Genomic DNA, 144,179 nt, shown 5'->3' with positions numbered 1-144,179 from the left:
AATAGGTTCGATAACAAACAAACAAGTTATCATAATGAGCATGTTATCCATGTTAACACAATGAACATGGTGATGTATTATTAACATCCTTATACATTGGTGATCTAAAATTCACAGACAATGATAGTGTTATGGTTGATGAGTTTATAAAGGCTACTTCGTAAATTTGAAATGACAAATATGGGTCTTATGGCATATTATCTTGAATCAGGATAAATTAAATAGATAATGTAATTTTTACACTTGAGAACACGTATATTCATGAAACTCTAAAAATCATTGAGATGAAAAATTCTAAATTAGTGTGCATACTCATGGAAATTACGTTGAAATTAAGCAACGGCAAGAAAAATAATCTAATAGATCCTAAAGGGTTTCAAGTTGTTGATTAGAAGTTTTAAATACTTAACTCATACTAGCCTAAACATCTTGTATATTGTGGAATTACTTAACTACCACATGAAATTTCTAAGTTAGATTCATTTACAAGTAGGGAAAAAGATTTTGCATCATTTGAAAGGTATACTTGATCATAGTATTTATATGTGTGCTAAAGAATATACTCTTTTTTTCTTCACAAATAGTGATTACGTAGGCCAATTTATATAGACAATAAAAAAGTATGTTAGGCTACTTATTCTATATTCGAAGCGGTTCATTCACATAATTTTTAAAAAAGAAAGATGTGATAACAAACAAACATCACTATTGGACCCACTACAGTTTCAATGGTGGAAATCATTATGCCCACTGTTTACCGTGGCATCATCCACTTGATCTTTTGATATGCTTCAATTTGGGGTTAAACCACTTAAATTAGATGGAAGAATGGATGGACAGCGTGGATATACTATGGGCTAAACTAGAAATTGAGCGGGACAAACTGAAAATTGAGCGAGCCAAGCTGGAAATGAAATTGAGCGGGCCAAACTGAAAATTGAGGGGCCAATCTGGAAATTAAGCGAGACAAACTGAAAATACAATGGGACAAAGTATAAAGATGATCATTTCATCATCCACTAAAATTACAAAGTATGTTATACATCCACCCATGCACTTTCAGCAAATATGAAATTGAGTGGAACAAATTAGAAAATCAGCGGGACAAACTAGAAAATCATTATGCTCACTGTTTCTCGTGGTATGATCCACTTCATATTTTCATATGCTTCAATTTCAGGCTCAACCCCTTAAATTAGATAGAAAAACGGATGGACGGCGTGGATATACTACATGAAACGGATTAGCTACTCCCCATGCCACCAGCCAATGGCTGATGTTCGGTGCTCTGTGGGCCCCATCATGATGTATGTGTTTCAACCATGCCGTCCATCTATTTTTATATTTCATTTTATGATATTAAACAAAAAATGAGGTATATCCTGATCTCAATTGAACCACATTACAGGAAACAATGTTTAATGAACATCGACCATTAAAAACTTTTTGGTGGCCATAAAAGTATTGGATCAAGATGATCTTTGTTTTTACCCTTCATCTGGGTCTTTATGACGTAATAAACAGATTGGATTTCAGGTAAAGAGTACAGTGGGCCTCAGGACGATTTAAATGATGGATATCCAATCACTATTGTTTTCCTGTATTGTGGTATATCTAAGATTTATATCCCTCTTATTTTTAGGATAAAGCCTTGGAATGAACTTTAAAAATGGATGAACGGAATGGATGAAACACAGACATCATGGTGGGGCCCACAGAGCACCGACCAACAGCCACGTACATCATGGTGGGGCCCACAGAGCATCGACCAGCAGCCATGTACATCATGGTGGGGCTAATAGACCACCGACCACCAGCCACGGGGCTGGTGTTAGGGGGAGTAGCCAATCCATTTCATATATTAAATACATTCAATGTGGGCCCAACTGAGTTTAAAATATACCTGTGGTGCGTGCTTTCTTCATTGGACCGACCATTTTCAGAAGAAGACAAAATGTTGATAAGGGGGGCCCACAGAAAGGGTGTTTTTTTGTCTTTCTAGCTGGTGAGGAAAGGGGGTGAAGGCAATGACAGTGAAACAGCAGTGGAAAGGAAGAGGAAAAGCAAACAGTTGAAAGGGAGAGGAAAAGCAGCAGTGAAAAGGAGGGGAAGGAAAAGTAGCAGTGTAGGAGTTTTCATCTTCTTTTTTCAAAAATGGAAAGAAGAAAGTGAGGGAGAGGAAAAGCAACGACAGTAAAAAGGAGGGGTAGTTTCATCCTCAAAGTCACTGTCCGCATGTGCTAGTCTAAGCTGGTAACTTAAGTTTGTATTCCTTCATAATAACCGTTGGGTAAAAGGTTTTGTCTACAGTGGTCATTTTCTCTTTTCTTTAAGGGGGGTAGATTGCAACACTCCATACTTTTCAGTACTCAATTGTTACTATGGAAACCTAATTGAGTATAAATGAAAACCTAGTCCATTTGAACACATACTCTAGTATAAATCTAACCGTCCATACTAGATTACGAAGTCTGAATTGTGAGATCCACCATTCATCAGGCCTACGATGCTCCGATCGACAATCTACCCTTTTAAACCATCCAACGTAGTAACATATAACAAATCAACCAGCCACTTACCCTTAAGGTTTCTTATGATCATCGACGAGCAATCAGGAAATGATCCGGCCGTCAGATTGGCGGGAATTAACGATGAAAGGTAAAGTTCACTTAGTGTGGCCCACCCAAGTTTTGGAACTACCCCATCTTTATTCAAATGACCCAATTGGACCCAAAGAGCCTCATGGTCGGATTGGATTTCATCCAAGCATTACTGTGGGCCCCACCCTAGTTGAGTGTGTACCAGTGTACACATGCACCCACAGTGTACTTGACTAATGGCTTGGTCAATAGTGTGTTGGCCCGATACACTTTGAAAAGAGAGATTTTCTCTCTCTCTTTCTGTCATTTCCATCCAGCAACTACACGAACGGACGATGTTCGTACCAATGGCCCACCATCATGGTTGACCAGACCAATCCAGACCGACTATCATGTAAGGACGGGAGTGTCGACCAAAACCCTATCCATATCTCGCGTGATTGCTCGTTCACGTGCCCACAAACATGAGTGGAATTCAAATGGACAACGTGTGTTGGGATGCTTGCAGCCCACCATCAATGGGCCCCTTAAGAGATCCTAACCATCCATTATGTCCAGGGTAAGTATCTGACCAAAACCTTATTGGTTGTATACCTTGAAACACATGAGCGTGTTTGTTATCCCTGGCACAAACTAGTCGCATGCGGTGGCTTCCAAAAATGGAAGCTTTTCATTGTTACTAGGCTGGCTATCCACATGTGGAATCCTCCCCTTGCATCCTAGCCCTCCCTCCACCTCAGCGGATCTCAGCCGTGCAGCCCAAGCCAGCTCTAGGGCTTCCGTTGCAATGAGAAAAAGTCGCTGCACTCGAAAATCTCGGGAATCTTAAGGATATCAAGCATCCGTCCTAAAATGTGGACCCCACGGGGTTCAGTGGACCTATCCACACCAACTAAACGTTGAATATCGCTGGATTTACCAACAATTTGGATTGCGCCATGATTAGAGGAGTCATCTCCTCCGTTCATCAGGGAAACTCATCACTTGGTGATGGGGCCCATTTTATAATCAAAGACGTTCATCTGGGAGACCATGAAGTCAGAGATCCAGATGTAGCATTAGATTAGTGCCATGCATCCATTTTAGTCAGTTTTAGGAGAGAGAAATGTCTAGTTATGCCTGGGTTTAATCGCACTTAGGCGTAACTAATCCAATGGATTAGTTACCTTTCGAAGCCTCTAGAATGAGGTTAATAAAGCCTATAAAGGTTGCCATTTAGGGCAACATTTTCCAGAAAAGGAAAGTTCACCGTTCTTCCTCGCCACAACGAGTTGGGTCAACTCGGTTCGAGTTGTAGCCATGTTGTGAGTTGAATCCAAGCTTGGGGATGGTCTGAGTGCTGTTGAAATTTCAATAGAGAAAGAGAGAGGGCAAATAATGAAAGGAAGAAGAAGAAGAAGAGAGATGGGATTGAAAGAGAGAGAGAGAGAGAGAGAGAGAGAGAGAGAGAGAGAGAGAGAGAGATGTAGCAACGAGTGCCGCACCAACTCAACTTGACCGAGTTGGGCCTGATTGGGGTCTGGTCTGGTCCAGTAACATAGCTGGGTAGGTTTGAGGAAGAGAGAGAAATGAAAATGGAAGAAGATAGAGTAGAGAAAGAAAAGGAAATGGGAGTGGGCGCAGAAGGCAGGGACACGGTTCGAGTCGGGACCGAGTCACTATTGTGAGCCTGCTGCTAAGTCAGGTTACTTGACTCGGTTTGAGTCATGTGTCAGGGGCAGCTAGATGCAAAAGAAGAAGAGGAAAAGAAATAAAGAAGCGGGAAGAAGGAGGAAAGCAATCAAAAATAAAAATAAGAGGAGGCTGTGGTGGGGCATTCCTGGTTGATGGCTGAATTATGCCGAGTCGACTCAACTCTCGTTCCACCGAGTTTGGGAGAGTTTGCTGAGTCCAACAAACTTGCTGGAAGTTGGGGTTTTGGAAGAAAAATAAGAAGAAGGGAAGAAAAGGAAGAAGAGAAGGTGAGAGAGAATTGTGGCATACCAAGTTGAGCTAAGTTAACTCAGCGTGTTGACCTGACGATTATGGGGTCGAGTTGCAGCAAGTCCTGTCCATATCGTTGTCAGACTCTTCAATAGAGAGAGTAGAAGAAGAAGATTTGAGAAAGAAAATGAAGAAGGCAAGTTGGGGGAGTTGATGAGTCGAATCGTCGAGTCGAGCTACTAAGTTGATTAATGATTCGATTCTAAAGTGTGCACGTGAATTCCAACAAGCGTTGAAAAGTGGACCCGACTTAAAAGGTGAGGATTACCCTTTAAGCTTTTCTACGTCGTGATAGTTAGCTTAGTTCATTTAGTTTGTTGATTTCGTAATACAGTGCAATGTGGAAATAATGATGAATATTAGTTCCATTTAAGTAATCCTTTATAAATCCAACATGTTTAGATTTAAATTCAAGTAATTTAATATGCTATGGATCTCTAGTATCCTCATTCTGATTTAAGATGCACACTTTGTATGTGTAAGTGCAAATGACATTGTACGTGGCTTGTTCTACCACTTGTGCTTGCTTGATGGTATTTTTAGGAAATCCTCGAACTAATGGCCACCTGTGTTATGGATTAAATAAATTTACATTATGGACTTACCATCTTCTGGATCATTTGTGCGTATATAGCTTTTGGGGAATAATCTCTTATTATCGTATCATTAAACGGAATATTTGACCCTTGCGACTTTTATAGAATAATTGCCTCATGTGGCTTTAATGGATTGTCTTCCTATAACTTTGCGATGATATGTTCCACTTATTTGACTACGATTGGCCACTAGTTGAGTAGGTTATCTTTAAACATCCTATTTATTAGTCTCGTGAGCTAGAGATGGTGGAATGGGACACTATGCCTGAGCTGTCGGCTTATGCTGGGTGACAAACCTCCCATAGTGACCTTCGAGCTTCCATAAAATAGTTGTTTGAAATTGGAATAATAATTGTTGGGCTAATCATGCATCTTCATGGCATACGGACTTTACCGGGTGGTCGATATAAGACGTGGAGTTTTCTTGGGTCACTACGGGCTGTACCGTAGAGTATTTTACCTGGTGATTCTAAATTTTCGTTGCGTACATTCGACTACCATAGGTTGTCATTTTCACATGGACTTTTCCAAGTGTCTAATTTTCCTTAGACATATTATAGAATATTCTTCCAGGAAGCTAGCTTACCTTGTGTGTCCTTATTGCATGATCTTTTTTGGGTGGCTAATTCTCCTTGGACGTACCTTTGAGTATTTTTTCGGGTGGCTAGTTCTCTTTGGGTGACCTTTTTGCTAGCTAGATGTGCATCCCCAGGTCTGTGAGTATGTGCATGCATTCATGCATTTAAACAAGAATATCTTTGTGAAATTTATTCAATATATTTGTATCTAGTAAACTCTGTCTTATTTCTATAATGATCATCATGAAATATTCATTATAGATTGTTTCTGATAAGTATGCTTAATTATCCTGATAATATGATAAATCTTGGGGGTTATACCTCACTGGGATAGCCATTGACGCTATCAATTCGTATTCAATGCATAGGAGATGCGGATGATGCACATGCTAGTGTTCATGTGGAATAGGAGGAGTCATATGATCTTACGACTCTCTGTTCCTTATTTCGTTTGTATTTAATTTGTACTGATATGTGTTGTAAAAATTTAAAACATTAATTTGTATAAGTTTTTGGGTAACCACTTGAAATTTTGGTTATGTATATTTGGACTCCCTCTTATACTTGATTTGTTTTATTCCACTAAATTACTAACTCTGATAAAGAAAAAAAAATGTACATGAAATTTGGGTTATCTTTAAAGGTTAACACTCGGGTTTCGGGAACCGGGGTGTTACGCTACCCGTACATATGTATGGTCTGTACTTCATGAGATCTTACTAATTTTTTAGGAATATGACTAGTTCTCGCGTGTATAAAATGTAATAAGATGTGATGGCAATGTGTAATGCCCTAGTTTTTGAAAAATGAGTAGTGAACCCGAGTGCTAACATTTCAAATTTCAATCTAAAATTAAACCATGTTATCATTAAATATAGTTCGCAGCAATATTGGTGGAGTAAACCATGCATTGCATAAAACACATCAATCAACATAAAGATCCAGAACGTAGCGTCCACACAGGACTTATACAACCCCAAATAACAAAGTTCATTAAATAAAAATATTAATCTATCATCTAATGATGGAGCTCGATATGGGCCGCAGGGACTCCGTCTAACTCCACAGGTGCCCAATCTGCCTCAACAACCAAGTGAACATCATCGGCTCGCTTTACACTAGCATCAATTAATATGTTTTGATAATGTCAATGGCTATCGCAGTGAGGAATACCCTATAAGATTACACACTTATCATTCATAATCCATGATATATCGCAAGACATGAGGAGATATACATTAAACAGTGCAATTCAAAATCATAATCATATATTCAGAAATAAAGTCAACCAACATAATTTCATCATTAAGAAAAATGTAATAGCAATCACAATACAAGCGAATGTGTCCAGATAGTTAATTAATCAACATACAACATTCTATTGCACTCGGAAATCACATTATACGTGAACTCCATGAGATGACTAGAAAATCAACAAGTGAACTTCAGCTTCACCCAAAAATCATATAGAACTCTGCAAGGTGACTAGAAAATCAATAAATGAACTTCATCTTGACCAGGAAATCATATGAACTCCACACGGTGACTACAAAATCAACATGTGAACTTCATCTTTACCCGAAAATTACAATACAAGTGAACTCTATAAGGTGAATATAAAATAACATCTTCACCCAGAAATCATGTCGTACGTGAACTTCGCAAGATGACAATTGATAAGCGAACTTTAGCTTCACTCAGAAATCACAATATGACTGAACTCCAGGAGATGAAAAGAGAATCAACATAAAAACTCCGGCGTCATTCAGAAATCGTATGAACTCCACAAGATGGTTAGAAAATCGATAAAAGAATTTCAGCTCCGTCCAAAAATCATAACGAACTCCTCATAATGACCTGAGAATCAACAAGTTATGTGAATACAAGAAACAAAGCCACAGAGGGCGCCAATATTTCATTAAAGCCATGAAAGGGCAAATATGCAATCCAAACCGCGTAGGTCAAATATGTGGTTCCAGCCATGTAAGGCAAATGTGTCATCAAAGCCGCGTAGCTCAAATATGCAGTCTAAGCCATGTAAGGCAAATGTGCGATCAAAGCCGCGTAACTCAAATATGCGGTTCAAGCCATGCAAGGCAAATGTGCGATCAAAGCCACGTAGGTCAAATATGCGGTCCAAGCCATATAAGGCAAACGTGCGATCAAATATGGACTATAAGATAGTATGTCCACAACAAGTTGCATTCATTCCATCACACAATCGCAAGTGGCAGACATATAGTTAATTAAAAAATTGTACAACTAAAGATAGCATGTTATCATCAAATCATTTTATGCTTGCTAAAATTAAAGAGAGATGTCTACTATCTAACGCAGGAAACAACTGCGCAACATATTTGCATATTCGCATTGTGATATAGTTAACTCAATCAAGTAACCTATGGTAGTTAACTCAATCAAGTAACCTATGAAAAACTAAGTGGGAGAGATTAAAGCAACATCTATGTCCAAATATACAAATTTAAGTGAGAAGCTTAAAAGGGTGAGTCCTCACCTGGATGGAATAACTTAGATGTGAGGCCTGCTAGATGACACACGACTGTAACTCGATACGGTCAAATCTCGATAGGTGGTTCAACTCAGTGACTCGACACGAACCTACTTTGGATTTACATCACCTAGCAGCTATAAGGCTAGAGTAAGCTAGACCCAAACTCAACCCAACAACTCCACTGAGTTGACTCGATGGGTGTAGCAACAGCCCAAATCTCTTTCTTCTCCCATTTCCTTTCTTCCTTTCTCTTTCTCTCCTTCTCTTTCTTACTCTCTCACTCTCTTTCTCTCTCCTCCTCTCCCTCCCTGCTGGAATTCTAGCTGGATCAGGCCTAACTCAGCCCGCTGGACTTAGTTTTAGATGAGTTGACTCGACAGTGACCTCAGAGTCGAACTCTCTCTCCCTCTTTCGTTTCTCTCTCTTCTTCTTTTCTCCTTTCCCTCTTCTTCTTCTTCTTCTTCTTCTTCTTCTCTTTTCCTTTCTCCTAATGCTGGAATGTCCAACAAAACCTCTAACTCGAACTAGGTCCGAGCTTAACTCGACTCGACAGCGAGTCAGGGTTGCCACTCAAACCCACTCTCCTTTTGCCCTCTCTTCTCTTTCTTCTCTCTCTATTTCTTCCTCGTTTCTCTCCTCTTTCTCCCTCTTTATCTCTTGTTTTCCTCTGCACCGGCAATAAACTTGCAACCCAGTGAGTTACTGGGTCGCACTTGGGCAGCGGCCCAGTGCGGCATGCCTCTCCGCTATTCCCTTCCTTTTTTCTCTTCTTTTCTTCAATTCTCTCTCTCTCTCTCTCTCTCTCTCACTCTCTCTCATTTTCTCTTCCTTTCTCTCCCTGCCTTTCTTTCCCTTCTTCTTCCCTTCTTGTTTCGATGCTCAAGAGGGCCTACCCGAACTTGGACTTGGACAGACTAAGTCCGCGACTCAGTGCAGCAGGGAGAGAGTGGCTATCACTACTCTCTCTCTCTCTATTATTTTATGTTTTAGGACAAGGAAACCCTAAAAGGAGGGTTTCTTATAAGTTTCTCTAATCTTATTCTAAAGGATTGCAGGCTAGCTAATCGCTAGATTAGTCATGACAGCACCGAAATTTACTTGGACGTCGCATGAGGACCCCTTGCTAATCTCGGATAAAAACGACCTGCGTGGCCGCCATTTATCATTGCAGATAGATTACTGATACAATGGGCCATAAGATGGACAATCCTGATTTGGAAAACGAGGCCCACTATACTAAGATGGGTTCTCGGTCGAATGGGGAAGATGATCCAACCATTAATGGTGGATCATCAATTAGTGGTTGATCTTACGATCGACATCGTATGAACGGTGTGGATAGGTCCCATGATCACTATGGGACCCACCAAAGGAATGGTTATTAGCATTTTCCCTAATGGGTTTGAGTGCAACATGTGGAAGAGGAAGGGAAACTCAAACCACAACCAAAGAAGCCCTAAAATGGGTGGTTGGGATCTACACCAATGGAGGGCCAAGATTTTCGGAGGTAGACGCATGTGGATTGCAAGCGTGGAAAGGGGAAAACTGAAGACCTCCCATTTTCAGGAACAACCGCATGCACGTCTCCTCCTTTGCTGGAAATCGTGTGCTCACACGTGCGTCTAAACGCGTGTGAACATGGGGTTGTGGTTGAAATTGTTGTCTGCATCTAATAGGCGGTTCAGATAATCAAGAAGGTCCTTAATGGTGGGCCATGGTTTGATGAAAATGGACGTGGTCCGTTCGCTGCTCGGGGGGGGGGGGGGGGGAGATTTTCAAAAGAATGTTGGATCTACACTTGTTGATCGGGTTCCTCGATCCGGTGCATGCACTCTAGATGCACGCACTTCAGAGTGGGGCCTACAATGATGTTATATGAAATCTGGCCCATCCATCAGATCCCATGGGTTCAAGTATGACCCTTGACCAAGGATCAAGTAGATCAAAAGCTCAGGTAGGCCACACTTTAAAATCTCAAACTTTAATCATGGATTTTTGCTGATCTGATGGTTAGATTCTTCCAAATTTGATCACCAGCACACTAATGGTTTGCAATTAAATTTAGGGTACTTTTGACAGTTACTTTTATACTCAGATGGTCCTACACCTCAATTGCACTCGCAATTGTGAATTTCGACACCTTTGTCATTTTAGAGCTGGTTATCAATGGTCCTAAGAGTCAATCGAAGCATTTAGGTGAAATCTAATGGCTAGTTTGGATGATCAGAGCCCTGAGCAGATGATGAGAGGTCCTGATCTAATGATTGACCTTGTATCCAACCATTAATTCTCAATTTCAATGGTTGAATCTTAAGATCTGACGACACAAATGTTTCAGATTCACTTCTCACTAGTTTTAGATGCCCCTAAGACTGTATAAGAGGAAATCTAACCACTGATCCTATGCTTAGAGGGTCAAATTGCTTGATCTATGGATGCAGGTTACCCCTAACGATGGGGTTTAGGCTAGAGTGTGTGAATGTTCAAATAAATCAGGTTTACGTTTATATTAAATTAGGTCCCCACGGAAATAGTAGAGCACTGAAAAGTATGAGGTGTTACACAATGATAATTGATCGATTTGAATTTTTGATGGGTGGGACCTGATAATATCAGCAAGTCACAGAACGTACGTTCAAAATGATCAAGTGCGAGGTGCGAAGTATGTAGAAATGGGATGTATGGGATGCTTTATGCTAATTGATACTTATGATAAAATGACAGCCAACTGGCTAAGGTTTCTTGTGGGCCAGTTCTAATTATATTGACAAGTTGCAGAGCAAACACCCGTCAATATTGACCTAAGTTTAGTCAAATTTTGGTGTGTCAAACAAATTCGATTTTGTGTCATGCTTATGTGTTTTATGTATCAAGCTTGTGCTTTGATTTGCTTTGAATCTTCGACGATCGTGCTAAATCAATCTTGCCGATATCTATGATGAACTTGCCAAAATCTTCAAGCTGAAGAAAGTGTATAAGTTTCAAGTGTTGGTTGAAGACTCAACTTTCGAGAACCTAATCACAATATTGCAGTTCAAGTTTTGTAACCAGAAACGTCCAAGAACTCAAGTCCTAATTGAAGACTAAGTTCAATGCGTTGAGTTCAAGCTTCGAATATCGCAAAAATTAAAGTTGCCGATGTGATCGATAGTTTGATAGTTCACACGTTCTATCTCACAAGTAAGGTATGAATTACCTAGTTTGACCTTAGGGCATGTTACGTTTATTTCATACTTGGTATCAGTCATTTTATAGGTTAATATGTTGTTTGTTCGATTAGCCCTAGCACTGGCTCGACCAGTCCTAGAATTTTCTTAATAAGTACAAGATTTGTTACAATTTTTCGAAATTTTTATGTTGGTCCTCGACCAGTCCTGGAAACTACTCAACCAGTCAAGTGAACAGTGCTTGACCGGTCGTGCAGGGCTCGACTCGAATTACAGCAAGTAATCTGGCCCCACTCGACTAATCATGTGTAGTCCATGACCAATTGAGCAGGCCACTCGACTAGTCGTGGGACCGACAAGGCTAGTCAAGCAGTTGCCAAATCTTATCACGCTAGAATTTTCTAAAATCTGTTGGACTTAAGGCCAGTTGAAGCCAACCTAAGGTCAGTCGAGTGAACAGATTTTTCACCTATAAATAGCACTCGAATTTCAGAGTTTTCTATTCAATTCTAATTATTTTTAAGCAATCAGTCTGAGATAATTTTATGTTCATTCTAAGTTATTTTGTGCATATTTTAGATTCTTTATATAGCTCTTGTTATTTGATTTTAGATTTCTATTGCAATCTGATTTTGAAAAGGGACATTTGATTTACCCTTTCTTAAAATCGAAATCAAATCAAGCTAGCCCAGGTTGATTTCAATTAAAAATCATCTAGACCTAGAACCCTATACACTTATGGGACTGAACGTTGAATATCTACGTCGTCATCAAGTTAGTTTTCCCAAGCTATTTCAGAATCTTCATACAGATAAGTGTTTCCTTTTCTGTAATTCCTTTTTATTTGGTTTATGAGTTAAGCCAGAAAATCTCATTTGGTTTTTTCTGAGATCAACTAGAAAATCAAGGAGTGTGGGGTTGTGACTGTGAGAGCCCATTTAAAATACAATTGTGAAGGTTTTAGGTGAACCTTGAAAAACTTATTTAATTAGGGAACGCTAATATCCCGAGGGAGTGGATATTAGGAGTGGAGTAGTTGTGTGGCTATTTTTAGACAGTTGGTGTACACACACGAACCACTATAATTCTCAGGTGTTTGGTGGATATTTGATTTATTTCTTTATCATTTTGTAGTTTAAGATTGTGGGATGTATTTGTGGATGTGAATGTTGTAATCTTTATTTTTCAAGCATTGTGTAGTGAATGTTGTAATAGATTAGTTCTTATTTCTTTCACCTCCATTTAAGTTTGAGTTTTTGATACTCACCCACGTTCTAGTAAGGTTGTCCTACCATAAACCGTAGGTTTATTGGTGTTAGGTTGTCCTTAGAACCAAGTCTGTTTCAACCTCTCAATACTTGATTTTAGAGGTTGCTTTCTATTGTGCTATCATTTGTTTATTAAGTCTTCATTTCCACTCTTTATTTTTAAATTTGACATTGTCCTATTCACCCCCCTCCTCTAGGACATTTAGCTCGGCCTTTTCAAGTGATATCAAAGAGCCTAATAGCTCATTTTATTTTTGTTATTTGGATTAAATTCCTGAGCTAATCGATCTGAGCTTTTTAAGATGTTGAATTTTAATAGCCTCTCAATCACTAGGCCTCCAACATTTGATGGCTCCAATTATGCCTATTGGAAAGCCAGAATGAGAATTTTTTTAAAGTCCATGGATGAGAGCGTGTGGCAAGCCACAATGACCAATTGAACCCCTCTTACCACTGAAGTGACTGGTATTGATGGATCTAAAACTATAAAAGTTACACCTTACTTTTCTTGGACCGCTCTTCAGAAAAGTGAGTGTAGTGCTAATGCAAAGGCTTTAAATGCTATTACTTGCGCACTATCACTAGATGAATTCAAGAGAATTATATCTTGTGATACTGCAAAGCAAGCCTGAGATATTTTGGAAATGACACACGAGGGTACAACAATTGTCAAGAAATCTAAAGTTCAAATCCTAACAACTAAATTTGAGGAAATACGTATGGAAGAAAGTGAAGCATTTATGGACTTCTATACAAGATTGAATGACATTGTCAACTTTATGTGGGGTCTTGGTGATAGGATCCCAGAAAGTAAAGTTTGTGCAAAGATACTGCGCTCGTTGCCTGATCGGTTCAATTCAAAAGTGACCGCGATCTAGGAACTTTGTGATACGGATAATATGAGGGTAAAAGAGTTAGTTGGGTCGCTTCAAACCTGAGTTAAAATTTAAGGCCCCTAAAGGTAAGTCAATCGCCCTCAAGTCTTCTAAAATTATTTCTCATGAAAATAGTAATAATTCTGATTTAGAAACTTCTGAAGATGATATGGCTCTTTTAGCCAAAATGTTTTACAAGATTTTCAAAAGTAAAAAGAGGGTTGATTTGCAAAAATCTATTAAAAAGAAAAGACCTAGATCTAAAAAATGAAAATCTCTAAATAACAGCCAATGCGACAACTGCCATGAATATGGGCATCTAGCAAACAAATGTCCTAAGAAGGACAAGTCTAAAAAGAAAGGTATGTTGGCTACATGGGATGAATCTTCCTACTTTGAAGTCTCTTCTGAGTCAGAAGATTTTGAAACCGAGTCGGCTAATGATGTTAAAGCCCTAATGACTCTAGCCAAGATCACTTTCTCAGATAATGATGATTCAGCCAGTGAAGAAAATATGGGTAATGACCATGAAAATGAAGAAGACCTTCAAGAGGCTTATGATGCCCTATATAGGGAAAGTTACAAAATAGTTGTAAAGTTAAAACTTCAGAAAGAAAAGTTTTCAAAACTAAAAGAGAATTTTGATAATCTAGTCTTAGAAAAATCACACTTTCCAGATTGCTTTGAAAAAATTAAGTGCGACTTAGATTTCAAAACGACCCAAGTTGAAAATTTAAAATATGAAAATGAAAAGCTAAAACTAGAAGTCTCTTCACTTTTGTGTTTGAAGGACACATGGAGGTATGCCCAAGGTGATCCTAAATTAGAAAAAATTTTATCCGGATCCAGAAAATGTGGTGATTGATCTAGATTGGGCTATGATAAAAGTATTCCTCCCAAATATAAGAATACTCCACCTAAATTTGTTAAAGGGGAGTCTTCTAACTCAAAAGGAAAAAGTCTGAATCAAAATAATTCTAAAAATACTAAAACTTTTCAGACTTTAAAACCTAAAAGCAATCATATCAACTATAAAAATCAGAATCGTTATCCTTTAGCTAAGAAAATTGTTGACTTTCTTAAGGAGCTCTTAAAATCTAACTCAGTGGGTAGGACTTATAATAACTATAAACATAAGAAGACCAACTATGCTCCTAAACCCAAAACTGTAATGAAATGGGTCCCTAAGGTTGCTTGTTTGGTTGCCCACACAACTTTCAAGGCTTCAAACCATTCGAAGTGGTAACTAAATAGTGGTTGCTCCAAATATATGACAAGTGACAAAGGTCTGTTCACCAGTCTTAAAGACATGACTGATGGTTCAGTCACATTCGGTGATGGTAGCAACTGCAGAATTGTTGGCCAAGGTATGGTTCAACTCTTTAACATCCCTCTATTTGAAAATATTTTATATGTAGAAGGTTTAAAACATAATCTATTACGCATCTCTCAAATATGCGATAATAATTATAGTGTAAAATTTACTAACAAAGGGTGTGAAATTTTAAATAAGAATGGTTTTGTAATATTAACTGGTTGCAGAACTTTTGAAAACTGCTTACACAGTCAGTGATTCAAGCTCATCTAAGCTATCGTGTTACATGGTCCAAACCGATAAGACTGAATTATGACATAAGCGCTTAGGACATGTACACTACCGCAACTTATATAGATTGAGCAAAAGTGAATTGGTAAGAGGTCTACCCAAAATAAACAAAGTGGATAAAATATGTGACGAGTGCTAGATTGGTAAATAAACTAGGAGTACTACAAAAAGGTGAACTCCAATGCCACATCTAAACCACTTGAACTTCTCCACATGGATCTCATTGGACCACTAGAACGGAGAGTCGAGGTGGCAATAAGTATATTCTGGTCATTGTAGATGACTTTATGAGGTACACTTGGGTAATCTTCTTAAGAGAGAAATCATAAACTCTCGACGAAGTAAAAAGGATACTTAAATGTATCCAAACCGAAACAGAATCACAAGTCACTAAGATTCGTAGTGATAATGGTTCTGAGTTTGAAAATAGCAGTTTTGATAAATTTTACAGTGATCAGGGAATATCACATGAATATTCTACGCCCAAAACATCATAACAAAATGGGGTAGTTGGAAGAAAAAATAGAGTGCTTTAAGAAATGGCAAATGTATGCTAAATAGTATGAAGCTTCCTAAAAATCTTTGGGCTGAAGCCGTAAATACTGCTTGTTATATAATTAATTATGTTTATACTAGAAAATTAAATAGTAAAATGACTTATGAAATGTGGTTTAATAAGAAGCCTACCGTAAAATATTTTTGAGTTTTCGACAGCAAATGCTACATCTTGCGTGACCGAGAAAATTTAGGTAAATTTGACACCAAAAGTGAAGAAGGGATATTTCTAGGGTATGTTCTGAATAGTCGAGCGTATCGGGTTCTTAACAAGAGGACTGGTGTAATTCAAAAGTCCATTAATATGGTTATAGATGATCACTTGAATAAACCTGTCTTAAGTTCAGAAGATGATGGAGTCCTTTTATTTGATAAACTAAACTCTTCATCTAGTCAAAATAACACTGAACTGTGGATAGTTAAAGACCATCCATCTAATTAAATCCTTAGAAACCCTCTCACTGGTGTGTGCACTCGTAAACAACTAGAAGATATGTGCAACTACGTGTGCTTTACATCTCAGATAGAACCGGCTAACATAAAAGAAGCCCTGTAACATCTCGAATTTTTTCCAACTTGGAAATAGACATCCTTAAACAATGGGTCGATCATAACACCTTATTAACTTCTCAGAACTCAATCTCAAAGTCTATAATCTCCTTTTAACCCATTTCCTTCAAAATCTTACCTTTCGCCGCCTTACTTTTCAAAGTTTTCTAACTACTTTCATATTAGATAGGAACCCTACAGTTTAAGTGATGAAGAACAATACTTAAACTAAAATTTACTATAAATAATAAATAAATAAATAAAATGGATTTTTGACCATTAATCTTTTGGAATATCATGAAATAAATAATTTATTTGGATAGAGTAGCTTCTCCTACCCCAAAATCATATATTGCACATATCGTAACTCATTCCAGTTTGCAAAATACACCCGTTTCAAATATCGGGTGACGAAACCACAACCAGACTCTGTTGTAGATGCAGGTGGCGACGATGTCTATGCTGCTGATTTGGATTTCATAGATGATGAGTACTCCTATATTCAGCTATTAGGTGGGTCTATGTAGACCATGTACTGATCGACGGGATTACAGGGACTATAAGGATTAGTTAGACATTTATATTTTCATTTTTTGTAAATTTTAGGACAATGCATGTATATATTCAGCATGGAATCATATTCATACTTTGGGGATTGAGAAACACCTTTATACATTATATACCTATTTCAGTCTTCCGCTTGCTTAACGTAATTATCTTTGGAGTATGATATATTATTTTAGTATAATCTCACTTAGGTTTAATGCTTTAATATGGACAACATTTAAACATCATTATCTATGTTGCATAAGTGATGCGTTGGAACTCAGGAGTTGAGCTTTTGCTCGACCCCCTGATTTTCAGGGCGTTACAAGATGGTATCAGAGCGTGATTTGGATTTAACTAGACCTGAATTATGGTAACACACAACGCACTCTGACGCACTCTGACTTAGGAGGGGACGATGAAATTTAGAGATGACATCAGGATCCTAAGGTTTCGCTTACAGGCGAGACCGAATATTGTAATTCAGTCTACAACGTATCTTCGATAACGTGAATCAGCCTAGGTCACCTCTAGGTCGTCAGCCGACGGGTTTGAGTCGTTAGTTGACGAATTCCAAACCTGAAACGGATCCGAATGGCACGAATACGGGCACGTTGGACCCTAAAAACGGTCCCAAACCAAGAATTTCAGAGCGAAGTAATGAGATAACTAGGACCTTGGGAATGAGGATTTTTATAAAATCTGACAGTATAGGAAATCCAATAAATTAATAACGTGAACCCTAGGACCTCCTTAGCTGGTATAAGCATATGTGAAGTGCTCGAGCACAATTAAATTTAAGTTTGGATATGTCAATTCCAATTAGACAACTTTGGACCCTAAGTGATAAAATATTTTCTTGCATTAGAAATGGTATGAAATCATCTAGCGCATGAGCAAGTTCGGACAACTCAATTCCAATCAGACAACTTTTGACCTTAAGCGATAAAATATTTTCTTGCGTTAGAAATGGTATGAAATCATCTAGCGTATGAGCATAGACTTCGGATTATAACTATTGGATTACCGCTACTCCTAAATTAAGACTAGGCTACTGGTTATACTAAGGAATGTAAAAGACTGACTAAGGAATGTAAAGGACTGATTATGCTAAAATGATTGAAGGATAAACTTAGTTAGTAGGGTTGATTAGGTTGGAGGGAGACCTCATTCCTTCGTCGGATCCCCTTGATACTTATAGGCTTCTTTAAGTATCCGGCTCAGACCCACCACACAACTTTCCTTCCGTGTTGACCTGACCACTTACAACCAAACGTTTATTTCTTTCGCCTTTGAGAAGTATTAAGAATATATAGCCGATATAGATTTTTTCTTTTTAGGCCTAAGAAATTTCTCAAATGGGCAACAAACAATTAGGAATAGGGTCTCAAGTCATAGACCATTCTGGCATCCATATCATGCATATGAATTTAGAAAGATAGTCTGCCCGTTAAACTATTTTGTCTGAATTCCTTGTGTACTAATAATGTATAGATTATATTACGGTATTAAACCCGACATGATTAAAGAGGGTAAGTTGGGACCGTAGTAAGAGTCTTTCTTTAGTAAAATTAGGCATCTTGCCACAAACTCACACCTGTCCCTCGAATCAAACACATCACCCATCATTTTTAACTCATTTCTATAACCATAGGTACCAATGCCATAATACACATTATCGATGAAAGAAAAACCAATATATTGAGTGATCGTTTCTCATTTCATGTCAAGGATAGTTCCTAAATTACACCTTGTTCCAACATATGGATCAGGACATAGATTCTTGAGCCTTGAGAAAAAAATAATTTTTAAGGGGGGTAGAACATTATGAGCCTAATCTAGTTAAGTCAGTCTGTACATTCATTGGATCAAAGTGGCGCCGCGGAAGCGTATTGGGCCCTTGCCCCACGGGCCCAGGATCGAAGGAAATTGATCTAGGTTAGACGAACGGTTAGGTCACTAAATAGGAGCTAAACCTTCCTTAGAATGTCAATAATGAAGTTACTAGAATAACAGCAATTAGGGTTTAAGTATTAAACCAATTCGTAACAATGGGTATGAGTTGAATTACAATAGCTGAGGTCAGTGTATTCACAAATCCACTCGTTAAATACGAACATAATAGAAGCCTTGGCCAACGCTATACGATTAGAAACCCTTTTAGGATGATCTATTAAGGTGTTTATTAACCCCTACCTTAGACATAGATTAAGACGAGGACTCTCCTAGATCAAGACGCAAAGGGTGACCTTATAAATAGGAAATTTGAACCTTTCAGTGATGGCCATTCCCTAAGCTTTTAGAGTGATCGAACTACGGAGTTACTGAAATATACAACTGAGAAGCATTCGCGGCTTGACCCAATTCTTAATCCTGGGTGACTACTAATGGACTCACTGCTTTGACCGAGCAGAAGGCCAGGATCTACCAGGACTAGGAAGGGATACGATGAGCCTTCTACCCTAGTCAGGTAAGTGATCGATGTATCAGGATCAAGCTCACTACAACTGTCTCTCCGTATTGGTCGACCATTAAAAATAAATATCTTACTATAAATATATGGAAATTGTCATTAAGATTCCAAATAGATAAAGAAATAAATCTTAGCAAACTATCAGGGTATAAGCAAGAGATAAAGAGATAAGTTTTTAAGGGGGTAGACTAAAACATACCAGACTAGCATAGACAGTATACACCCTACCATGCATATAAACTTGAAATCAATAAAACTTAGGCAAAAGAAATAATAAAATCTTTACTTATTACCCTTAGGAAATTTCGGGGACGAAATTATTTTTAAAAGGGGTAGATTGTAACATTCTGAATTTTTGTCAACTTAAAAATAGACGTCCTTAAGAAATAGGTGGATCATAACACCTTATTAACTTCTCAGAACTCAATCCCAAAGTCTAAAATCCCCTTTTAACCCATTTCCTTCAAAATCTCACCTTTCACCGCCTTACTCTTCAAATTTTTCTAAGTACTTTCATATTAGACACGAATCCTAAAGTTTAAGTGATGAAGAACAATACTTAAACTAAAATTTACTATAAATAGTAAATAAATAAATAAAATACATTTTTGACCATTAACCTTTTTGAATCTCATGAAATAAATAAGTTATTTGGATAGAGCAGCTTCACCTACCCAAAATCATATATTGCACGTCGCGTAACTCATTCCGATTTGCAAAATATACCTGTTTCAAATATCGGGTGATGAAACCACCACCAGACTCTGTTGTAGATGCAGGTGGCAACGATGTCTATGCTGCTGATTTGGATTTCATAGACGAGGAGTACTCCTATGTTCAGCTATCAGGCGAGTCTATGTAGACCACGTACTGATCGACGGGATTACAGGGACTCTAAGGATTAGTTGGACATTTACATTTTCGTATTTTGTAAATTTTGGGACAATGCATGTATATATTAAGCCTGGAATCATACTCATACTCTGGAGATTAAAAAACATTTCTATACATTATATACCTATCTCAGTCTTCCGCTTGCTTAACTTAATTATCTCTGGAGTATGATATGTTGTTTTAGTGTAATCTCACTCATGTTTAATGCTCTAATATGGACAACATTTAAACATCATTATCTATGTTGCATAAGTGATGAGTTGGAACTTAGGAGTTGAGCATCTGCTCGACCCCCCAATTTTAAGGGCGTTATAAGCCCTTATTGACGAAAACTGGATTGTAGCAATGCAAGAAGAGCTTAATTAGTTTATTAGAAATGATGTTTGGTACTTAGTTCCAAGACCAAAGGATAAACACATTATCAGAACAAAATAGATTTTCAAAAATAAGTCTGATGAACTTAGTAATATTATTAGAAATAAGGCTAGGCTGGTTGTACAAGGGTACACTCAAATTGAAGGCATTGATTATAATGAGACCTTTGCCCCAGTAGCTCGTCTTGAATGAATCAAACTATTTATATCCATTGTGTGCTTTAAAAAATTCAAAATATATCAAATGGATGTAAAGAGTTCATTTTTAAACGAAGATTTACATGAAGAAGTGTATGTTGAACAACCAAAGGGTTTTGAAAACCCTAAGCATGCAAATCATGTCTATCGCCTAAAAAAGGCACTCTATGGTTTGAAACAGGCTCCCAAGGCATGGTACGAGAAATTGACTAAATTCTTATTAAGTTATTACTTTATTATAGAGAGTGTAGATAAAACATTATTTGTTAAGAAACATAATAATCATATACATATAGTACAAATATATGTTGATGACATTATCTATGGGTCTACCCGTGCTAACATGACTGTTGAGTTTGCAGATCTTATGAAATCTAAATTTGAAATGAGCATGGTTGGAGAATTAAACTATTTCCTAAGGTTGCATGTCAAACAGCTCCCTGATAGATTCTTTATCTCTCAAACCAAATATGCTTTGAACTTAGTTAAAAAGTTCGGATTTGAGAGTGGGAAAAATTTTGATACTGCAATGAATACTACTCTAAAACTCTCTAAGGATTCAACAGGTAAGAGTGTGGATCCGAAGTTGTATTGCAGTATAATAGGTAGTTTACTTTATTTAACTGCGAGCCAACCTGATATTGCTTTTAGCGCAGGAATTTGAGTTAGATATCAATCGGATCCTAAAGAGTCCCACCTGATTGCTGTTAAGTGCATTTTGTGATATGTCGCTAGTTAAGCTAATCTTGGTCTTTGGTATCTACATGATACTAATGTGCAATTAGCTGGTTACATGGATGCTAATTGGGCAGGTAACATTGATGATCGTAAATCGACCAGCGGTGGTTGTTTCTATGTCGGGAACTATTTGATTTCTTGGCTTAGTAAGAAACAAAGTTCCGTATCGCTCTCCACAGTGGAGGCTGGATATATTGCTACTGGTAATGCATGCACTCAGCTTGTGTGGATGAAAAGAATGCTAAGCGATTATAGAATTGCGCAAGAATCTATAGTTTTATATTGTGATAATTCAAGCGTAATTAATATTTCTAAAAATCTATTTCAACATTCACGAACCAAGCATATTGACATTAAATATCATTATATTTATGAATTGGTGGAAGATAAGATAATTTCATTGGAATATATTCAAACCGTGAATCAACTTGCAGACATATTCACAAAACTATTCGATAAAAAGAGGTTTGCAAAATTAAAATTTGATCTTGGTATGTGCAATATGAACTAATGATTTGTGCCTATTTGTATCATAATGTATATATTTATTATTTTAAAAATTTTAAAATTTAAATAGATGCAAAATTGTAAATTTTCAGTGGTGCACGACCAGTCGAGTACACACTCGACCAGTCATGGCTCGACCGGTCGAGTATGTACACGACTAGTCGTGGAACTCGGGTTTTACCTTTTATTTGGGAAAACACATTTTTCTTCACTTTGTTCTTCTTCTCCAACAAGCCCTACCACGACCAACTCATCTTCGATTCCTCTTCGGTTAGTGCTTCATTTTCAAATTCCTTGTAGATTTGAGTTCATTGATGTTCCTTTAACTTGATTTTACAACTTGTTTCAAGTTCATAGTGGTTTGAAAGGGTTTCTACCCAAAAATATGATTTCCTTGGAGTCCTTTCTCTCCTTTTTGCAATCCTTATTTTCCTTGAGTTGTTATTGCTATGGAAGGGCGAAATAGGAAGAAAACCGTTTTGGTCCCTCTTCATCTTGTTCCGCACCCATTTCAATGCGTCATCTTTGGTCACCCGAAGAGGAACTCGAGTATGTGCGGGATGTCTGACATCGGAATGTCATTATTGAGCGTGTTGTTAATGTTGATCATATTGAACGCTTCAACATCGTCCCCCTCCTTCAAGCTGTAGGATAGAATAACATATTATCTTGGGGCGGTTCGGCATACTGGTTCATTATGCAAGCTATGTATGCTTGTATTACTGACTTTTCTCAAGAGAATTTGACATTTACTATGTCAACTAGAGAAGGTCCGATCGAAGTAGACTGTCATTTGATTTCTTCTATCATGAATATAACTATCATGCTTATATGTTTTATGTATCAAGCTTATGCTTTGATTTGCTTTGAATCTTCGATGATCGTGCTGAATCAATCTTACCGATATTTACGAGGAACTTGCAGAAATCCTCAAGCTGAAGAAAGTATATGAGTTTCAAGTGTTGGTTAAAGACTCAACTTTCAAGAACCCAATCGCAATATTGCGGTTCAAGTTCTGTGACCGGAAACATTTAGGAACTCAAGTCCTAATTGAAGACTAAGTTCGATACGTTGAATTCAAGCTTCGAATATCGCAAAAAATAAAGTTGTTGATGTGATCGATAGTTTGATGGTTCACAAGTTTTATCTCACAAGTAAGGTATGAATGACCTATTTTGACCTTAGGGCATGTTACGTTCATTTCATACTTGGTATCGGTCACTTTATAGGTTAATAGGTTGTTTGTTCGACTAGCCCTAGCACTAGCTCGACCAGTCCTAGAATTTTCTTGATAAGTATAGGATTTGTTACAATTTTTCAGAATTTTTGTGTTGGTCCTCGACCAGTCCTGGAAACTACTCAACTAGTCGAGTGAACAGTGCTTGACCGGTCGTGTAGGGGTCGACTCGAATTACAGCAAGCAATCTGGCCCCACTCGACCAATCATGTGTAGTCCATGACTAGTTGAGCAGGCCACTCGACCAGTCATGGAACTAACAAGGCCAGTCGAGCAGTTGCCAAATCTTATCATGCCAGAATTTTTGAAAATCTGTTGGATTTAAGGCCAGTCGAAGCCAACCTAAGGTCAGTCGAGTGAATAGATTTTTCACCTATAAATAGCACTCGAATTTCAGAGTTTTCTATTCAATTCTAATTATTTTTAAGCAATCACTTAGAGAGAATTTTGTGTTCATTCTAATCTATTTTGTGCATATTTTAGATTCTTTATATAGCTCTTGTTATTTGATTTTAGATTTCTATTCCAATCTGATTTTGAAAAGGGATATTTAATTTACCCTTTCTTGAGATCGAAATCAAATCAAGCTAGCTGAGGTTGATTTAAATTAAAAATCATCTAGACATAGAACCCTATACATTTGTAGGATTGAACATTGAATATCTACGTCATCATCAAGTTAGTTTTACCGGGCTATTTCAGAATCTTCATACAAATAAGTGTTTCCTTTTCTGTAATTCCTTTTTGTTTGGTTTATGAGTTAAGCTAGAAAATCTCATTTGGTTTTTCTGAGATCAACCAGAAAATCTCGGAGTGTGGGGTCGTGATTATGAGAGTCCTTTTAAAATACAATTGTGAAAGTTTTAGGTGAACCTTGAAAAACCTATTTAATTAGGGAACGCTAATATCCCGAGGGAATGGATATTAGGAGTGGAGTAGTTGTGTGGCTATTTTCAGACAGTTGGTGTACACACACGAACCACTATAATTCCCCGGTGTTTGGTAGATATTTGATTTATTTCTTTATCATTTTGTAGTTTAAGATTGTGGGATGTATTTATGGATGTGAAAGTTGTAATCTTTATTTTTCAAGCATTGTGTAGTGAATGTTGTAATAGATTAGTTCTTATTTCTTTCACCTCCATTTAAGTTTGAGTTTTTGATACTCACCCACGTTCTAGTAAGGTTGTCCTGCCATAAATCGTAGGTTTATTGGTGTTAGGTTGTCCTTAGAACCAAGTCTGTATCAACCTCTCAATACTTGATTTTAGAGGTTGCTTTCTATTGTGCTATCATTTGTTTATTAAGTCTTTATTTCTGTGCTTTATTTTTAAATTTGACATTGTCTTATTCACCCCCTCTCTAGGATATTTAGCTCGACCTTTTCAAGTGGTATTAAAGAGCCTAATAGCTCGTTTTATTTTTGTTATTTTGATTAAATTCCTGAGCTCATCGATCTGAGCTTTTTAAGATGTCAAATTTTGATAGCCTCTTAATCACTAGGCTTCCAACATTTGATGGCTTTAATTATGCCTATTGGAAAGACATAATGAGGATTTTTTTAAAGTCCATGGATGAGAGCGTGTGGCAAGCCACAATGACCAATTGGACCCCCTCTTACCACTGAAGTGACTAGTATTGATGGATTTAAAATTGTAAAAGTTACACCTTACTTTTCTTGGACTGCTCTTCAAAAAAGTGAGAGTAGTGCCAATGTAAAGGCTTTAAATGCTATTACTTGTGCACTATCACCGGATGAATTCAAAAGAATTATATCTTGTGATACTGCAAAGTAAGCCTAAGATATTTTGGAAATGACACATGAGGGTACAACAATTGTCAAGAAATCTAAAGTTCAAATCCTCACAGTTAAATTTGAGGAAATACGTATGGAAAAAAGTGAAGCTTTTATGGACTTCTATATAAGATTGAATGACATTATCAACTCTATGTGGGGTCTTGGTGATAGGATCCCAGAAGGTAAAGTCTGTGCAAAGATACTGCGCTCGTTGCCTGATCGGTTCAATTCAAAAGTGACCGCGATCCAGGAACTTTGTGATACGGATAATATGAGTGTGGAAGAGTTAGTTGAGTCTCTTCAAACTTATGAGTTAAAATTTAAGGCCCTTAAAGGTAAGTCAATCGCCCTCAAGTCTTCTAAAATTATTTCTCATGAAAATAGTAATAATTTTGATTTAGAAACTTCTGAAGATGATATGGTTCTTTTAGCCAAAATGTTTTACAAGATTTTCAAAAGAAAAAAGAGGGTTGATTTGAAAAAATCTATTAAAAAGAAAAGACCTAGATCTAAAAATTTAAAATCTCTAAAAGACAGTCAATGCTACAACTGCCATGAATATAGTCATATAGCAAACAAATGTCCTAAGAAGGACAAGTCTAAAAAGAAAGGTATGTTGGCCACATGGGATGAATCTTCCTGCTTTGAAGTCTCTTCTAAGTCAGAAGATTCTGAAACCGAGTCGGCTAATGATGTTAAAGCCCTAATGACTCTAGCCAAGATCACTTTCTCAGATAATGATGATTTAACCAGTGAAGAAAATCTGGGTAATGACCATGAAAATGAAGAAGACCTTCAAGATGCTTATGATGCCCTATACAGGAAAAGTTGCAAAATAGCTGTAAAGTTAAAACTTCAGAAAGAAAAGTTTTCAAAACTAAAAGAGAATTTTGATAATCTAGTCTTAGAAAAATCACACTTTCCAGATTGCTTTGAAAAAACTAAGTGCAACTTAGATTTCAAAACGTCCCAAGTTGAAAACTTAAAATCTGAAAATGAAAAGCTAAAACTAGAAATCTCTTCACTTTTGAGTTTGAAGGACACATGGAGGTATGCCTAAGGTGATCCTAAATTAGAAAACTTTTATCCGGATCCAGAAAATGTGGCGATCGATTTAGATTGGGCTATGATAAAAGTATTCCTCCCAAATATAAGAATACATCACCTAAATTTGTTAAAGGGGAGTCTTATAACTCAAAAGGGAAAAGTCTGAATCAAAATAATTCTAAAAATACTAAAACATTTCAGACTTTAAAACCTAAAAGCAACCATATCAACTATAAAAATTAGAATCGTTATCCTTTAGCTAAGAAAATTGTTGACTTGCTTAAGGAGCTCTTAAAATCTAACTTAGTGGGTAGAACTTATAACAACTATAAACATAAGAAGACAAACTATGCTCCTAAACCCAAAATTGTAGTGAAATGGGTCCCTAAGGTTGCTTGTTTGGTTGCCCACATGACTTTCAAGGCTTCGAACCATTCAAAGTGGTACCTAAATAGTGGTTGCTCCAAACATATGACAAGTGACAAAGGTCTGTTCACCAGTCTTAAAGACATGACTGATGGTTCAGTCACATTTGGTGATGGTAGCAACTGCAAAATTGTTGGCCAAGGTACGGTTTAACTCTTTAACATCCCTCTATTTGAGAATGTTTTATATGTAGAAAGTTTAAAACATAATCTATTAAGCATATCTCAAAAATGCGATAATAATCATAATGTAAAATTTACTAACCAAGAGTGTGAAATTTTAAATAAGAATGGTTTTGTAATATTAACTGGTCGCAGAACTTTTGAGAACTGCTTACACAGTCAGTGATTCAAGCTCATCTAAGCTATCGTGTTATGTGGTCCAAACTGATGAGACTGAATTATGACATAAGCGCTTAGGACATGTACACTACCGCAACTTATATAGATTGAGCAAAAGTGAATTGGTAAGAGGTCTACCCAAAATAAAGAAAGTGGATAAAATATGTGACGAGTGCCAGATTGGTAAACAAACCAGGAGTGCTACAAAAAGGTGAACTCCAATGCCACATCTAAACCACTCGAACTTCTCTACATGGATCTCATTGGACCAACTAGAACGGAGAGTCGAGGTGACAATAAGTATATTCTAGTAATTGTAGATGACTTTACGAGGTACACTTGGGCAGTCTTCTTAAGAGAGAAATCAGAAACTCTCCACGAAGTAAAAAGGATACTTAACTGTATCCAAACTGAAAAAGAATCACAAGTCACTAAGATCCGTAGTGATAATGGTTCTGAGTTTGAAAATAGCAGTTTTGATAAATTTTACAGTGATCAGGGAATATCACATGAATATTCTGCACCCAAAACACCACAACAAAATGGGGTAGTGGAAAGAAAAAATAGAGTGCTTCAAGAAATGGCAAATGTAATGCTAAATAGTATGAAGCTTCTTAAAAATCTTTGGACTGAAGCCGTAAATACTGCTTATTATATAATTAACCATGTTTATACAAGAAAATCAAATAGTAAAATGGCTTATGAAATGCGGTTTGATAAGAAGCCTACTATCAAATACTTTTAAGTTTTCGGCAGCAAGTGCTACATCTTGGGTGACCGAGAAAAACTGGGTAAATTTGACACCAAAAGTGATGAAGAGATATTTTTAGGGTATGCTCTGAATAGTTAAGCATATCGGATTCTTAACAAGAGGATTGGTGTAATTCAAGAGTCCATTAATATAGTTATAGATGATCACTTGAATAAACATGTCTTAAGTTCAGAAGATGATGGAGTCCTTTTGTTTGATAAACTAGACTCTTCATCTAGTCAAAATAACACTGAACTGTAGATAGTTAAAGACCATCCATCTGATTAAATCCTTGGAAACCCTCTCACTGGTGTGTGCACTCGTAAACAACTAGAAGATATGTGCAACTTCATGTGCTTTACATCTCAGATAGAACCGGCTAACATAAAAGAAAACCTGTAACATCCCAGATTTTTTTCAACTTGGAAACAGACATCCTTAAGCAATGGGACGATCATAACACCTTATTAACTTCTCAGAACTCAATCCCAAAGTCTATAATCCCCTTTTAACTCATTTCCTTCAAAATCTCACCTTTCAGCACCTTACTTTTCAAATTTTTCAAAGTACTTTCATATTAGATATGAATCCTAAAGTTTAAGTGATGAAGAACAATACTTAAACTAAAATTTACTATAAATAGTAAATAAATAAATAAAATAGGTTTTTGACCATTGACATTTTGGAATCTCATGAAATAAATAAGTTATTTGGATAGACCAGCTTCTCCTATCCCAAAATCATATATTGCACATCGTGTAACTCATTCCGGTTTGTAAAATACACCCGTTTCAAATATTGGGTGGCGAAACCACCACCAGACTCTGTTGTAGATGCAGGTGGCGACGATGTCTACACTGCTGATTTGGATTTCATAGATGAGGAGTACTCCTATGTTCAGCTATCAGGCAGGTCTATGTAGACCATGTACTGATCGACGGGATTACAGGGACTATAAGGATTAGTTGGACATTTACATTTTTGTTTTTTGTAAATTTTGGGACAATACATGTATATATTCAGCCTGGAATCATACTCATACTCAGGGGATTGAGAAACACCTCTATACATTATATACCTATCTTAGTCTTCCGCTTGCTTAACTTAATTATCTCTAGAGTATGATATGTTGTTTTAGTATAATCTCACTCATGTTTAATACTTTAATATGGACAACATTTAAACATCATTATCTATGTTGCATAAGTGATGCATTAGAACTCAGGAGTTGAGCTTTTGCTCGAGCCCCTGATTTTCAGGGCATTACAAGATGGTATCAGAGAGTGATTTGGATTTAACTGGACCTGGATTATGGTAACACATAACGTGCTCTGACGCACTCTGAGTTAGGAGGGGACGATGGAATTTAGAGACGATATTAGGATCCCAAAGTTTCGCCGACAGGTGAGACCGAATACTGTAATTTAGTCTACAACATATCTTCGATCACGTGAATCGGCCTAGGTCACCTCTAGGCCGTCAATCGATGGGTTTGAGTCATTAGTTGACAAATTTGAAACCTGAAACGGATCCGAATGGCGGGAATACGGGCACGTTGGACCACGAAAATGGACCCAAACCAAGAATTTCAGAGCCAAGTAATGAGATAACTAGGACCTTGGGAATGAGAATTTTTATAAAATCTGACAGTATAGGAAATCCAATAAATTAATAACGTGAACCCTAGGACCTCCTTAGCTGGTATAAGCATATGTGAAGTGCTCGAGCGTAGTTAACTTCAAGTTCGGACAACTCAATTTCAATCAGACAACTTTGGATGCTAAGTGATAAAACATTTTCTTGCATTAGAAATGGTATGAAATCATCTAGCATATGAGCAAGTTTGGACAACTCAATTCCAATCAGACAACTTTTGACCCTAAGCGATAAAACATTTTCTTGCATTAGAAATGGTATGAAATCATCTAGCGTATGAGTATAAACTTCGGATTACAACTATTGGATTACCGCTACTCCTAAATTAAGACTAGGCTACTGGTTATACTAAGGAATGTAAAAGACTGACTAAGGAATGTAAAGGACTGATTATGCTAAAATGATTGAAGGATAGACTTAGTTAGTAGGGTTAATTAGGTTGGAGGGAGACCTCATTCCTTTGTCGGATCCCCTTGATACTTATAGGCTTCTTTAAGTATCTGGCTTAGACCCACTACACAACTTTCATTCCGTGTTGACCCGACCACTTACAACCAAACGTTTATTTCTTTCGCCTTTGAGAAGTGTTAAGAATATATAGCTGATAGAGATTTTTTCTTTTTAGGCCTAAGAAATTTCTCAAATGGGCAACAGACAGTTAGGAATAGGGTCCCGAGTCATAGACCATTCTGGCATCCATATCGTGCATATGAATTTAGAAAGATAGTCTACCCGTTAAACTATTTTATTCAAATTCCTTGTGTACTAATAATGTATAGATTATATTACGGTATTAAACCAGACATGATTAAAGAGGGTAGGTAAGTCGGGACCGTAGTAAGAGTCCTTCTTTAGTAGAATTAGGCATCTTGCCACAAACTCACACCCGTCCCTCGAATCAACCACATCACCCATCATTTTTAACTCATTTCTATAACCATAGGTACCAATGCCATAATACACATCATCGATGAAAGGAAAACCAATATATTGAGTGATCGTTTCCCATTTCATGTCAAGGATAGGTCCTAAATTACATCTTGTTCCGACATATGGATCAGGACATAGATTCTTGAGCCTTGAGAAAAATAAATAAATTTTAAGGGGGGTAGAACATTATGAGCCTAATCTAGTTAAGTCAGTCTGTACATCCATTGGATCAAAGTGACGCAGCGGAAGCATGATGGGCCCTTGCCCCACTGGCCCAGGATCGAAGGAAATTGATCTAGGTTAGACGAACGGTTAGGTCGCTAAATGGTTCCTAAATAGGAGCTAAACCTTCCTTAGAATGTCAACAATGAAGTTACTAGAATAACAACAATTAGGGTTTAAGTGTTAATCCAATTCTTAACAATGGGTATGAGCTGAATTACAATAGTTGAGGTCAGTGTATCGATAAATCCACTCGTTAAATACGAACATAATAGAAGCCTTGACCAACTCTATATGATTAAAAACCCTTTTAGGATGATCTATTAAGGTGTTTATTAACCCCTACCTTAGACATAGATTAAGACGAGGACTCTCCTAGACCAAGACGCAAAGGGTGACCTTATAAATAGGAAATTTGAACCTTTTAGTGATGGGCATTCCCTAAGATTTTAGAGTGATCGGACTACGGAGTTACTGAAATATACAACTGCGAAGCATTCGCGGTTTGACCCAATTCTCAATCCTGGGCGACTACCAATGGACTTACTGCTTTGACCGAGCAGAAGGCCAGGATCTACAAGGACTAGGAAGGGATACGATGAGCCTTCTACCCTGGTCAAGTAGGTGATCGATGTATCAGGATCAAGCCCACTACAACCATCTCTCCGTATTGGTTGACCATTAAAAATAAATATCTTACTCTAAATAGATGGGAATCGTCGTTAAGACTCCAAATAGATAAAGAAATAAATTGTAACAAACCATTAGGGTACATGCAAGAGATAAAGAGATAAGTTTTTAAGGGGGGTAGACTAAAATATACCAGACTAGCATAGACAGTATACACCCTACTATGCATATAAACTTGAAATCAATAAAATTTAGGCAAAAGAAATAATAAAATCTTTACTTATTACCCTTAGGTAATTTCAGGGACAAAATTATTTTTAAGAGGGGTAGATTGTAACATCCCAAATTTTTGCCAACTTGAAAATAGACGTTCTTAAGTAATAGGTTGATCATAATACCTTATTAACTTCTCAGAACTTAATCCCAAAGTCTAAAATCTCCTTTTAATCCATTTTCTTCAAAATCTCACCTTTCACCGCCTTACTCTTTAAAATTTCCTAAGTATTTTCATATTAGGCATGAATCCTAAAGTTTAAGTGATGAAGAACAATACTTAAACTAAAATGTAATATAAATAGTAAATAAATAAATAAAATAGTTTTTGACCTTTAAACTTTTGGAATCTCATGAAATAAATAGGTTATTTGGATAGAACAGCTTCTCCTACCCTAAAATCATATATTGCACGTCGCGTAACTCATTCCGGTTTGTAAAATACACCCATTTCAAATATCGGGTGGCGAAACCACCACCAGACTCTGTTGTATATGCTGGTGGCGACAATGTCTATGATGTTGATTTGGATTTCATAGATGGAGAGGAGTACTCCTATGTTCAGCTATTAGGCGGGTCTATGTAGACCATGTACTGATCGACAGGATTACAGGGACTATAAGGATTAGTTGGACATTTACATTTTCGTATTTTGTAAATTTTGGGACAATGTATGTATATATTCAGCCTAGAATCATACTCATACTCTGGGGTTTGAGAAACACCTCTATATATTATATACTTATCTCAGTCTTCCGCTTGCTTAACTTAAGTATTTCTGGAGTATGATATGTTGTTTTAGTATAATCTCACTCATGTTTAATGCTCTAATATGGACAACATTTAAACATCATTATTTATGTTGTATAAGTAATGCGTTGGAACTCGGGAGTTGAGCTTCTGCTCGACCCCCCGATTTTCAGGGCATTACAAGCCCGTACTGACGAAAACTAGATTGTAGCAATGCGAGAAGAGCTTAATTAGTTTGTTAGAAATGATGTTTGGTACTTAGTTCCAAGACCAAAAGATAAACACATTATCGGAACATAATGGATTTTCAAAAATAAGTCTGATGAACTTGGTAATATTATTAGAAATAAGGCTAGGCTGGTTGTACAAGGGTACACTCAAATTGAAGGCATTGATTATGATGAGACCTTTGCCCCAGTAGCTCGTCTTGAATGAATCAGACTATTTATATCCATTGCATGCTTTAAAAAATTCAAAATATATCAAATGGATGTAAAGAGTGCGTTCTTAAACGACGATTTGCATGAAGAAGTGTATGTTGAACAACCAAAGGGTTTTGAAGACCCGAAAGCATGCTAATCATGTCTATCACCTATAAAAGACACTCTATGGTTTGAAACAGGCTCCCAGGGCATGGTACCAGAAATTGACTAAATTCTTATTAAGTCATTACTTTGTTATGGGGAGTGTATATAAAATATTATTTGTTAAGAAACATAATGATCATATACATATAGTACAGATATATGTTGATGACATTATCTATGGGTCTACCCGTGCTAACATGACTGTTGAGTTTGCAGATCTTATGAAATCTAAATTTGAAATGAGTATGGTTGGAGAACTAAACTATTTCCTGGGGTTGCAAGTCAAACAAATCCCTGATGGATTTTTTATCTCTCAAACCAAATATGAACTGAACTTAGTTAAAAAGTTCGGATTTGAGAGTGGGAAAAATTTTGATACCGTAATGAGTACTACTCTAAAACTCTCTAAGGATTCAATAGGTAAGAGTGTGGATCCGAAGTTATATCGCAGTATGATAAGTAGTTTACTTTATTTAACTGTGAGCCAACCTGATATTGCTTTTAGTGCAGGAATTTTTGCTAGATATCAATCGGACCCTAAAGAGTCTCACCTGATTGCTGTTAAGTGCATTTTGTGATATGTTGCTAGTTAAGCTAATCTTGGTCTTTGGTATCCACATGATACCAATGTGCAATTAGCTGGTTACACGGATGCTAATTGGGCTGGTAACATTGATGATCGTAAATCGACCAGCGGTGGTTGTTTCTATGTCAGGAATTGTTTGATTTCTTGGCTTAGTAAGAAATAAAGTTTTGTATCGCTCTCCACAGTTGAGGTTAGATATATTACTGCTGGTAATGCAGGCACTCAGCTTGTGTGGATGAAGAGAATGCTAAGCGATTACAGAATTGCGCAAGAATCTATAATTTTATATTGTGACAATTCAAGCGCAATTAATATTTCTAAAAATCCAATTCAACATTCACGAACCAAGCATATTGACATTAAATATCAATATATTTGTGAATTGGTGGAAGACAAGATAATTTCATTGGAATATATTCAGACCGAGAATCAACTTGCAGACATATTCACAAAACTGCTCGACAAAAAGAGGTTTGCAAAATTGAAATTTGGTTTTGGTATGTGCAATATGAACTGATGATTTGTGCCTATTTGTATCATAATGTATATATTTATTATTTTAAAAGTTTTAAAATTCAAATAGATACAAAATTGTAAATTTTCAGTGGTGCACGACCAGTCGAGTACACACTTGACCAGTCGTGGCTCGACCGATCGAGTATGTACATGACTAGTCGTGGAACTCGGGTTTTACCTTTTATTTGGGAAAAACACATTTTTCTTCACTTTGTTCTTCTTCTCCAACAAGCCCTACCAAGACCAACTCATTTTCGATTCCTCTTCGGTTAGTGTTTCATTTTTAAATTCCTTGCAGATTTGACTTCATTGATGTTCCTTTAACTTGATTTTACAACTTATTTCAAGTTCATGGTGGTTTGAAAGGGTTTCTACCTAAAAATATGATTTCCTTGGAGTCCTTTCTCTCCTTTTTGCAATCCTTATTTTTCTTGAGTTGTTATTACTATGGAAGGGTGAAATAAGAAGAAAACCGTTCATGGTCCCTCTTCATCTCATTTCGCACCCATTTCAATGTGTCATCTTCGGTCACCCGAAGAGGACCCCGAGTATGTGTGGGATGTCCGACATTGAAATGTCATTATTGAGCGTGTTGTTAATGTTGATCATATTGAACGCTTCAACATCGTCCCCCTCCTTTAAGCTGTAGGATGGAATAACATATTATCTTGGGGCTGTTTGGCATATCGGTTCATTACGCAGGCTATGTATGCTTGTATTACTGACTTTTCTCAAGAGAGTTTAACATTTATTATGTCAACTAGGGAAGGTCCGATCGAAGTAGACTGTCATTTGATTTCTTCTATCATGAATATACCTGTTATTGACGACGGTGTTACCATATATACTTTGACCTCTAAACCTTCTGAGAATGCAAAACGTTTGATTACTAAAATTCTTTACAACATGGATGTGGAATGGAACAACGGTATTGTGCTCGGTTCCAAATTTATGTTACTCAGATTCAGGGTCCTTCATCGCATTTTCATTTCAAATGTGTATCCTCGCTCAGGTAACAAGATTGAGTTGACTGCTTTCATGACCCGTATTATGCATTCTGTTTTATCTGGTATCCATATATGTCTTCCTTCTCTTATCTATCATCTTATCATTCAGTTTCGTCTCCATCTCGGTCATAGCGATATTCCTTTTGCTTATCTTATGACTGCCCTAGCTACCCATGCTTTGGTAGCTATGCCTGTTGGAGAAGGTTCCATTTATCTCCGTCCCTTCAACAATTCAAATATCAACAAGATGAACCTGGACCTGAATCCTGGTCAAGTTGATGGGGATGTTGGAGGAGGTGAAAAAGCTGAAGAAGGTGATGCTTTGCCACAAGAAGATGTAAACATGGATGATTTGTTGAATGAGTTAAATTCAGATTCTGAGGCTGATTCTGATTATCAGCCTTCTGATTTTGATGTGAGACTGCGTTGTCTTGAGGAACAGGTGGCTCCGATTCATGTAACCCAACAATCGCATTTCAAATATATGCGCAAATATATGAGGCGCATCAATAGGGGTTTACATCAGAATGATCCATCTATTCCTGCTCCTTCATCAGGATCTGACTAGTTGTTCTATTTACTTTGGTTCTGTATTAACTTCTTTTAACTCTCTTTCCCGTCTGTGAGTTTGGATGATAACTACTTGAACTTCTTACCTCTTGTGACATGCTATTTGATGGTTATCAGATATTTATCTTTTTATCATGTTCTTTTATATCTTATTTACTCCCTTATTATCTACATTTATCATTTATCATCTATTTCTTTCATTGGTCATGTTGTGACAAAAAGGGAGAGAATATTGTGTGGAATAAGCTTAATTTGATATGATGATGTGGATAAGGAGTAATTGCAAATTTTTTGACTAATGGATTAAGGGGGAGAGTTGCTTGGTGTGAACAGATGGTGCATAATTCTTTATTGATTATATGTTATTGATCATTTGTTGACTAAATGGTGTATGATTCTTTGTTGAGCATGTGTTCTTATTGAATATCTATAGCATGACTCGTATGTTTGACAAATCTTGCCGATATTTACGACGAACTTGACGAAATCTTCAAGCTGAAGAAAGTGTATGAGTTTCAAGTGTTGGTTGAAGACTTAACTTTCAAGAACCCAATCGCAATATTGCGGTTCAAGTTCTATAACCGAAAACGTCCAAGAAATCAAGTCCTAATTGAAGACTAAGTTCGATACATTGAGTTTAAGCTTCGCATATCGCAAAAATTAAAGTTGTCGATGTAATCGATAGTTTGATGGTTCGCACGTTCTATCTCACAAGTAAGGTATGAATGACCTAGTTTGACCTTAGGGCATGTTACGTTCATTTCATACTTGGTATCGGTCATTTTATAAGTTAATAGGTTCTTTGTTTGATTAGCCCTAACATTGGCTCGACCAGTCCTAGAATTTAATTACATTTGGATGATTTTATAAGCCACAGAGAGTTTAATAGGGCATGAAGCATAAATAAGTCATAAAGTATAATCAAGTGCCACTAACTGTAAAAATATCCAAACCACAAATCTAAAAATATCCAAATAGGGAACTAGTCCCACCCATACATATGTCCCCTAAAGTGACTAGGGCCCTGGCCCAATCCCCGCGGTCGTCAAGCTCAGTTTAGAAAGATTTACCACATGTCTGGTAGTGCGCTCGCTCCTCCTCATCGTCCACGCCGGCAACCTCCAGTGCTTCCAGCTTCATCAACCCTGCATTTATAATGTGTTCTAGTTGGTGTTTTAGAACACTGTCCCAGGTGGGAGTGATTAGCTAACTCAGTGGTTCCATTAGTTCTAAGTTACACATGTTATTAACCCAATCAACACAGGTAATGATAAAATAAGAAATCAAACATTTCCTAAATACTCTTGTTAAATATGCATATGAAGATATGACATGATGCATGTCCTTTCCAAACAACACTCCATCACACGCAACTCCGACCACCTGTTCACAAATGACAACACTTCCTCATCACGCGACAACCACGCTTGTTCGCCACATTGTAAGCTATTTGCAATGTGGTAAATGATGATGTTAGCCGAGTAGTTATTAAGTTCAATTCATCTAGCATATTGGCGAAGTTAGGATACCGATGTTATATCACGAGTCCTTATCCGGATCACGTGGCTATTGCCACACATAGTGGCTCCTTACTAGTGTCCCTTGATCCAAATTTAGGTACCACTCGTTTATATCACAAATTAATAATTTTAAAGATACCATATGGTACCTAAACGTATGAGGATCAACCCGGTATAGGTCGTCACCCAAACCAAGTATGATCACTCAGTTTCGAGGTTGTAACAGCCCACAACACGCTGCCCCGACCAACTAGAGCGCTATTTTTGAAGCCCGACCAATCCCACACATGGACCCGGATGACATCCCATGCTCGGACCACTGCCCGGACGAACAGTGACTGGGGTATTACAGAGGTGTGGGCTTATCACATAAAACCAAATTACCACAAGGGCTCGTCACCCAATTCCATTCACATCCGTGTTGTTCGAATGATACTCTAGCACGTAGCCATGGGCTGGGTAATTTGACGGGGGTCGTTCGAACAATGGTCTATCACCTCCATCAGTGCTCACTAGTCACTATGGGGAGGCTCGTCACCCCAGCATAGGCCGATAGCTCGGACATGGTGTCCCATACCACCATGCCTGGCTCACGAGTCTTAATTGCTCACTGGTCACTACAGGGAGGCTCATCACCCTAGCGTAGGCCGACAGCTCGAACACGATGTCCCATACCACCATGCCCGACTTATGAGTCTTAGTAGGATCGTATCGCACTAATGATTATGAGTGGACACATCTATTGAGAACATGGTATCCTAGATTCTATTTAGTTGTGTCATACATTGTGAACATACATGATGATTCAGCTAGTGGGTTAATTTGATTGGCCTGGGAGAACTACGACGCAACTGACATTGGGTGTAGTCCGGCTACTGTCGGTCGTCCGTATCCAACCCGGGTCGATCAAACAAGCCTAGGGTGGCCGCCCTAACTTGGGCCTCCCTTTTAGTTCAGGTGGTTAGCCAACTGACCCAACATAATAACAATCCTAGGTATCGCTATGGACTAACCTTATATCACATAATTATAACATAAATTTCACTACGCAACCACTTAGGCATTTCATCGAACACATGAGCATCCATAGGGTGTTATATTCACTAAAGCATTAAATCAAATATGTGGGCATGTATAAAGTAATATAATCACTTAGGCAATAAATCAAGCATGTGAATATTGACAAATCAACACATTTTACCACTTAAACATTTCATCGAACATGTGAGCATCCATATCCAACCAATAACATATAATACAATCAAACATGAAATATGAACATGCTAGTTATTGCAACCCATTAAACGCAAGACATCATTAACTGAGACCCTCAAGGGTCGATAAATGGAAACCTAGAAATAATGGTCCGCACCTTAAGAAGGAATATCCGATTTTAAAGCTCCTATGGTTAGGGATTTGGGAAAAATCACAAATTCCTATATAAACACCAAGAACTATATAAGATTCATGCAATTCATTTTAGAAAGAACCTAGGTTAGGAAGTATGTTTGTTTCTTATCTCTAAATCACAAATGGGGTGGATTCGGCGGAGGAAAATGATCGATGCTAGGGCTTTAATTGGAGGAAACCGATGAAGGGAAGCACTAAAGCTTCCCCACTCCTACTCTCACTCTTCTTCTCTTCTTCTTTCTCCTTCTCTTTCTCTCTTTCTCTCCCTTAGAGGATGTAAATTCATATGGAGAGATGGGGTGCCCAAATGAGGCCCTTATATAGTGTCAGATTTGGTGTAAATGGCCCCAATGGTTGGGTTTTTACTATACTAGCCCTATGGGAGAGTTTTTTTAACCTCTACGGCCCATTATAGGGTGTACATATCGATATACAGCGCATGATAGTTAACCCTAATGATGATCTACGAATGGATATGATTGGTCCGCCATTTGGATGTGTCAATCAACGGATATGATTAGAAGTCTGTTTAACGGTCACCGATAGTCGATCGAGGTCGCGGCTATACGGATATGAGCAAGGAAATATCATTAATCGGTACTCCAATTTTAGTTGTGGATTGACAGTCTGAAAGCCACAACTTCACAAAAGAGCAGAATGTCTATTTCACTTAAGTTTTAGATTTCGGCCTAAAGGATTCCCGTGTTGCAAGCACTTAGCTTTCGGCCCAAGTTGAGCCGTTCTAGGCACTTTCTTAGTTCGCTACTCGACATGGACGTCAAGCCCAGTGAGACGGACATTATTATATAATTTCGAAACTAGTGGCCCACTAACGAGTGGTCTAGAGCTTATTCAGAAAATTGGGACATTTCTGGAATGAATTAGGTATCAAGATTTCTTGTGCGCAATTATTAGGATTTGAATTAGCTAAGTTCGTAATGTGACCTATTTACAACCAATAGAAATGAAGATTCGATTATAATAACTCTAAACCATCGATTCTTAGGCTAAAAGGATATTGACTCAGTTTGGTTTGTTAATTAAGATCCGACCCTTAGTTGTCACAACTTTTGGCATGTCTTTATTTAGTTACGGTCATCTCAATTAGTCAGTGATAGGTCAGCTAGAATCGGACCCTACATGAACAAATCCCAAGGCTAAGCTCGATGTTTAAGTGATCAGGTAGATTCATTGGTCTTTTACGGTCGATCAATCCTATTTGTACAGTTCTTTATCGGTACCAGCCGCGTATAAGCCCATCTCGAGTGTCGAGGGTCAGTAAGTGATGACGTGACTAGTTATAAACAAGAAAATTTAAGGATTTTTGAAATTTTCAAAATAGCAAAAATTCGGGGTGTTACATAAGTGTTTCCTTTTCTGTATTTCCTTTTCTGTATTTCCTTTTTGCTTGGTTTATAAGTTAAGCCAGAAAATCTCATTTGGTTTTTTCTGAGATCAACCAGAAAATCTCGAAGTGTGGGGTTGTGATTGTGTGAGCCCATTTGAAATACAATTATGAAGGTTTAAGGTGAACCTTGAAAAACCTATTTAATTAGTGAACGCTAATATCCCGAGGGAGTGGAGTAGTTGTGTGGCTGTTTTCAAACAATTGGTGTACACACACAAACCACTATAATTCTCAGGTGTTTGGTGGATGTTTGATTTATTTCTTTATTATTTTATGGTTTAAGATTGTGGGATGTATTTGTGGATGTGAATGTTGTAATCTTTATTTTTCAAGCATTGTGTGGTGAATGTTGTAATAGATTAGTTCTTATTTCTTTCACTTCCATTTAAGTTTGAGTTTTTGATACTCACCCACGTTCTAGTAAGGTTGTCCTGCCATAAACTGTAGGCTTATTGGTGTTAGGTTGTCCTTAGAACCAAGTCTGTATCAACCTCTCAATACTTGATTTTAGAGGTTACTTTCTATTGTGCTATTATTTGTTTATTAAGTCTTTATTTCCGCACTTTATTTTTAAATTTGGAATTGTCCTATTCATCCCCCCTCTAGGATATTTAGCTCGGCCTTTTCAAGTTTGATAGGAGAAAATGATGGAATGGAATGTTTATGAAAAAAAATGATAAATAACTGGCTAAGGTTTCTTGTGGACTTACTCCGATTATATCGGCAAGCCTCAGAGCATACTCCTGCCAGTTAGATGCGAGAAAACGATGAAATGTAATGTAATGCTGATGTATGTACGGAGTAATGAGGTTGAAAAGGGAATGAATACTGCACAATACTAATACTCTGCTTTGATTAAACCGATCGAAGCTTGAATGGTTGGATGAACGGTAGTATCGTAAGGCTAAATTGAGTGACTCATATTTGAACTTAGATGGCTCAAGAGACTTAGACTTTGGCTAGGTTGAGCTAGACCAGGGTTGGACTCTCCATCTCTCTCACTCTTACTCTTCTTGGTAGAGGGATGACTATATGGCTAAATCCCTAAGGGATGAGAAGGCTTTCTGTAATGCCCTGGATTTTTGTCAGCTGAGAATCAGATGTCCTTGCAGAATACATTTGATTTTAGGACTCGAGTGAATGTTCGTGTGTGTATTCACACATGTTTGGGACCAAAAGGAGTGACTTTGGATCCACTAGCTAACTGAGTGAAATTTGAGAATTTTGAAGAATATGGGCAACAAGGTTCGGTTGCACCGAGCAAACTGAGGCAATTGGGGTAGCATTGCTTGGTTGCACCAAGTAAACATCGAACAACTGAGCAAATCTCAACAACAGGGTTCGTTTGCACTGAGTGGGACTTGGTGAAACCTAGTAACTTTGTTCCGTAATATTCTGCATGCTCGAATTTTGACAGTTTCAGTGTACTAACTTTAAAAAGTCATATTTATTTTTTTACAAATCTAATTGAGGTGATTCAAAAGCCATATTGAAGCTTGATGAGTCTAGTTTTATGAAAAAATAAATAATAAATAAAAACAAAACTTAAGATATGTTAAGTTTAGGATGTTTTAGAAACTATACTAAAATCATTGGTTTCAGGCAATTAGTACTCCTAGATTTTTTAGAATTTTTCTGGAACTCAAAATGAGATGAAATTTGGTAGGAATAAATCAGACTTAATGATAAACTACTATAAAAATTTTAAAAATAATTTCTCTTGTAAAAATATTAAAACATTATAAGAAATAGACCTATTGAAACTGAAAATTTTCTACAACTACACGTTGTCGACGTGTCGTGCATATCTTTTTCATCTTAGAGTTTTTGTTCTCGATGTCTTCTTAGGAATTACTTCTAATCATATTAGGAATTATCCTATATAATTAAATTAATATTTTCTATTTTTTGGTATATTTTAGTAATTCAGATAGCTTTGAGTATAGTTGAATTATGGTTTTGGATTAGGGTGATTAGAGCCGAATTACCATTTTCACAAATTACCTGTAACGCCCTAAAAATCGGGGGTCGAGCGGAAGCTCAACTCCCGAGTTCCAATGCATCACTTATGCAACATAGATAATGATGTTTAAATGTTGTCCATATTAGAGCATTAAACATGAGTGGGATTATACTAAAACAGCATGTCATACTCCAGAGATAATTAAGTTAAGCAAGCAGAAGACTGAGATAGGTATATAATGTATAGAGGTGTTTTTCAATCCCCAGAGTATGAGTATGATTCTGGGCTGAATGTATACATGTATTTTCTCAAAATTTACAAAATATGAAAATGTAAATATCCAACTAATCCTTATAGTCCTTGTAATCTCGTCGATCAGTACATGGTCTACATAGACCTGCCTGATAGCTGAACATAGGAGAGCTCCTCCTCGTCTATGAAATCCAAATCAGCAGCGTAGACATCGTTGCCACCTACATCTACAATAGAGTCTTTTTGGTGTTTTAAAACACCATCCCAGGTGGGAATGAGTAGCTAATTCAATGGAAATATAAAACAAAGGTTAACTTGTTATTAATTCAGTCAAGCAGTAATGATAAAGTAGTATAACAATCATGTCCTAAGTATTCTTATTAATGTAGAGATGATATGCTATAATTATGCATGCCCTCGCCTGCACTCCCTCAGTGACATCATCTCACGGTGGTGCATGCAATACTCCCGCTGTAGTCAACTCCATCGCCAAAGGCACATGCAATGCGGTGCATGTGCGTGTTAGCCAAGTTCTTAATTAGACCTATTCATACAGCAGGTTTGGGAAACTAAGGTACCTCCCTTTATATCATTTACTCAAATAATGATCCATCTAGGGTCGTCAATCTTAGTTAATCACATACGATAGGCAAGTTCGAGAGTTTACACTCTAGGTCACTACGAAAGGCTCGTCACCGTCAGCGTAGGCCTATTTTGTACTCGAGGTCACACCACCAACACCCTACCAACTAGCAGTTTATTTTCAAAGGCTCATCATCAACCCGATTGGGGACCACAGCCAGGCTGCGCTGGGGTAGGGCGACCGCTCGAATACAGTGTCCCATACCAACGTATTTGGCTCACGAGTTTGGGTTGTTCACTGGTTACTACGGGGAGTCTCATCACCCTAGTGTAGGCCGACAGCTCGACCACGGTGTCCTATACCACCATGCCTAACTCATGAGTCTTAGCGAATCATGGTACCATAGTTGAAATGGGTTTTACATTGGTAAGTGGTACCTTAGATTCAAGTAGTAGTATCCATATATGGTAAACATACAATAGGCCAATCAGGTTATTCGACAAGTTTGATTGGTACGAGCGCACGCTGAATTAATCGACATGGAGTGTATAAGTACTCCACGTGGCTTGACCATTATCGACAATTACCATATGACTCGGATTCATTGAACGTATCTAATGTGGCAAAACTAGTTCGACCACTTAATCGGGAACCGTTATCGATTGCCTGGACTAGGTAGTAGTCCCCAAACGTACTCAATTACAATAGGTATTCACATGTGATAGGCATAACAACATTTAACAACAATTTAAATATAAATTCCATTTGAGCATTTTAACAAACATATTGAACATGTTATTATACATATGCATTTCATCTATAAATCACGTAGTAGCAATTTAGATTACATCAAGGAAACTATAAATACTGATAAGGTAGTTGAGAATCCCATCTCAACACCCTTACTAAATACAATTCGTCAAGAAATTTCTCATTTAGACATTTTATTAAACACTTAGACTACACATTCCTTTATACATAGACTAAATTAATTACGACATATATTATGGCAAATCCTTTCACAAAGGAGTTGTCATACATACAACAATCATGTGTTCTAGGTTAATAGCCATGGCAAGCACAAATCATGATTTCATATTCATTCGAACATTTCAACAAGCACATGGAATGCATCATATATTTACATAGTTCACACACATGTATAAATTCTCGAATATATTGTAACTAGGATCATATGGCAGCAATCAAGTCAGACATAAATCATTAGCTGACATTGAAAACCTTAAAAACCATAACCTAAATGTTTATAATCCGCACCTTTCATCGGTAAACTCGTATCGAACTTAGTTTGAACACTACGTCATTGTCTATCGCACAACTGCTACTTGAATCATGAAATAGATTAGCTATTTTGTCGATTACTCTATTTGGATTCCTAAATCAATATTAGGGTTAGGATTTCTTACCCAAATCGAAGTCAGAATCGACAGTATGGTGGGGTGGCGATTTGGCATGTGGAGTCGTGGAAGTGAATCCCAGTAATGATCTCCCTATCTCTCTCTCTTCTCCTCACTCTTTTCTCTTTTCTCTCTCGTAGGGTTAGAGAATTAGTATGGAATGAGAGAGGGGTGGGTTAAGGCCCTTATATAGGCATGCCCCCAAGGTCATAGTATACTTAGGTTATAGCCAAAGAGTGGCCGTTTCGGGCTAACGGAGCTTATCTGGAGGTCCATTTCCTGTATACGGTCTGGTAAAAGTTTCCTGACAATGGATTTATGTCAGGTTAAGTTTTTGGTCCGATCGGATTTGTAGATTGACCGCGGAGGACCAGTTTCAGTTCAACGATCATCGTCTCTTGATCAGGGCCACAAGTGTACTGACATGTGTAGGAAAATTTTCCTAATTAGAGGGTGTAGTTAGGTTAGAATCTGACGGTCTGAAACCTTAAATTTGGCCTGCAAGTGAACGGCCCAAATCACTTAAGTTTGAGTTCATTTTTTAAAGATATTCGTGTTTCTCACACACTTCGCTCCGGGCTCAAATTGTGTGTTTCTGGATACTATTTGGACTTCATTTCCGATGGTTGTCAAGCCCAGTAAGGCGGTCATAACTATATAATTTCACGGTAATTGGACTTTCGAAGCGCGGTCCAGGTCCGATACGAAGTTTCAACGTGCTCTCGGGAGCAACTGGGTTTTGAAATTGATCCTAGGTTTCTAGGAAATGTTGGGTCAATGATTCTAATGGTTTTGGGTCTTGCGGTTTGTATAGAAAGTGGTTCGAGCTAATTCCACTGATTACTTAGTTTAGTACTTAATCAATTTTCATCTAATTTCTAAAGGATTCGGTCCTTAGTGATTTCTGCCTGAGGTGGTACTCGGGTCTTTGTTCGAATTTTTTTGAGATGTTACACTACCAGTAGGCCACACTATGAACTTAGATAATCCAAACCCTAGTCATTGCATACAAGAAATCTCCCTACACAATTCATTCAAGAAATGCCCTGATTATCCAAATAAGTTCTAGACCGCTTATTAGTGGGCCACTAGACTCAAAATTATAGAATAATGATCATCTGACAGGGCTCGACGTCTATCACGGATATCGAGCCAGGATAGTGTCTAGAATCGTTCAACTTGGACTGAAGGCCGGGTGCACGAGATGTGCAAATGCCATAGGTAGAAACCTGAAGTTTAAGTGAATTGGGCTCTCTGCTCTTTTGCAAAGTTGTGACTTTCCAACCGTTGGTTTTCAACCAAACTCGATGTGTGAGTTAAGGATATTTTTCCACACATATTCGTATAGCCGCGGCCCCAATCGATCATCGATGGTCTTCCATCGCAAGTGGGGCCCACATGGATAATCGGAGCATTCGATTGCCACCCGATTGTATACAAGCATAGATCCTATAGTGGGGCATCTTTCCTCTAACATGGATAAGCTAATGGGCCCTAGGAAGGACCCTGTAAATCGAAAACATTCCCCTCCAGGGTTAGTATAATGAATAATGGGCCATTGGGGCCATTTTCATTAATTTTGGTACTATAAAAGAACCTCATTTGCACTCTCCCTCTCCCCATACGAATTTTTACAAAGCCAAGGAGGGAAAGAGGAGTAGAAGAAGGGAGGAATGAGAGAGATGGTGGGACCTAGTGCCGGATCACACCATCCAATCCTCGTGCTAGACGGATTCGTGCAAGACATCATCTCTATTCCCGGTCTCATGTCTTCGACGAATGAAATCCAAAAATTTTGGGTTGGATTCTCCACTCCCTTACTAGGTAAGAGGTTTTCCTACATGTCTTTCCATATCTTTCTTTCATTTATTTCATTTTGAGCCATTAGGGTTAGAAACCCCCTTTTTATTTCCTTCGATTATCACAAACCCTAATGTTAAGGTTGAGTATGTTATGATTTTAAGGCATATGTGCGATCATTCTAATCGAGTTAGTTAAGCCACAATTCATTGTTTAATATTTAATTATGACTAAATACACATCATTAATGATAGTCTTATACTTTAATTTATGTTTGGAGCATTTTCCCCAAATTCCCGACACTAGGACCGCATTCGAGTCAAGGATTTTGACTATAAGGTGAAGATCTACCCCCAAGCTTCTACTTCACATTTTAGAATAATTAGATGCATTTATTTTCTATTTAATTGATAACATACTCGATGAAATACTTGAAGGATATGAAACTCTGAATATTAGAATTTTTTTTTATGTTGAATGCTTACGAATGCTAATATGATTGAATTGTGTTGTGGCGGTGGATCGTGCTTCGTAAATTATCTACATATATGGATAACTTGCTTTAGGGAGACTATCTTAAGCATATATAGCTGACTAGATTTGAACATGGATGATCGACAGGAGTTAAAGCTACACGGGATGCTTTGCACCCAATGCCGGTTTGCCCGGGGTCCTCCATAGTCGATCGCATCAGTCTAATGCAAGCTCGATCATTTTTTGTGCTTGGTGATTATAAGTACAGAATTTTTGATTTAGTCTACTCATAACCATTGATGTGTTATGATCCCCAAAGACTCTTAAGCCGAGCATGGCAGTATGGAAAACTATAATGCCCCGGTTTTCGAAACCCGAGTATATGACTCGTTTTCTAAAAACCCTAGTGTTAGCCTTTAAAATCCAGTCTAAATTTGAAACGCTTATCATAAATCAGAGTTTGTAGCAAATGTTAGCGGAATAAACCATGCATTATATAAAAACATTTTAATCATCACAAAATTTCAGATGTAGCGCCCATACAGGACTTATTCATTCACTATCCACTCGAGCTGGTGGTGTAACTATTTGTTACGTGTACCTTCACATGGCCAGAATTTCAGTTGGGCACGCAACTAACCTGAGATCAGGAGTTTACCATATTGAGTTTGACTATCCAAATTTATGTATGGGACTGGTTTGGATAGAAGTCCCTTGTGATGGACCCCGTAGCCTGTGATACTACGTATTATCATCCCAACCTCACACTCCAGCTTGGTCATTTCATTAGCATCGCATATTACATCTGCAGGCATATGAAATTTTGGGTTGTTATGTTTTCTGTACTTATATGGCCTAGATGAACTTAGCAGGATTTACATATTGCATTGTACCCTCGGCATCTGATATTTAGCTCTCTATGACTCCTCATTTGCATAGTTGATCTGTATTACGTACTCTGATATTGTATGACTCATGGACTTGTCAATATTTTCACTTACTCTGTTATCGTATGATTCATGATCTTACCAGTATTTCAACATTTTATGATTATGGCATTGCATTAAATACTTGGCACTTATCTTGTGCACACACTTTCACTACCCTCTAAGCTTTCTATAAGCTTATGCACGATAAATGTGTGCAGGTGGCGTTAGGTTGCAGCAGCGTTGAGCTTAGAGCATGCAGCTGTCATCTAGAGTTTTGATTTTTAATATATATATTTCCCTTTCAACACTGTATTCAACTGTTTATATTAGTGGATATGCGATGATGATGTTGCCTTTGTGATTTGAGTAAACTTGTGGTTATGCTTATTACGAGTTAAATGTACACTGGAAAATACTCATTGTAAGATCCCAAGATCGGAATCTGGTGTATGGACGCTAGGAGCCGAGAATGGGGTACTACGGAGGCTGTCGGCATCGGATTCGGTGATCGGGAATTTTGTGAGCCAGGTTTCTAAGTTTGGAGCGTGACAAACACTTTCTATGGTGTGTTCCACCTAAGATTAGGATCTGCTTCATTTTGGTTAAATGTCTTAAAATGAGCTGTAAAAATGAATAGACAAAGTGGATACAAGGTAAATACATCACATTTGACTTCAAAGTTAGAGATCCGCCGACCTCGATGCATCCACCACTTTTCCTATGGTGTGTTCCCCTTGAGGTTAGGATTTGCTTCATTTTTGGTGTAGTATGTTAAAATGAGCTATCAAAATGAATGGATGGAGTGGTGCAAGGTAAATACATCACACTAGCTAGACCAAATTTAGGATCAACCTGCAAAACAACTTTAGATTTAAGGAATCAAAAGATTCTTAATTTTGATTGACTCATGTGGTTTGGTATGTGACCGTATATTTTGAATAAGTGTCTCGGTTATGGAAAAATGAAGGTGTTAGGTGCACTTTTCCGCCCGTGTAATGTGTAGCTTCTACTTCATGAGGTTTATTAGTTTTTTATTTTATTATTATTTTAATAGAGTTTCACCAGTATTACATAGGGGTGCACACGGTTTGGTTCGGTTTAGTTCTGGGGTGAAACCGGAACCGAACCGTTCCTTACAGTTCCAGGATTTTCGGAATCGGAACCGGACCATTATCACCCTAGAACCAAACTGGAACCGGACCGTGAAAACCAATTGGGTTCCAGATCGGTTCCATGGTTCTGGGCTTTTTATAATCTGGCCTAGTTGCATGTTCTATTTAATAATTTAGCCCGTGTCCATTCGTGTTGTGATCCACTTGATGAATGATTTAGATATTGTATATGGTGTGAAAAAATACATTTATGAAAATAAGCAAAGGGTGCATTGTAAACCATAAATCATGAGTCAAATATACAACTAAAATATATTGTAAGCTCACGGTTCCAAGTTCAGTTCCACGGTTCGGTTCCAAGTTCGATTCCACGGATCGGATCCACAATTCGGATTCACGGTTCGGATCACGGTTCGATTCGGTTCTATGTACCCCCAAACCAGAACTGAACCGAACTAAACGGTTCTTTAATTTTTAGAACGGAACCGGTGCACTCTAGAACCAGACCAAACCAGACCATTTGGTCGGTTTTGGTCCGGTTCCATGGTTCTACTGGTTCGATGTGCACCCTTAGTATTACATCTAGCATTACTGCACAGGGTTTAACCCTTGGGTAGGCAGAAAGTATACACTCCTATTGTGCAAGGTTGAACTCCCAGGTAGGCAAAATTTAAAAAAGAGAGGGAAGAATATGAATGAGAGAGAAGTATTGTAATAAACAAGAGAGTTCATGTATTGTAATAAACAAGAGAGTTCATGTGAATTATCCTTGTCTTTGGAGTGTGTAGAGTGGGATGCATGTTGATTTTGAGATGTGGGAAGAAAAAGGGAAAACAAACACCCGTTTTCTACATAATAGATAGTAAGATAACTCCTATTCCAACTGTACTCTTGTCCTTTAGTGTTTGATAGTGGATGTCTCTTGAGTGGGACAAAATGTTGGTGCAATCGAAAGCTCGGCCAAACCCCGTACAAACTTAGGCACATTAAGAAACTCCTCCCTTCATTTATTGCTCCTCCCATAGCCTTCTTACAACCATAGTGGCCAACCTCCTCCTTCACCATTCATTGATGAATCCCTCCCTCAAAGGCTTGTTGTGATGCAGTTTATACAGACATGGATAGGTGGTCCTTCAAGAACCACGTATGCTATAGGCTCATAAAAGTTGATGTCATGGCCCAGTAGTTGGAAAATCAAAAGGGCAACCTATGGATGAAGGCCGCTACATGGACATGCAGTCCTTGAAAGATTCCTCGTCAGATTTGACCTTTTTTCCACCGGTTAGCTACCACGTAGGGGTCGACCTTCAAGGGTTCTGGGAGTGAGGATGTACGACTATGATTTCCTTCTCATTGGGTTTGAATCGATTGGATCTCGTAGTTGTATCTAGGAGGTGCATGCATCCTATCTAATTGTCATTAGAGTGTGGGAAATGTGACTTGATCGTAGATGTGTTCGGCCAAATCTTTTGGATAACTTGGACTATAGACCGTTATTTGGTTCCAATGAGCTATGGGGCTGCTGATCTGGACCATTGACTATCCTCAGGTCAGGTCAAGGACACTTTCCTACCAATCTAGCTGAGTTTGGAGATCTTTTACATTGGTTGAAAGTGGTTTTATCAAAGTGATGTATGTTCAGACGGTTTGGGAGGTTCGAGTGGTTGGATCAAGGTTACATAGGTTAGGCTTTTGATCTATTAATCTTATCCATTAGTTGAGTTGATGCAGTTTTCGGCTCACCCCCCTTTCAGCACTTGAGTACCTGGTGCTTGCATAAGAAGAGGACAAAGGAGACCCTAGCTAGTTTAGGGGACCCTCCGATGCCTAAGTCAGGCCTGGAATCTGGGTCTAATAGTAAAGGTTTAGGGGTGAGAAATGGATGTGTTTTTCATACCTTTTACCGTGGGTAGATCATCTATTTATAGAGGCAGCGTAATCCCGTGGCATGTAGAACTTTCCCTGAAGGGATTGATCGATATCTTTTAAGGATTTTAAGATCTTTGATCCCATAGATTTTTGGGATCGGAGTTTATCCTCTGAAGATCTTGAAGGGAGATTGATCCACCTTCTTGACTCGGCTCTAATTCCATAGGAGGTAGTAATAGTCGAGATTTGGTTGACCGAGGTTCGGTCAACCGTTCAATGATCTTGGATATCGGTATATTTGGACGGCTTACGCTAGGCATCTGACTAATGGCTGACCCATGGCCGACCTTCAAGATAGCTTGAGCTGATGCAGGGTCAAGGCCCGGTTTATAGCCGATCGATGCACAGAGTTGGCTTGAAGTCACCTCTGAAAGACCTCTTGAGTGTCCATAAAGGTGTATTGGCCTCCGTGGAGGTCTCGCCCTTTGGCTCGGGACATGTAAGCCCCGAGCAGGCTCAGCGCCTGGTAAGTTCGAGCCATGTCTCTCCTTTCGACGTTCTGGACATGTGGGCATCGGTTAGGCTCGGCTCCTGAGGAGTCCGAGCCATGTCAATATAGTTGGTTCACTCCATAAGCCGACTCATTTGACTTGTCATATTTTTCCCCAACAGTGAGCCCCCTACTCCTTGTGCGAACCTGTTAAGGCCATGGAGTAGATCGGTGTTGGGTTGGATTATGCATGGTTCGAGCTTATGATGAAGCGTTTAATGCTGGTATGACGGTTAGCTCGAATACCGAAGTGGGCTACCTCGTCCTGAACACGTGTCGGTTTAGTTCTCGAGGCTGCACGAGTGAGAGGTCGTCTTCTCAGCAGCGAGGTGAATGAGCGTTGGACGCGTGGTAGGGCATTTGATGACAGATCCATACGGCGTGTGGCGTGACGCCACGTGTCGGACTGGAGAGTCTAAAGAGGCGTCGAGTCGGCTTCTCATTTAATGCATGCGCTACATGGCGCAGCTATAAAAGGAACGCCCTAGCCTTCGAATAGTCCTCATTTTCACACATCTTCTTTTCTGCTCTCTGCCTTTCGCTTTCTCTACCCTCTTTGCGTTTTCTGGTCGTCGTTGCAAACTCCGGTGAGCATTTTTCTCCCTCCCTTTCATTTAATTTTGAACAACGTTAGGCTCTGTAAGCCCTCAAGAGGTAGTGTGCAGTGACGAGGGTGGAACAAGCAGCTTCAGGGCCGCTTCAGAACCACCCACGCTGCTGGCGGAGATGGTGGCCGGTGTTGATGCCGCATTTAGGCATTCGTAGAGGGTGATGGAGTCCCCAGCACAGAGGTAGGTGGCATCTGCTGGGGCATTTGACTCGTCTCTTAGGCAGGGGGCAGTGATAGAAACTGCTCCAGGCAGGCCCAACCCTCCTGCTGTGGACGAGGATGATGAAGCCGATGAAACCGCGGTTGAAGAAGCCGCGGCTGAGAAAGGGTCAAGGGGGCCAGTACCCTCAATTTTGACTAAGGACAACCTACTTCGGATCTGGGTCGGATATCATATCCCTAACTCTATTGGCCTTAGCCTCCCTCGGTCGAATGAACTGCCCGACCAACCCCCTCCTGGGACGATCGCGATTTTTCAGGTCGCAATGCAGTGCGGCCTCCGTTTACCACTACAAGAGATCGCTCGGCGTCTTATGGGCTCTCTTGGTTTACCTCCGGGGCAGATAGTTTCGAACAGGTGGAGGGACTTGTTCAGTTGTGTCGTCCTATGAGCTGAGATGGATCAGCAAGAGCTGACCATTAACGAGTTCCTCCATTTGTACCAAGTGCGACCAAATCCTCAGCAGCCCGACTGCTCTTGGTGAAAGAAAGGAGAAGCCCTGATAACCGACCCTCCTTCCTCCAACAAACACAGGAGGGATCGGTGGTTCTGGGCCTGCGGTCGCTAGGAGATGGTCGGGTCAGAGCCATTCATACCTTTTGTTTCATGGGCTTTTTCCGAGCCAGGTGACTTGGCGTTTATTATTTTTCCTTCTTAGTTGGCTGAATCTCTTTAATGTGTCCACTGACCGTTTATGCTCCTTTAGACGTCCCCAAGTATCATCCAGGAGTTGGACCGAGCTCAGAGGCTCGAATCAAGGATCTGAGGGCGTTGGATCTGGAGACGAGGTCTTGTAAAAGACTTCTCCAACCAAAATGCCTTTTTTAGGCAGGCTTAGACTTGGTTCCGACAAGTACGACCCATAGCTGAGCATTAGTACTTGGCATAATTTCTTTTTTGTTTCGTTTGATGAAACTTATTGTATCTCGCTTCTGACGCAGAGATGTCTGAGGCTCGGCCAATCCTTTGTCCCCCTTCCAAGATGAAGGCTCCTCCTCGGGGCAAACCTTGGGTCGACACTCGGCCCTTGAAGAGGTAGAAGGTAATCTCCAAGAGCCAAGGGAAGGCTGCCCCTCCTCCGACCGTCATAGAAGTCGCGGACGAGGGTACGGAGGTGGCGGAGGTGGTTCCACCCGAGCCTCAGGAGGTTTCCGAGCCAGGACCTATTGCAGAACAGGTCTTTGAGAGGAGAGAGGAAGGGGAAAGGGATGAGCCCCCCAGCAGGGAGGCGGTCGAGGGAGAGAGGATGGACTTCCTTTAGAGCGTCGAAGGGATCCTCCATTGGGCGAGTTGCCAGAGGACTAAGGAGGATTTTGCTGGCCTCTTCGAGTCCTCCATGGAGCGGACGCTCGCCAAGATGACAAGGATGCTCCTCAAGGTAAAGAACAAAATATTTTGTTCTTCATTCGGCTTCTCTATTCGATGGTAATTTGTCTCCTTTTTTTATTTTATGTAGTTCACACCGTGTGCGCTGAGGGCCCGCGCCGAGCTGTCCAAGGTAGGGCTATACACAAACCGGGCTAACCCAATTAACTCGCTCAACTCTGCCCGAAAAAGCTCGACTCGGCTCGAAGAAGCTCGACTCGGCTCGACCCGGAACTGAGTTCGGTCCGGGATGAGCCATTTTCTTCAACTCGAAACTGAGTTCGGGCCGAGTTCGAACAGGTCCCAGTTCGGCTCGACTTGGTCCGAAACCCGACTCGGTCGTTTACATATATATATATATATATATATATATATATCCTAAATCCTTACCCTAACTATTTGAGACAGAAGTGAGAACGCCGCCTGACCCTAAACCCTAAAACTCTCTATCTCTCTCAATCTCTCTCTCCCTCTCTAATCTCTCTCTCTCAATCTCTCTCTTTCTCGTCCCTCTTGTCTCTCCCTCTCTAATCTCTCTCTCTCAATCTCTCTCTCCCTCTCTCTCAATCTCTCTCTTGACTTCTGGGATAGTTCACCCCTCATCTTTGAAGTGACAGTGACTCATCCACCTCACAGGTGTCATAGATTTATAGCAATTCTCGTGGGTCCCTTTGTAGATGGAGTAGGTCTGAAACTAGCCCGAACTCGCCCAATTGCTGATCGGGCCGAGTTCGGGCTGGACATGTTAGCTCGGTGACCGGGCCAGGCCGGGTTCAGGCTGGGTTTGACCGGTGACCGGGCCGGGCTGGGTTGAGCCCAGTTCGACTTGGTTCGGCCCGATGTACACCCCTAGTCCAAGGCCAACAAGCGCGCGGATGATGTAGAGGCTGGCTGGCTACCGCCGAGGCTCGTGTTGCCACTGTAACAGCCGATCTGGCATCGGTAATAGCGTCCCTTGATGAGGCCATGATGGAGAATACTCGTCTGGCCTCACGATTGGAAGAGGCTAGGGCGACATACGATAAATGCTACGCCGAGTACGTCTGAGTTGTGAGGTGGCGAACCGGATCAAAACGGAGACCAAGGCCGCTCTTGTCATTGTGCATGATAAGGCACGGGAGGAGGGATGGGCGGAGGCTGTGGAAGCCTTTCTCTCGTCCCAATCTTTCATGAAGGAGCGGGATCGTCTCTACCGAGACAGTTATGCTGAGTGCGTGAAGTTGATGAGGGAGAGCTTTCCTCAGCTCGACCTCTCTAGCTTCGATAAGAGCGGATCGAGATCCGGTGACTCGAGCGTTGAGGGGGATGCTAATCCCGAGGTTGAGTCGGCTGCAGCTGGTCCTTCGGTGGTCGTGGTTGATCCCGAGGCAACTTCCGAGGCTGCTCCTGAGTTGGCTCCTGATGAGTCGTCCGAGCCATAAAGTTGAATTTGCAGAGTAAAATTCTTTTCTACTCCCCTTTTTAACTTCAAGCATGCCTAGCGCCAAGCTTGAGAGCATTTGCAACCCCGGGCACCGCTGACCCTCGACACTTATGCATTTTGCGCCTTTCCTTCTCTATTAATGTAATAGCGATGTACATGATGATGTGTTCCTGATGTAAATCTTATTCTGATCAATGAATACACTTTTTCCTTGCATTCAATTGTCTGACCTACATGGTTACAAATTATTTGCATGTATAACAGTAGAACTTAAGCGACACTTTTTCTATTTACTGATTTAGGGATAGTAGAACTTGAGATGCTCGACATTCCAGGGATGAGGCAGTAGTTGGCTGGTTAAGTCTTCCAGTCGATATGTGCCAGGTCGGATGGTGTTTACAATCACGTAAGGTCCTTCTCAATTGGGCCCCAACGTGCCTGCACCGACCTCCTTAGTGTTATGAAATGTCTTTCGAAGGACCAAGTCTCCAACTCAGAATCTTCTTACTTCAACTCAGGCATTGTAGAATAACGACACTTGCTGTTTGTGGATGATAGTTCGGAGTCGAGCTTGTTCCCTACGTTCTTCCAGGAGATGGAGGTCGAGCGCCAGGAGTTCTTTGTTGTCTTGTTCATTGAACGAGCTTACTCGGGTAGTCGGCAATCCGATCTCAACCGGGGTGACGGCTTCTGACCCATATGCTAAGGAGAACAGGGTCTCTCCTGTTGCGGTCCGGGCTGTAGTTCGGTAGGCCCATAGAACTTTAGGAAGTTCCTCCACCCAAGCTCATTTGACTCGATCGAGCTTAGTTCAGAGATGCTGTTTGATGATCATGCTAACAGCTTCGACCTGCCCGTTCGTCTGAGGATGGCGTGAAGACAATATACGTTTCTGATCCCAAGGTTCTCGCACATCTCTCGGTACTGCTTATTGTCGAACTGTTTCCCATTGTCGGAGACGATGGTCCGAGGCACACCAAATCGACAGATGATGTTTTTCCAAACAAAGTCAGTGATTTTTTGCTCAGTTATTTTAACCAATGGTTCAGCTTTAGCCCACTTGGTGAAGTAGTCTATGGCAAAAACAGCGAACTTCGTCTGACCATTTCTCGTAGGAAAAGGTATGATGATGTCGATCCCCCACTGAGCAAAAGGCCACGGGCCAGCCATAGGGGTGAGCTCTTCGGGCAATTGCCGAGGGACTGTCGAGAACCTTTGGCATTTGTCACAACTCTGGATGAGCTTCCGTGCATCATGCTGGATAGTTGGCTAGTAATATCTTTGTCGTATCACCTTATGAGCCAAGGATCATCCTCTAGAGTGATTTCTGCAAATGCCTTCTTGTATCTCCCTTAGGACATAACTGGCCTCATCTGGTCGCAAGCACCTTAGCAGAGGTACATAATATCCTTTCTTATATAGTATCCCGTTGAGCAAGGTGTAATGGGCGGATCGGATCTTCAGTCGTCGAGCTTCGGCCCGATCTTCCGGTAGCTCGTCTGCTTCGAGGTAACGAATGATAAGATCAACTCAAGAGGGTCCCGAGTTAATCGGGAGTACGATCGCAGCCTCAGTCTCATCGATGCTCGGCTTAGCAACGTATTCGATCGAGACGGACCAAGGGATCTCATCTTCGTCAGTTGTAGCGAGCTTGGCCAGTAAGTTGGCTTGGGCATTCTCTGCTCATGGGATCTGGATGATGGTGCAGTGTTGAAAACCGCTGATAAGTTCCTTTGCTTTCTGGAGGTAAGCCTTCAACTGCTCTTTCCTTGTCTGTTAGACATCGGCTATTTGATTGATGACCAACTATGTGTCGCTGTATACGTCGAGGTGAGTGACCCCCAAGCTGGCTGCTAAACGGAGTCCAAGAAGTAGTGCTTCATATTTCACTGTGTTGTTGGAAGCTTGAAATCCGAGTCTCAAGGCATATTGCATGTATGTATGATTGGGAGTTTCCAGGATGACCCCTACCCCGCTTGCCTTGGAGTTGGATGAACCGTTGACGTAAAGTCACTAATGAGGTTGGGCCAAAAGGGAATGGTATTGGACTGTTTCGAATTCTGAGCGTCGGCCGAGCTTTCAGGTGGATCGACCTGGTGAGGATCAGCCACAATTGGCTCAGACTGCTGCGTGACTTCAATGATAAAGTCGGCTATTGCTCAGCCTTTAATTACTACTTAGGGCTTGTACTGAATGTCGAATTCACTTAGCTCGATCGCCCATTTAGTGAGGCATCCAGATGCTTTTGGTTTTTGGAGTATCTGCCGTAACGGTTGGTCGGTTAGAACAATAATGGAATGAGCTTAGACGTATGGTTGCAAGCGTCGAGAAGAGATAACTAACACTAAAAAGGTCGAGCTAAGAGTCCTAGAGGGGGGGTGAATAGGACTATGCCAAATAAAAAAATTTAATGCGGAATAAGAAAGAAATTAACAATGATAGCACTTAACAATTCAAATAGCAGAAATGAAAGCAACCTCAAATGCATAAGTATTGAGAGGTTGATACAGATGTTGTTCTAAGGACAACCTTACACCAAAAACCAATGGCTTATGGTAGGACAACCTGATTCCTAGAATGGTCTGTGTATCAAAATCTCAAACCGATACAGAGGAATAAAGAATAAAACAGAAATAAAATTTTACTGCTATTACAACATTCACCACATGTACTGAAAGTAAATTACAATCATTCACCACAAATGCTAGAAAAATAAATTACAATATTCACACACTTAGGTACATTCAACCATTCACAACTCCAGCAATTATAGGGGTTCGCTTGTGTGTACACCAACTGTTAAAAAAAATAGCCACACAACTACTCCACTCCCAATATCCTCACACAGTGGATATTGGCTTTCACTATAAAATAGGTTTTCCAAGGTTCACCTAAAACCTTCACAATTGTGTCCCCTACTTACATAAAAGAACCCCTTCTCCCCACTTTTGACTTCTCTGACCGTATTGCCACACTAACTTCCCCCATTCATAGAGCAATATCGAACGGCCTCCCAAACATGGCTGTGAATTTGACTGGGAAGAATGGTTGAAGTCAACAACCCATCTGCCAACCATGAGCTAGAAACCACAGGCAAGAGAAGACACTCCCCCTCCCTCTACATTAAAGAAGCCTCGCCGCAATAAGGCTAAGGAATTTCAAGAGAAGATAAAGGAGCATAACAAAAAGAGGCTTCAAAACTCTTGGGAGATGGTCCGAGTTGTCGAGGGTATCATGAAATTTGATAACCCTTACAAACAAGGCATGGTTGTGATCCCGTTAAATCTCCATCACCACCAGTCCATTTTCACTTGGTTTTCTTAGATTTTTGGCATGTGAATTCTTCAATCTTGGTCTCCAAAGATCCATCCCTTGCCTTGGTGATTCTTGAGCATCAAATTCATGTTTTTAGCACCCTTTTCAATCTAAGCTCTTAAATTCACCTTGTAACACAAACATGAGTAAAATAGAACATTAAGCATTATCATGTTCATAAAACCAAGATATAAATGGGGGATAATATGCAATATTTGACCCTCAACAGTTTTGCTATATGATTGGATTTTTCTACTTCTAGTTTCAAACTTTTGTTTTCCCTTTTCAATTTCTCAACTTTTGATTCTAAAAGCTCTATTTTCTTGATTAGATTTTCAAAAGTATTACTTTTAACAACAGTTCCTCTTCCATATTTGATTCTCTCAAGATCAAGCTCATCTTCCTCTTCAAGATCCTTGGGAATGACTATAGTGGTGGAGGCCATGAGTATTTTCAATGACTTTTGGTCTCCGTCACTTTCTGACTCACTCATTTTTGAGTTTGAGTCATCGGTGTCATCCCAAGTGGCTGCCATAGCTTTTCCCTTCGATTTATTTGTGGGACATTTAGTAGAGATGTGACCATACTTTCTATAGTTGTAACATTGGAGTTCTTTGGACTTGTTGAAGGATTTTCCTATTGGGCGCTTGTGGTCCAAATGTATCTCTTTGTTATTGTATAGTTTTCCACGATTCTTGTTAAAGAATCTTTTGAATCTTTTTGCTAGGAGGGAAACCTCTTCATCCCCATCTTCATTCTCACTTTCTTCTTCCTCTATTGTAGTTATGGTTTTAGAGGCTTTGAGAACATTTTTTTTGGATTTTGTGGGTGTTTTAAGATGTAATTCAAAAGTTTGTAGAGAACCTACCAGTTCTTCTACTTTCATCTCGTCAATATTCCTACATTCTTTAATGGTGGTAACTTTGGAGTTAAAACGTTCAGGTAGCGATCTCAAGATTTTTCTACATATTTTAGGTATCGGAATTGTCTCTCCAAGCCCTCCTATGGAGTTGCATATGATATTTAATTTTACCAAAAAACTCCATACAACTCTCATCCTCTTCCATTTTCAAGTGTTCAAATTGAGTAGTCAATAACTGCAACTTTGACCTCTTTATTGTGTTGGTTCCTTCATGGGTTGTTTCCAATAAATCCTATGCTTCTTTTAAGGTTTTACTCATACTAATATGATTGAATACCTCTTCTAAAACTACACAGTAAATAGCATTCATAGCTTTTGCTTCACTTCTTTTATTTTCTTTATCAAAAGCCGTCCATTTTTCTTTTGGTTTGGGTTTGGTGATAGTTGTGCCATTTTTTAATACTACTTGTTCAATCGATGGTACATATCCATTCTCAACAATTTCTCGAATATCATGGTCCAAGGATTGCAGAAAATAGTAAATTCTTACTTTCCAATATGCATAATTTGAACCATTGAAAATAGGAGGTCGAGAGACTGATGTTCCCTCTCCTTTTGCCATAATTCTTACTTCAGTTAGGATCTCCCTCTAGGTCGTTAAACCTTTCAAGAGGAACCTTCTCTGATACCAATTGAAATTGCGGTAGAACCGCTATTACTGAAGTGTAGAAGTATGTCCAAGTGTCCTAGAGGGGGTGAATAGGACTTTTCAAAAATTATTTTCTTATAATAATACACAATACCTAACTTTAATCAAAATGAGTAAGGCAAAGTAACTCTATGGCATCTAGGCCAATAGAGGGTCCAAAACACATAAGCTTACATAAGATTTACATGTGAAGAAACAATCATATAAAGATAGTGTATGTGATAGTGTGTGGGATGTGATTTCTATCACTACTTACACATTTACTAAATCATGCATCATAATAATCATTTGATAGACATAAACATAATTAGATCAATGCACAAAAACCAATCCCAGAGACAATCATATATAGTGGTTCGGCTACTTGCCTACTCCACTCCCGGTGGACGCATTCTTACCTAGAGTGTACCGGATTTCACTATCTAATGGTTTTAAATCAGGTTAACTATGAACCTTCACAACCTACACAAGGTTAACTAAGGGACCTACACAAGGTTACCTTAGGTGCCTACACAAGGCGACGAGTCCTACACAAGGACACACTTAAGAGCCTATACAAGGCAACTTATACCTACATAAGGCTAACACGTCCTACACAAGGATAACGTATTCTCCCGTCGGAGGCCTTATAAAAAGGTCTTGGCGAGTTTATCACTCAAACTCTGAATTTCAATCCTACACAATGAAAGGGCTTCAGACTTAACCGACTCATTATACTTACAAATAAGTGAGTGAGTCCCCTTTTTGCACAATGTGAAGATCTTCTATGTTGATGAAGAGTCTTCAGCTCTCTTGAATTGCAACCACTTTTGATGCTTCGATCAATACTCTGAGGTTGTGAGGTTTAGGATTTGGTTATTCTTCTTTATTTAAATGATATAATTTAAACACATAGAGAAGATTTCCATGAGCTAAGCATTCAAGAGTTTTAGCACAATGATTTTTCTATGAAGGATGTTGCTGAAAACTCAATGACTGTTAGAGTTCATGATTCAATCCAAGCAATTAAGATAAGAGTAAATGCTTATGCAAAGGATTAAATGATGAACTTTAATAGAAAAGAGGGAATGAGGATGTGGGTATTTATCTTAGCAACAACTCTCTCAAACTCTCTTAAATTTTAGCTCATTTTACAAGATGTAAGCCATGTATATTTATAAAGTTGAAGTCCCAAAGGTAAAAAAATGGGGAGGAATCTAATATTGTCGATGTCATCGAAATTTGAATTTTAATGTTATCGAACCTTCTCCGATTACATCGACTTCCTACATAAGATATTCATTTGGGTGTAGGATAGATTCTTGTCTGATCTCGTCGAACAAGCTTCAATGTCATCGACGTCCACTTCGATGCCATCGAGGGATAGTTCGATGCCTTCAGGATTCTTTTTGAAACATACACGATGGTTGCTAGACAATGTTGTCCCTCGTTCAATGTAATCGAACAGACTTTTGATCCATTGAGATTGGAATTTCGATGACATCGAAAGGTCTTCGATGTGCTCGAAGAAAATTAGATTTCCTTTAAACTTACTGGACAAACCGGTGTTAGTTTTGATGTCATCGATTAGCCTTCGATGTCATTGATAACTTACTCTCGATGCCATTGAAGCAGGTTTGATTACATCAAGGAGCACTTAGAGTATTTTTGTATTTTGGAAGATGTAAGCCCAAGTTCGATGCAATTGAAATGCGTTCAATGTCATTGAACAACATTCGATATAATCAATAAATCCCAGCATGTTTTCATTTTATTACTAGACTATATGGACTTGTATTCGATGCAGTCGAACAATGTTCGATGGCATCGAAGATGTCCTCTATTGCATCTCGATGCAATTGACAAGTCAAATGTTTTACCTATTTGTTTCATACTTCCTCCAATACTCAAAGTGCAAAGAGCAACCCAATCTTACCAGAAGTTTTCAGAAGAAGTTGAGGGCAAGTTAGGTTCTTATAGGGGCATTTACCTGTCAGGGTTTGTTTTGGGTAGATGAGGCTTAGTTTACCTTATAAGCACGATCGTATGCCTTCATCTTGAACTTCATTTCTTTAACTTGGGGCTCACTTGATTGACAGACTCAACACTCACGTATATTGACAAACAAGGGCACTTTCAAGAACCATTTAGGAGAGATCTTCTCATCTTTTCCCATTCATACCTTATTGTTTCAAACCTCCTCCATTTAAAGAAAAAAACACATTAGCCTAGCCATCCCATCCCTCCACTAAGGAGAGGAGAGAGCAGTAGAAAAGAACCCAACCCAGGTCAACCCAACCTAGCCTAAACCTTAGCTACCCGAGTTACCAAAGCCTTGATCCTAGCCACTTGATCCGATCCTTACGACACAACCGTTCACCCAACAATCCATTCTAAGATTAGTTTTGTCCAGTCCTTCATAAGACATCGTGTAATATTCATTCTTCTCCCAACCCACTTGCTTATCATATCCATTAGTATGACATCTCATACATAATATTTTCCACTTGGTTAACTTGAGTGTATGCTCTGCGGCTTGCTGAGTTCCTCAAATATTGCCCATTAAAAACTTGCGTTGATAGGTTATTTCACTCGAAGAGTAAGTGAGCCAAGGCATATTTATCTAGCCCGAGACAATGCTTAACAATGATGGTGCATTAAACACAACATTCTATACACTGCATACATAGTGCGCAAAAACTAATCTTCATCAATTCGATTTATCCTATGAAGTAGAGACCGTATAATTGTAAGCGCAAAGTGAGTACCTAACACCTTCCCACTCTATAACCGCGGTCCCTTACCTAGAATTTCCAGTCATAGATCAAGGATTCATTTTTAAGATCGAGAACCTTCGAGTGGTCCCTTTCTATAGGGTCTTACCGACTATGGAATCGGAGTAATTGGCTAGTGGTGACTCCTGTAAAATTTTTATATATATCACATGTACCCCTCTTTTCATCACACACATGCTAGAAAAGCGCCACGTGAGCGCGATTCCTCCTCAGGGAACCAACGTCCACACTCCCCCAACCCATGTCTCTTCATCTTCTAGCTCCAACCATGGCCTCACATCTTCCAAGCTCCAACTAATGCTCCATTTCTCTCTATCTCTCATTACAAGCTCTTCTGATCATTGCCTCCAGCTAAATTGCTGGATTTTCAATGAGATCCACCTCGAATCTAATGCCATTCTCTGTCTCTCTCTCTCTTCAATCAGTAAAAAACTTGAGCTCAAGTTCAGGTTGGGCATAAAAAATGGGGTTTGGCTTGGGCTTAACTATTTTGGCCCATCACAGGCCCAAGCAAGACTCGACCTACCTTGAACAATAGGGCGCGGATTGCATACTGCCCCACCATGGCCTAGTTAAAGACAGATGATCCTAGTAGGGCTCTATGAGGCCCATTGTAATGTATGTATTTTATCCACACTGCCCATCTATTTTGAAAGATCATATTAGGGGCGTGAGCCCAAAAAATGAGGTAGATCAAATTCTTCAGTGGACCACATCACGAGAAGCAAGGTGATGATGATGTCCACCTTTGAAACCTTCCAAGGGCCCATTGTGATGTTTATTTGCCATCCAACCTGTTCCTGGGGTTAGACTGACCTAGATGAAGGGAAAACATAAATATCAGCTTCATCTAAAACTTATGTGTCCCCATGCGGTTTTCAATGATAGCCATTTCATCCCCACTGTTTCTTGTGGTGTGGTCCACTTGAGCCTCACATCTATTTCCTTTTTGAGTTTATGATTTAAAATTATTTTTCAAAATAGATGTACAAGCTGAATAAAAGATACATATCAAGGTGGACCCAACAAAACCTCCACATGGACCGCAAGAATTTCCAGGAACATTTGGAACATATCGTTTTGAGCATAATACCCAATTCGTGTCGGGGCTTGGAGAGTGCTTTAGAATGGCCCTGACCCGGCCTGATGATACCCCTAATACCCAACGTTGAAACCTTCCGGAGGCAGACGGTATTGTTTATTTGACGTTCAGCCTGTTCGTAAGGTCACGTATACTTGGAAGAAGACACAAATATAAGCTTCATGCAAAACTCCAGTGGAAAATTTTTCAACAGACCGCATTTTAATCCCCACTGTGTGGTCCACTCGAGTATTGATTCTTTTTTAATTTTGAGCACATGTTCTAAAATAATATAAAAAAAATGTATACACCGTGTGGATGAAAGCCGAACGGCACGCACGACGGCCCATCGGAGCCCCCGCCTCTCTGGAGCTCGGAACAGGCTGGGGTAATACCTAATCCGCGTCCATGTAACTGGGCACGCGGTTTCTTCTAATTAATAATAGAATGGCGTCCACGAATGAAAAAAATTCCTAAAAATAAAATAGGATGGTAGTCCACAGGACTACGCTTTTCCCACCATGCCACTCTAACAGGTGGTTTAACCTGAGTTAATGCGACAAACGTACCTTTTTCATCGTAATACAGAATTTCGGTGCATGTTTGCTCCAATCATGCCCAGCCACCGAAGGCAAATTCTGACCTGGGCTCCCAGATACTTCATGGCAAGCCTCCAATGTGGTTCGCTGCCATTTTAGAAATGATGGTGATTAATCTCCCTCATCCATGAATTCATTAATAACCATCCAGACCATGTAAGTTGCAGGGGAAGCGGATTGGATTGGATCCGACCCTAGGCCGCACCTAGCAACGTCCGACTAGATTTGTGTGGGGCCCACTGTTATGTGTCTGTTTATCCATGCCGTCCATCCTTTTTCTTATATCATGTTAATATATGAGCTCAAAAATAAGGCAGATCCAATGCTCTACTAGACCACACCAAATACTAAGCTTGGCTGCATTAAACACAAGAGCCATCTCTACTATGGTCCGCTAGAGTGTTTGATTTGTCTTATTTTTGGGCCATACATTACATGAAATGAGAAAAGGGATGGACGGTGTAGATAAACATATATGTCACGGTGGGCCTCCACAAGGATCTAGTCGGACGTTGCAAAATCTGACTGGGTTGGAGGCAATCTGCTTACGGTTTGTGGGGCACATTGTGGATAGGACATATCTTTAAAATAGTTTTTTTTTTTTAAAGGCAATCCACACCATCCAATTGATGTCTACCAAATGTATGGTTAGAAGCAGAATAACTATTAGTTCGTATTTCAAGGAAAATCAGATGGTTACTATAAGCAATTTGGACGGTCCGTGTTACCGTGCAACCACGCCATGTATATGGGTTGATGATGGACATGGACATAGATCGCATCAACGGATGAAGAAATCCGAAGAAAATTTAAAGATGGTAGGATACTACTGGCCAATGTCAAGCGTATGTTTTATGCTCCATCAAAAGTTCTTTCAGTAATTTGGACGGCCTGGAGACCTACGCCATAGCTATAAGCTTTACAGAAACCCTGCGGAATGCAAAGGTATATTCGTCAGAAAATAGTGTGTCCGTATAGAAGGTTTAGTTTGGGAAAGTAGAGTCTTGGAGCGCTTGGAAATGACGGTGGGCAAAATGTGGCCTTTACAGTCGAAAATTTCTTGGTAGCTATTAGATACCCTCCTGCGTATATCCGTACAGAATGGATTTCGCAACCCTATGAATGCAAGGGTATTTTCGTCTGAAAATAGTATGTCCGTACAGAATGGTTTAGATTGGAAAAGTAAACCTCGGGAGCGCTCCTAAAAGACGGTGGGTTTTACAGTCGGAAATTTCTCGGCTGGCAGCGAGTGATAGATGATACGCGGGCACTTTGGAATTCCTTTGAAGTTGAACACATGGAATACAATGCATGTATCATGAAACATAAATTAAGCATGTTTGGTTATCTGACAGTCGGACGGTGGATATTTATTTGACTGCTAAAAATAAAAAAATTCCAGAGGTTCTTTTTCGACCAACAAATATCCACGAATCATGGGATACAATTATTCAACCAAGATGATCTTAAGGTTGTGACTTGGATACAATATTTTTTTACAATATAGTCGGTTTTATTTTAGTTAATATATGACACGTGTACCATTCCTGAGTGCCTGCGTATCAAGCGTCACAGGCAGCCTGAGTATCGAATAACATCGTTACCATTTTGGGTCCTGCGCTCTCTCTTTTCCCTCCCTCTCTCCCAAGTGAAATACTCGGGAACTTTAGCAAAGCGTGATGGATGATACGCAGGCACTTAGAAATTACTAAGGAACTGCATACGTGGCATAAAAGTAATTCAAAATAAACGGACTAAATTATAGGTACCACTTTAGATGTATCATGAACTGAAAGTTACTTTTATCAAGTTAGCTAACTAGTAGATTGCTGCGCATTCTTTGGTCGGTTCAAAAAGAAAAAGAAACCAACGGTCTTATTTGAGAAAAAAAGGCCATCAATGAATTAGAGGTTGGGATCGTTCAACCAATTTAGTTTTAGAGTGTAACTCAGGACAATTTAGTCGGTTTAATTGGAGTTAATATATGCCATATGTAACATTTGTGAGTGCCTGCGTATCGAGCCTCGTAGCCATCCAGAGTACCAAATTACTGCCCCTCGCTCAAACCTGCTCTCTCTCCGTCTCTCCGTCTCTCTCAAACCGGCACTCGCTCCGGCACCAATGCGGACGGCACGCCCGAAACCGGTACGTTCTGTTCTTTTTCTTCTCTTCTTCGTCTTCCTTGTTCTTTCTTCTTCTTCTTCTTCTTCTTCTTCTTTCTTCTCTCTTGTTCTTGTTCTTGCTTTCTTCTTTCTGTCTTTCTCCATGTTCTTCTTTTAGGGCTTTTCATTTCGACAAGTGGGGTCCACGCCCAACAATCCAAACCCTTATATGTTATGGGAATCACTGTGTATGGCTAATGCCACCACAGTTTCTTCCAGATGGAAGAATCCCATCCCTTCGGCTAAAAAGAAGAACATACGAGAACTGTTCACATCCAGCTAAAAAGAAGAAGAAGAAGAAGGCCGGACGCGGATTAGGTGGTGTTGCGAACACCGCCCCCAGCAGTGGTGTGTTGATGTGTTCGGCGCTGTGGGACCCAACATGATATATGTGTTTTATATCCACGCCGTCCATTCGTTTTTACAGCTCAATTTATGGCATGAATTCTAAAATGAAGCAGATACGAGGGCGCGGATTGGGTACTTCCCTGCCCGTCCCGAGCTCGGGACAGGCTCGGGCTCTGAGGGCCACTGTGTTGTATGGATTTTATCCACACCGTCCATGCATTTTGCCATTTCATTTTAGGTTGCGGGCCGAAAAATGAGGCAGATCCAAGGCTCAAGTGGACCACGAAATAGGGATTAAACTCTTACAGTTGAAAACTTCTTGGGTGCCACAGAAGTTTTGGATCAAGCTGATATTTGTGTGTTCCCTTCATCCAGGTCTCTATGACCTTATGAACAGGTTGGATGGTAGATAAACATCATGGTGGGCCCTAAGAAGGTTTCAATGGTAGGCGTCATTAGCACCGCCACTTCCTGTGGTGTGGCCCACTTGAACCTTGGATCTGCCTTATTTTTGGATGCGTAATGTAAAATGACATGGCAAAATGCATGGACGGTGTGTATAAAATCTATACATCACAGTGGTGCTTAGAGCCCTAGCTTGTCCCGAGCTCAGGATAGGCGGGGAAGTACCCAATCCACGCATAGATCCAAAGCTCAAGTGGACCACACCACAAGAAATAATGGGGACTGGGGATAATAACACCCACAGTTGAAACCTTTCTGGGGCCCACCGTAATGTTTATTTGTCATCCAACCTGTTGATAAGGTCACTCAGACATGGCTGAAGGGAAAATACAATTATCAAACAATATCCAAAACTTTTGTGACCCCTAAGAATTTTTTAATGGTGGGTATTTAATCATCACTGTTTCTTGTGGTGTGGTCGACTTGAGCTTCAAATCTGCTTCATTTTTGGATTCATGTCCTAAAATGAGGGTCCAAAACAGATGGATGGCATGGATATAAAACACATACACCACCTTGGGCCCCATAGCACCCAGCACATCGACACACCACCTCTGGTGGTGGTGTCGGCAACACCACCTAATCTGTGTCCAAGAAGGCCAAAGCTAGGATGTTTCGATCTAAGACTTTTTTTTTTTTTTTTTGCATGGTGTTCGTTGTGATGAGGCTTATCATTTCAATAATGTGTATTAGCAAGATGTGGATAATGGGCCCCAATTGTAGAACACATGATTGTATCAAGTACGAGTCCTGAGTTTTTCCAACCTGGATTACAAGATCCCAATCCATAGATTTCTTGGCATTTGCCTAAAATGGAGACACTTGAATAAACCACTTGAGGATGTGGCCAATCACTCTTACCTTGCTGTATTTGGTCCTCCAAGCTCAGTGATGGGTCGGATTGAACGACGGGTTTGAACCCTTCGATCTTGTTGAGACTTTGACAGTATGAGCATTCATGATTGAGCCAAGTCACTAGGAGACTTATTTGTGAGTATGGCTCGGTCTCGGCTCAGAACCAAATTGCTGAGTCAGCTGATTTGGTGTGACTCACTATGACACGAACTGAGTCGCTCGCATAGGGAACGATTCTTTTTTTGTAGAAGGAATGAGGTGAGTTTAGTACTTGCGACCTTTTGAGGGTTGTCAACAGGTTGAGTCCTCTAGTACCCATACCTGTGCTAATATGGTTTGGGTCTTGTTGGGTCTAGGTCTAGTTCTAGAAGACCCGAACCTGGATCTAATTAGGTTCAGGTAGATGGGTAATCATTGAGTCTTTGAATCTAGGTTTCAAGTTGGGTTTGAGACAAATAGGAGCAGTTACATTGTTGTGGCCACCTGAGAAGCCGTTCAGATTTTAGCATGTGTGTCGCATTGGAAAGACACATTTCGAAGGTTGAGCTTGGGAAGAATCTCCTTCAAGAAGATATCAGATGGAGGCAAAGATCTAGGGCAATGTGGCTTAAAGAAGGGAACAACAACATCAAATTCTTCCATGTCATTGTGATCACTAGAAGGACATTGTGTTATCAGTTTAGGGGCAAACAATGAAAGAGTGGAAGGCAAGGATGATATTTATGACTTCATGATCAACCACTCTGAATTGCTTTTTTTTAGTTTTGCCTGGATGGAACATATCAAGATTAGATAATCTTCCGTTCAATCAAATCAAATGTTTGGAAGCAAATTGGTTGGTGAGGAATTTTGAAGAGGAAGAGGTTCTCGAAGCACTCTCTAGTCTCAATCGCAATAAGGCCCCTGGTCTAGATGGATTCCCCATTGTATTCTTCGTTTCTTTTTGGGAGGATGTGAGGCTGGAAATCGTGGTAGACGCTTGCATTTCACGACCAAGGTAGACTCTTTAAGGATTTGGGAGCTTCGTTTGTTGCTTTAATCTGAACCTTTGAAGGACACGGGGCTATCCGCCTTATAGGGGCCCTTATAAGACCCTCGCTAAAGTTCTTGTTTCCAAGCTTCACAAAGTGTTGGACAGTATTATTGCAAATTCTCAAAGGGCTTTTTTTACATAGAAGGTAAATTTTGGATGTGACCCTTCTCGCTCACAAATGCATCGATTCTAGGTACAAAGAAGGGAAGCCAAACATCATCTCTAAATTGGACTTGGAAAATGCCAACGATCTTGTGGATTGAAGCTTTCTTTGTTACATGAGGCATATGGGGTTCTAGTCAAAGTGGTGTAAGTGGATATGGTAATGCATTAGTTCAACACATCTTTTGATTCTACTGAATGGTTTACCCAAAGGTTTCTTTAGAAGCTCAAGAGGCCTAAGGCATGGAGATCCTTTTTACCCTTTCCTCTTTATGATTGTGGCTGTAGGAGATGGTTCTATGCAATGTTTTAAATATTGACGATATCGGCTGATATATCCCACAATAAATATTGTATCCCGACTGTGCGATACGAAATGCACATGTAGTGCCGATATATCCCACATGTTCGATCCAATGAGCATTTTCAATTTCCGATCCTTTTTTTTTTTTTTTGTTGAAATTATGTTAAATTAGTATCAAATGGTTATAAATCCATTGGTTCTTCATGTTTTGCATAAAAAATCATGGAGTTGGAGCTTTGATTTCGATATCCATTGGTTCTTCGTGTTCTCCATTTTTTTTTTTCGAAATTTTCCTTCAACCAGCTATCAATTGAGACTAATTTCAAAATATTTAGGAGTATTTGATGAAATGTTCATCACATACACTCTAATTTCAAAATTTGCGTGTAGTTAGTTTGATTTGAGGAAAATTAGGGAAAATTCAAAATTTTCCCAATTTCTCCCAAATTTCTTGCAGTGTTGCACTCCAAACATGAACTCAAGCATGTATGAGGGTTGGTCTACTGATTTGTTAAGTCCTTGTCAATTTTCGGAAAATAAAAATCATTTTAATTAAAATTTATTAAAATATCAATTTGAATATAGTTGCATTAGTTCAGGAGTGTTTAGGAGTGTTTGATGAAATGATCATCACATGCACTCTAAATGTTATGCATTCAATTTGAATATAGTTGCATTAGTTCAGTTAGACAGCGCAAACCTATTATGTGCACTTCTTTTTTGAGATGTTATTATATAAAAGTTTCCCAATATTTCCCATGTTTCCCAAAAAGTGCGATAAATTACCCGATACAGACAATATATCCCGTGTGATAACGCATCTGTATCCCAAGGATGTAATACGTAATGCAATACTGATATTTCGAACACTGGTTCCATGTCCTATATGTATCTGTATTGAGTGAAAATGTGGTTTGGGCCTTGTCATTTTACAAAAATTTCATCTAATTAAGGAAGAGATCGAGGATTGCACCTTATAGGCCCCATCCAACATTATGGAATCTTGCTTTCTGATCTAGATACTTGGGCATGGAATGTTGATTCTATGGTTGGGTTATCGGTCTAATCATTTTGTTCCGCTTTAGCTAGTCATCATCCCCCTGGTCTCCTCCACATCCCATCTCTTATTTGGAAGTATATAAGGTCCTCGGTGGGTCCTAGCCTTCGCATGCTTGGTTGGTGAAAACAAGGTTCACACGATCAACAATCTCAACAAAAGAGGGATGTGTATTGCGAATGGGTGCCTTTTGTGTTTTGAAGGAGGCAAAATTGGTGAATCATTTGTTCACTCATTGTCCTTTTGTGCATCATATTTGGGGAAAGTTTCTTTCTATTCTTGAGGTGGTGCCGGTAATGCCACAATCTATAGAGAAGCTCATGAGGAGGGTAGCAAAAGGACTCCGATTGTTTGGCGTCTATCTATGCTTGTAGTGTTTTGGGTGGTCAGTCAAGGCTTTCCATGATTGTGTCCTCCTGATGTGATGTTTCTCAAAGTTAAGTGTCTAGTAAGGGCCTATTTGGTGTTGCTTCTAAAAAGTAACAACTATAGAATTGATTCTCAAGAAACAATTCCAGAGAATTTTTTCTTGAGAATTGTTTGTGTGAAAAAGTGTGTTTGGTAAACATACATAAGAAAAATAATTTCCCCATGAAGGTTTCAATGGTGAGCACTCAATCCCCACCGTTTCTTGTAGTGTGGCACACTTGAGTCTTGGATCTACCTCATTATTTGAGTCATATCCTGACATGATATGGTGAAACAAATGGATAGAGTGGATGTTGCACGATCATCAAGGTGGTCCTGTGCAGTGTTCGAGTTGTCGGTATCGCTACAAGTTTCGCTAGCCAGAGATAAAGATATGATATCGTTATTGCTGATAATATCGCCGATAACCGGAAATATGGGGAAAAAGAGGAAAACATGGGGAAAACGATGAAATTTTTCAGTGAAACTTCAGGATATGCCTGAATACACATAGTTACATATTCAAGAATGAAAAAATCATTATTAGAATGCATTAAATAATAAGTTGGGCCCACCGTGAAAATAAGTGGTTTATCCACACCGTCCATATGTTTTTTCAGCTCATGTAAGGAGTTGAGCCCAAAGTTGAACCATATCCAAATCTCAAGTGGATCATACCACAGGAAACAGTGGGAATAATGATTTCCATCGTTGAAACCTTCCTAGGCCCTACAGTGATGTCTATTTGTCATCCAAGCTGTTAATAGATTAACTGTGTAGATATTTCCACCGTTGAAACCTTCGTAGGCCCTACAGTGATGTCATCCTTGGATATGATTCATTTTTTGGATAATGCTCTAAAATGATCTCTAACAATAGATTAACGGTGTAGATATAATAAATGCATCACTATGGGGCCCATGTAACTTTGATCTCCTTTGAACCGTTCGTACAACTCGGAGCTCAAGGAGCGTCGGTGCTCGTCTTCGCACGAACACGTACCTACAGCAGCTATATAGCTGGTGTGAGGTACAATAGCCAATCCGTGGAAGTGACGTCACCAAGCTCTGTGGACCCCACCATGATGCATGTATTGTATCCATACCGTCCAACCATTTGTAGAGATCGTTTTAAGGCATGAGAAAAAGAATGAGATAGATCTAAAGTTCAAGTGGACCCACCACAGAAAACCATGGGATCAGTCACACCCACCGTTGAAACATTTATAGGGCCCACCATGATGTAATTTTTAGATCCAACCTATTCATAAGTTAACAAAGAGATAGATGAAGTGAAAACAAAAATATAAGCTTGATCGGAAACTTCTGTGACCCCTAAGAAATTTTGAACGGTGGATGTCACTGTCCGCACTCTTTTCAATGGTGGGATCCGCTTGAACTTTAGATCTATCTCATTATTCTTCTCATGCCATAAAACGATCACTCCAAATGGATGGACGGTATGGATACAACACATGCATCATGGTGGGGTCCACAGAGCTTGGTGACGTCACTTTAGTAGCTATTTGGCTACTGACCTTGTTCGTATCTAATCCGCGCCCCTGCTCAACCTGTTATGTAGCTAATCCGCGCCCCTGCTCAACCTGTTAAGTAGCTAATCCGCTTCCTCATGTTGGGGTCCATGTGGGGTCCACCATTATTTATTTATTTCATCCACTCCATTCATCTATTTTAACACATAATTTTATGGCTTAACCACAAAACGGAAGAATATAAAAAACTCAAGTGGACCACACCACAGGAAATGAACAAATGGTGGACATTTAATCACTACTGTTTTCTCGTGGTGTGGTCCACTTGAGTTTTAGATCTACCTCATTTTTTGGATCAAGCTCTAAAATAATATTTAAAAATGAATGGGAAGCATGGATACAACAGATGCATCATGGTGGGGCCCACGGAGCACCGACCTGCATTGTCAAAGCCGGGCGCGGATTGAGTAGCGAGACTGGCTATTGAAGTGACGTCACCAAGTTCCGTGGGCCCCATCATGATGTATGTTTTATATCCACAACTTCCATCCATTTGGGGAGATCATTTTAGGGCAATATCCAAAGATTTGAGTTAAATCCAAAGTTCTAGTGGACCCCAGCACAGAAAACAGTGGGGACAGTGACGCCCACCGTTAAAAACTTCTAAAGGCCACAAAAGTTTTAGATCAAGCCAATATTTGTGTTTTCTCTTATTTCATGTCTTTTTTAACTTTTGAACAGGTTGGATTTCAAATAAACATTATGGTGGGCCTTAGGATAGTTTCAATGGTGGGAATCATTCTCCCCACTATTTTCTGTGATGAGGTCCATAGCAGATTTTTATCTGCCTCGTTCTTTGGCTCATGACTTAAAATGATATCTCAAAATGGATGGACAGTGTGGATGGCACATACATCATAGTGGGCCCCACGAAACTTGGTGACGTAGCCGACTTGCTACTTAACCTGTTAGTATCTAATCCACGTCCGTCAAAGCTGGAGCCCGATCCCCAATTTCAACTTAAACACCAAAAATCCCTCTCCCTCAACCTGAATTTTCAAAAATTCCTCTCCTTCCCACCCATATCTTTGGATTTTCAACCCGAAAACCCCTCCCTCATCCCCAATTAAAAAAAAAAAACCTCTGGCATCTGACAAGGTCTCGCGATTTTCATCGGCGATAACCAAGTATTACCGAAATCAATGATTTTTTTATTTTTTTATTTTTGTAAACTTTTTTTCGATTTTTACGTATTTACGCAAGGATACAGTCGATATTCTCGGCGAGAATCCAAATTATCGACAATATCGAAAATTTCGCCGATATTCCGTAGAGAAACGAAAAATTGGGGTTTCGATTTCGCAAGTGCAGCGACACCGATATTATTGGCGATATTTCGATAATATCGCCGACAATTTAAACATTGGTCCTGCGGCATAGGGTCATAGGAAAGTTTCGTCTGACTAGCTTCTCTAGAGATGGGATTTGCTAAGCCCGCATGCATGTGCAATACAACTCATGTACGCGCCACACTTTCACCATCATGGCCTGTGGGTCCAAGATTCAATCCATCCAGTCTTTTCATTACTCTTAAAAAAAAAATTCAAGAAAGCAATTTCAGTAAATGACGATCCTAGCTTTAAAATCTTTTGAGGAATAACAAAAATTTCATTAAAGCATAACAAATTATTACAAGGCATCATCCCAAATACAATGAAGAATAAACACCCCGAGACTCCCTCAAAACAGCCCCATGATTCAACCCAAAAGCCTTATATGCACACACCCATTCAATAAGGGCCTGTTTGGCTTTGCTACAAAAGTGGGTTTTTTTTTTTTTTTTTTTGTGATTTTGATTTTGAAAAACACTTTTTCAGGTTTGAAGTGTGTTTGATTAACCACTTAATTAATCAATTTTACAAATACAATTTCCCAAATTTGCGCTTTTCTCCACAGTGCCTAGCCTCCTGTTTGCTATAGTGACTTTTGCTTCTACGAACTTGTGAAAAGCACTCATAAAATCGAAGATCTCTCTCCTTTTCAAGGTATTCAATAACAGTAACGGTGGTTGTAACAGCCACCGTCGTTACCGTTTGGATGTATTGGCCTCATAACGGCCTTTACAGGCCATTTTTTCTATAATAGCACCATAATGTGTAATAGTTCCCACCATTGTTGTTACATAATGGCCATTACATAACCATTTTTGAAAACCGTGCTCTTGTTGGAAAGTTTGTTAATTGCACACACATGAAGAGCCGTACACCTCCATACATGTGCTGTCATGGCATGTAGGTTTGAGATCAAATCCATCCATCGGTTGTTCGGACCATGTTTTCCCTAAAATTAATCTGGTCCACTCAGAAGGTGGTCCCCAATATTGGAAACAAGTAGATGGGTTAGAAACTAAAACCAAGTGCTTTAGAGCCGCGTATTTGTTTTTCAAACTATTTATTATTATTATTTTTTTAAAGCAACAAACTGAGAATGCATTGAACGAAAAGAGGACGGAAACAAAGGACAAAAAAGAGAGAGAGAAAACAAAAAACAAAAAAGAGGGGAGCCCATCTACTGAGATAGCAGAAGGCACCTACCCACCTAAAAAGCTAAGATCAACATCTTTCAGATCCTTTACATTAACAGCCCATTCAAACACCATCTTTTTAGCCTTAGAACCCACAGTCTTAACAGAAGAAGAAGTATCATTGAAGCATCTTTCGTTCCTTTCTTCCCAAACAGCCCACCAAATGGCAAGGATGGCCATGCGCCAGATGATAGAATTTGGTTTTCCAAGCTTGAGACCGTTCCAAGCGAACAACGTCTTAGCGGCTGACTCAGGAGAACACCAATTGACCGAGAAGCACTGACAGAAATCTGCCAAAATGGAGGAAATGAAAGAGTAATGAACCAGCAAATGATTCACAGATTCCGCCTGACGCATACAACACAAACAAATATTGACGATCTGCATGCCTCTCTTAGCCAGGTTATCAATGGTAAGAATTCTATTGCGACCCACCAACCACCCAAAACATATGTACTTAGGAGGAACTTGATACTTCTAAATAAACGGCGTAACGTCACACTGAGACTACATTATTGGATAGATTAAGGCATAAAGGGACTTGACAGAGAAAGAAGCAGATTTCTCCAACGGCCACGCAATGCTGTCAGGCTGGGAGGTAATAATCTTTGATTTAGAAATGTAATCCTGTAGAGTTGTGTACTCATTTGCTTCGCTTTTAGTAAGATTTCTAATGCATCTAATATCCCATACTATATGGGCTGGCGTGGAATAGCAACATCTATTAATGAGAATGTCTCTATCTGGAGCGAGGTGGCAAATTTGAGGGAATAGAAGTTTGAGAGGTTTTTCTCCAATCCATAGATCTTTCCAAAACCGAATCGATGAACCGTTGCCCAACACATAACTACTATTTTCAATGACTGGATATTTGGCTTTAAGAATTCCTTGCCATATATGGGAGGCCTTATAAAACGAAGACTCCCTAGGCCATCAACCTCCCTGGGAAGAACCATATTTTCCTTTAACTATCAAGGCCCATAGAGCGTCCTTTTCAGAAGCAAATCTCCAAGCCCATTTCCCCAACAGCGCTGAATTCATGAGTTTTAGATTCTTAACATTTGCACCTCCCTCCCTGAACACTTTGCACACTTTTTTCCACTCAAGCAAATGAAACTTCTTCTGATTTTCCTTTCCAAACCAGATGAAGTCTCTTCTAATTTTGTCAATACACTTGAGGACCGGCCTTGGACATCTGAACAATGTCATAAAATAGAGGGGGAGGCTGGAGAGAGCTGATTTGATCAAAGTTTGTCGACCACCCAAAGATAAATACCTGCATTTCCAGGAGGCTAGGTATTTTTGAAATTTATTGGTGAACCTATCCCACATGCACTTCGGCGGAGAGCCCACAGAAAGGGGTAGACCAACAAAGAATGTTGGGAAAGTCTCAACATGGCACCCAAGCGAAGCAGCAAAGTTCTGGAGAGAAGGCATAGGGACATTAACTCTAAGTAGCTTCGATTTGCACATGTTGATCCTAAGACCCGAGATTGCTTCAAAACCGCGCAGAGCAGTGAGAAGATTATTGATTTTGTCATCCGAGGCCTCAGAGAAGATAAGAGTATCGTCCGCGAACTGGATGTGAGTGAGGGGGTCCGCCAGGCCCGGCATCTCAATGCCACGGAGGAGGTTATGCTCCTGGCCTCTCTTCAACATTTGGGACAGAGCCTCACCAACTATAAGAAACAGGAAAGGGGAGAGGGGATCTCCCTGCCTCAACCCTCTCGAGCTTTTGAAGAAACGTCTGGGAGACCCATTTAGAATGATGGAAAAATGGGCCGAACCAATGCAAGCAGCGATCCACTCTCTCCATTTGACCCCAAAGCCCATCCGAGCTAGCATGTACAGAAGGAAATCCCAATCAACATGATCATAAGCCGTGGCAATATCAACTCACAGAATATGCCTTGTGACTTAGACTTATGGCACGAGTGAAGAACTTCGTTGGCAATAAGAGCTCTGTCCGTGATCTGTCTGCCTTTAATGAAAGCATTCTGATTCGGCGAGATGAGACTTCCGATAACTTTTGAAAGCCAAGTAGATAAAGACTTTCGCAAGAATTTTATAAGGGCTTCCAATCAGACTGATCGGCCTAAATTCAGCAAAGGAGGAAGCACCCGCCACCTTAGGAATGAGAGAAATGAATGTGGCACCCAGCCCCCTCGATAATCTGCCTCTAGAATAGAATTCCTGGAGGAACAAAAGAACATCATGGCGGATGGAATCCCAGAAAGTATGATAGAAGCTGATTAGAAACCCATAGGACCTGGGGACTTGTCCCCACCCAAAGCATCAACGCCTTAACCTCCTCTTCAGTAAATTGGGATTCCAACAGGTTAGCTTCAGCTTCCTCCAATCTGCTGAAGAAAATGTTATCAAGACCTGGTCGAACCCAATTATCAGACGACAGAAGATCTCTAAAGTGAGATATGGCGAGCTCCTCAATCTCCTTTTTATCCTCAATTCTGTTCCCATTTTCGGATATACTGAGGATGGCCTTAGACCGAGCATGCATATTGGCCATATTATGAAATAACTTAATGTTTTTGTCCCCCTCGACAATCCATTTAACTCTAGATTTAATCCTCCAAGATGCTTCATCTTCCAGGGCTTTGTTCGAGAGATCCTGAATGATGGTAATTTGCCTGGTCAAGAACTCTTTCGTCATCGGGACTCCTTTGGAATCCAAATCCATTCTCTGAAGCTCGGAAAGGAGCACTTCAACTTCAGCGTCTCTCTTTAGGGCTTCCTCTTGATGCCATTCCTTAAGCTTGGATTTGAGAAGTCTGAGTTTGCAGAGCAGTTTATGGCCCGCATAACCCTCCACCTGGAAAGACGACCACCAATCGATAATCTTCTGCCGAAGATCCTCTATCTGAAGCCAAGATGAATTGAACCTAAATGGTTTCAGACCCTAATTGTCTTCCTCCACACTTAGAAGGATAGGGCAGTGATCTGATGTGGTGCGCGGCAGGGCTATTTGCTTTACAGACGGAAAGGTCTCAATCCATTCAGGAGAGACGAGGAATCTATCCAATCGAGATTGAATAGGAGACGCACGGCCATTGGTCTAGGTGAATCTAGCACCCAGAAGCGGCAAATCAATCAACTGTTCACGCTGGATCCATTCGGAGAATCGAATCATAGCAGAGGATGGTCTTCTATTTCTGGAATGGTCCTCCACAAACCGCATGACATTGAAATCACCAACCACGCAAGATGGCCCTGAAAAGAGATGTCTAGCCTGAGTTAACTCGTCCTAGAAATCTGCCCTAAGAGAATCATTGTTAGGCCCGTAAATAACTGACACAAGACATTGAACAAGAGAAAACTTATCTTGAAACGTAGCCGTTAACGAAAATGTGCCTCTGGATGAAGAGATGAGATCCCATTTGGATGATTTCCAAGTGATGAGAATCCCGCCCGAACTCCCCATCGCATCCAGAGATAACCACTTAGCATCATTCACCCTCCGCAGGGTAGCCAACATATTGTCCTTAAGTGAGTAACCTTAGTCTCCTGAAGATACACTACATTAGGATTTTTTCTACTTAGGAAATCTTTGATCAGGCTTCTTTTATACTTGGACCCCACCCCCCCTGACGTTCCAAGAGACTATCTTCATTTGCTCACTACACTTCCCCGGTTACCCTGTCTCCTTAATTTGGACATCGAAGCTGAGATAAACCCTGGACTAGCTTCAAGCCGTTGTAGCTTGCGAGTACTTGGAATCTTGGCCAACTGTTTTCCTGGAGTTGTGCACTTCTTGATAGGTCTGCTTCTGTTTTCTATGCACTGAAATAATGCAATGTAGTCCTCTAGTCTATCTCCAAAAGACAGACCGAGGGACCTCCCCACCTTACCAATGGCTTCTCTTATCCATCGTTTTTCAAACTATGGTCCACTTGACCAGTGGATCAACCAAATTCTTGGGCTAGGGCATCAATATATAGGTGCCTTTCCAATTTTTTTTTAAAGAATAATGAAAATAATTTATTTTTTAAAAAAAAACAAAGAATAACAATACAAGCAACAAACATTGGGACTACAAAGCAGGCAAAACATGTCATGCATGGATCCCAAACAGAATCCAGCCCCTAGGCAAACCCTGGCCCAAGACAACAAATGCGATCCCAACCTAGATGACCTGTCGAGAAGCCCCCTCTTTTGCATGGACATCTGCAATATCATTCGCTTTCATTAGAATGTGATGAAAAGAAATCGGACGGTCTTTCCATAAATCCAACGATTCCAGAATCTTGTCCACCACTCTCCATGGGCATGGACCTGAATTAACCCAAAGGAAGAAATTTTTGGAATTCTCCTCATCGCTGCTGGCATAAAAGTGTACTTCTATTTGCACCGCTTGAAGTATTGCAGTGGTTTCAGCAGCATTCAAGTCTTGAATTCTGATTGACCTAAGAGTGCTATAATTTTTCCATTGTGGTCCCTCACAAAAGCACTTACTCCCTGTGGACCCAGATTTCGCAGCAAACATCTGTTAAATTTTGCTTTAAAATAGCCACACGAAGGGGGCTTCTATTCATCTTGAGGGCCATCTTTTTTCAGGTTCCATTTCATCACCTTCATCTAGTCACAAGGGAAAAGGGGGTGGGGGATCCCCTTTAGAGCGGGGACAGCTCCACTCCACTCAACTATTTCACAACAAATTCAATAGATTTTAGATTCTTTCCTCTAAAAATCATATTTTTTCTTTCCCACCATATACCCCAAAGAATTGCAGAAGCCACCATTTTCCACAAACTCCCTTGCCGAACCCCAAGCACATGCATACCAACCAGCCACTACATCTACAACCAAGCCCAGCATTACCCCTGACATACCACACTCTGCAAAATCAGCGGCCATACTTCCAAGCCACTAGGCAAAAGATAAAGAGGTGGTTTACTGAGTCCTCACTTTCATAGCACATTACAATGTGGTTAGCCATAGCAATGCCTCTCCGTTTTCAATTATCAGGCCTGGGAATTTTACCTAAACATGCCAACCACATGAGTGCCTTAACTTTCAACAGGACAGGAACATACCACAGGTTCTTGAAGCTGACCTGAAAATGCGCCAAATCCATCCTCATAAGAAGAGCAGCACTCGATTTAATTGAAAAAACCCCATCTGCCTCTTTCATCCAGATTCTCGAATCTGTCCTGTCGAGAGGAATGTATATTGCTTCCAATGTCTTCAGAAGACTGGCGAAAGAAACACTCTCCTCATCTCTAAGATTTCTGATGAATACAACGCCCCAAATACTTCTGCCACTAAACTTCTGAAAATAATCTTTCACCTTAGCATCTTTGTCTACTGCCACTGAATAGAAGTCTTCAAAACTTTACTGTTTGTTTCATCAATAAGCATAGTAATGTAAAGGAAATGTGCAATGATTACAAAGTACATTACCTGTCTCCTAACAACATTTGCATTTGCCTGCCAATTCATGTTTCGTTTATCGGTTGTAAATTCTCACTTATGGCATTTTTTCATGAATTTAATGTCAAATCCTCACCAAAATACACTAATGTCGCTGTTTGGATTTGAGAATTTCATGGTAACACCAGGAAATGTGCAATGATTTTAAATTCGTTTACCTATATCCTAAAACCATCTTCATTTGACCGACAATTCCCATGTTTGGTTTGCGGTGGTAAAATTGTAATGATGACACTTTTCCTTTACATTACTAGGGTAATTGGCGAAACAAACAGGTCCTTAGCAAAGATTTTCCACACCGCTGGTCTTTCCAAAAGTGAGTGTTCTTACCATTCCTACCTTGAAAGACATGTTACTGTGGAATGTCAATTGGCCTACGAAACACATCTCTTAACAGCTCAACCTTTCCCCTTTGATGCCCCACATATCCCAACCATTTTTTGCCACCCTATTTTTAGCCATAAGCACTTTAGAAGTGATGGTTCACTATTTTCCATCCCCTACCACCACTTAGACAAAAGGGCATATTTGACTTCTTGATATCTCAAACCTGCATCCCGACAATCCAACGATTTTGCAAACCTCCTTCCATGCAACCAGATGGAATCAGTGATGCTCATCACTATCATTCCAGAGATATCTTTTTTGATGGGAACGTTTGTAAGAATTGCTTTCACCATCGTAAACCTTCAACTAAATGAGAGCATCGAACCTTTCCAAGCGACGAGTTTTTGCTCGACTCTTTCCACCACCTTTTCCCATCATGCTACCCTTCTACCACTAAATGCAATTGGGATTCCTATTGATTGCATGTTGTTTCCTTCAACCCTGCACCTAGTTTTCCAAATATCGGTAATATTATCAATAATATCACCCTAGTGTTCCAAATGCCAGCAATATTATTGGTATCACTAGGCTAGCAATACCAAAATTGATTAAAGTTTAAAATTTTCCAAATATCGTCAATATTTTGAATAATGTTGGTGATAGTTAGTGATATTATCGATATCATGCTATTTTAAGAAAAAATCCTTATAGAAGTTCCCTAGTATCGGCAATACCATCGATAATATTCCCGATACCAGGGAAACATCCGTAAACAGGCAAAAATTGACAGAAAATTGGAAATTTTCCAAAACCCCAAAAAGTCTCCATTTTGAAGGGTTTTTTTTTTTGATTTTTATTCCTTAGGTGATTTTGATGACTCTTTGTTTTTATTAAATCAAAGTTTAGATTTTGGAGAAATCTTTTTTTTATTTATTTTAAAGGTGATACCTTTATTGAAGGAGAAAGGAGAGGAGCAAGAAGGAAAAGGAAACTAAAAAACTACAAAAAAAAAAAAAACAAAAAAAAAAAGAAGAAAGAAAAGAAAAGAAAAAGAAAACTCCTGGAAATGAAGCTAGGCAAAGAAAAGAGCAACAAGGTGAAAAAAAAAAAAACACTAAGGGGGCAATCTCTAAATTAAACAAGCACTCTGGAGAAGACCCTTGTCGAGGAGATAGAGATATTCTTGAAGCAGCGATTGTTCCACTCGTGGCCCAAATAACAGCCAGGAGAAATCTTGACTCAAAATGAAAACGGTTTGAAACTCGAAGGTGACAAAAATCAATAGAAACTTCATTTTTTTTTTTCCAAATGTTAACATGGATTGCAATCGAAATCCTTGTCTATGCATGATTTCCATGCATTGACATGGATTTATGGCGAAAAATTAACATTTAAGTGAAAATGGAAAAAATTGGTGAGATCCTAATTTTTCCAATTTTATTTTGGAAAGTGTATTTTTCACTGTTAATTTATTTGGAATTTTTATATATTAATGAGTGTTGACCAATTTATTGATTGGCTAAAAAATTTATATATTTATTTTATATTGATTTTTTCGACAACGCATGGTTAGGCTCCTATAAAATGAAAACTTATTATGTATACTTGTTTTATATCTTGATTCCTACATGTGTAAGCATGTTTCTTTTATGCCTGCCGAAGAGCTCTTGGCCATATTAATGAACATGCTAGCTTCTTCGACTGAGCTATCTTCGAAAAACATTTTATATTCTGCATACTGCATGTGAGTCACCTTCAGATTTCTACTATCCACTCTCATGCCCTTTATCAGACCCCATCAGTTGTCTTCTAAAGCATATGAGACAGACCAACAATTGTGAATAATAAGGGTGATAATGGATCTCCTTGTCTAATGCCTCGAAAGCTTTTGAAAAAAAAAAAAAAAACCCTTTTGGAGACCCATTGATGTGCATTGAGAACCAAGGAGACCTCACACAAGCACCCATCCACTTGATCCACTTTGAGCCAAAGTCCATACACTTTGGTCCAACAAGAAAACCCGATTTACACTATCTTATGCTTTTTCAATATCAATCTTGAGAAGAAAACTTTTACCCCCACTTTTAACATATTCATCCGTCATCTCGTTAGCAATAAACGGGCCATCCATCACAGATCTACCTGCCACAAAAGCATATTGAGACTCGGAGATTAGACCCAAGATCACCTTGTAAATGCTTCGTATGAGACCGATTGGCCAATAATCTGAAACCACCTCCCCACTGGATTTCTTGGGAATTAGAGCAATTAATGACACCCCAACTGATTTGCTGAGAATTACCGTAGAGTGGAATTCCTTGAACACAAGCATCAAGACTTCTTTGATGATACCCCAACAATGCTGACAAAAGATGATTGGATAGCCATCTGGACCAGGCACCTCGTCAGCTTTCATGAGTAGTGATTTCCCCATCTCTTCTTCCTCAAACTCCTGTTCTAATGGATCTGCTTGATCTTCTGAAATAACATCAAAGATGATATCCCCCAACAGAGGATGGTGAGGAAATTGTTCCACAAAGGAATTTTTGAAATGTGAAATATAACAATTACATATGTCATCCTTGGACGGTAGAATTTCGCCGTCTTTGTTAAATGATGCTATAAGGCCCTTTTTGTATTTACCATCCTGTGGAAGAAAGCTATGCTGCCATCCCCTTTGATCAATCTCTCCTTGGACAATTACTTTAATGGATTTCTTCCCTTTGCAGTGATTCATTCAGCTATTCTGTGACCTCCCCCATTCTTTCTACTTTTTTAGGAGGCAGAGATCTCGCATCCTCTTCTTCTTGCTCCATCATTTCCTTTTTGCCATTTCATCATAGTCTCCTTTACCTCACTAAATGTTTCTTTATGCCAGAACTTTAGATGAACTTTCAGCCAACACAACTTTTCAGAAAATCACCATTCAGCCTTCCTACGCATCAATGGTGATGACCACCACTCTCTGACGAAATCCAAAAATTGTGGATGTTCCAACCACTTCTTTCAAATCTGAAAGGTTTAGGCCCCAAGTTTCCATCTTCATAGATAGGCAAATCAGGTTATGGTCAGACAGTCTTCTCAACAATGCCCTCATGTTCGCTTCTAGAAAGCCATTTCCCACGAAGGCAGCACCAGGAACCTGTCAAGCCTGCACATCACTGGGTCTTCTTGCTTGTTAGACCAAGTGAATTTGGCACCATGCATGGGCATGCCGATCAACTCCCACTCTTCAATAGATTGATTAAAACCCACCATACTTCTAGTAACCATTGAACCTGCTCATCTCCCACCTCGATCTAATGACATTAAGGGCTCGTTTGGCGTCTCTTCTCTAATTCAATAAGAGCTACTCCAATAACCTCCTTTTGTTCTAGCTCTTGTTTTAAATAAGCTTGTTTGATAAAATCACTTTTTCAAGTCCAAAAAAAGCTCTTATTTGAAATAAACACGTTTGGTAAAACCTTCAAATAAGAGCTTTTTTTTAGGGGTAGTTGACCTCATTTTAAAAGATTACAACAACTCTATCATAAGAGCAATCCAAATGGTTGTTTTGGTGGATCTCATCATCGACGAACCATCCCCCAAATGGCAAAAGAACGGATGACTACAATCTTCACATTTTAAGACATTTGGGCCATCCGGTATGTCGTATATTAGATGTGTATCAACCACCATTCTTTGTGTGGGGCCCCACCTTCAATATGGGTCGTTCATCATGTGGACCCACCTTCAATGACCATCATCCATCATGTGGGTCCTACCCAGTGTTCGAGTTGTCGGTGTCGCTACAAGTTTCGCTGGCCGGAGATAAGGATATAATATCGTTATCGCCGATAACCGGAAATGCAGGAAAAAAAGGGGGAAACATGGAGAAAATGGTGGAATTTTTCAATGAAACTTCAGGACATGCCTAAACACATATATTTACATATTTAGGAATGAAAAATTTACAAAAAAGAATACATTAAATTAAAAGTTTTCATTTAATGGGGGCCAAAAAGCATGCGCTGTCCCAATCAGCAAAATATCATTTTTGGAGCTTTCTATTTTTTGCCCAAAGATAGGAGTTGAGTAGAAATTTAAAGAAATTATCCCCATTCAACTGAACCAGGGCTTGCCTGGATGTTATTTTCTGATACAATGATTTCTTTCTACCAAAAGTGTCACAATTGTACAAAATCGGTTACATGCCAAAGGTGGACCACACCATGATGATCAACTGGAATGAAAATCATATCAATCCACTCTTTTGGCTAGCACACATGTACACTAAGTATTCCATCGGCTGCCCATTGATTTTGAAGTTGTGGCCCACCCAAAAATCGGTTCATCTTGATCATCATGGTGTGTCCCACCATTTTTCATGGATCTAATATACTATCAAAGACATGTTTACAGTAAAAAAAGAGGCGAGATGTTCATTGGATGGCCCCAAAAAGTTTTAAATGGTCAATGTTCATTCAACATTGTTTCCTGTAATGTGGTCCACTTAAGATTGGGATATACCTCATTTTTGGTCTCATACTGTAAAATTATCTATAAAAATAGATGAACGGCATGGATGAAACATATACATCATGGTGGGACCCACAGTGCAATGGCTGGTGGCAGGGGAATAGCCAATCCGTTTCCGATCCGCGCGGACGCGGCTTAGATACTGACAGGTTGAGTAGCGGTCGACTACTGAAGTGATGTCACCATGTTCTGTAGGCCCCACTACGATGTATGTGTTGTATCCACACCGTCCATCCATTTTGAGATATCATTTTAGGCCATGAGCGAAAGGATGAGGTAGATAAAAATCTGCACTGGACCCCACCACAGAAAACAGTTCAAGAGTGATTCCTACAGTTGAAACTATCCTAAGGCCGGCCATAACGTTATTTGAAATCCAACCCGTTCAAAAGTTAAAAATGACACGAAAGAAGGGAAAACACGAATATTAGCTTGATCCAAAACTTACGTGGCCCTCCAAATATTTTTCAGCGATAGACATTCAATTCAACTGTTTCTTATGGTGTGGTCCATTTGAACATTGGATATGCCTCAAATTTTTTTTATATAAAGGCCTGAAATTATCTGTTAACGTGTATGGACGGAGTGGATAAAATAAATATTTCATGGTGGGCATTACATGCGGTGGCCGGGCTGCCTTTATACACGCGCGGATTGTTTTCCGTGTAATGCGTTGATATACGCTCACTGCGTTTGTATGTAACTGGTGCGAACTTTTTGGTGGGCCATCATACATGATGGGAGTCTAAAATCTGAACGGTCCATGTGATGAAGCACCCCATGAAACCTGTAAGGCCCAACTTTTACTTTGATCCAAAACTTTGGTGGGCCATGAAAGAAGAAAAATGTTTCATCTATTGATTTGCATTTCTCTTTTCTATAGCCTACCAGAGTTTTAGATCGGTATGAAATTTGCCCCTACGAGGTTTCATGTGATTCCACATCACATGGACCGTCCGGATTACACTCCCATGACACGTGTACAAAGGTGCGCATGTGCGTAGGTGGCTAGTGCGCATGCCTCATCAGGCTGGTAAGAAAAGAAAAGAAAAAAAAATCCCGATATCTATTACGGGTTTTTCTTTACGAAAAGAAAAAAAAAAAACCCCAAAATTTCGTGGAAGAGATATCTCCGCCGAAGAAATAAGATATTTGAAAGAGACTTGATGCAGAAAGGGGATTTTCAAACCTGAAAATCTGAACGGAATGGCACCGGGCGCTGTTGATCGATGCGTTCTTCCGAGCTCCAACTTCCGATCCGATCAACAAGTAGGCGATCTTCTCGATTCCGATATTTTTTCCGAAAGAGGGGTTTTCTTATTTCTAATATTTTTTTTCGATTTTTTCAAAGAGGGGTTTTCTTACGGATTTATGAGTTGTTGGCCATAGTTTTCCCGTGATAGGGATCGTGGTTGGTAGCTACAGTGCGAAAATCTCAATATTATCGGCGATAATCTAAGATTTTCGCTGATATCTCCGATTTTTCACCAATATCTGCGATATTTCGCCGATAATCCAAAGAGAAACGAAATAAGGGGGTTTCGGTATCGCAAGACTAGCGATACCGATATTATCGGCGATATTTCGATAATATCGCCGACAACTTGAACACTAGTCCTACCTTTGATGTGGATTGCCCATCAAATGGGACCCACTTGATGTGCATGTTCTGTCATGTTGGGCCACACTCTGATGCTGGTCATTTATCATGTGGGGCCCACCTTTGATGTGAACTGTTCATTACATGGGCCCACCTTGATGTGGGGCCCCACGTTCAATATGAGTCGTTCATCATGAGGGGCCCACCTTTGATGTGGGCGATCTATCATGCGGACCCCACATTTTTTGTGGATCATTTATCATGTGGGGCACACTTGACGTGGATAGTCCATCATGTGGGACCCACCTTTGATGTCCACCATCCATCATGTAAGGCCTAACCGTCAATATGGCTCATTCATCATGTGGGCCCACCTTTAATGTCAACCTTCCATCATGTTGTCCCACATTCAATGTCCACTATCTATCATGTGGGTCCCACTTTTGATGTGAACCATCCATCAGGTAGGGCCTGTTTGATGTGGATCATCCATCATGTGGGGCCACACTTTGATGCAGGCTATCCATCATGTGGGGCTCACCTTTGATGTGACCGCGCATTATGTGGGCCCACCTTTGATGTGGACCATTCATCATGTGGGCCTACCTTGAAGAGATTGTAAAGAGAAGAGAAGAGGATAAGATAGGAATTAGTTGGAAAGTTTAAGGACAAATTTGTCCAAAAATTAGTCCAAAATGTCTACCGCCTAAGCCAAATAAGCTCCGTTTAAAAAAGTAACCCTCCCCAACTTATAAAATCGGAGCTTATTTGCTACGTTCTAAACAAATAAGCACTCTGATTGGACTTTTACCAAACAGTCTAAAAGTTATTATTATTATTTTTTTTTAAAAAAAAGAAGTAAGCCAACAAGCTCTTATTTGTAGAGATGCCAAACGCCCCCTAAATCCCCTCCTAGACTTTGGGGAGCCCTCCACCTATTCTGCACCCTACCCAGGTTAGCCCAAAGCTCTGGCCTCAGTGACGCAGCCAATTCAAACAAAACAGATAAGGACCAACGTGCAGCCAGTGTGTCCACTTTTTTCATTAACTTGTCACCCCCACACCACCAAAATGCCCACAGACCTGCCGACTGAACTAATCCAATCCCACTCACATCACTGATTACCCCACAACTCCAGCACCAACATAGCATCAATATCCTCTTTTTTGTTTTTCCCTAGAACAATGAGGATATCAACGTTTTTAACCCTAATCAGATCTCTCACTGCCCTTTCTTATCTATACTACCCAAACCTCTCAAATTCCTTCAAAGGATAATCATTTGGACAACAGGCACCTCCCCGACTCCCCACCCTCCCCAATGTGCTTAAGATCATAATTGATACTGCATCTAATCTTTGGTAACTCCCATAGAGCCCTTGGTTTCTTTGGAGTCGGCTTCAAAGATGAAGACTGGCATTCTTTTTTTCTTTCCTCAATTCTTTTAAGGATCACCTTAATCACCTTGAAGTTGTCTTCTCCACCATACCCACCCGTTGCTCTTTTGCTAACTTGAGTCTCCCATCTCCTCCCCTGAATTTAATGGTCTAGGATCACATGGGATCATCCCCCACCCAAAAAATTCTACCCCTTCCCTACTTCCTCTGCTTCTATTGTGATATGGCCTGCCTTTGCCTCCATTTCCCCCACCCAACTTTCATCTCCTTCTACTAGCACTACTGAATCCCAACTGTCTCCCCTCAGCTCCAGGACCCCCATCCCTTTAGATCTTAAAACACCATCCCCTTTCTGCTAAGCCGACTCTACCTATATCACCAAATCCTCATTAATTTCCTGAAGAACCTGCCCAGAACTGCCTCCTTCCTTTTGACGAAGAGACTCCAGCCATCCAGGATCTGGAGAGAGATCCCTCTAGGTGTAGCCATGAACCTGTGGGAGCTGGGCTGGATTCAGAAATGCAGTTGCTGTTGATACAGGAGCCTAAATGCATAGCTGGGTGTTGACATAATTGTCAGATGTCAAGCATATATTATCGGACAGTCCCTCGATATCCTGAATAATGTCAACATTCCTGTCGATATCAACATCTCCACTATCACATTACCCGTAAAGGCATCATGCACCGGACACATGTCGTCTATCTCCTTTCCCTCCTTTCTTGTCCTACCATCAAGCAGTCGAGATAGAGCAACATCACCCCCTTTTGCTGCCATCTGGCTACTATTGGAATTTGATATTTGAACTGGACTTGAAAGCCTTTGGCATCTGTTGCTGAGGTGTCTGTCGCATGACTCATGCATGCCACATGTGACTGATTGCTCACTTCTGTCCCCTACGATCTGGTAGTTCGAGAGGCACCGGAGATTTTGCACCTACATCCTCTCCGGCCTGGCTTTCCCCACCACCTCATTCTTGGAGAGCTTATCTCTGACTGCTATCCTCCTCTTTAGATAACTAGCCCTGACTCTAGATTGGAGCTCCTGATTGCTACTAACAGCCTTTCCCTGGGGTTTGCCTAGATCTTCTTCCTAGTTAATAAATTTCAGAGGGATTGAGAATTAATAAGAGACATCCAAATATCTATATATATATATATATATATATATATATATATATATATATATATATATATATATAAAGAAGAAGAAGAAAGAAAAAGAAAAGGAAAAACTTTGGTTTCATAGTAGCCAACATACTACATTCTAGAGTAGTCCATAACTTTTTAACACTTTCAGATGGGAAGGTCCCCACCACACACTTTCAGATGGACTCTCACCATAGGTCTCATAGTTGATTCTTCTTTCCATGATCACCTGCTTCCCTTGCTGTCTTCCTTTACTGTAAATTGAGCCACCTCATGGGAGAGCTGACCTGCATCTTGATCTACCACCGCATCTTTAAATTATTTGGATTTTTTTTTTTTCCGATGATCGATCTATCCTCTGTGCTATTTGAATCGAACTCGTGCTCCCTGTTTTCTTCTCCTGGTCTCCTACCATCTTCTTTCTTCTCTCTTCCTTCATCCTCTTCATCACTCCCGGACTGTACTTCGCCCTCTGCACCAATATTCTATAGTGTGAAAATCCCTTCCATCCAGCTGCAATACCGCCACTTCTACTTCTCCCATCTTGTCCATTCTTACAAAAGTAAAACTGTATTCCAAAGTTCCTTTCCATTGCAGATTGAAGACGTCCATCATCTTCCCATATCCCTTAAACACCTTACGCAAATCTGTTTCCTCCCACTCTGGAAAGTTTTTGACAGGAATAGTTGAAATTCCCTTATCCAAAAAGGTGATCTTTCTCACTCCTTCTGACCAGTTTAGAAGTTCCCTTCTTCGGATGATCAGTTTTATTCAATATTGGACTGGAACTGACTGTCTTTTTCAATTCTACTAAAGTAGAGAAAGTGTACTTATGTGGGTGGGGAAGGGTGCTTAACCCCTTCCTCATAACCAGGCCCTTGCCCGGAAATCTTTAATCTCAAAGTAGTCTTGGAGTTAATTTGCTGAGAATTTTGAGAGATTTATTCTACTCGATTTTCTAAAAGTTTCAGGCCAAGGAAGGTTTTCTAACCAACTTTCAATCTTCACCATTTGCTGGTAGGGCGACTCCTTTCAACACACCCACCTTTGGTAGAGTGGCTGGTTTTTTCATGCTGTCAAAATCACCCACCATAGGTTTTGGTTACAATTTCACTCAAATATGTGCATAGGCATTCACTTAAAGGTATTCAATAATGGTAAATGTGGCTGTAATTAGAGCTGGGCATCGGTCCGAATCGGATCGGATTGGATTGGGTCCAACTCGACCCGATCCGAAGTTTCAATGACCTGACCCGAACTCAATCCGATCCGGTATTGAGTCCAGGTCACCTGACTCGGACCGATCCGATGCATGGTTGGCCTGACCCGAACCGAGTCCGACTCAGTCAGGGAAATCGAGTCAGATCGGGTTTGGTAGGATTCAGATCGTATTAACTTGTCACCCCCACACCACCAAAATGCCCACAGACCTGCCGACTGAACTAATCCAATCCCACTTGCATCACTGATTACCCCACAACTCCAGCACCAACATAGCATCAATATCCTCTTTTTTGTTTTTCCCTAGAACAATGAGGATATCAACGTTTTTAACCCTAATCAGATCTCTCACTGCCCTTTCTTATCTATACTACCCAAACCTCTCAAATTCCTTCAAAGGATAATCATTTGGACAACAGGCACCTGCCCGACTCCCCACCCTCCCCAATGTGCTTAAGATCATAATTGATACTGCATCTAATCTTTGGTAACTCCCATAGAGCCCTTGGTTTCTTTGGAGTCGGCTTCAAAGATGAAGACTGGCATTCTTTTTTTCTTTCCTCAATTCTTTTAAGGATCACCTTAATCACCTTGAAGTTGTCTTCTCCACCATACCCACCCGTTGCTCTTTTGCTAACTTGAGTCTCCCATCTCCTTCCCTGAATTTAATGGTCTAGGATCACATGGGATCATCCCCCACCCAAAAAATTCTACCCCTTCCCTACTTCCTCCGCTTCTATTGTGATATGGCCTGCCTTTGCCTCCATTTCCCCCACCCAACTTTCATCTCCTTCTACTAGCACTACTGAATCCCAACTGTCTCCCCTCAGCTCCAGGACCCCCATCCCTTTAGATCTTAAAACACCATCCCCTTTCTGCTAAGCCGACTCTACCTATATCACCAAATCCTCATTAATTTCCTGAAGAACCTGCCCAGAACTGCCTCCTTCCTTTTGACGAAGAGACTCCAGCCATCCAGGATCTGGAGAGAGATCCCTCTAGGTGTAGCCATGAACCTGTGGGAGCTGGGCTGGATTCAGAAATGCAGTTGCTGTTGATACAGGAGCCTAAATGCATAGCTGGGTGTTGATATAATTGTCAGATGTCAAGCATATATTATCGGACAGCCCCTCGATATCCTGAATAATGTCAACATTCCTGTCGATATCAACATCTCCACTATCACATTACCCGTAAAGGCATCATGCACCGGACACACGTCGTCTATCTCCTTTCCCTCCTTTCTTGTCCTACCATCAAGCAGTCGAGATAGAGCAACATCACCCCCTTTTGCTGCCATCTGGCTACTATTGGAATTTGATATTTGAACTGGACTTGAAAACCTTTGGCATCTGTTGCTGAGGTGTCTGTCGCATGACTCATGCATGCCACATGTGACTGAATGCTCACTTCTGTCCCCTACGATCTGGTAGTTCGAGAGGCACCGGAGATTTTGCACCTACATCCTCTCCGGCCTGGCTTTCCCCACCACCTCATTCTTGGAGAGCTTATCTCTGACTGCTATCCTCCTCTTTAGATAACTAGCCCTGACTCTAGATTGGAGCTCCTGATTGCTACTAACAGCCTTTCCCTGGGGTTTGCCTAGATCTTCTTCCTAGTTAATAAATTTCATGCCGCCCCTGCTGCAGCCGCTACGCTATGGGCGCTATTTGAAACACTGATATATATATATATATATATATAAAGAAGAAGAAGAAAGAAAAAGAAAAGGAAAAACTTTGGTTTCATAGTAGCCAACATACTACATTCTCGTCTTCGTACGCCACGTACCTAGCCAGCTAGCCTAGGCTACAGCAGTAGTTGGTGTGTGATACTGATGGAAACAGATTGGCTACTCCCTGTGTTCGGTGATCCGTGGGCCCCACCATGATGTATGTATTTCATCGATGCCGTTCATCCATTTTTATAGATCATTTTAAGGCTTGATACAAAATATTAGAGGGATAAAAATCTCAGGTGGACCACACCACAGGAAAACAATAATGATTGGATATCCTCCATTAAAATCCTCCTCAGTCTCTGGATCGGGTCAGATCTGATCGGATCGGATCCATTCGGATCGGAGCGGTCCGGATTGACCACGATCCAATCCTGATCCGAAAATCATTCGGATCTGAAATACCTAACTCGATCCACACCGATCTAGGCCGTCGGTTCGGTTAAGATCGGGTCGGATACACCCGATCGGATCTGTTTTGCCTAGCTCTAGCTGTAATGGCTAGCTTTATGGCCGTTACGGTCTTGTAACAGTCAAATTTTTTTTTTTTTTTAATTTTTTTTGAAAGAAATAAAATAAATTGGCTCTATAATGGAACAAGCCTTTTTTTTTTTTCGAGAACAGGCATTACAGCCCTGTATCGCATAATGGCCATTACGTAATCATTTTTTAATATCATGATTCTCTTACAACACCCATAGATGGTGGGGGATGTTTGTTACACTTTCAGTTTTACCAGTTGGCATGCTTGAGCTGTGTTAATATTTATAATGTATAAATTATACACTAATATATATATATAGTGAATTGGGTTTTTATAAGTTCCTTTGTATCCATGTCTAGATGGACACGTGTGTCAGTGTCCATGTTACATAGCATGGGGTGATATAGTTTGAAGGATTCGTACATGGCTTCCTCTTCAATGTTGTAACTTCGTTGTGCAGGATAAACAATGCGATATCTGTGGGGACTGTAGCTTTGCTGAGGCTATTGCTACTTGTTCTCAGTGCAATCAAGTTCATGAGCATATGTATGGCCCCTCTAATTTCCTTATTCATTTTTTAAAAATTCCTTTTGTAATTTACCTCGTCATATTTTTCATTGCTAATGCTGCAATAATGTATGAAGTCATTGATCAAATAGAAAAAGCATGTGACTCCATATCATTGTCACACTCCTAATTGCTAAAATATTAACATATTTATTTAAACGAGCTTTGCTAAGCTCACACACACCTTACATGACCAAGAATTCCATGCATGTAGGAAATCTGATATGTGCAGTAGCTGTGTGGAGGACCTGGCCCAAAAATGAGGCTGGTCAACTTATCAGGTGGGGCATGTATAAAAGATTAATGGTTTGAAAGGATTTTGGCAACAGTCTACATTCAACACATTTGTGACCTGCCTAATGAGTGGTCAGGCCCAAAATTTAGGCCTGTTCATCTACAGCCCATCTGAAAGAGCAGAGGCTCATGTGGGTTTTGTGAAACTTTTATATGTGGTTGTTATTCCTTTCTTTCCCCTTTTAACTTGCTTTCCCATTTCCAGTTATTGCATGCAAACACAACTTGATGCTGTTCCAGACATGTGGTTCTGCGAAGAATGCCGATCACGCGGCGATGCAGTTCCTTCAATACCCAAAATGAAGGATCATAGTGCTCTGACTCACAGTGACACTTCACGCATTGCAGTAGCTGCTGGATCTCATTTTGATTTGAAGCTTCATGGTCCTCTAAAAAAGCAAAATGTCGTTGAAACTAATAGTAGGAAAACTAATACCCAAGTGAAAAGCAGCTTTCCAGAGAAGATTCAAGTTAATAGAAGCCTTCCAGTGAAGTTCCAAGTTAATAGAAGCTTTCCGGGGAAGTTAGATGAAGATTCCATGGCCCACAATGGTGAAATGGGAAAGACAGAATATGCACCTGTAGCAATTTCAACTCCTGGTAAGGCTGTCCCCCGCCCAATCTCGAAAGCTTGTTCTTTCAAGGTTGGTGAAGCATCCAAAGTGAAGTTTATTCCTGCCAACGAAGCCATATTGCTGACATCAGGAGCCAAAGCAAAACTGGGAAGTTTGGGTTCTTTGCTTCCACGAGCTTCTCCAATACATACTGTGCTGTCTCCTGTCGTGAAGGGGACTCCTGCTTCAAAAGGTTGTTTGCAGAAGGGAAGTTCGAACTTGAGTTCTGGACATTCTCAGCCTGCTGTGCTTCCTGACAAATGGCTTAAGAATGGTATCCTGCAGCAACCATCCGTTAAACCCTCAAAACCATTACATGTTGAGAAATCACCATCACGAACTGAGTATAACCCTTCAATCTCTGAAAGGTCAATAAGCGTAAAGCGAGAAGATGGATTATACATATCATGCCCTGCAGATGCTCAAAAACATGTCTCACCACTGATTTTGCCTATGTTTTCGGAAGGCAGGCTTCCAAATCATCCTTTGCCAGATGTCCTTTGGAAGTAAGCCATCTATCCTGCTCCATGAGGACATTAGAAGACAAATTTCTGATATTGATTGAAGTGCCTTTTCGTTCTCATCTTTCACAAATATTGATTCTTTGTTTCTAGTGCCTTTTCTCCCTATTTTACACTGTTGCTTGATATGCATAGTGAGTCCCATATTCAAGCAGTGTTTGTAGTATCAGTATCGTTGCATGTGTCGTTGGTTGGGGATACGGAAAACAAGTATCGATATCGCCGATACATAAAAATGTATTGCTGGGTGAGGGAAACATTGGGGAAACATGGGGGAAATGGTGGAATTTCTCAATGAAACTTCAAAAGATGCTATAATATACATTGCATATTTAGGAATCAAATAATTGCAGAAAAGATGCATACACAATCTGTCTTCCTTTAATGAGGCCTAAAAGCATGTAACGTTGACTCGGAGAAACATGGGAAAGTTGGGTATACTTAAGGAGATGTTAATACACATATTTGCATGTTTAAGAATCAAATAATAGCAAAAAATATGCATATTTGCATATTTAGGAATCAAATAATACGTTTCCCTTTAATGGGGCTTAAAAACATGTATCATTGACTCAGGGAAACATGGGGAAAATGGTGGATCCATCCATGCATGCACATACATACATATAAATATACACATGCATGATCCATCTGTCCGACCATCCATTCATCCAACTGTCCATGCATGCATGCATGCATGCATAAAATGACACACACATATATACACATGCATGTATGTGCACACACGTACACATATATACATACATCCATCTATCCATGCATGCATACATACACACATATAAACATGCATTTCATCATACAACCATGCATCTATAAAAAAAATTAATGGAAAATTTTTTAATAAACAGATTTTTGGCGATATCGATACGTTGGCGATATTATCGAAATATCGATGATACATTGGTGATACAAGCGACACCTGGAATTTACTGTCTAAAACATTGGCGATACATTGGTGATACTTAGTGATATGTCGGTGATATATTGTTGATGCGTAGAATGTCTGATACTACCAGTGTTATTGGTATTTTCAAGCTGGCGATACCAATAATATCGGTGACATGATTGATAATATCATAGATACTCGGAACAATATATTCAAGCTGAGATAATATATTACCATTGATTTAAATCACCACCATCATCTAATCCCTATCCCAACTAATTGGGGTCGACTACATGAATCCTATTACCCTATCCATTCTATCGATGACCATATCCTTAATTAAACCATTGGTTATCTAGTCCTTTCTTAATACCTCCCCCCACGTCCTTTTGGGCTTTTCCCTTGCTCTTTTATAACCTTAATTTGAATCAATTTACTCCTAACTTGCGTAGTTCTTGGTCTCCGTTGTAAATGACCATTACCATTAATTTCAATGAAGATTAAAAATATGGAGGGAAAAATGAAAGGAGTTGATCATGATTAAGTAAAAGAGACCTCATTGCTGGGAAAAATGGCATTGGTGTGGGGTTGTTAGGGGAGGTTATTGGAAACGTTGAGGTGGAAGAAGAGTGGATTCTGGTTGGTTAGAAAGGGACATGCGAGTTAGGGAGGAGGTGAAGGAGGTCATTATCCCTAGGATACGTGGATTTGCGATGTGGCGAATCGAGCATTTTCAAACAAGGGGTCGAGGAGACGAGGGAAGTGGAAGAGCTAGGATGAGATAAGTCCAACATTTGGGGGAGACTACTACCGAGGAGCAAGATAAGGAGGGGGGACAAATCCTTCTAGGATATGGTTGATCGGAACAACCCCAAGTGTAGGGCTGTGATGTAGTAATAACTCGATGAGACTGAGGTCATACTCACAGGGACTTATGATTATGCGATTTGTAGAACACTTTAGAATTAGAACCAGAACTAAACTAACTCCTAGAATTTGAGTTAAGGAGTAATCGTGAAAGAAATTATTAGAGATAAAACACTAGAGCGCCAAGGATCCACTTATTCCCATATCTTAATGTTAATTCACTTGATTTGATTGGGTTACTCAATTGGAATCGAAGTCCTATCCTATCCAGCTGGATAATAGAGCGGTTAAATCATCTTGCATATGTCAAATCAGAATTGAACTTCAATAGAATTGGTTCCCACATCATGCACCAAAGTATTGATCACATGGAATTCAAAGCATCTATCATGCCCGTAGTCTACGATAGATTAATGGATTTTACAGATCAATCCCTTCCAAAATAGATAAGAAATTATTCTCAGCCTTCCTAAGCATCTAATGTGCCCGGAGTCAACAATGAATCAAAGTAAACTAGAAATAAATCTTTATTCAAACCAAATATCAATGAATTGTTCAACAATCAAATCAAATACTTGAATCAAAGTAAACTAAAACATCAAGAATAACTACAAGCTTCACCTCTTTGCTTTAGCTAAGAGATTAGCCAATCAAAGACATGATTGAACTAAATCTCTAAAAAAAAAAAAAAAAAAAACATAAAAACCAAATAGAATCGAAGGATTAGAGAAGGACTTCATGGAGGCTCCACAACTCCCTGCTCTATCTGATGCAGGACAATTAATCGCTTGCTCTAAAAGCTCAAACCGATAGAGCATGACTAATTAATACCTTTATCTCATAACCCAGGCCCCACATCCCATGGGTTAGGACCTCGACCGAACCCTCTCGTGGGCCCCACATCACGTAGGTACCGCCTCACGCGAGCCACCCGTCTCACGCGGGTAGGGCCCGCCTCACACGAGTCGCCCACCCCAATGTGCCCCTGCATCCCACAGGCCACCCCGCTCGAGCACAGTGTGAAAATGCCCCTACATTAACACCCCCGGTGAGGAGTCTCGAACACGAGAACTCTCGCTTTGATACCAATTTGATGTAGGACAATTAACCACTTGCTCTAAAAGCTCGAACTGATAGAGCATGACGAATTAATCCCTCTTATCTCATAGCCTAGGCTCCATATCCCATGGGTTAGGATCTTGGCCAAACCCCCCTCGTGGGCCCACATTACATGGGTACCGCCTCACATGAGTCACCTACCTCACACGGGTCGCCCACCTTGAGTGTGCTCCTACATCCCACAGGCCACCCCACTCGAGCCCCGGTGTGAAAATGTCCCTGCATTACTATCCCTTCTACCCTAACTCGTATCTAAGAAAGCCTAAAACATCCATTTAAATAGGAAAAATCCGCACTGACTTAGAACCGACTTCAATTTACGCACTTTTGTTATGCTTCGGCTGCAGCCGACTATGAGCTTCAGTTGCACCGAAAATAGCATTCGATCGTACCAAATTAGTGCTCGATTGCACCCGAATTTTCTCGATTTGCATCTGAAGTTTGTCTTCCTTAGGTCGCACCGAACTTGGCTTCGATCGAACCGAATGTCGAGTCAAATTATGCTTGAAAATCATAGTTTGTTGCTGGATTGTTCCTTGTACTTTCAGTTGGACCGAACCAACCTTAGGTGGGACTGAACAATCTGTTAATTCTCTTGACGAACTATGTGATTTCACTAGTCTTTTTCTTTCCTTTGCACTTGGTTTTCTTGGATCTTTGGCACTTGAATTCTTCATTAATCATCTCCAAATCTCCAAGTCTTCTTTTGATCATTCTTTGAGCATTAAATCTTCTTTTTAATCGTCTTTTTCACTTTAGCTCTCCAAATCACCTCACATAGGAAAACATACGTAATTGGATCGATTAAGCGTATCTATGCTTATAAATAGGGGTGTACATCGAGTCGAACCGAGTCGAGCTAGCCTCAACTCGACTTGGCTTGGCCACTAGCTAACCTCAGCTCGAACTCGGCTCGGCTTGGCTCGGTTTGGTTAGCAGCTCGGGCCAGTCCGACCCGAGTTCGAGCCGAGTTCGCCATTGCAGCATTTTCACAAACACCTGGACTGCACCTTCAAATCTCACTGTATTTGAGACAACAACAATGGTTTTACAGGTATTTTATCAAACACCTTCTAAGCAACATAAAAATCAAGGAAAAAGGGTGTTGGTTTCATATACATTCCTTCCTTGCCACCAGCCACACTTCTTTGAGTCATTTCATCAAACACTTGGTGCGCAACATCAATATCAAAGTAACCGAGTCACCAAACTAGTTCGATCCGAGTTCGATTCGAACTGGGGCCAGCTCGAACTCATTTTCGAGCTTAAAAAATCAGCTCGACTTGGCTCGAACTCAGCTTTGAATCGAGTTGAATCGAGCTTTTTCGAGTCAAGTCGAGCGAGCTAACCGAGCTAGCTCGGTTCATGTACACTTTTACTTATAAAGCCAATGCATAATAAGAGGGAAATACAATATTTCACACTCAATGCACCCTCGCAACCAACATTTTGCTAGTCCTAAGCAAAACATGTGAACAACTAATCTTCAATATCCAAATTTCAAACCTTTCTCCAAAAAAAAAAACAAAAACCTATCATTCTGTGTTATCTTATACATGAGTAAAATTCGAACATACAAGAATGAAATATTGTTAGTCTAGAACCTAATATCACTAGCAAACCATTAAACTAAGTTCTCCTTCATCAAATAATTAACAAAATACATCCAAATATCAACTTCCTGGTGTGCTTAGTGAATTCCAACTTATAATCATACGAGTTAAACTTTTCTCCATAATGTTAACCATGATAATTACCTCAAAGTGGACAGATCAACACAAGTTACTAATTCCAATCCCATCTCCTTCTTACTTATATTTTTCAGCTTTTTGATTTTTCATTGACGACTTGCACAATATCTTTTCTTTCTTTCTTTTTCTTTTCATTGTTTTCTCATTTAGGCACATGCAATAGGTAGCCATTTTTTATTCCAACTGTTTTTTAGCTGGTACTTTTTCTTCTTTTTATACCAAGGTTGATAAGGATCTCTAGACTTAGTTCCTAACACTCGTAAGTAATCATCTAATTAAACATTAAAAGTTCAAGCGAACTTTAAAAGAATAAGAGTTAGACATGAAATGTGAACTAGGCTTAGTTGGTGTTTAAATTTTCTATCAATCAATTTATTAGAAAGAACTTTGTTAAAAAAAAATAAAATAAAAATTCTAATAATCAACTAGACTCTAGACTTTCAAAATTTACTTTGTATCTTATTATCACACTCAAATATATTCAAATACACATAATATTGATATTCAAAAAGAGTTTTGAAATCTAAAAATTGAAAAAATTTCAATAGTTTTTGCTCAAAAACTAAAAAAAATACTGATTAGTTCCATCTAATCTCACCCCTGACCTAAAATCTACATTGTCCACAATGTAAAAGATATACAATCCATTATAACATGAGACAACGAAAATAAAAGAGGAATGAGTAAGAGAGTACCTGAGGAAGATCGATGGGATGGGATAAATTCTTCACCGTCTAAAGGGATTAGTACTAAACAAATTACTAATTATCATTTTCTTAAAAGCTACTCTACATATATAAAGTTATAATGGCCATCGCATACACACAATATGTAGTGGCATAATGGCCAAGAATCATTTTTTTAACCTTTGGGACCTTTTTCTAATTTTTAATTTAATTATTATTATTATTTTCTGCTTCCATATTCTCATGCTCTCTCTCTCTCTCTCTCTCTAAACTCTCTTAAATTCTTGATCTCTCTCTTGTAATCTTATTCCCATTCTCTCATTGTCCTTTCTCAAATTCTTTTTCATAGTTGAAATTTGAACAAGTGTCAAGTTTCAAGACTCCCAACTCTTGAGTCTTGACTATAATGAAATAAGTAAAAAAAAATGTAATGAAATATAACTATAATTAAAAAAAAAAAACATGAAATATATATATATGTATCCATTTTTTTAAATTTTTCAAAAAAAAAAAAGAAGAAAAAAAAAAAACACACAGGGGGCTGAGTGGTCGCTTATGCGATTATGCGATGGCATAAGTGATCAGCCCCCCTCCTGATGGCACAGAATCGCTTATGTGATTTCACAACATTAGTGCCAATTGATATTTGGGATGAAAAAGTGGGAAAATGGCTGCTCAAATGCAAAGTGGATGGTATAAACACAGTTTTAGGTTCCTAAAGAATATTTTCCGATATCGCACAAGAGTAAGATGCCTCATTTTGTCAACTCTAAACATGTGTAGGACTTGCATACTTCGTGACCGACCTTTTTGCTTTTCTACTTTCCCCCTTGAGGATCTAACAGGGATATAAATCATCCGAGCTTTCATCTATCACCGTAGTCTTTCAAGCAGTGTTTTAAATAGCGGTAGCGTGTTGCGTAGCGTTCAACCCTCTATAGCGTGTAGCGTAGATAGCGTAGCGTGTAGCTTAAGCTACACGATGCTTATATTTTTTAATTTAAAAATAGAAAAAAATATGATAACTAGTAAAAAATATAAAAATACCTAACAGTTGATTCATTTTTTCAAGTATCATGTTCAAACAAATTATTAATTATCATTTATCAAAAGCTAATCTACATATATAAAGTTATAAAACAAATCAAATAATTATCGCATCAACAACTTTTTAAGAAAACCACTTTAATTAATAATGTCTAATTGAAACCATGAGTCACGACTCACAAGTAACTTTCAAAAAAAAAAAAGTCACAACTCACAAGTATGAAAAGAAATAAAAATCCCATAGGTTAAGAGTATTAAGTACGATATAGATGTCATCTATAGGAAGAGGGTTTTTTTTTTTAAAAACCCTCTTTCTTTTATTTTTAGTTTTAAAGGTTTTTTAGTGTGTGAGCTTCACACCAACTTTTACAAAGGATCACCACTGTTTTAAGTGTAAGTAAACATAAAAAGGTTTGGTTTTAACTTTACTTTTAAAGGTTTTTTTATGTTGTGAATTTTACACAATTTTTAGAAAACAAAACTTGAAAAAAAATGAAAAAATAGATTGTAGTGTACACTACAAATGCTACACGCTACGTAGCTGTAGCGTACGCTACAGGGGATTTACCCTATTTAGCTATGCTACGTAGCATAGCGTAGCGCTACAGGGGATTTACGCTATTTAGCTACGCTACGTAGCGTATGCTACGAACGCTATTTGAAATACTGCTTTCAAGTTAGGATGTACCTAGGGGCCCCATACTTTAAGACACCCTTGAAGTTCTGGGTTCCAAATTATGTGTTGAAATCATGGTAAGATTGAAAACTACAAAAAACAACCCTACCCAAAAACCTTAGACAGTCCAAGGTTATTTTGGTCATTTTAACATTTAAAAGTAGTATTTTTTATCATTTAACCTCTAGCTCTAAGTGATTCCCATTTTACATCAAGGGAGTTGGAAGGGGATTCGTTTTGAGATGGTTGTGATCCTCTTCACCAACATATTTGATACTCTCTTTTTTCTTTGCTTTCAGATATTTTCCTCAATCGTACGTTAGGGTATCCACTATTCCTTTAGTTGTTATTCCACCTATCGAACCAAGAAGTTGCTCTTGCTGGTTGTCATAGTTTTCAAAATCCTATGATTTATGATTTAAAATTTACGATTTAAGTCGAATCTTAGGTAAAACGATTCAAATCCCTTTTCAAATAAATCCCATGCTTCCATGATTTGTATCCTATGATTTACTATTCAAATTATACTTGTTGTGTTCTTTTTCAGATTTTATTTGGCTTCCATTTTATGTTTTTAAATTGGAGTCTTTAAGAATCTTTTAAAACGAGTCAATTGTTTTATTTATTCTTTACAATTAGATTAAATGATGGATCTTCTTTTCAACCTTAAATTGTAGAGATTCTATTTATGATTTCTTATCATGTAAATGGTTGAGACAAATTGATTGTGACTTATTTGGAATGTTTTCTTCTTCTTTTCACCCCTTCACTTTTAAAACATGTTAAAGTCCCTGCCCTATTAAGAATCCTCATTTTTGTTTGGGGATTTTGATATCGAGAGGGAGGGAGAAATGAGTTGGGATGTTGTGAAGGAATCAATAACATTTGATAATATCTAGCTCCCTGTTTTTGCTTCCAGATTTTTTGCTTTTATGCGCACTAGAGTTCCCACTAGTCCTTGCTCGTTATCCCTTATATTGAATGAAGAGGGAGGGCGGGGGTTTGTACCAAAATCTGGTAGATCAGATCAACAACATAGATTATGCCACGTGGCGTGTACGGCATGTCCAGCTTGCCCTCCAAGTATCTAAAAAGCAGATAAAATCTTTGGATGCCACGTCAGCCAGACAATCTTCGGATAAGGATGAATAACCGTTACGGATGCATTAGCGCTGAAGCACGTTCGACTGAGGCAAGCCACGATTGAGAGAAGGGTAATCACTCTTTCCCAGCTGGTTACACGCGGAAGCGCCACGTGGGTCATCCATTATCTTCACCCTTCAGCAGGAGAAGCGATAAATAGTAGGAGCAAACATGAAGACAGGACCAAGAATCAAATCCTCAATCCAAGCACAAACCCCTTGCCAACACAATGCTGATTATTATCTAGAATCTTAGCTTAGTTCATCCACCGCTCGTCAGCCATGGACCATTAGGTTAGGAGTAGCATCAATCTGTCCCTGCGACCACACTGAACCGACTCATAGTTTTAATCCAATAGCTGTAATTCCTTTCCATCTGTGCCTGCGCCCCGAATCTGAAGGAAGATTGTTAGCTCTAGGACCCGTTCGCCTACTCTCATAGATTGGGCTGACATTAGCTGTGGTATCTTTGGTATTGTCATCGCTCCACTCACCAGCACGCTACTACTGTTACTCTCAGCCAGGGTCGATGATCCCGCCTTGGTGGTAAGAGATTATAACTCATCACATTTGGAATCCACATCCATCTCCATTTACCTCTGCCCGTTCAATCATATTACTACACCTTCTGAAGTCATTGATTGACAAGGCAAAAAGAGCTCATTGGAGGGAGAGCCCCAGCCTTCGCAAATCGCTTGGTATGAAACGAGTGCAAGATTGTTGGTTGAATAGACGGTGGTCGATCGACCCAGTGCCGCTCTATCTCTTCGCCAGGGTTCAACGATGATCATGATTTGGACCGGACCCACATCGGTCTTGGCACGCCATCACACAGTGAGACAAGCACACTCGTGGCCAGAAACCACACCAACACCGTTTGTGGCACCCCCGATGGAACAAGTGATGCGGGACTGATGCATGAACCAATTAACTTGTGAGATCAAGTAGCCAACTTAAGATATTTAACATAAAAAAAAACAAATATCACTATAATCATCACAAATATTATGAAAATTAAAAGAGCATCATGCATAATCCTAGCCTAAGCTACCAACATCGTAACACAAGATCATTAAATAAAAAGAAACTAGGATCTAATGGATGTAGGGACATCCAATTAGCATAGGATATAGTATATTTCAAATTAGGAAACCTAATATAACCTAAGGTAAAAATTAGTGTTTGAGTAATTTGGGAAAGTAGGAAAATTAGGAATTGTAGGTTTATGGTTAGGGTTTCGGGGATGGAAGAAAAGGGTTTTGATATAATGATGGCGGAAAACCAAAAGGGGCAGGTGGGATTCACACATGTGGCGTGGGATGATAGGTTTAGATTGGTTAGGGTTTGGATTGAGGATCTGGGATGGGGAAAATGAAGAACCTGAAGAACATACTGGGATGGGGAATAAAAGAGAAGATGTTGTGGGGATAGATGGAGACTTCACACCTCCGTTGATGAAGATTAGCCTCGCACCAATCTTCCTTCCAAATCGCATGGAAGTACCTTCAAATCTCATGAAGATGGAAGAAGAAAGCACGAGCTTCTCTCTCTCTCTCTCTCTCTCTCTCTCTCTCTCTCTCTCTCTCCCTCTTCTTTTCTTTTTTTTTAAATTTCAAAATCCAATAGGAGAGGTCACACGCACTCCTCTTTTTATAGATCCAAGAAGTTTCAAAAATTACAATAATCCCCGTCTTGTGAATTTTAATAAAAATAACCCTATTCTAAATAAAATCAACTAAAACACTCATAATATGTCCAAATATAAAATAATCAAAAACTAAATCCTAAAATATGATAAAGTTTAAAACTGATGTGGACGATCAACGATCAATGACCCGATCGTTGCGTCCCTCCAATCAGACGGTCTGGATTACTCCATAAAGTAGCCCTATGTGTATCTTCTCAGTGTGGGGTCTTCCAAATGCTCGCACATGCACATGGGGTCTTTAGCACGATCACGGGTACTCGCCTAACCACAGGGAAATCGGTGTGGCCCGCCTTCTCCTCTGATACGTACGTAAGGGTGTATGTGACGTGATGTCCTCATCAACAGGTGTGCAAATGTTGATTGAATATTACAACAACACGAGTAGTAGATCTACTTGAGGCAGTGGGAACATTGGAGAACAACACTTCAATCAGTCACTTGACGCATCTCAGATGCCAGCCAATCTAAAGGTCCCGAATCTTCTACTTCCGATCATCCTGGAAGTAGGATCATCGTCCCAGAATAACTTCGCAGATGTTAATGGAGTTCTGGGAAGTGTCAACATTGGCCTAAGGGAACTAATTGAACATGGAAGAATGGAAGCCGAGTATTCTAGGGCTTAGGCCGAGTTTTATGGGGCTCAAACTGAGCCTATTAATAGGTTGATGTCGTTCCTTCAAGATAGGCTGCCCAATTTCCACCAGTATAGTGCAGAAATACTCCAATTCAGCAATGTTCCTCCAAAGCCGTCGATTTTTTCTCCACGAAATGGCTGGCCAGAACCAGGTTTGGTGGGACGAAATATGCCACCATCTGTAGGCATTAGAAGGACCGGACAAAGTGGTCATCCCAATGGCCTAAATGCAAATGATTACGCCAAATAATAAAATATTGGGGGACATGTTCTACCTACCCAGGGTCTACAACCTTAAGTGGTTAATCAAGTACTTCAGGATCCAAAAGGAGCCGCTTTGTTACCTACTGGCAGGGATGAATTGATTAACTTGATTAACGAGGTAACCGACCAATGTCATGGTCATCATACCAATCGGCTTATGTATCGTAGGCCATACCCTGACTGGGTTGATAGGTACACTGAGGTACCGAGAGGTACCAAAATTTCAGATTTTTCGTTAATCTCTAGAGACACGGGCCAATCTACAGTAGAACACTTTGCCGTTTTACTGTGTAATGCAGTGAATTCTTAGCAAAATGAGTATGTAAAGCTAAAGTGGTTCGCGAGTTCATTAACAGACACTGCATTTACATGGTACATTAATTTTCTAGCGAACTCAGTGCAATCCTAGCAAGATATAGAGGAAATGTTTCATGCTCAATCTTATTGAACCGAACCCGAATTCTCTTTGGCCGACTTGTCACTCCTAAGGCAATTACCAGGCGAGTTGGCCGAACAGTATATTGTTCGATTCAAAAGAGCGAAGAATAAATGTCGGGTTTTCCTTCTGAAAACTCAATTTATTAAGTTGGCCGTAAAAGGTCTAGACCAAGGTGTTTCATATCTGTTACGATACGCCCTTAAAAGCTGATACGTATAGGTAACAACCATGATTGTTACACGATAGGGGGGTGAAACAAGGCAATAGGTTTTTTTAGGACCGTATCGGCCGTTACAGGGCATAATGACTGTTACCCCTATAATTATTAAAACAAAACAACCAATTGTTTATTTCTATTTAAATTCATTTCTTTTTCACTTTTCTCATTCCGAAAACTCTCCTAGATCATTTTATAATAGATTTCGACCACTCTTACTATAGTTTTTATGATTAAAACCGTAAATTGAAGCGATTTGAGTAAATAGAAGCTCCGAGGGCATTTTTTTTTCAAAAAAATTGAAAATGTAGTATTTATGCCTTTTTTATGATTTCAAGTTCTAATGCTTTATTGTGATGTGTAAACATTAAAGGCATAATCAAGTTCACAAATTCACTAGACAACTCGATACAACACCTTCACCAAAGAGTGGATCATTACATTACCATAAACATATCCAAAACAAAAAATGAATACATATTTGGAATATTTACGTTATTCTGGATTTTCTAGATTTTTTTATTTTTTATTCTTTTTTCAAAATTTTTCAGGCAAAAGAAAATTTTCAACCGTTAAGGGGGTCATAACGGTCGTTACACCCCCATATCAACCGTTACGACCAATACGTGGTGACCGTTATAGCCATCGTTACCGATACGGAATGCCTTGGTCTCGACATCGAACTCTGAAAGAAGTTTGAAGCTATGGACTTTGAAGATCTGGTCAATCTGTCAGATAGAGCATCCAAATACAAATGGCTTCTACATGAAGAAAATCAACAAAGAAATTCCTCATCGGGAACTTACTACCATGATCCAAATTATGAGATAGTCTTGGCCGAAATAAACCTCAAAAAACGATTCATTTGTATAGCTTTAATGAGAGGATGAGTCATGTCCTCAAGGTCTTAATACAGAAAGGGGACTGCTTCATCAGGGTAGAAGGTTTTCCTTTGATATTACCAAGGTTGACGAGATATTTGATCTCTTATTGGCCACTAAACTCATTAAACTTCTGCAAAAGTAGAGGATTCCTTTGGCAAAAGAGTTGAAGAAAATAGAATACTGCAAATGGCATAGATCTTGATCTCATTAAACTAAAAACTATGTTTCTTTTAGGAAACAATTCAAGACAAAATCGATTCCGAAGTGCTTAAGTTTCCAGAAAGAGAGAGTGAAGCCATGCTAGTTGACACTAATCCATATCCCCTAATGATGGGAATCAACATGACAACTAATGATCTGCAAAACATGAATACCCCCAGGAAAAAGGTATAACTTGTACCAATAACAAGGCAACACGATCATCATCTGAAGTATATCGTCAAGCAATCAAACCTTGAAAAGAACACTAAGGGGCAGTGTTCTTTGTGGGTCAGTTGGCTGGTGAGGAGAGCCGATTGTGTGAGCGTTGTCATGAAGAAGTCCAACAACAATATTCGCCGAAAAGATATTATACAGCAAAGAAACGGATAAATTTACGCTGTTGTCGTATCGCGTAGATTCCTTAGTTCGATCGCCTAAAAAGGGAATGGCTCGGCCCGAAGGAAAGGAATACTGATAAGGTATATGACCAGAAACGACTAAGGATGGTCAAACCAACCAATACCACGGTCAATCGATGAACTAGAGCTGTGCATCCTAAATTTCCACAGTTCCCACTAAAATTGACAAGGACTCAGAAACGTCGTTGGCAACGGTAAAGCGTTGCAAAAAGGGCAGTGAAGATGCAAAATCCTGCCAAGATATCAGAAAGAACAACCATACATGGTTGATATGTTCCTGGTTATGTTAGAGCTTGGAGGATTAATTTCAATAGGAAACAGAAGGCCAAAACAATTGTTCTACCCGAAGAATCTGGCAAAATCAAGAAAAACAAGGCATTGGGAGAGGAATCAAGTGACTTAGATCCCTTGAAGTAAGGCTCACTGATCGAAGAAATGTTGTCAAATGCAAAATTGTTGGAGAACGATATTAATTTTCAACAAGCTACAAAAACAAAGGGTGACAAAAGACTTGGTGAACAGGAGACGACGACAATAACGTTCAGAACATTGCCACCTTTACGAGTAGAGTGCAATATGGTATTAATGCTTCCACCTAATTTTTTGGCTAAACCAGATCAACCGAATAATATGGAGGGTGATATCGAAGAAACAGGAGCAATGCTGGTCAAGAAAGAAGCAACTGAACAAAAACCGACCAAGCACAAAGATACATCCACAATCACCATAGAGCAGGGTGTTGATTTGGAGAAGGTAATCTTTGACCAACCATCTTATGCGATGTCACAACAATTGAAACCTTTGTTCATATCAACACATGAATGGATGCCCCATTCCTCGCATTATGGTTGACAACGGGACAATAGTTAACATTTTGCCGAGGAATATGTCGAAGGGATTAGGAAAAGACCACTCTGACATGATTGCTAGGGAAGTTACAATTACAAACTTTACCAGTGGCATCACTGATGTGGAAGGGATTCTGCCGATTGAATTAGCAATAGGAGGCAAGAAGGCACTCATAGCGTTTTTTGTAGTTTCGTCGGCTTCGAGCTTTAATGCCCTCTTGGGCCAAGATTGGATTCATGCAAACTACTGCATTCTGTCATCCTTACATCAGTTCTTGATATTTTGGAACAAATGAAAGGTGGAGATAGTTTTGACTGATGAGAAACCATTTTGTGCGATGTCAAATGCAACATAAGCCTATTTTTTATGAAGATGACGTTGTACCAATGACTTTTACAGGTCGAGATAACGCGATCCACCAACTAGAGTATTAGTATCCAAGAACCCGATGATCAAAGTAAAAGACATAAGCAGAGCCGCTGGCAAAGAATTAGTTGTGCTGAGAACACTCGTATTTCGGCTAGGGCGATCATACATTGTCAAAAAATTGCCATGAATTGCGCAACGCTGGAAGAAGAAGAGATGGCCAAACTCACGGCTTGGATTGCAAAGCTTACAAGGGCTCACAAGGAATGTGAATTAGATAATGACTGCCTAATTAACGTAGCCGAGTGCTTATTGGAACATGATGAAATTGCTGACAACAACATTTCCTTTGAAGAGTTGGAGGTTGCTCCAGCCAAGCTCAATGATTTGAAAGCCGATGTGCAAGATCCTCTGATTGAAATCAACTTTAGGAACTGACCAAAACCCCCAACCAACTTATGCTTGTCATTAGAGGAGCATGAGGTAATGATCGTGTTACTCCGCGAGTATAAAGATTGCTTTGCCTGGGATTATCATGAGATGCCGGGTTTAAGCCACAAGTTGTTAGAACATAGGCTACCTATAAAAGAAGGTTTTCAGCCTGTTAAGTAGCCCCCAAGAAGGATGACTTTGGAAGTTACGGCTAAGGTAAAAGAAGAAGTTGAACGACCACTAAGGGTTGGGTTCTTCTAGCCAATCAGGGATGTCGAGTGGATTTCGAACAGTCCTTGTAGTAAAAAAGAATGGCAAATTAAGAGTTTGCATCGATTTCAAATTTTTGAATCATGCGACCCCGAAAGATGAATATCCTATGTCGGTTGCAGATCAACTAATTGATCGAGCTGCAGGTCATAGAATAATATTATTCATGGATGGCCATTCTAATTACAACCAAATTTCAATTGCAGAGAATAATGTTGCTAAAACAGTTTTCAGACGTCCAGGAGCCATCAGAACGTATTGTTGGAAGGTCCGTTTGGTTTGAAAAATGCTGGTGCAACTTACCAGAGGGCCATGAATGCCATTTTCTATGACATGATCGGCCAGACACTGGAAGTATTCATCGATGATGTCGTGATCAAATTATTTGATTTTAGTGATCATCTCACTCATCTGCAGCAAGCCTTTGAGTGTATGAAAGTACACAAACTAAAAATGAACCCTTTAAAATCTGCATTTGGAGTCTCAGCAGAGAATTTTCTAGTTTTCTTAGTTCATCTGAGAAGAGGCATTGAAGTATACCGAAATAAAACCTAGGCTATTATTGAAGCCCAACCTCCAACGAACAAATAGGAATTACAATGATTTCTCGGATAGGTGAATTATTTATGCTTATTTATCTCAAATTTAGTGGGCAAGACTAACATTTTTTCTCCGCTGGTCAAGCTGAAAAGCAGGGCAAACCTTTGTTTGGGAAGAGTGTCATTAGCAAGCTTTTGACAAATTAAAAGAATACTTGACAAAGCCACCAATTTTGAGCCCACCATGAAAGGATAGATCCATTCGGCTATATATAGTGTCAACTGAAGAACCAATTGGAGCAATGTTGGCGCAGGAGAACGATGATCGAAAAGAGCAGGCCGTTTACTATTTAAGTAGACGGCTAACTAATGCCGACACTAGATATTCACCAATCGAAAAGTTTTGTTTATCTTTGTATTTTTTGCCTATTAAGTTACGGCATTACTTCATGTTTAATATTGTCCATGTAAAAGCCTCAACCGATCTTATCAAGTATATGTTAACTTAGCCCATACTGAGAGGCTGAATTGGTAAATGAATGTTGGCATTGTCTGAATTTAATTTCAACTACGTACCTCAAAAGGCCGTGAAAGGTCAGGTCATGGTCGATTTTTTGGCCGATCACCTAGCCAAATATATGAATTAGGACTCCCAAGAAATCGTCAGGTCATGCTGATTGGTGCGAGAGATGAAGAACTTGGTAAATGGAGAACCAATTAGGAAGACGTGTACACTATGCACAAGGTACTAAAAGGCGGGGCTTACATCTTGTAGGATTTACATGGGAATACTGCGAAGTTGGCAATCAATGGTCGATATTTAAAAAAGTCCGTTCCCTACATATGGGAATCCTACAAGTTCGGAGAACAGAAGGAATAGGAAGAAAGGATTCTGCCAAGAAGTCCAGCTAAATCACACAAATGCAAAGCTAGAACTTTTAATCCCGAAAGGGCAAAAAGGCCGAATACGACTTTATACACACACACACGCACACACACGCGCACACACACACACACACACACAAGTCAATATAAAAAAGGAGAAAAGTAAAATAAAATAAAATTAGTATATAGGCAAGGCCACAAGTGTCGCATTTATTGCCACATGATGATACATGCAAATTCCAAGATGAAAACTGTCACAGAGATACGGCAATATCTTCTCCGTTGGGCACGTAGTAGTGTACTGCAAAAAGAAAAAAAGGTAGAGACGCTGTTTGAAGATTTGACAACTGAGGCACACTACACGTGGACAACCATTAGTATCATATCACGTATCTCACCAACCTTTGTGGAATGACAAGAAACGTGAGGTGGCAGTGTTTGTACCAAAATCTAGTAGATCAGATCAACAACACAGATTATGCCACGTGGCATGTACGGCATGCCCAACATGTCCAACTTGCCCACCAAGTATCTAAAAAACATATAAAATCTTCGAATGCCACATCAGCCAGACAATCTCCGGATGAGTATGAATAACCGTTATGCATTAGCATTGAAGCATGTTCAACCGAGGCAAGCCACAATCGAGAGAAGGGTAACAACTCTTTCCCAGCTGGTTACACGCGGAAGTGCCACATGGGCCATCAATTATCTTCACTCTTCAGTAGGAGAAGCTATAAATAGCAAGAGGAAATATGAAGACGGGACCAAGAATCAAATCCTCAATCCAAGCACAAACCCCTTACCAACACAATGCTGATGATTATCTTAGCTAGAATCTTATCTTAGTTCATCCACTGCTTGTCAGTCATGGGCCATTAGGTTAGGAATAGCATCAGTCCGTCCCTGCGACCATGCCAGACCGACTCATAGTTTTAATCCAGTAACTGTAATTTCCTTCCATCTGTGCCTGTGTGCCGAACCTGAAGGAAGACTGTTAGCTCTAGGACCTGTCCACCTACGCTCATACGTTGGGCCGACATTAGCTATTGTAATCATTGGTATTGCCATCGCCCCACTCACCAACAAACTGCTGCTGCTGCTCTCAGCCAAGGTCAATGATCCTGCCTTAGTGGTAAGAGATTGTAACTGATCACGTTTGGAATCCGCATCCATCTCCATCTACCTCCGCCCTATCAATCATACAAGTGTTGCACCTTCACAAATCCTTGATTGACAAGGCAAAAGGAGCTCATTAGAGGGGGAGCCCTGGCCTCCGCAAATCGCCTGGTAAAAAACAAGCGCACGATTGTTGGCTGAATGGACGGTGGTCGATCGATCCAACGCTTCTCTATCTCTACGCTAGGGGTTAACGGTGATCATGGTTTGGATTGAACCCACACGGGTCCTAGCACACCCGTGCACAGTGAGACAAGCACACGCGTTGCCGGAAACCACGCCAACAAGGAGAAATGGTCCAGATATTAAATCTAGAAGTATCACAAATTTGGGTTCATTAGGGATCATTGTTTCTTTGCTTTCAGATGTTTTCTTTTATGCACACTAGAGTACCCACTAGACCTTGCCCATTATTCCTCCTATTGAATGAAGCATCTATGTTAGGTGGATCAGTACCTCGTAATAAGTGTTTTGGCCAAGATCAGGGACCTGACTTGACTGTGCGGTCTGGATTCATCCGCATATACAAATGGATGCTTTCAGATGTTTTCTTTTATGCACACTAGAGTACCCACTAGACCTTGCCCATTATTCCTCCTATTGAATGAAGCATCTATGTTAGGTGGATCAGTACCTCGTAATAAGTGTTTTGGCCAAGATCAGGGACCTGACTTGACTGTGCGGTCTGGATTCATCCGCATATACAAATGGATGGTCCATATGTTCATGTATGGTTATTTTGGTTATTTCCTCCCTATTTCTTGAGTTTAATTATTGATTTTTTTCCCCCTTTTTTTAAGTTTCGGATTAGGTGTCAATTAGAGATCTTTAGACTCATGATTTACCTTTATATATATATATATATATATATATAAAGCTTGGAGTCAATCTTCTAAAGATTTATAATATATTCTAGCCCTGAAATAACAAGGTCCAGATTCATTGTATCTTTTTGTAAAGGTCTTTAAATATACCTCTAGATCAACTTATGAACTGGCTATGATGAATATGATGAATTGATGAATGTTTTTGTTTTCTTTTCATACGATGGGAATTTTTAATGAATGTTTTTGTTTTCCTTTCATACAATGGGAATTGTTAGTGAATGTTTTTGTTTTCTTTCCATACGATGGGAATTGTTAATGAATGTTTTTGTTTTCTTTTCATACAATGGGAATTGTTAGTGAATGTTTTTATTTTCATTTCATACGATGGGAATTGTTAATCTTTTGGTGAGATGCCATTGGAGGTGCCGTGTGATCAGATTGGGAAAGTGATTCTACCTAGTCGCATTTTAATTTGACCGCATCTCAACTATTAATGTATCTAGTATGCATGGGAAACTGATAGAATGCACTCTTGGAATATTGGTTTGATGCACCAGATTTGATATAAAAACGAGTATATATAACAAACATTCAATTTGTGGAGGTTTCATGGCATAGCTAAAGTACTAATTCTTATTCCAGCTGCAGATAATTTTTAACAAGAGAACTAATCACCTACAGGCAATGGAATGCAACTTGTGGTGCCATGCCATCTTCCCTGCTAACTTGCCACTTGTGTAGAATATCCATACCATGAAAATGGTATACCCCACCATGAATGTTACCTTGCACAAAAATCAAGCCAGCGCTCATCGGATGGGCCCCGCCATTGAAACCAATGGACAACCAACGGTCTAACTCAACATACATGTGTGACTCACCTAGTTAGTGGATCAGCCTGATTTCCAACGGGTGTGATCTCATTGTGAGGCCTATCATTTTCTTGGTACAAATGTCCTGCACAAGTCTCATGTTAGCAGGATAGATGGTACAGCAACAGAAGTGGTACCGTTGCCTGTTGGTGATTGGTTCTCTTTTACATGGTGGCATAGATTGTTTATAAGTGTGTTTCTTATGTTGCAATGATAAGTGAAGCCTGTTGTTTGTATTGTGTATATGCTCTTGATGCTAAGTTGATTATGCTGAAGAAGAATTATTAGGCATGATGCTTCTGGGCGTGAATAGTGTCCTGATCTACCATATCTGTACAAGCGGGGTGATCCACTGTTGATATCCACTGTTGATATGCAAGTCTTCTAGACGAAGATCTTAACCATCCACCTTTGGCCTAATTTTTTTGGCGACTGTTGCCACTTTTGTGTGCATACCATCTATCTATGCCCCACTGATTTAGATGTTATTGTCATCTAATCATTGGGATTTTTGGGGCATACCCCCATCCATCGCATGTCCCATCAGATCAGTTGTCTGGGATGCCAAACCGTGGGCAAGCTTGTATGGTTGGGGTGCATCAGGGCGCTATTCATGTCCTGATGTATTAGGGCCAGTGTTCAAAGTATCAGTATTGCTACAAGTTTCGCTGGCTGGGGATATGGAAACAATATCGATATTGCGGATAATGTTGCTGATAATTGGAAATGCGGGGAAACATGGGGAAAACAGTAGAATTTTTCAATGAAACTTTAGGAGATGCTAAAATACACATATTTGCATATTTAAGAATAAAACAATTGCAAAAAGAATGCATACATAATAAGTTTCCATTTAATGGGGGCCTAAAAGCACATGCTATCCTATCTATTCATCAAACATTCCATCCAAACATCTATCGATATTCCAGAATATCAGCAGCACGATATTTCACCAAGAAATTGTCCACAACTGGAAAGGAAATGAAAGATTGTGGTCTTGATATCGTCCGTGTTGTGATCATGATAATATTGTGATATTATCGACATTGTTGTCGACAAATTGAACACTGCATGCAATCATGCGCCCATAAAATACATATATTTGCATATTTAAAAATAAAACAATTGCAAAAAGAATGCATACATAATAAATTTTCATTTAATGGGGGCCTAAAAGCACCTGCTGCCGTAAGAAATCAATCCAACCATCTTTTCCATCACATCTATTCATCCAACCTTCCATCCAAACATTTATCAATATTTCACAATATCAACAACACATGATATTTCGCCAAGAAATTGTCGATAACTAGAAAGGAAACAAAAAATTGTGGTCTCGATATCATCCGTGTTGCTATAATGATAATATCATGATATTATCGACATTGTCGTTGACAAATTGAACACTCCATACAACCATGCGCCCATAAAACATTTGAAATGATTTTTTTATAAAAAAAAATTTGGCGATATCGATACATTGGTGATATTATCGAAATTTCGCCGGTACATTGGTGATACAAGCAACACCTGGAATTTACACAATTGAAAATATTGGCGATATTGATGCATTGGCAATACAAGTGACACCTGGAATTTACACAGTCGAAAATATTGGCGATCTCAATACATTGGTGATACTTAGCAATACGTCGCTGATACATAGAATTTCTGATACTAGTGTTTTATCAATATCGCTACCGGTGTTATTGGTATCACCGAGCTGGAGATAGAGATAATATCGGGGATACTTTGAACAATGATCAGGGCCCAATAACTCCTCTAACACTGATGCTGGTTTTTATGACCTATATAGTTAATTCTGGTTTTGCTTTTTGTAGGGGAAGCTTTGAGATCTTTGATGCGGTTCATCACAGTGTTTTCTGTGATAGGATTCAGGCTTATCGTCCAACAATTGTATCACATAAGGTTTGTGACATTTCAAAAAGAATGCCTAAAATTTTACCATTTAGGTTACAACATCGTTGTGAAATATGGCCAAGGATCTTCCTTAAAGATTGTCCAGCTACTACTGACATTGCGCTCTATTTTTTCTCTGGGGAATTTAACAGGTCTGACTTTACCAATTGATTTGAATTCATTGTGAATTTTATTAATAGATAAAATGGTTGCTAATTTTGAAGTTATGGCCCTGTTTTAGTTTCAAAGCAAAGTACATTCGTCTTGTGGAGCTGATTGAGAAGCATGATTTAGCAATGAGAAGTTGCTTGGATGGTGTGGAGTTATTGATATTTACATCTAAGCAACTTCCCATGGATTCACAAAGTGAGTTCTTCAGTTGCCATGGTGCAATATTCCTGTTTCTCTTCTTTTATTGCTTAAAGTTATTTTGCTTGGGAAGTGCATCCATGAAACTTGATATTAATCAAAGATCGCACTCATTTGTGTGCAATTTTATGACATTACTTGTATTGGAGGACTTATTGACTTATCTAAGCAGATTAGAATCTGATCCCTTATGAAAGAAAAAATTCAAGTTCACCCATTCTTTTGAAATTTTCAGTGAATTTTTGAAGTTCTTGAAATTTTCAATTTACTTGATTGTTTATTCAATTGTTGCACATGAATGTTGACATGTTGTTCTTGGAAAAGCGTAGTCTTTTTGTTTGTTCCTCATGTTTCAGCACCACTTTAGCTGTGGCTAAGGCTGAGCATGACTTCTACAATTGAAAATCAAGCAGCATACAGACAGATAGGCTGCTACTACAAAGTATTTGGGTATCATACATCATCAGATGTCTTTAGATTCTTTACATACTAGGACTTATCATTTCTTGTTTCATGTATTATCATATTGCTGCACAAGCATGCCTTACTTGGCTCATTTTTGGTTCCCCTGCCCAACAGCTGCTATTCATTTTTGGTACAATTTACACATGTTTATTTACAAGTTATGAAGACTTCACTCTTCACAGCCATGATCCATGTGCCTCATCTTATTTGCCTATGTATATGTTGTTGGACCTAGGCCGGTGGGGCCCACTGGTGAGCAATCACTAGTGGGTTATGTCCCATGCTTTATCCGGCCTCTTCCTTTCAGTTAAATTTCAAATTCAAATATGAATTTGATTTTTGATGGAAGATAGGGATGTGATCGGATGATATGATCTTATCCAATCTCATCCAAACTCTCGATGAGACTCTCTCCCGTAAGATATCATAAATAATACCAAGAGTATACGGAGAGAGATATAGTGTGCATAGTAGTCTGTCCATTTTGGCTTGTCCTTGGGACGATCTAATCCATAGATCGCAATCCGGGGCCACTTATACCATAGGATCAGAGGTGTCAATAGATCCATTTGCTCCAGTAGTAGATAGGCGGGCCGTTGGAGTGTCAATCTTCTGCATTGTGAGGGTTCTAAAACTCGTGTAGACCGTCAGATCTTGAGGGCTCACCTTCCGCGCTTCCCTACAGTGGTATCAGAGCGATTAACGGCGGATCTCCGATTATTTTCATCTAAAAAGTTAAGTGACTCCTTTTTTATTGGATTCCTAATTATGGCTTTCGAATGATATATGCATGTGTTATATTTGGACTTAAGATGGGACTGTTGTACTCCCACGGCCTGTTCAATTAACCTGGCTTGCATTTTTTTTGTGACCATGGTTGTCAATATGTAGCCCATCATGTGGATGGGCCATATACAAAATTGAATAGATTTTGTGGATGACACCGTGGTATCATCCACATGGGTCATGTACAAAATTGAATAGAAATTGTTGAATTATGTTTATAATTAGCCGTTCATTTTGTACATGGCCCTATGATCAAATTGTCCCTTCAACGTCCATGTATATCATCAACCATATTTTATTCTTAACCGCTCACCAAACGTCCATCGTGATGTGCATTACTAGCTGCTGGTTACATATCTTATTACATCATGGGAAGCTGATCGGCTCGTGTACATCATACCAGTTATAGCTGTTGTACCCGTGGGAACCTGATCGGCTGATGTGCATAATACCAGCATTAGTTGTATTGAAATACAACACTACCAGCAATAGAGGCGGATGAAGTATGAACAAGAGTTGTTGTATTTAAATACCAACATTGCTGTGCTGTATTGCTATGCTGTATTATACAACACTAGCAATAGAAATGGATGAAGTATGAACAAGAGTTGTTGTATCAAAATACAACATTACCAGCAATAGAAGCGGATGGGCTGATGTTCATCATATATGTTACATTAAGGTCAGCCACTCATGTGGGTCTGATCACATGATATAAGTTGTATCCAAACCGTCCATCCTCTTGGCGAGCTCCGTTTTAGACTTAATCATTACAAACATTTGGCTAGACTATAATGTCTGCATGCATTGTACACGTGGCAAACATGCCGACTTAATCACCTACTAACATGGCCTTGGTCACTAGATGATCCTAACAATGAAGTTAATATTTGACCACTTAAACATATGGCCGGACCTTCGATGGTTAAGATTGGGAATTTCAATCCCATTAGTTGGATATTATGGATTGGCATGAATGTATCCACGTGTATAGTTATGAGTAGCTAATCAGAACTAAGGTTTGGTAGATTCACATTGTAGTCTTTTAATTCCAATGAAGGTCAACTTTAAATACTCTAACAGAGAATGAACATCCATACATAGGCATGTTGAAAGTGCACACGTGTCATTTATGTGGACCAATTCAAATCGAACATCCATTTGGAGACCTCGTGATCAGCAAGTCCTGTTTGCCTGATCACCAGGTATGTGTTATATCCAAACTTCCATCAATTGAAAGTATCCAAGTTATCAATCATGATATCGATGCATGTATGCACGTTGCATACGTGTACAGGATCTGGACCATTTATCTATGAAGCCTTATCTTAGATAGACCATACCCCAAAAGCTATAGTCATATAATTCTAGCCAAGTGAATGACACGTGGATGGATGGAGTTGGATTTCTGCCTTCCAACTAGTGGGCCTATCTTCATGGGCAAAATTGTCCGGTTTAAGTGTTTTTCAACCTTAGGCCATCCAAGCACTAACCAATGGGTAGACGTTTTGGATCCATCGCCTCACGCACGTCTGCAAGATAATGACTGCTCGTCTCATCTTACGGGGGCTCGGACATGTGACATGTTGACACAGACTGTGCTTCGTCACCACCAGGGGAAGTGGACACGGATTGCCTGGTTCATGTAGTGGGAAGCTGTGTGGGGCCCACAGATATGCGTGTGACAAATCCACTCCATCCATAGGTTTTGCAATTGGACAAAATTATGTTTCTCCTATAAACAAAAGCAAATATAAAACAAAAAACAGATGGATGAAGTAAATAAAATCTACTTTCAGAATAAGTGATATTGAGATCATTAGTGATTGAAACGATCATAAACCATGATGATCAATATTGATGAAAGGATCCATCATCAACAATGATCATTAATAGTGATGATCGGATCCATCTCTAATGGTCATATTCACTGGTGATGATATAACTCTCTTTATGGCTTTGCACTTCATTATTATTATTTTTTTTCCTAATGATAATGTTTATATACCTGTGATATTATTAAGCTTGATGTAATTAGATCTAAGCCCTCCTTATTTTTCATTGGAAAATATAGAAAAACTTAGTGCTTAGATACTCCCTATATATAAAGGTTGTCCATAACCTGAGTGGGAGTTTATTCTCCTCCACCAAATGATGCATGCAACTAAGTAATGGAAGGTTGCATGTTATACAAATTTATTCTTATAAAAGCATTAATTTTCATCTTAAAAAGAGAACTTGATTGATCTACACCGCCATTCGGATATGTGGACTTTCAAATCTTGTTAAGATGTGTTGACTACTTTTATACTTTGAAATTTTGAATAACACGTAGAAATGCTAGTGATTAGTGTCAATACCTTAGATCATAGCTAAGTAGTGATACTTATGCAATGTAGAGATGGCCACCAAAGCGTCAATCGCCGAACAGCTGAAATGATAACATTTCGACAGTAACAACTACGAAGACTGGTCCCGCGTGGTGTGATGCCTTCTTGACGAGGACGACATATCGCACACACTCGATGAAGTTCAAGAGGAACCCATATTGGCTGAAAACGGGAATTTACAAGAACATAGGGTTGCGATGACTCGCTACAATAAGTAGCGAAAACATAATCGTTCAGCTCGTAATGTCCTTCGTAGCACTATGCACAAAGAACTCATACCTACATATGAAGTGCACGAAACCGCTAAGGGAATCTGGGAAGCACTGACAAATGCCTATGCGCAGAAGTCAGATGCGAGAGTTTGGGCAATAGAATTAGAATTCCAGGAGTATAGGATGCTAGTCGGCTGCCCCATCAAAGATCATATCCATAAGATCGAGCAAAGCCCTTAGGAATGTTGGGTGTAAATTACTGAAAATCAAAAGATTATAGTCATGCACCGTTGCTTGCCTGAATCTTGGGCCCAAATCAAAAGAATTTTAAACCATACTGATTCTATCACTACGTTCAGAGACTTTTGTGGCCACTTGGTAAGTGAGGTTGAAATGAATGCAATTTAGCCAGATTCGGCCAAGGCCTTTATAGCAGAGACCCATAGGCGAAAAGCTAACAAGAAACAGTTCAAAGCTCGCAAGAAGGCGAAAAAGAATAACCAAGAATAGAAGACCACAGCACCTCCAAATCTCAAGAAGAGGAATGGAAAGAAGAAGCAGAAAAAGACCAATATAGTCTGCTTTGTCTACAGAAATTCCGGTCATTATGCTCGACAGTGTGCCCATAAAAAGATGGTAATTTCTCAGTCATTAGATACTTTGTATGTAGGCGTTTGTTCTGAAATCCTTTCCGTTGATACTATATCTAACGAGTGGATTTTGGATTCAGGCGCAACAAAGCACTTGACATGGAGTCGTCGAGGACTCGAGGAATTCCAGCTTGTAGCGAAGGGAAGTTACAAGGTGTATATGGGAAATAATGTTGTCAAAGACGTACTAGGGATTGGCGTTTCCCATCTCCGTGCGCGCATAGGGCAAACAATAATCCTTCGTGATACTCTTTATGCACCGGGGATGCGTCGGAATTTAATTTTTGTTTTTAGGATATTATTTGATGGTTTTAATATTCGATTTTCCGGGATGAGTTTCTTTGAGACTGAATAACCTCATCTTCGCATAGGGAAATTTAATTTCAGATTTATTTATTCTGGACGGAGATTGTGATAATGCACCTCTTGATTTATCTGCTATGTCGAATGAAACTATAGTGTCTGAATCTCAAAAACGACACGCGAGGTTAGGTCACATTGGCAAGGATCGTATGACAAGACTACTACATTCTGGTCTGTTAGACTCCTTATCCAAAGTTGATTTGTCATTTTGTGAACATTGTGTGTCCAGGAAGACTTCGAAAAAACCATTTCCCAAAGCGGCTAGGTCCAAGGGCACACTAGAGATAATCCATTCAGATATCCGTGGACCCTTTAATGTACATGCCAGAAACAGATGTCAATACTTTGTCACTTTCATTGACGATTACTCGCGCTATGGATATGTGTATCTCATCTCACACAAATCTGAGGCTCTTGATTATTTTCTTAAATATAAAGCTAAGGTGGAAATCAGCTTGACAAAAAGATTAAAATCTTTCGATCTGATAGAGGTGGCGAGTATACATCTGAAACGTTTAAATCATATTGCGAAAACGTTGGAATTGTTCAGTAGTACACAATGGCTTACACTCCACAACAAATGGTGTTGTAGAGAGAAGGAATAAGACACTATTGGACATGGTTATATCGATGATGGCACAAGCCAATCTCTTTACCACATTCTGGGGAGATGCACTGTTAACAGCCGTCTACGTCTTTAATAGAGTCATATCCAAATCCATTCCTAAAACCTCATATGAGATGTGGTCTGGGAGAATTCCTTCTCTAGCCAACCTACGCCCTTGGGGATCTTTAGGATATGTTTTGTTACCTACTCCGCATAGAGGTAAATTTGATAGTAAAACCATTGAATGCGTGTTCATTAGATACTCTATGCATTCAAAGGGATATGTTCTAGTTTATGAGGACTATGGACGATGGATTGAGATAGAATCTCGGGACGTGACCTTTGTTGAAGATAGATACCTAAGCCGAAAGAAGCAAAAGGTTCCGTTAGAATTTTTTGAAATACTCGATGTATCTCGGAAGAGTGGGAGTTTTACTTCTCAAGATGATGATGCTCTTATAGTTCGTCAGGACAGTGGGAGGACATCTCAACAGGCTCTTGAGTTATGTCGAAGTGAAAGAGGATCGATTCCCTGAAGATACTTCGATATTGAGGGGCAAACATTCTCTTGCGTCGCAATTGATGATGATGAACCTGATTCGTATCAGGATGCATTATTATCTTCTAACTCGGCCGATTGGGTGAATGCTATTGATGAAGAGATCGCTTCTATGGAAAAGAATAAAGTCTGGGAACTTATTGATCTACCTTCCAATCGCAAAGCGATAGGTAATAAATGGGTACTAAAGATTAAAAAAAAAAAGGCAGATGGTACAGTGGACAAGTATAAAGCACGATTAGTTGCTAAAGGTTTTACACAACAAAAAGGCATTGATTATGAGGAGACCTTTTCACCTGTTGCAAAGTTTTCCTCAATCCACATGATCTTGTCCATTGTCGCAAGTTTAAACTTAGAGTTGTATCAGATGGATGTAAAGACCGTATTCTTAAATGGTGACTTGAATGAAGAAATATACATGCAACAGCCCATGGGTTATGTGGACAAAAAGCATCCAAAGAAAGTCTGCAAATTGTTGAAAATCTATCTATGGGCTGAAGCAATCTTCAAGACAGTGGTACATGAGGTTCCACTTGGCCATCACCACTTTTGGATTCATGATGAGTGAAGAAAATCATTGTATATACCTGAAACGGTTTGGAAGATCTTTTCTAATACTATCTCTATATGTAGACGATATCCTGTTAGCTGGTAATGACATGCAATTGTTGATATTGATTAAAGATTGGCTATTCTCTAACTTTGAGATGAAAGACCTTGGTGAAGCCAACTTTATTTTTGGGGTAAAAATCATCAGGGATCGCCCCAAGAAATTTTTAGGCTTGTTTCAAGCAACCTATATACAAAAGATCTTAGAGCGGTTCAGGATGGAAAATTCAAAAGCTGTTGAAACCCCTATGGATAAAGCTACCAAGCTAGATAGGAAATCGTGTCCCCAGACTAAAGCCGAGAAACTGGCTATATCCTCAGTGCCTTATGCAAGTGTAGTAGGGAGTTTAATGTATGCTATGCTTTGCACTAGACCGGATATTAGCTATGCAGTTGGCATAGTCAACCGTTATCAGAGTAACCCAGGACAATCTCATTGGCAAGTCGTCAAACTATATTCCGCTATCTCAGAGGAACAAAAGACCTAATGTTGTGTTATGAAGGCACAAGCCTCAAGCTCAAAGGATATTCTGATGCTGTTTGGGGTAATGACGCTGACGAGGGAAAGTCTACTTTAGGATACTTATTCTTACTCGGAGGAGGAGCTATCTCATGGTTGAGTAAGAAACAGACATCCACAGCTCTTTCATCTATGGAGGCCGAGTACATTGTATGTTGTGCTACAGTTCAGGAGTGTGTATGGGTTCGCAGATTTCTATTGAGTCTGGGTGTTGTACCGAGTGTTCATCAGCCTATATCGCTGAAGATAGACAATACTTTTGCCATTGACTTGGCAAAGGACCCTAAACACCACCAGAAATCTAAGCACATTGAGATCAAGTATCATTACGTCCGTGATCAAGTGAGAGATAAGAAGGTCGCCCTCAGCTACATTCCTACTAAGGAGATGATGGCTGATCCCATGACGAAACCTATAGCTAGAGATCTATTTTAGGTTCACGTCAGGCAGATGGGATTGAGGAAAGCTTGACTAATGTACTTGTTTTGTAATGCATTAATGAATAATATATTCCATTTATTCAGTATTGAACACTAATATAAACTAGGTAAGTAGATCATCAGCATTTGCCTTGAAATCATGTAGGATTTTTATTTTTGTCGGCAGGCCGGTCACCCACTGGCACGGGGTGACCAACCTTGAATGTACAAGAGAGGTACATTTGGGGCCATGTTTATACACTGAGGTATGAACTTCTCTTTATTTTGAATAATAAAGGATAAGGATATGAGTGAGTCGTATCCGCCTACAATCTTATAAAGATTGAAGATGAGACTGATAAAGTCGAATAGCATAATCGCACCATTCTGTTACATGCGATCAATGTTATGGCCTGAATTTAAAGTCAGGTTATGAGGTTATGAGATGAGTCGTACCTCATGTAGAATGACATGCATATTGTAGACCCGACATTCACCTAGTATTGTCTACTTTACGACGTGGATTGTAGCCACGTGCTGGGACCTTTTACCTACAGATTGCTTTATTTGATCTAATCATTGCAACGTGCTAGCCAGTCCTGTAAGTGACTCTGTGTGTCCTTAGCTACCCTCCTCTTGTGTATATAAGGATGAGATTGAGTGTCGCTACTTTAGTATACTATGACGAAAGGTCCTTGATTGGCCAGACTCAGTTACGCTAGGAAAGCGGCTTGATTAATTCCAAATTACACATCTCCGTGGGAAAGATCCCGTGACAGCTACACTAAGTTTCTAGAACTATAAATACGTACTTGAAGACTTCTCCGTCGGCAGTATCGAGTTGTTTTTATTAGACTTTTATAAACAATATTTTTCTTAAAAAACATATATATATATATATATATAAGTATTGCTTTAAATTGGTTTTAGTCGAAGTTTATGAAAAATCAAGTTTTCAAAATAACTCGATAAGTTGGATAAGTGCGTATGTTGGCCGAGTACTCCAGATCAGGAGTTAACTCCATCCGGTGTGATCATGCGGACTAGGACAGGCATTGCAAAGCTTGGGTTATTGAGTACTAGTTAGGTGGTCACTTAGTACTTAAGCACCTGTGAGAAGATTACGGTGATCCAGCTGGTCCCACACCTCTGATTCTTTTAATTGCGATATTTGGTCTTTGATTGTTATTGGGCGAGTTAAATGGACAAATTTTTTTGCTTATCCCACAATGTGATTGAGTGGGAGATATTGGACCTAGGTTAGTGGGGCCCACTAGTGAGCAATCACTAGTGGGTACGTCCCATGCTTTATCCGGCCTCTTCCTTTCAGTTAAATTTCAAATTCAAATATGAATTTGGTTTTTGATGGAAGATAGGGATGTGATCGGATGATATGATCTTATCCAATCTCATCCAAACTCTCATTCCTTCCTATATAAAGGATGAGACTCTCCCATAAGATATCATAAGTAATACCGAGAGTATACGGAGAGAGATATAGTGTGCACAGTAGTCTGTCCATTTTGGCTTGTCCTTGGGATGATCTAATCCATAGATCGCAATCCGAGGCCACTTATACCGTTGGATCAGAGGTGTAAATAGATCCATCTGCTCCAGTAGTAGATAGGCGGGCCGTTGGAGCGTCAATCTTCTGCTTTGTGAGGGTTCCAAAACTCATGTAGACTGTCAGATCTTGAGGGCTCACATTCCGCGCTTCCCTACATATGTGCCACTCCTCCATGCCTTCCACTACTCCTTGGATCTTTTACTAGTTGGGAGTCTTGTCTTGAATAAGTATGTGGTGCCAAAATACAAAGGCAGGTGGATTGCTACTCTCTGATTAGTTAAATCCAGAAGTTGATGAGATCCCCATGGGTAATCCATGAAACTCCAGTGTTGGTGTTGTAAGAGACTGCAAAGGTGCAATTATGCTTGTGTTCTTTGGACATGTCAAAATGGGTGACTCAAATCAGGTTGAATTGGAGGCTATAAGGATTGGCCCAAGTCTCACTCAAAATTCTTTTTTGAGCTTTTAATCTTGAAAGTAACCCTTGTAATGCATGTAGGCATCTGGCTCGAGTTTCATTTTATTAATGAAATTAAAACCTTGGCTTTGACCCTCCCAGTTCATTTTACGTATGTTTCTAGAGAAGTGAACTTCTTACCAGGTGTACTCACCAAGAAGCTGCCAGGCTTTTGCTTTCTATTACTATGTTTATCCTTAATCTTAATTGATAGTTGTAAATTGGGACAATTTGAGAATGCCCCTGGAATATTAATTAAAACTAAGAAAAATATTGGAAGAGGCTCCCGATACTGATCTGATGCTTTTGTCAGTTAGATTTTGACGGTGTTGCCCCTGGCTTCGTCTGTTGTGGTGGTGGAAGGCCTATAACATATAAGTACTGATAAGCAGGTTCATGATGCAGGACATGAAATTAAACATGATGTGTGAGATCTCAGGCTTAAGATCACATTAGTTCAGAAACAATTACACAAATTCCATATCTCACATGAAAGTCCAAACATTCAATTAAGGGGAATCTATGCGGGTCCAGGCCTACACATGATAGGGCTAGATCAATAAAAATTATGAACCAAACGATACTTAAAGATAAGAAATAATCATCCACACATGCATAGTAATCAGTCCCTAATCCAAGGGATTCAGAAATTCCAATTTGGGGAAAGGGTAAGAAAAGGGGCATAAAATTGGAGTTTTAAATAATTTAGGGTTAGGTTTAGGGATTTTGGGTGAAAGAGGAGTGAAAGAGATGGAAAGATGAACTGAAGAAGTACCACACGCGTGGATAACAACAATGGCCCAGACGCACGTGTGTGTGATCCCGGTCGCACGTGTGTGGGGCCCACTATTCAGAAAAAGGCTACCTTGGCCCTGGTCGGCCAGGGATGGACTCCAAAACCGCCAAATCTCAACTCGATCCGATGTACGGTTTGTGCGTGGTGCTCCGCCAAAGTTTCAGCCCTCCTATAGGGCCAGATTATGAAATTCTGCTGTGGGGAGGAAAATTGCTGCAATAGATGATTGAATCGAAGTGTAGATGATGGGGTGAGATGAGAAGAATGGATGGTAGAAGATGGGTAGTAGAGATGGCGATGGATGGGGATGAATCGGGATAGATGTGGCTTCGCACCACGGTAGTTAACCCTTCGATGAAGGGAGGGCTTCGCACCCAATTAGGCTTCACAACTCAAAGAGTAGGAAAATGCAGAATTTTTATTAATCTTCAATTAATGAAAAAAGCTACAAACGGTGCCTATTTATAAGAAAACCCTATACCTCAAAACTCGCGTCATGTGCGCAACCTATTACTTAACGATAAAGTAAACCAAAATAAAAACTAATTAAATAAATCTAAAGCGTCCATGATGTTCTAAATAACATTAATAAGCAAAACCTAAAATATAAAATCAATTCGACTAGTGGGCCATGATCATGAAATCCCATGATGGGCTTTTCTTGACTAACGGGCTCACTCTTTTGAATCAAAACTTCGTCTTCTAGCTAGGAGGCCCTCCCTGGACATCGTCATTGATCCAGATTAACGGTAGGGCCCTCCTTCTGGCGTACGAGCGTAGGGGGGTGTAACACCCTGAAAATCGGGTGTCGAGTAAAAGTCCAACTCCCGAGTTCCAACGCATCACTTATGCAACATATTTAATGATGATTAAATGTTGTCTGTATTAGTGCATAAAATATGAATAAGATTAAGTCAAAGCAGCAAAACATAATCCAGGGACAGTTGTAATACGCAAGCGGAAGACTTACTCAAATACGTATAGCGTTATAACACAGTATAGGTCCCCAAAGTATGTATGCATTGTCAGGTCAATAATTACATGTATTGTTTCCAAATACAAAACGTCAAAAATGTGAGTCCACTACAAGTATAACCCTGAAGCCCCGTTAATCCAGATGGCCTAAGTGAAACCACCGGAGAATTGCATATATGAGAACTCATCCTGATCGTCATAGTAATCGGGCTCCGCCTCCTGAGTCGCATCGTCATCTGCAACTAAGACAGGGTCTGGTTGGTGTTTAAAACACCGTCCCGTAATGTGGGAGTGAGTGATCAACTCAGTGGAACCATAGAGCAAAGGTTAACATGTTATCAATTCAGTCAAGCATTAATGATAAAGCAGACATATCAAACATTCTTAGATACTCTTATTAATGCAAGGATGAAATGTAAGCATGATGCATGCCCTCGCCTACACTCCCTCATGCGACACCATCTTACGGTCGCGGCATGCTTTCTTCCCTCTATGCTCTTCAACCCGGGGCACATGCAGTGTGATGGAATGAGCTTGATTACCGAGTTATTATTAGTCCCTTTTCATACAGCAGGATTGGGAATCTAAGGTACCTCCCTTATATCAATTCCCAAACAATGATCCATTCTAGGGTCGTCAGTCCTAGCAATTCTCATACGATATTGCGGTTTCTAGGTCGCTGCAAAGGGCTCGTCACCTTATCAGTGCAGGCCTAGTGTACTCTTGTTGCTACGTAAGGGCTCGTCACCTCTACGCAGTCTTAGCGTACGCTCGAGGTCACTACAAAGGGCTCATCACCTTATCAGTGTAGGCCGACAGCTCAAATACAGTGTCCCATACCACCATATTCAGCTCACGAGACTGTGTTGCTCACTGGTCACTACGGGGAGGCTCGTCACCCTAGCGTAGGCCGACAGCTCGACCACGGTGTCCCATACTACCGTGCCCGGCTCATGAGTCTTAGCGGATCGAGGTACCAAGGTTAACGGGGTTTTCACTGGTGAGTTTGGTACCTTAGGTTCAAGCAGTAGTGTTCATACATGGTGAACATACATCGGATCAATCGGGTTACTTGACGAGCTCGAATAGTACAAGCGCACGTTGAGTTAATCAACATGAAGTGCGTAAGCACTCCATGTGGCCTAACCATTGCCAACATCCCAACTACGGCTCGGATTCATCGATCACGTCCTATGTGGCGAGACAACTTCAGCCACCTAATCAGAACCTGTTACCGATTGCCTGGACTATTTCATAGTCCCAAACACATTCAATTATAACAGATAATCATACAAGCTAATCAGAACTGTAATGGATCAACAATTCCAATCATACAAGCATGTGAGCATTTGATGGATTTCAACTTAAACATGAATTCACACATAGACAGTGTCTAAGTAAAACAGACAAAGAATATAAGTTACATGGAGGAAATCATACACATCGTTAAGGTAGTTGAGAATTTCTTCTCAATACCCATATAAAGTACAATTTATTACACACTTGTTCATTCAGACATTTCTACAAATACTTAGACTACATATTCCAATATACATGACGTATGTTGGTGATAGCACGTATTATGGCAAATCCTTACACTAGGGAGTTGCCCCGTATACCACACGCATATACCCACGGCGGATAATCATGGCATGCATGAATCTGGGTTCCATATTCATTTAATCATTTCCACAAACACTTGGGCTACACACTTTAACATATATAATGTATATTGGCCGTAGCGTGATTTAGGGCAAGTCCTTTCGCTAAGGAGTTGTCGCATATATAACAAGCATATATCCACAACAGATAATCATGTTAGGCACAATTCCAATTTCCATACGTATTCGAATATCACAATATATACATAGAATACACTATATGTCACATAATTCATATATACTTGTTAAACGAAACAGACGACGCATTTTGCATGTAAAATAGCACCCACGTCAGTTATAAATCATTAACCGACATTGAAAGCTTTGAAAACCATAACCTATACGTTTATAGTCCGCACCTTTCGCCGGTAGACTCGTAACGAACTCAGTTTTAAAGCTAAGTCTTTGTCTACGGCAGATTGGCAACCTATAGCATAAATTAGGTTAGCTATTTCATAACTTACACTATCTGAAACCCTAAAACAGATTAGGGTTAAGTTTTCTTACCTAAGAATGGGATTGGTATCGTCCGTATGGCGACACGGGAGTGGTGGCTAAGCACGTGGAGCGCCAGGGAAAGATCCTAATATCTATCTCTCACTCTCTCTCTCTCTCTTCCTCACTTTCTTCTTCTCTTTTCTCTCTTCTTTCCCTTAGGGTTTGCAAAATTCGTATGGCATATGAGAGGGAGTGTTTAAGGTCCTTATATAGGCCCAGGTTTGATGGGAATGGCCCCAGGGCCAAGGTATACTTAGGTTATATCCAAAGGGCGTCTGTTTCAGCCCAACGGAGCACTTCTGGTGGCCCCTTTTCCACGTGCGGTCGGACTTAAGCTCCCTGACCATGGATCTAGGTCAGGCTGAGTTTTCGTTCCGATCGGATTTACAGATCAGCCGTGGCGGACCAGTTTCAGTTCAACGGTCACAGTCACTCGATCAGGGTCACAAGTACATCAACATATGTGGGACATTTTTCCTAATCCGAGGGTGTATTTGGGTCAGATTCTGACGGTCTAAATCCTTATATTTGGCCCGCAAGCGACACGACTCAGATTACTTAAATTCGAAATTTACTGTTAAATATATTCACGTTTCTCACACACTTTGCTCCAGGCTCAAGTTGTGTATTTCTAGACACAATCAAGACTTGATTTCCGAGGGGGTTGTCAAGTCCAGTAATGCGGTCATATCCGTATAGTTAGTCCAGGTCCGATACGGAGTTTCGGTGTGCTCCCGAGAGCAACCGGGTTTAGGGATGGATTCTAGATTTCAGGGTAACGTAGCGTCAATGATTCTGCACGTTTTGGGTCTTGCAGATAATACTTAAAGTGATTAATGCTAATTTCACAAACACTCTAGTTTAGCACTTGCTAACATTAACCTAATTTTCTAAAGGTTTTGATCCTAGATAATTTCTGCGGGGGTACTCGGTCTTTGTACGGATTTTTCCGAGACGTTACAATCTACCTCCCTTAAAAAAAATCGTCCTCGAAATTAGTACCTTTTCGTACTCGAGAATCTATGGGTAGTTCTTTCGAACATCGGCTCCTGTCTCCCAAGTAGCCTCTTCTTCCGTGTGATGCGTCCACAACACTTTCACAAGTGGAATGACCTTGCTATGCAATACCTGCTCCTTCCTGTCTAGGATACGCGTCGGTCGTAGTACATATGTAGCGTCCTCGCTCAACTGTACCTGCTCCCATCTGATAATGTGGGAAGGATCGGGAACGTATTTTTTCAGCATAGATACATGAAATACGTTATGCACACCCGCAAGTGGTGTAGGCAAAGCAAGGCGGTATGCTACCGCCCCCACCCAATCAAGTATCTGGAATGGGCCAATGAATCGAGGCGTAAGCTTCCCCTTCTTGCCAAACCGAAGGACTCCCTTTCATAGGGAAAACTCTAAGGAACACATGGTCTCCGACCTCGAACTCTAGCGGTCGCCGCCTCGTATTGGCGTAGCTCTTCTGTCTGCTCTGCGCTGTCAGAAGTCGGCGCCTGATGATGTCGACTTTCTCTGAAGTCGCCTATACTAACTCTGGGCCAATCAAGCTTTTCTCGCCAACCTCTGCCCAGCAATGCGGCACTCTACACGGGCGCCCATACAAGGCCTCATAGGGAGCCATGCCAATACTCGCCTGAAAACTGTTATTGTAAGCGAACTCTGCATATGGAAGACAGTCATCCCAACTGTCCTTGAAATCCAGCACAGGCCCGCAACATATCTTTCAGAATCTGATTCACCCGTTCCGTCTGCCCGTCAGTCTGTGGGTGGAACGCGATACTAAACTTCAACTTTACACCCATCGCTTCCTGGATGTGAGTCCAGAAAATGGATGTAAACCGCGTGTCTCGGTCCGACACGATCTCCAAGGGAACTCCATGCAAACGTACAATCTCTTTGATGTATAACCTAGCCAACTCGTCTGCAGAGTTCGAAACTCTGATAGGGAGGAAATGAGCTGATTTTGTCAATCGGTCCACAATCACCCAAATGGAATCATGCCCCTTCCTCGTCTTCGGTAGCCCTGAGATGAAATCCATAGAGATGAAATCCCACTTCCATTCTGCTATGGGCATGGGCTGAAGTAGTCCAGGAGGTCGGCGATGCTCTGCCTTGACCTGCTGGCACGTGAGACAACGGGACACGTAATCTGCTATGTGAGCCTTCATATTGTCCCACCAATATGACCTCTTCATGTCACGATACATCTTTGTACTGCCTGGATGCATCGCCATCCTTGAATTGTGAGCAGCCTCAAGAACTTCTTTCCTCAAGTCAGGGAGGTTCAGGATGCATAGGCGGCCAAGATAACGCAGGCCCCCGTCCGAATCCACACTCCATTCGGCATCCTCATCATTGCCCGTCAGCTTTCTAAGCTCAACCAATTGCTCGTCATCTTTCTGGGCCGCGATAATCCTGTTGTCAATAAGTGGCCGCATCCGAACGTGTGCGACACTCTCAAATGGTTCCTCCACTGTGAGCTTCTGCTCAAAGTCGCGAACAAACTCTAGCATACCCCACTCCTCAATCATCAGCGGAGCCGCATATATGATCGCCTTCTTGCGGCTCAACGTGTCTACCACAAGGTTGGCCTTGCCAGGATGGTAGGAGACCTCGAACTTAAAGTCCTTCAGGGTTTCCATCCATCGGCGCTACCTCATATTCAAATCCTGCTGAGTGAATATATACTTAAGGCTCTTGTGGTCGCAATAGAGCTCGAACTCCTCTCCGTAGAGGTAATGTCTCCAGAGCTTTAATGCAAATATGACTGCTGCTAACTCGAGGTCGTGCGTAAGGTAATTCTCCTCGTGTTTCCTCAACTGTCTCGAGGCATATGCAATCACCTTGTCCTTCTGCATAAAGACACAACCCAAACCAACCCGAGACGCATCGGTGTATATCGTATACTTGACCCCTTGCTCTGGCAATACTAGCACAGGGGCGGACGTCAGTCTGTCCTTTAGCTCCTGAAAAGCTGCTTCCGCCTTTTCATTCCAGGTGAACTTCAGATCCTTTCGTGTCAACTGAGACAAAGGTCTGGCTATCCTTGAGAAGTCCCTAATGAATCGTCGATAGTAACCCGCCAGACCAAGAAAACTCCTCACCTCGGTAACCGAACCGAGCTGCTCCCAATCCTAAACTGCGGCTACCTTAGCAAGGTCCACAGCTATCCCTTCCTTGGACACCACATGTCCCAGGAACTTGACTTCTTCCTTCCAGAAGTCGCATTTCTTGTACTAAGCGAACAACTGGTTCTTCCTCAGAGTATCCAAGACTGCTGGCAGGTGTTCCTCGTGTTCTTCCCGACTCTTGGAGTATATCAGAATGTCGTCAATAAACACAATGACGAATCGGTAAAGGAACGGCCGAAATACTCTGTTCATCAAGTCCATGAACACAGCCGGAGCGTTCGTAAGACCGAACGACATCACAAGAAATTCATAGTGCCCAAAACAAGTCCTGAAAGTCGTCTTTTACACGTCTTCATCCCTAACGCACAACTGATGATACCCTGACTGCAAGTCGATTTTCGTGAAATACTGCGCTCCTCTCAACTGATCAAACAAATTGTCTATCCTGGGCAGAGAATACTTGTTCTTCACCGTCACTTGGTTCAATTTGCGGTAATCAATACACAACCACAGTGACCCATCCTTCTTCTTCACAAACAACACAGGTGCTCCCCAAGGAGATACACTCGGTTGTATGAAGCCAACATCTAACAGATCATCGATCTGTTTCCTCAACTCCTCCATCTCACATGGAGGCATGCGGTACGTCGGAAGTGAAATGGGCGTTGCACCAGGCGCTAGATCAATGGTGAAATCAATCTCACGACAAGGAGGTAGCCCCGGTATCTTACTGAACACTTCCCCAAAATCCCGAACTACAGGCGTATGTTCAAGTGTTGGGCTATCAATATTCTTCAGTAAGGAAGCGTAACAAAGAACTCGAAAAGGGCAACTGACCTGCAGGGGAAATGTAAAGGGCTTGCCCTCAGGTCCGTACGCTGTCACTAGACGGGTCTCGCAGTCAATCTCGGCCCTCGCTTCAGTTAACCAATCCATACCAAGGATGACGTCGAAATGGTATAGTGTGGTGACAATCAAGTCAATGCATATTGTCCTGCTCGCTAGATCTATCAAACAACCAGCACACATTTTGGTGGCATCTGTAAAAGTCCCTGGTGTTGCGATAACTCGCACCCCAACCATCGCGGTCGTATTCAAGCGCTTGATGCAGAATGTTATATCAGTGAAATAGTGGATCCCGTATCCACCAACAGAAATATAGGGGTACTGATGGGGACATCACGTGCACACGCGCACTCACGCCGCCCCCTACGCACGTACGTACGTAGAAGGACCCCACCATCGATCTGGCTTGATGACGACGTCCAGGGAGGGCCTCCTAGCTAGAAGTCAAGTTTTGCTTCAGAAAAGTGGCCCGATAGTCAAGAAAAGCCCACCATGGGATCTCATGATCGTGGCCCACTCGTCGGATTGGTTTTATATTTTAAGTTTTGCTTATTATTATTATTTAGAACATCATGAACGCTTTAGATTTCCTTTTTTGGTTTTTATTTTAGTTTACTTTATCGCCAAGTAATAGGTATCGTACATAGTGCGAGTTTTTGGGTATAGGGTTCTCCCTATAAATAGGCACCCCTTGTAGTTCTTTTGATTCATTGAAGTTAATAAAAAATTCCTGCTTTATTTTTCTGCTCTCTTCGTGAGTTGTGGAAGAATTCAAAAGTGGGTGCGAAGCCCTCCCTTTTCGAAGGGCTAACTACCGTGGTGCGAAGCCACATCGATCTCAATTCACTCCCATCTTCCATCATTTTTTTTAATCTTCCCCCACCATCCGTACTTCGAATTTGTCCTTTTGTTGCATCAGATTTCTTCATTACAGCAGGTTTCCAGATTTTGGCTCGCAGGCGAGCTGAAACTTCGGCGGAGCACCACGCACAAACCGTACATCAGATTGAGCTGAGATTTGGGATTTTTGGAGTCCATCCCTAGCCGACCAGGGCCAAGTGACCTTTTTCTGAATAGTGGGCCCCACACACGTGCGGTCGGGATCACACGCACTTCCGTCTGGGCCATTGTTGCTGTCCACACGCGGGATCATCTTTTGGCTTAGGTTTTTATCCTCTTTTATCCTCTCATAACCGTTTTTCATGAATCCTAACCCTAGATTACATGATCCCTAATTGATTTGCCCATTTTTATCAACTTAGGGTTCCTTGAATTGAAATTAGGGAATCCCTTGGATTAGGGACTGATTTTTATGCATGAGTAGTTGATTTTATTTCCCTTTGACATTGTTTGGTTTATAATTTTTATTGGTCCAGTCCTAACCTGTGTCGGCTTGGACCCGCATAGATTCTCCTTTTTAATTGAAAGTTTGGATTTTCATGTGGGACGTGGAATTTGTGTGATTGTTTCTGAATGGTAGAATCTAAGCCTGAAATCTCGCATATCATATCTGATTTTCATGTCCTACATCAGGTACCTTCAACGTGGGCGGTGAGCTCGAAGGCCAAAGGTGCAGTAACTGTAGTGTTAGGCGCTTCCGCTGTAAGTGCGTGAACGCGTGCCTGCTGAGATCTGTTGGGCTGAGGCACCATAGGTCGCTGAGGTGGCCTAAATCGAGGTGCAGGAGGCCTGAAGGAAGGATGTGTAGGTGCTGTCCGTAGGGGTGGGAGCCGATAGAGCCTGAGGGCGAGGGCGGTCGATTCTCTGTGGCGACGAAAATCCACTATCTCTCATGCGTGCAAAACAGCTCTCCGCAGCATGACCTGATCTCCTACAATACGTACATGTCACACCAGGTCGCCTCATCGGAACTAAGGACGCTGCGATCCTGGGAGGAGAGTCGGTACGGGATCTCTTTCACGTGCACTCCTCAGATTCTTCTCACTTGCATGTACCTCGCTAAGAGGCACATTCATAAGCCGAGATACTAAACCAACGTCAATTGTGGCTTCCCGATCTCCTACACGGGGGATCTTGAACTGCAAGGGCTTCAGCATAGGCTCTCGAATGTGGGCATAGAAAGCTCGGACAATGCCCACATTTGCGCGATACTCGCCCTCAAATAGCAGACCCCACCTGGCCTTTTCCTGGCGCTCAAGCAAGAGGTATTCCCCAAATAGCCTTGCATCCACATGAGCTTTAAAAAGGACTCTACGGCCCTCATAAATTCCATGCGACAGCTCTGCCAACAGAATCCTTCCGACGACAGCTTAGGGATCATTAGTCTGAAACTCCCGAGTGACGCTCGTACTCGCGGCGGCACCTCTCGGTCTCCTCGAACGAGTAGGGCGACTAGGCCCAGCTTCTTCCACAAGAGCTCTTTTCGTTCTCATGAGAGAGAAGGGCGGAAAGAGAAAATAGTCGTCACAAGCTCAAAAAGAGCCATTGAAATGGAAGGAAAAGTGGGAATAAGATGGGTTATGGGCTCACAAGATCGTTGAAGCACACAATGGTATTTGTGTGTTCCAAAAAGAGAAGGAATGAAGAAAGTTGAAGGAATGAGGAAGATTAGAAGAGGGATTGTTGAGTTTTGGAATCTTGAGCTACAAAAAGGGGATGTGTAGGATCAAAATGAAAGGGGATAAAGTGGAATAGGATAGGTTAGTGAGCTTACACGAATTTGAGACTCAAATGGAGGGTTTAAGAGCTCAAATGAGAGAATGGAAAGGGTTGGCAGCTGTGGTAGAGGTTTTTAAAGGAGGGGTTTGAATGGAAAATCTGGAATTTTTAGAGAAAAGGAGAGCTTGGGGTGGTGGTTTGTGAAGGAGAGGTAGCATAGGAGGGGTTTTAATCGACCCCACATGCGTCCGTAGGCCACACAACACCTAGGACCCATCGGCCCGAGCCGGCCGGCCCAACCAGGCCCGTTTGGCAGCGAGGCCTCGCTAAACCGGCGAGGTCCTCGCCGATCTCTGGACCATCCGGCGAGGGCTCGCCCTTTGGGCGAGGTCCTCCTGCCCCCTGGGTCCCAAAAAGGTGTGGGTCCCACCCTGGGTCCCCCTGGAGATATTCTATTGGGCCCCCGACTCCGTTTTGACTCGTTTCGGGTCATTTCGAATAGATTCTGATGTATATTCACGTTTACCGATTTTAAACGGCTGGGACGGAATAAAGCATGGTCTAAACCCGTCAATTGACGGTCTAAGGGTGATTCGGGATCGACTCATGCAATCACGGATGGGTACAGACACAAGCAAAGCGATCGATTTCGGTGAACTTTGTCAATTGGCGAAATCGGGAAAACTTAAGCTTGTTTCTACATTTTTCTCGCACCCAACTATGTCGAAAAGCATCAGCGTACGTCGTGTAACCATAACCCAAGTCTGGTTTAATCCAAATCATGTTCTGATACCAACTTGTAACGCCTTGAAAATCAGGTGTCGAGTAAAAGTCCAACTCTCGAGTTCCAACGCATCACTCATGCAATATATTTAATGATGATTAAATGTTGTCTGTATTAGTGCATAAAACATGAATAAGATTAAGTCAAAGTAGCAAAACATAATCCAGGGACAGTTATAATACGCAAGCGGAAGACTTACTCAAATACGTATAGCGTTATAACACGGTATAGGTCCCCAAAGTATGTATGCATTGCCAGGTCAATAATTACATGTATTGTTTCCAAATACAAAACGTCAAAAATGTGACAGTCCACTATAAGTATAACCCTGAAGCCCCGTTAATTCGGATGGCCTAAGCGAAACCACCGGAGAATTGCATATATGAGAACTCATCCTGATCGTCATAGTAATCAGGCTCCGCCTCCTGAGTCGCATCGTCATCTGTAACTAAGACAGAGTCTGGTGGGTATTCAGAACACTATCCTAGAACGTGGGAGTGAGTGATCAACTCAGTGGAACAATAAAGCAAAGGTTAACATGTTATCAATTCAGTCAAGCAGTAATGATAACGCAAACATATCAGACATTCCTAGATACTCTTATTAATGCAAGGATGAAATGTAAGCATGATGCATGCCCTCGCGTACACTCCCTCGTGCGACACCATCTTACGATCGTGGCATGCTTTCTTCCCTCTGTGCTCTTCAACCCGGGGCACATGCAGTGCGATGGAATGAGCGTGATTACCGAGTTATTATTAGTCCCTTTTCATACAGCAGGATTGGGAATCTAAGGTACCTCCCTTATATCAATTCCCAAACAATGATCCATTCTAGGGTCGTCAGTCCTCGCAATTCTCATATGATATTGTGGTTTCTAGGTCGTTGCAAAGGACTCGTCACCTTATCAGTGCAGGCCTAGTGTACTCTTGTTGCTACGTAAGGGCTCGTCGCCTCTACGTAGTCTTAGCGTACGCTCGAGGTCACTACAAAGGGCTCGTCACCTTATCAGTGTAGGCCAACAGCTCGAATACAGTGTCTCATACCACCATATTCGGCTCATGAGACTGTGTTCCTCACTGGTCACTACGGGGAGGCTCGTCACCCCAGCGTAGGCCGACAGCTCGACCACGGTGTCCTATACCACCGTGCCTGGCTCATGAGTCTTAGCGGATCGAGGTACCAAGGTTAACGGGGTTTTCACTGGTGAGTTTGGTACCTTAGGTTCAAGCAGTAGTGTCCATACATGGTGAACATACATCGGATCAATCGGGTTACTTGACGAGCTCGACTAGTACGAGCGCACGTTGAGTTAATCGACATGAAGTGCGTAAGCACTCCGTGTGGCCTAACCATTGCCAACATCCCAACTACGGCTCGGATTCATCGATCACGTCCTATGTGGCGAGACAACCTCAGCCACCTAATCAGAACCTGTTACCGATTGCCTGGACTATTTTATAGTCCCAAACACATTCAATTATAACAGATAATCATACAAGCTAATCAGAACAGTAATGGATCAACAATTCCAATCATACAAGCATGTGAGCATTTGATGGATTTCAACTTAAACATGAATTCACACATAGACAGTGTCTAAGTAAAACAGACAAAGAATATAAGTTACATGGAGAAAATCGTACACATCGTTAAGGTAGTTGAGAATTTCTTTTCAATACCCATATAAAGTACAATTTATTACACACTTGTTCATTCAGACATTTCTACAAACACTTAGACTACATATTCCAACATACATGACGTATGTTGGTGATAGCACGTATTATGGCAAATCCTTACACTAGGGAGTTGTCCCGTATACCACACGCATATACCCACGGCAGATAATCATGGCATGCATGAATCCGGGTTTCATATTCATTTAATCATTTCCACAAACACTTGGGCTACACACTTTAACATATATAACGTATATTGGCCGTGGCGTGATTTAGGGCAAGTCCTTTCGCTAAGGAGTTGTCGCATATATAACAAGCATATATCCACAACAGATAATCATGTTAGGCACAATTCCAATTTCCATACGTATTCGAATATCACAATATTTACATAGAATACACTATATGTCACATAATTCATATATACTTGTTAAACGAAACAGACGACGCATTTTGCATGTAAAATAGCACCCACGTCAGTTATAAATCATTAACCGACATTGAAAGCTTTGAAAACCATAACCTATACGTTTATAGTCTGCACCTTTCGCCGGTAGACTCGTAACGAACTCAGTTTTAAAGCTAAGTCTTTGTCTACAGCAAATTGGCAACCTATAGCATAAATTAGGTTAGCTATTTCATAACTTACACTATCTGAAACCCTAAAACAGATTAGGGTTAGGTTTTCTTACCTAAGAACGGGATTGGTATCGCCCGTATAGCGACACAGGAGTGATGGCTAAGCACGTGGAGCGTCAGGGAAAGATCCCAACATCTATCTCTCACTCTCTCTCTCTCTCTCTCTCTCTCTCTTCCTCACTTTCTTCTTCTCTTTTCTCTCTTCTTTCCCTTAGGGTTTGCAAAATTCGTATGGCATATGAGAGGGAGTGTTTAAGGTCCTTATATAGGCCCAGGTTTGATGGGAATGGCCCCAGGGCCAAGGTATACTTAGGTTATATACAAATACGGACTGTTCCGATCCAACGGAGCACTTTTGGTGGCCCCTTTTCCACACGTGGTCGGACTTAAGCTCCCTGACCATGGATCTAGGTCAGGCTGAGTTTTTGTTCCGATCGGATTTACGGATCAGCCATGGCGGACCAGTTTCAGTTCAACGGTCACGGTCACTCGATCAGGGCCACAAGTACATCGACATATGTGGGACATTTCTCCTGATCCGAGAGTATATTTGGGTCAGATTCTGACGGTCTAAATCCTTATATTTGGCCCGCAAGCGACACGACTCAGATTACTTAAATTCGGAATTTACTTTTAAATATATTCACGTTTCTCACACACTTTGCTCTAGGCTCAAGTTGTGCATTTCTAGACACAATCAAGACTTGATTTCCGAGGGGGTTGTCAAGTCCAGTAATGCGGTCATATCCGTATAGTTTCGGGGTAATCGGACTTTCGACGTGCGGTCCAGGTCCGATACGGAGTTTCGGTGTGCTCCCGAGAGCAACCAGGTTTAGAGATGGATTCTAGATTTCAAGGTAATGTAGCGTCAATGATTCTGCACGTTTTGGGTCTTGCAGATCATATTTAAAATGATTAGTGCTAATTTCACAAGCACTCTAGTTTAGCACTTGCTAAAATTAACCTAATTTTCTAAAGGTTTTGATCCTGAGTAATTTCTGCGGGGGTACTCGGTCTTTGTACGGATTTTTCCGAGACGTTACAGGGGGAGGTTTGCGTGCACGTGTGGACGGCTTGCACGGGATGTCCCCATCAATTCATGTGTAGCGTATTGGTACCAAAAGGCTTGCAGTAACTGATATGCACATATTATGGTGCTCCTTCCGTGACTTTTGATCCATGTGGATTATTAAGTCACGCAACATATCAAGCGATTGATGTAATACGTATGGTAACAATAGGCTTAACACACACGGATTGATATCACCACTGATATTAATATACTTAGTCTAATTGGACTTATGTGTACTGATAATTAACACTTTGACGTTGTACCTTTACCGTTATGGTACAGGACTTGCACCAATACAAATGACAAAACCAGGGGCAATACTACCAAAATTTATCCAACGAAAGCATCAGTAGCAGTACTGGTGGTAATTTCTGATATTTTCAGTCAAAGAGTTCTCCAGATTTTTAATTATTAAAGGGCTGTTTGATCAAATTTATTTTCAGCTTTTATCACTGAAATTTGATATTTTCAGTGATTTCCACTGATTCAGATCGTTTGGCAAATCCAACTTATCAAGTGCTTAAATTATTTTTCACTGAAAATATGGGTCTTTTGTTTCAGCTCCCCTCCCTTCACTTAATGCTGAAGGCTGAATGCTGAAAGTGGCGGTGCATTAAAATTTCTTTTCACTTTTTACTAAAATATTCCCAAAATTATTTCAAAATTACAATTCAGCATTTTTAAGTTTTCACCACTTAAATTAATTTTCAGAGCTTATTTTTCAGTTTATCAAATGGCATTAGAGTTATTCTTGAAAGTGTCCCTAATAAATTTTGTCAGTGATCAGAAAAAAAAGGTCACCGTGCAATGATTACTGCTGTTACTAGTTTTGGCTGCATATTCTTGTGCTTTGTTGTTAATTTCAGAAGCCTCATGATTTCAACTTGAATAATGTTTGTTTAGTGAGGAAACTTGGGGCATTATCTGCTTTCTTGATTATGGTGAATTCATACACATGGACAGAACTACTGTACACACATCATGCATGATTCTCAACCCAAACTGTGTAGTGGGTCCTGCATAGACGGGGCATATATACCATGAGGTTAATTGAACATTCCTTGTGTCTTATCAGTTGTTGAAATGAAATGTAGTCAATGACTCAATGTTCCAAACTTCCAAATTCCACAAGCAAATGTCCACGAATCAGAGGTTAGGATTGTGCTGTCAATCGGATTTTGGGGCCATCTCTCAAAAATGGAGGGGGGCCAAGCTTTGGACTGCTTGGATTGAGGTATTTGCATGCCATGTGTGTAGCTGTTTGCAGACGTAGTATTGCTCAGCCTATGTAGCCAAAAGACTGCTTTGTCAATCTCTGAAGTGTTTTGCTTTTATGAATTAGTGAGCAGACTTTTCTGCAAACAAATGGATTTTGCTGTGTGATCCTGTTCTTCTAATACTTACAAGAAAAGGAAAAAAGAACAAATTTCCTCATGCTGCCGCTTGCTTATCCTCAACTGCAAAATCCAAAAGTTCTGCAATAGCTTCCCAACATGCTTTATTTCTTGTAGTACCGTGTGTGGGTGTTTTTTACTATGATTTTGATGTTTTTGTGATTGATGACAGGACTAAATATGCAGATTTACCTGTGGGGAGTATTCATCCGTAGCAAAGATGCCAAAGCAACTTCCCATGCACAGGGACCACCTTTACCTACACGTATTTCTTATACGTGGGATCTACAGGATTTTGATCTTCTACTTGAAGATGGCACTCGGAGCCAAGCAGACATTTCTTCCAACAGTAATGCCAAAGAAGTGGATATGGAAATTGACATGATAGGGGGTAAGGATGTTGGAAGAATAGACATACCTGTTCCAAGACCTGTTGCTCTTAAAAGTTGCACATCACTGACCGCACATTTGAATGATCATGGACCTTCATCTGCTAGAAATGGACCGACCAATTTGGTGGGTCCCTCTGAAATCAAGCGGGAGATTCCCACCGCCACTGCCAATGGAATGGAGCAGGATGGACTGTCTTTTCCTGATGTTCCTCCAGGCTTTTCAAACCCAGTTACAAGTGAAGCTGCCAAGGAGAAGCCCTTGGTTGGGTTTGGTACCAAGAAACTGAATCATGTGAGGACTATGGATGTTACACCTTGTTTCAACAAGCTGCGTGATTTGAAAGATGATCGCTGCCTGCCTGAGGCCATCGACTATAGCGACAAAAAGGCTGTCAAGGGGAGCACTAAGGTCCAAAGCCCCTCAAAGCCTGCTACCCCGAGAGCTACGGATGTTCCTCCTGGGTTCACTAAGCTGTTTGATTCGAATGATGAATATCAATCATCTCAGGCCGCCCTTAGGAAGGGAAAAGTAGTTACGGGGAGCACTGAAGTACGAAGCCCACCCTCACGGAGAGACACCACAAGGGTTGAACCTACGTCTTCTGGAGAATTCTTGGGTAACCCAATTCACGAAAACCCCACTCTTCAGAGTCTGAAGGATCATCCAGAACTGCAGTTTGACTCTATGATTACTAGTTACCTTAAGCTTTTCCCCGAGGATATTAAGGAGGAAACAGCTAGAGTTCATTCTCCAGTTAAATGCACTGAGATGCAGCACCTCCTCCCTGTGAATGGGGACATGCTTGCCCTCAGTCTCTCAAGGCCCCAGTACTTGAAAGATGGGAATAATTGGATCACGGAATTGTCGAAGGAATGTCTGAAGCAAGAGGGTGACACCAAGGAGCTGCAACTGAGTCTTTGAATAGGAGCTATGGATATACCACTACTCACCATCACTAACATCTAGAGAGGTACATGATTTCCTGTAAATCTGTATGTACAGTTTCTTGTCTCAATATGTGCAGAAATTAACAGGTAGGATTGAATCCCAGGATGTGAATTTGATGGCTGTTCCTGGTCGTCTAGGAAATTACAGTTTGTATTGCTGACACTGGGTCCCCCGGTGGAATATGTAAGCATGTACAGTTCATGACATAGTTCAACTCGCTGCATTTGTTTTTCTTATTTTTTCCTGTTGCCTGTTTGCCGTTTCTCTCTCAAATGGGCCTCCAGCTAGAGGTACCATCTCATGCGATTCATAGAAGTAATTCAAGGAGAGTTACAAATACACACACACACACACACACACACACACACACACACACACACTAGTCTCTTGAAAACTTTTGCTGGGGAGCCTCACTCGATCAGGACTCAAGAAGACTTGTTGAGTCGACTGAGTCACTTGCCCAGTCAACAGATTGCTGAAAAAATGACGTGCTTATGAGAGAATTCGAATGATTATTTCCACCTAGGAATGACAGTCTCTTCCAGCGCACCATTTACATTTCACAGCAATTTGGTTTTCTTTGGATATTCTAATACTTCACCTACTAAAATATTTAAGATTTTATTACTATCTAGATACTTTAAATTTGATTATTAAAATACCTGACTCGAGTGCATATTTATTATACTAGAAAAGGTCTGATCATTGTCCATCACGTCGGACCTTCTTTTGATGGCCCATCCTCGCAGAAATTATTTTGATTGGATGATGCTAACCGTCTGAGCAATAGCTTGGAAAGTGGATGGCATTCATTATATACCATCAAGGGTCATTGATTTGAGTGTGACATCTCTTTGGTCGAGTCAAAACTTGCATCGGAACGTTTTGTATTGATCAATACTTGCAGAGTTGCTAATCTTGAGAGTGTTCAATCCTAGATCAGTGACTCCATTTTCTAATCCTTACGACTGTTTTTTATTATTATTTTTTTTTTTTAATTTAAATCCTTGGACTGGTTGACATCATGGATTGTCTATCTAATCAGGGATTTTCTAATCCTTGGACTGGTTGACATCATGGACTGGCTAATCAGGGATTGACCAACAGATACAGGAATCCAAATAACAGATGGACTGTACATTGACCAATGTAATGAACTGCCCATTGACAGGCCTCACTCATTAGCCTTGTACCCACTCATGTGAGATGAAGGATGGGATTCAGAACAAGTATCCATAGCAGATTAGTGGAAGATCTAGGATGTTGCTGTTCATCCTAACCATGGTTGGGTTCCAATCAAAATCTTTTAAAAGGACCGAC

At 40.2% G+C, this 144,179-nt stretch overlaps 1 protein-coding gene across 2 annotated transcripts; it reads left to right on the top strand.

Annotated features, from left to right (window-relative positions):
* The first annotated feature begins 65,561 nt into the window (after nt 1-65,561).
* Nucleotides 65,562-143,065, top strand: LOC131228522 (uncharacterized). 2 transcript variants are annotated; one of them, XM_058224219.1, is made up of 6 exons: nt 65,595-65,737; nt 92,804-92,889; nt 93,410-94,324; nt 115,361-115,591; nt 115,681-115,805; nt 141,691-143,065. In XM_058224219.1, the coding sequence occupies exons 1-6, from the start codon at nt 65,714-65,716 to the stop codon at nt 142,830-142,832; spliced, it is 2,523 nt and encodes an 840-aa protein (XP_058080202.1). In that variant the 5' UTR covers nt 65,595-65,713; the 3' UTR covers nt 142,833-143,065. The 2 variants fall into 2 exon arrangements, with proteins under 2 accessions (XP_058080201.1, XP_058080202.1); XM_058224218.1 differs by lacking the exon at nt 92,804-92,889 and having other exon boundaries at nt 65,562-65,737.
* Nucleotides 143,066-144,179: the final 1,114 nt, after the last annotated feature.

Source organism: Magnolia sinica, chromosome 16, assembly GCF_029962835.1.
Source record: "Magnolia sinica isolate HGM2019 chromosome 16, MsV1, whole genome shotgun sequence".
In the NCBI taxonomy this organism is placed as follows: Eukaryota; Viridiplantae; Streptophyta; class Magnoliopsida; order Magnoliales; family Magnoliaceae; genus Magnolia; species Magnolia sinica.
The sequence above is the reverse complement of the archived record's forward strand: the minus strand, read 5'-3'. Positions and strand labels throughout refer to the sequence as shown.

What these genes read in the sequence shown, in the direction of transcription:
- LOC131228522 (XM_058224218.1), top strand. Translation starts at nt 65,577, where the DNA reads ATGCCATATGTAACATTTGTGAGTGCCTGCGTATCGAGCCTCGTAGCC. An exon ending in GGACGGCACGCCCGAAACCG is followed by an intron (nt 65,738 to 93,409) that starts GTACGTTCTGTT and finishes TCCCATTTCCAG; the next exon opens with TTATTGCATGCAAACACAAC. An exon ending in TTCTCTGGGGAATTTAACAG is followed by an intron (nt 115,592 to 115,680) that starts GTCTGACTTTAC and finishes GCCCTGTTTTAG; the next exon opens with TTTCAAAGCAAAGTACATTC.